Raw genomic sequence first — 144,179 nt, forward strand, 5'->3', positions numbered from 1 at the left:
TTTAAGTCGTGGTCAGCTGTTTTATTAACTCATTTATCATCTTTCCAAACTTCCAGTCTGTAATTACCTGATTCTACTCTACCAGTTTGTGTGAGGGAAGTCGTCTTCTGTCCTCTGCATGGAAGTTTTAAAATAACCCCATGCCTTTCATAATCATCATATTTAACATTCTACTACATTTCAAAATGTTTCTGCTCCTGATTTTTAATTTTCTGATTATTACACTTGTCCTAGATATGGAATCATGGAATCAGAATCATACCACTTCAGAAGTAAAAGTTCTTTCAGAAATTATTTAATCCCACCACCGTTTCACTTAATTGAAAATTGAGAACAGAAAAGATTGTGCAATTTGCTAAAGACCTGTAGCTAGTTAGTGGGCACAGTCATGGCCACCATCAGCTGCCCACCCTTTGACCTGCAGATTTCCATGAACTCACCATTCCATGGAGACCCAGGAGGCTCTGGATTAACCAGAAATTGAAGCAAAAAAAAAATATGTTCTGATTTGAGAGATTTGGATACAGCCATGGGGACTCAGAATTGCTCTGGTAGAGACCATTGTGTAAGAATTTGGAAAGACAGTTAGGGGAGACTGCAAAGGGGAAACGGATGGAAGAGTTGGGGACACTTGGTCTCCTTTTCAGTTTGGCAGAAGGTGAATTCTAGATATGAGCTAGATTAGAAGGGACTTCACTGGAGTTTGTTTGAATGTTTTCAAATGCTAAAATATTCAACCAGACACTTTATAATGTATTTTTTTGCCAAAATATCTACTGTGATTTTTTTTTAAAGATGAATGTGTGGGACGTTGTTAAAATTTACCTTACCTAAAAAAGCAAATGACTGAATGGTATTTTCAGTATGATTCAGTTCTTCATTCACTCAATCATTCAACCAAGTTTGTTGAGCCCTCAATAAGTGACAGATATAAAAGGTGCACATTAGCTGCTTTGATGAGACCAGATGAGGAGAGGACAGGTCAAAGGGGGAGCCTCATCTTCAGTCATGACATGACAGAGTCTTGCAACTGAGGATGGCAACCATGAAGTGGCTATAAAGGGCAAATGACACAAAGACAGAAGAGGAAAAACTGTAGACAAGTGACATTGGCAGAATAAGGAGGTGGATTGTGGGTGATTTTGTTTTCTATTAAAATTTTCCTTTTGGGGACTTGGGTTATGGCTCAGTGGTAGGGCGCTTGCTCAGCATGTATAAGGCACTGGGTTTGATCTTTAGCAACTACATAAAAACAATTAATTAATTAAAATAAAGGTATTGTGTCCATCTACAAAATGAAAAAAAATTATTTTTTTCCCTTTTATTTGGCATGTGCTTTATTAATCAAATAATAAAGTAAAAATCACTTTACTTGATCTTAGCTTGGAATGTCCATATGGCTATTATTATTTCTACCAAATTAATGTAAATAATTTGTAAACATATAGAGAAGTAAATTTGCGCTGTACGAATAGTGAAAAGGACTTTCACATACCCTTTATTCTGATCTACCAGTTGTAAACATTTTGCTACATTTGTACATTCTCTCTCTTTCTCTTTCCTCCTACACATATAATTATATATTTTTTCCAAATCACTTGAGAGTACATTGCCCTTTACTCCTAAATACTTTAAATGTATGCTTCCTAAGAACAAAGACATTCACTTACATAATGATATGCAATAATCCAAATTAAAAAATTTATGTTAAACCATGGTTATTATCTAATATATATACATTATGTAAATTTTGACAATTGTCTCAGTAATATCATATGTAGCATTTCTTTTTTTTTTAATCAAAAACTTGGCCCAGGATCACATGTACTTGGTTTTGTGTATCTTTAGTTTCCTTTCATCTAGATCAATTTCTCATCCTTTTTAAACTTTTCATGATTGACATTTTTTGAAAGGAGTGGGCTATTTGTTTGTAGAATTTCCCTCAATTTGTGTTTATCTGTGGCTTCTTCATCATTAGAATTGCATTACATGTTTTTGATAGATGGACCATTTGAATGCTGTTCCAACCTTCTTGGTGCATTGGTATCTGGAGGCACATGATGTGGTTTGTTAATATTGCTGATAAAATTAATTGTTGGTGCTACTAATTTTAAGGTGAGACTCATTTTAAGTGGTATATACTTTTGTTTTCTTCAGCTCAAAGTAGTATCACTGTTAAATTTTTTTTTCAAAATGCTTATTTACATTAACATGACCTCACATTCAATCCACGTCGAAGTCAGGCATACCTCCAAAGAAAAGGGGTGTATACATCATTGCAATACCAGGCCAGGTTATATTACAATAACAATGCAGATCTGGGGGAAATTCAAATAGAAGTCAATGCTGACACAAGCCAGAATATCTTGTTGTTTCCAGCTTCTGCATATGCATATTTTCTAGGGAGTTATTTGGATACATGTGTCTTTCTTATCTATTGGCTAAAAGAGATGAGCCAAAAAGAAACTGTAGCATTTGGGGACATCATGTATATTTTCAATCTCCTTGGAATAATTTAGCCTCCGATTATAAATGAATGAATTCAGAAAGAGCCTATAGAATCTTTTTTTTTTTTTGTACTGGAGATTGAACCCAGGGGCACTTAATCACTGAGCCACATCCCTAGATCTTTTTTTGTGTTTTATTTAGGAACAAGGTCTCACTGAGTTGCTGAGGTTGGCTTTGAATTTGTGAGCCTCCTGCCTCATCCTACCAAGCCACTGGGATTACAGGTGTGCGCCACCATGCCCAGGTCCTGTTGGATCTTTTTTTTTTTTTAATTGGTTGTTCAAAACATTGCAAAGCTCTTGACATATCATATTTCATACATTAGATTCAAGTTGGTTATGAACTCCCATTTTTACCCCAAATACAGATTGCAGAATCACATCGGTTACACATCCACATTTTTACATAATGCCATATTAGTAACTGTTGTATTCTGCTACCTTTCCTATCCTCTACTATCCCCCCTCCCCTCCCCTCCCATCTTCTCTCTCTACCCCATCCACTGTAATTCATTTCTCTCCTTGTTTATTTTCCCATTCCCCTCACAACCTCTTATATGTAACTTTGTATAACAATGAGGGTCTCCTTCCATTTCCATGCAATTTCCCTTATCTCTCCCTTTCCCTCCCACCTCATGTCTCTGTTTAATGTTAATCTTTTCCTCCTGCTCTTCCTCCCTGCTCTGTTCTTAGTTGCTCTCATTATATCAAAGAAGACATTTGGCATTTGTTTTTTAGGGATTGGCTAGCTTCACTTAGCATAATCTGCTCTAGTGCCATCCATTTCCCTGCAAATTCCATGATTTTGTCATTTTTTAGTGCTGCGTAATACTCCATGGTGTATAAATGCCACATTTTTTTTTTTATCCATTCATCTATTGAAGGGCATCTGGGTTGGTTCCACAGTCTAGCTATTGTGAATTGTGCTGCTATGAACATCGATGTGGCAGTATCCCTGTAGTACGCTCTTTTAAGGTCTTCAGGGAATAGTCCGAGAAGGGCAATAGCTGGGTCAAATGGTGGTTCCATTCCCAGCTTTCCCAGGACCTGTTGGATCTTAATCTGTGGTAAATCACCTTAATGTCATTCCTATCTATAGCTATAAAGGAAAATGATCCTTTAGATCAATGATGAAATTTTGCAAAGACTTTGGGTTTTGGGGTTGAAATAAACTTTATTTGTATGATTCCCTTTATAGGCTGTTCAGTATCTGAAAATTGGTTTTGAAAATATTGATGGACTAATGCTTGATTTTCTTGCAGAAAAAGCCATTGGATTTCTGAGGCATCTTTGCTTTTGGACTAATCTTGTTAAAATGTGACTTGCCTCTAAGCATGACACAGGATAACATTCTTAGCAGTAGCCGCTATGGGTTTATAAACAGTGATCAAAATCCTTGCTGCAGAGTGGACCCGGCAATTTCTTTCCTTTGCATTTAAAATGATTTTTTTAAAGACAAAGTTGAATTTATTGGTCAATCTACATTCCCCGAGCAGCAAAGTGGAGTGAGAGAAAGTGGCTGGAAATAGGGTGTCAGGAACATCAGTGCTCGGTAGATGGTACAATAGTGACTCTGGCTGGGATAATTCCTATTGGCATTGCTGTGAACCAATTCTTGGGGAGCTGATTTCAGTTGATAGAGCTGATTTCAACCTGATAGGGCTGCAGTGCTGCCCAAGGGTGAATATGGCAGTGGCTCCATGCTGCCATCTGGTGGTGTACTGCTGTACTGCCTCCCCCAGTGAGTCATAAGCTCCTGCCCAAGGGCCCTTAGCAGGCCCAAATGAGCCAATGCAAAAATTTGGGATGTTTAGGCCGTTTGTCCGGTATGTGCTGCAGGAACTTCTCTCTTCTCTTGGTGTTATTTTCTCTTCTGCGGAATATGGCTTCCCTTCCCTTCAGATAACTTGGTACCCTTTGTACTCTTTCTTTTTCCATCTGTCCAAAAACAAAAATAAAAACAAGAACAACTAGCATTTATTTGAGTCCTTCCTAGCTGCCAGGATCACTAAGTACTTTGTAAATATAATTTGATTTAAGCCTGGAAAAAAAAAACATGGGGAAGAGATAATGCTTATTCCATGTTACAGATGAGAAATGTAGTCAACAACAGTTGAGACCAAGATGGATCACTGGCCCATCTGGCTGAAGCCTGAGTTCTTATTCACTATGTTCATATCTTCCTGTAAAATTGAATAATATATTACCTGTCCCATGGGAATTTTCTTTGGTCTTATTTCTAATGGTGTGATGAAAGACTTATGAAAACGTGTCACTCATTACTAAGGAGATTGCAAAATGATTTTGGGGAATATAGAAAGACCTTAACCAGTGCCCCTTAAAGTCTGCCTATAATTAAGGCAACCATGTTCTTAAGGTGGATGATGATGAGTACACCTTAAGAAAACGAGGCGAATTAATAATTGTGAAAGTCAAATGAGATAATGCACATGAATTGAATTTGGATAATCTACATCAAAATTAATTATGGTCATGCTGTAATGTTCAATAGATTCACAGTTAATATTCACATATGACCACTGCAATATACTTGTAAACAGGAAAACATTTATTTCATGATGCAGTTGAATTGAGTATAGCTTGTCTGGAGACTTTAGAATTTGGTTTAATTTAAAAGCAAATAATTTTTTTAGAATAGTTAATAAACATTACATATTTTGTATTATTTCCTAACATACCCTTTAACCAAAAATAATAGTCAACCAACCAATCTATTCAATCATGCAGATACTGATTCTTATTAAACTTATGAACCTGAATATGTACTCATCACCACATTTCTAATAATTTCTTTCTATTTTACTTTATAAACAGACAAAATATTTATAACTAAAATATAGACTTTAAATGTGTGGTAAATGGTAAGTAGCTCATAAATACTCCTTTTTTTTTTTTTGTAGCTCTGAGCACAGGTGTTTCTGAAACCCTATTTTCATTCACTCCACCTTTTTGATTTGTAGGATCCCAAGTCTCCCAGAGATTAACTGACATGATGCTTAGGGACAGTATGGGATAGAACTTCTTTAAGATGCCCTACATACAAACTCTCTTCAGTAACAAGCTTTAAAAAAAGAAGGGAAGGAGATTATGGCAGTCAGTATGGTAAGCTGATATTGCTTGGATTGTTCTGTAGTATGAATTCCCCATGCTTTGTCTCACAAGGAATGGAGGCTATGATGTACACCCAAGGTCACAGCCTGCACATCTCTGTGAGCTGCTGAATGTGACCGACAGGACACATCTCAGTGGAGTGCCAAGGAGAGTATGGGACATTGTCTTCACTTGGCTAAACAATGGTGAAAGAATGTTGGAAAGTGGAACAAATCAAAGGCACTGAGTCAGATACTGTGGTTTGGCTACTCCAAAGGCCATTCCCAATGTCCTTTCATTTCCTCTAGGAGAGGGACTGAAAGCTCACACCCTCCCTGTGATCTCTTTCTGTTGCTGTGATAAAATTCCTCAGATAAACAACTTATAAGAAAGAAAGATTTATTTCGGCTCATGCTTGCAGAAGTTTCAGTCTGTGTTTCTTGGTCATGTTGCTTTGGGCATGTGGTGAGGCACAACATCATGGTGGAGAGCATGTGGTGGACGAGGCCACATGGTGACCAGGAAGCAAAGAGAGACAGGGAAGGACAAGGGTTCCAAGAACCCTTCAAAGACATACACCCAAGGACCTGCCCACCTTCCACTAGGCCCTACCTCTGAAGGTTTCATCACCTCCCAATAGTGCCACAGGATGGAGACCAAGCCTTCAGCACATGGCCTTTGGGGTCATTTAAGACCCAAACCATAACACCTTGCCAGATTCCCTTGCAGGAAAAAGTTGCTGGATGATCTTGTTCCAGGAAATGAAATGATAGTGGGAACTACTGGGTTGAACTGTTGGTGACGTTTTTAAAACAAGAACAATGTTGGTTGAAATGCTTCCTGTAGCCCTTTGTCCTTCCTCTTTCTTTCTCTTTCTGGCTTGGAACCAGCAACGGAACCCTTACTGCTGAACTTTTTTTTGAATGAATAAACAAACACCTATTTTGCTTAAGCCTCTGCAATAGGGATTTCTGTTATTTGCCACTGAATCCTGACTAACTGCTAAAGGGCTCATGAAATGTACTAGTGAGCTGATCACGAGGGCAGTGTGGGTAGCTAGTTGGACCAGCCAATTTTAGGAAGTGGGAGCCAGGGAAATGGAAGGCAAGTGGTAGGGGGAGAACTAAACAGATGCTTTGTGGAATAGCCAGAGGAAACTTGGGTCGCAAATCCTGTTGGGAGGCGATGGTGTTCACATTCATGGATTTCAATGCATCCATTTGCTACATATATATCTCAGATCTGAAAAAAAAAAAAGAAAAAAAATATATATATCATGAGTTTGACAAACTTTTCCTTTAAAAGATCAAAATAGTAAAGATTTTCAGCTTTGCAAGATTTTCAGGTTCTGTCTCAACTCCCCAGTGCTGCCACTGTTGCATGAAAGCAGCCATAGTTAATGTATAAATAAACGAGTGTGGCTGTGTTCTAATAAAACTTTATTTACAACTACAGATTGTGGCCTGGATTTGGCCTGAGACCTATAATTTGCCTCTCCTTTGCTCTAGATCATGTAGTGACACCAATATTAAGTTTTTCTCTTAAGCTAGACATGCATATTTTTTCCTTAGTCCATTTAAATGGTGTTGTCACTATTAATTGGTAGAGCAAAATTCATTTATCCTAAATGTTTTTTAGGGATTTCCCCCAAAGAACTTAGATGATTATCTAGACTGGTTGCCTTTCTTTTCCTCCCTCCCTCCCTCCATCCCTTCCTTCATTTCTTTCTTTTTGGTACTGAGGATTGAACCTAGGGGTGATCAACCACTGAGCCACGTCCCCACCTCTTATTTTATTTTATTTTGAGACAAGTTCTTTCTAAGTTGCTGAGGCTGGCTTTGAACTCATGTTCCTCCTGCCTTGGCCTCCCAAGCTTCTGGGATTACAGATGTGTACCACTATGCCCAGTCCAATTGTCTTTCTGATGCATGATATTGCCATAGCAGTGTTTCTGAAAGAGTGTTCTGTAGAATACTAGTTGTATAGATATCTTGGGGGAGGGAGTGGTTTAGGAATAGATAGGTTTAGAAAGTACTGGATTTAAAAAGTTAAACCAAAGTTTAAACAAAAGTAAGTTCTCTTACTTATTTGGCACAACATCTATTCAGTCACCCAAACTAAAAATTTGTGGTTTATTTATCATTTATTTCTCTTCCACATCGGATCCATCTCCAAGTCATATTAATTTTAGTTTCTGAATATTTCTTAATTTTTCCCCTGTCTCTCTAATCCCCATTCCCCCACATCCCTATTTCAGGTCCTGACTTCCTTTCAAAGTAAATTCTTGCCCCAACCCCAAACCCCATCTTTCCAAAATCCTGTGTCAAAATCTAAACAAAGCATTCCCCTGCCTAAATAGCCATCAATGACCCACTGGCTAGAGCAGCATTTTCTAATTGATCTTCACTGGGATATTAAAAGTGTCACATGAAAATTTTGCTTGAAATCTTGTACAAACCAATTTAAATAGAATTCTTTACTTTTCAGAGTTCTTAACATAATGTTATACATATCATTCTTTAAAAGGGGATATTGGATACAGCACTTCCCAAACCCAATTGAACAAGAAGCATTCCTTTTTCATGGGGTACTGTGAAGGATTAGCTTTTCCATACACATCCTTTGAGAAACACTACTATATAGATACTGCAGAGTTCTAATTAATGGGGATTCACTCAACTCTGTATGTCTCATCTAAGAATCAGAGCTTCTCCTTTGATACTGTTCACAAGTTGTTTTTTTTTTTTTTTTTGCTAGGTTGTCTATCTTCCCCTTCCAAAAAACCTGGACAAGTGGGGAAAAATTAAATATTAGAGTGAAAGAGATTGGCCTTAGGATTTCACCTATTTATTAGATGCATGAGTTTAGACATTTCTTCCATGTTTTCCAGTGTCTTTTTCTTCATCATGAAAAATGACACAACAAAATGATCTCATATTTTGAATTAAAAACAAAAGTTGAATTTATAGAAGTAGAGGGTGGAATGGTGGTCACCAGAGTCTGACATGGCAGATTGGATGGAAAGAGAACTGAAGAACCGAAGAATTGCTGGTCAAATGGTATAGAATTTCCAGCTAGAAAAAGAGGAATGTATTTCAAAATTTTCAGCATGCTAACTTTACCCTAAATCTCTTACTTTAGTGGCCCATCTACTATTTTATCAATCAGATTAAGCCATGGCACAGAAGTGACTGTAGTGAATCATAACGTATGTTTCAAAATAACAAAGAATAAATTTCAAGTGTCTTAACATAAAAATGTTAAGCAATATGATGAATACATTACCTAGCTTGATTTAATCATTCCACATTGCACACACATATCAAAACATTACCTTGTACTTAAGACACCTATAATTTGTCAGTTAAAAAGCATGTTACTTTAAAAAGTTTTCCCCAACAGATCTACCTGATATGATTGTTTGACTAAATGATGCCCATATATGACAAAAAGACTGGCATATAGAAGGTGCTCAATAATATTATTTCTGTTTATGTTTGGACTTTCAGGAGATCTCATCAGGGATGTCACTAAACTGGCTCTGTGTGCTTGGTTCTGCCTTTATCTGAATACCAAATCTCTTGTGCACAAAAAAGGGTCTTGAGAAAATATCTCATGTAACTTATAGAATATGGTCTATGCTGTGTCCATGGAGACTTAGGAATGGGTTTTAGGTAGCATTCTCTCTCTCTCTCTCTCTCTCTCTCTCTCTCTCTCTCTCTCTCTCTCTCTTTCTCAAAATCCATCAGTTTGGTCTGGTAATTTTTATCTACTTTATTGTGTAGAATGCAATGTCCATGATGCCTTTTTGCCAAATTCTTCAACTTTGCATTTAATTGCACATAGTTTGCATTTTCCCTTAAGGAATGTGAACATTTCTGCACTTGGCCTTGTGTCAAAAATTCTTAGTTTCTCCAAATTTCTTAACGAAGCAAGTGGTGGTTTTGTTTTTAAATGACGAACAGTTTAAACTTTGGAGCTTGCTATCCACTAATTTTTATTGAATAAAATTTAAAGACATTTAGAAAAACAATCCACAAAGTTTAAGGAAAATGTGAACAGGGTGTGATGTCTTTACAAACGGGCGTGAAGTATTTATTAAGGAGATGTGAAGTTTTTATTAAATATGAATGTTTTAAAAAATATCTATATAATGTTTAATCAGGTATGCAGTGGACAGAGCAAGTATTTAGGTAGGGTAATGCCTAGGAACAATTTTCAAATAGGGAATCTCTGGTTTTCAGTGCTTGTTATGCTCTGTTTTCTCAGTAGATGGCACCCTTATCCTACCTTTAAAGCTTTTGTTTACACTAAGGTGTAAAGGGCTGACAATTCATTGTCATAGTTATTAAATCCTCTTTTGGGTCTTACATATTATTTACAGTCCTACAGCATCCACAGTTCTTAAACATAGGAGGATTTCACAATTAAACCAATATTGTAATTACAGAAGAGAAATTTATTCTTGTATTTGTAAAATCTGATTCTTAAGATTCACCTAAGAGTGATTTGCAGCCATAGTCCTAAACATTCTCCTCTTTCCAGCATGCTAACTTTACCTTAAATCTCTTACTTTAGCGGCCCATATACTATTTCATCAATCAGATTAAGCCATTAATTTTTTTCATTCATTCATTAAAAAATCATTCAGTATCTACTAGGAAAGACGCTGTGAAGCTCAAAGGATGCAAAGATGCATGACTTATGGTCTTTGCCTTTACAGAATTCAAAACTTATTTGGGTGAGAGAGAAAGAAGCATAATTATGTGCAAAATTATGCTCATTGAAATATTAGAATGTCCAGTGGGTATAAAGGGAGCCCAGAGAAAGTAGACCAAGCCCAGCCTGTGCAAAGGAGTGTGCAAGACCACCCTGAAATTAACACCACCTAAACTAATTCTCAAGAGATAAAGAAGATTTTAGCTCAGAAAATCTCAAGGTAGAGCTGCATTCCAGATAAGAAGTGTAAAGTAATGGAGGTGAGATGTATCATAGATGTGTAGGGATTTTTCAGAGCAGTTCAATGTTAAATACTGTTAGTAGTCCTCAATCCCTGGACTTAACTGCCAGATTTTTAAAGTTAATTATTCTGAAGATGCCTAAGCACTAGAGCTTAAGAAAAAAATCTAGGTATTTTTAACAAGTGTTCAAGGTTGGGAGACATCTTTTTTTCCCCCCTCTCTTTCTTCCTACATTCTTCCCTCCCCGCCTCCCCCCCTCTCTTTTTAGTGGTACTGAGGATTTAACCTAGAGGTTTCTATCACTGAGCTATATCCACAGACCTTTTTTATTTTTTATATATTTATTTATTTATTTTACTTTTTAAGTCGCTGAGGCTGGCCTTGAACTTACAATCCTCCTACCTCAGCCTCCTAAATCTCTGGGATTACAGGCATGTACCACGTTGCCTATTGGGCCAGAATCATCTTTCTTGTTGGTGAGAGGTGGCAAGTGAGCTTAGGAAGATAGACAGGAGTTTCAGCCATCTTCACATTTTACTGTGCTTGAGATCCTAAGGAAGATTATTAAATAGACAGATCCTGAGCCCCTCTCCTATCAATTCTGACTTAGGTGGATTCCAGGAATGTGAATTTCTAGCAGTTTCCAAGTGAATCTGATAGCTGTGGGCAGAAAGTCACACTTGGGAAACAACGGATCACATCAAAGAATGCGAATCATGGTAACTGCTTAGACTTTGTCTTGTTGTCAGTGTGGTCCCATAAAGACGTGTTCTTTGTTTTTGTAGGGGACTCAGATCTTATAAGAATTGTACTTGAGAGGACTGCAGAGGTCCTGTGTACAGGACCTTGGGACAGGAGACAGGGATCAGTTGACAACAATCTGGTAAAATTTCAGGTAAAAGGGACCTGAACTAGGTGGGTCGCAGTTAGGACTAGATTTGGGTGGAGTGGGAGAATGGTTGAGATTCCAGACACTTAGAACGCCAAATGTCAGGACCTGGTGATTAATAGTGGTTAACAGAGAAGGACAGGACTGCACTGAGAATTTTAGGGTCCCCCCAAATTAAAACAAATATGTTGTCTCATTGTACATGTATTTTAAAAACAGAAGCTACAATGTTCTTTCTTTTTTTCCTGTAAATATATATTTTATTTCAATCTTAAATACTGTTTTTTTCCTCCAAATTTTTTTCTTGTGTCCTTCATATTCTGGTATCCTAAGAACATGTAGAGCTGATTAGTGGGAAATTAAATACTACAGAGAGGAAATAAGGAATGACAGATGGTACTGGATTTATTATGATGATCTCATTTATGATTTTTTTACTGCACTTTTTTTTTACTTTAATGCATATGTTGTAAAAGTCATATATATTCAGTAGAAACCATACTTAGAATTTGGATCTTCTCCTAGGCTAGAGATATACAGTATGATCCCCTTTCACAATATTGGGCTTGCAGCCGCAAACCACACCTCCCAGTCAGCCATCTGATTAGGAGGGGGAATCACTAATACTCATTCTGGAGTCTACTGCATTGTTAAGCAGTGAAGGCTGGTAGGTTAGGTATATAATGCCTTTTAGATTTATATTCAATTGACTATGTGTTTATCCACATATAACCCCATTGTAAGTTAGGGATCATTTGTGTTTCTTCAGGTTCTGGAGTAGGAAGTGAAGAATACAATGGATCCTGTTTTAATTTGTGGGGCGGGATTAATGGAGATGTCCATCAGGTTTTTGGAGATTCAAATTTGAAGCCAGAGTTGGTCCTCAGATGCAGATTTGGGAACCCTGGGCATAATGGTTGCAAAACCAATAAGGAGGGATAATTGTCATTGTTTTATGAAGTCGATCTGGCTGTCTCTCACCAGGCAAGGCACAAGGAATAGAAGTAGTGATGAAAAGAAGGGATCATAGGGACCAACCATCTTCACAGGCAGTTGAAAGAGTATGTGGAAAAGAACAAAGAAATATCAGTGACATGGAAGGAAGTTTTTACTAGGAGGCCAGGTGTCAGTTCACATGTTAAAGAAGGTGATTTTCTTAGATAACCATGGATGGTAGCATTAAAAAGTAATATGGGACAATGATGATAGGGTGGGAAGAACCTGCTAAAGGAGGAGAGAGGGGTGTAAATGTGAGAGAGTTAGAAGAACAGAAGACTGCGGTCAGAATGGGGCACTGAAATATAAGATATCAAGGTCAAGGCAACCTGGTGGGCAAGCTACAGGGGAGTCCACAGGCAACGGGGATCAATGAGGAACAGTATGCTGCAGTACTGGATTCACTGTAGGGTGCATTGATGGCATTGATGAAGCCTCCTAGAAGGTGGTAAGAAACTCTGTATGTGTGCGTGTGTGTGTGTGTCTGTGTGTGCATGCGTGTGCACATGTCCAGGAGTCAGGGAATCAGGTTCAAATTCTTTTATGAATGGGAAAAATAACTGAGGAAATTGTTATGTCAGAGAGTGACCCATGAGGTGTAAAAGCAAGACATAATGCTTACAAGAAAACCCTTTTTCACTCAAAGATGGAGGAGTAATATACTCTAGGACCCTGCTAACTAAGATTTGCTGAACTATATGATAGCACTATTTCAAGGTGCATTACCCATAAGAACTTATTTAATCCTCAAAGCAAATTTGTAGGGTACATATTGATCTCTCCATATTATAAATGCAGTAAAAAAAAAAATCTCACACAGTCATAGATCTTGTAAGGGGTGGAATCTGGGTTTGAATCCAGCTCCCTGTTTCTAGAGCTTGTGTTTCTAGACACTTACTGTGGGCAGAGCAGCCCACTCCCACCATTTCCCTTTTTCTCTTCTCCAACTTCTTTAGAATTTTCACCATCTTTTTTCATTAATTTGTATTATAGGCTTGTTTGTAGATTCCACTTGTTTTGGTTAAGAAGGTATCATTCTATTCCAGTTTGTTGGATTTCTTTTGTGTTTTATTATCATTAAGTACTTTTTCTTCATATATCGAGGTCACTAGGAGTTTTTTTTTTCTCCTCTGAGTTTGCTTTCCTAGAAACTCAAAGTTGGTCTTAACGAATTTTTTTTTCTTGGTGCATTGCTGGGTGTAATTCGACATAACTTTGTTTAGGCGTTTTTTTATATATGCTTATCAGTGATAGTGGCCTGTGATTTTCCTTTTTAAACTGCCCTTGTTGGTGTTTTTCCCAAGAAATGAATTGTGGGTGTTTTTTTAATATTTCTTGAATGATCAGTAAAACTCACTTATAGAGCTATGTGTACCTAATGTTTGCTTTATGGAAAGCTTTTTTTAAGCTACTGTTTAATTTCCTTAATGGTTATAGGTACATTTACAGTTCCTACTTCAATATAGTTTGGCAAATTATGTGTTTCTAAGATTGTCTATCGATGAAGTTTCAAATTTATTGGGGTAAGTTTGTTTAATTTCTAATTAATTTTTAAATCTTTGCAAGATCTGTAGGTCCATCGCATTTTTTTATTAGACTTTTCACAAAATTTTGCTCTTGTTCTTATTATTTTCTTCCTTCTTCTGTTTTTAGGTTTATCTTATAAGTTATTTCCTACTTGTTAAGTTTGATAATTACCTTCCTAATTTTCAGTTAGTCTTTTTTTTGTAATGTAACTAGAGATGTCTGCATGTTCAGATATAGTTTCTTACTGCTGTTATGAGTTGTCTTTGACCCATGCGTTATTTACAACTGGTTTTTATAATTCAAATAAATTTTTCACTGTACATTTTTATTATTTCTAACTTAATTATTTGGGATTAGAGATCATGATCTGTATGAGGTGTATCTTTTGAAATTTATTGAGTTTCCAATGTATGGTCCCTCTGGTAGAGAATTTTTATAAATCTTTCATGATGCTCATAAATGATATATATTCTCCAGTCTTGAAAATTACCCCAATAATCCTCACTTCCTGGTTTTCACACCCTTGTGTAATCTTTTCCCTTTAACTGTGAGCTAGGCCACCTATGGCTTACTTCTAATTAATATGATATGGCAAAAAAGATAGTATATCACTTCCAATATGTGGTTAAAAAAAACTGAGGTACTCCTCATGTGACAACTTGAAGAACATTCCAGACCAACACCCCAGTGAAACTAATTAAAACTATAACAAAAATCTTAACCAGGTAAATTCTCTGGAAATAGTCCAAATGACAATTGGCAACTGAAGAAACATGTTCAATAAAATGTACTAAGATTTGTTAAGAACAGTGAGAATCTGTAGAATTTGAAGCAGTGCCCACTGCGCTCCTAGCTCAGTGTGTCTCTCTTCAGACTATAGAGAATATAAAGAAACTAGAAAATGGAAAAATAATAGAGAAAATCGATGAGACCAAAAATTGGTTCAAACTTTTGGTTCAGCAAAACTAACAAATTGGTTTAACAAAGTTTATAAACTTTTAGCTACATTGACAGGGAAGAAAAGAGAGAAGACTCAAATTAATGAAATCAGAAATAAAGGAAGGGACATATTACCAGTCTGACAGAAATTGAAAGGATTACAAAGGAATGTTATAGACAATTGTATACCAGAAAATTAATTTAGTTGAAATGGACATGTTCCTAGAAAGACACAACTACTGAAACTGAATGAAGAAGAAAAAAATGTGAATAGACAAAGAACTTGAATCCCACTGCTAGCATTATAATTACTAGTGAAAAAATTGGTGGTTTCTCCTAAAATTAGAAACAAAATAAGGATGCCTACTCCTATCACTTCTATTCAGCATCATACTGGATGCCCTGTCTAAGACAACTAGGCAAAAAAAAAAAATAAATAAAAACCACTAAGATTGGAAAATAAGGAGTAAAACTGTATTTACAGATGATATAAACTTGTATATAGAAAATCCTAAAGAATCCACTAAAGACTAATCACAGAACTAATAAACGAGTTCAACTGTGTTGTGGGATAAAAGATCAATATACAAAAAAAGGTATTTTTTTTCTACATAATGAACAATACAAAAATAAATTTAAGAAAACATTTATACTAGCATAAAAAATAACAAAGTAAGTACTTAGGAATAATGCTAACAAAAGAGTTCAAAACTTTACTGTGAAATCTTCAAATATTGTTAAAAAAAATTAAAGAAGATCTAAACAAATGGGAAGGCATCTCATGTTAATGGATAGAAAGAGCCATTGGGGAATAGAAGTACATCCCAAATTGATTTACTTAATCCAGTCCCTATCAGAATCTCAGTTACAAGCTGATCTTAAAATCCATAAAGAAACTCAGGAATCCCAAATTGTCAAAACAATCCTAAAAGATCAAACAAAATTGGAGGACTCACACTTCCCAATTTCAAAACCTACTTAAAAGCTATACTAATCAAAACTGGTATAAGGATAGGTATATTGATTAATAGAGTAGAATTGAGAGTCCAGAAATAAATCTGTATATTATGTATGGTCAGTTGATTTTGGGCAAGGGTGCTAAAATTCTTCAGTGAGATAAAAAGTAGTCATTTTAACAAATGTGATTAGAATAACCGAATTTCCCAATGCAAATGAATAATGTTAGATTCTTGCCTTATACCATTTACATAATATACCAAAATCCAAATGTAATAGTCAAACTATACAACTTTTTAAAGAAAACATAGAAGGAAAGCTTTGGGATTGGGGATTAGGCAAAACATTCTGAGGACACAAAAAGCACAAACAAAAAAAGAAACATTTAATAAATTAGACTTCATCAAAGTAAAAAAAAATGTTTGCGTTTCAAAGAACACTATTAATAAAGTGAAAAGATAACCCACAGAATAGAAGAAAATACTAGCAAATTATTCACGTGATAGGGACTTGTACCTAGAATATTCAAAGAACTCTATGATTCAATAAAAATAAGAACAATAATCCAATTAAAACACAGGCAAAAGATCTCCATTTCTCCAGAGACTACACAACGGCTAATAATCAAACCACATGAACAAAAACAACAACAACAAAATGCCAACATTTCAGTCATCACGGAAATGCAAAACAAAACCACAATGAGATACCACTTTACAATCACAATTATAAAAAAGTGGGTAATAAGTATTGGTTAGGGTGTGGAGAAGTTGGAATACTACTGATGAGAACATAAAATGGCAGAATTTGAAAACAGTCTGGCATTTCTTGAAATAGTTAAACATAGAGTTACCATTTGAACCAGAAATTTATTCTTGATATATATATCCAAGAAAAATAACACACACACACACACATCCAAGTTTTTAATCTCATCTTTTATACCTTTATTTTATTTACGTGGTGCTGGGGATCTAACATACTGCCTCACATGTGCTAGGCAAGCACTCTACCACTAAGCCACAGCCCCACACCTCCCAAATAGTATATATTAACATAAAGACATGCACATAGAATGTCCACAGCAGCATCATTCATAAGAGCTAAAAGGTGAGAACAATCTAAAGTTTATAAACCAATAAAAGAGTAAAAAAGTGTGGAATATTTTTCGTCTTTAAAAAGGAATGAACAATTAATCCTTGCTACAACATATATGTACCTTGAAACCACTATAGTAAGTGAAAGAATTCAGTCACAAATGACTAATTTAAATAAAATTTACAGAATTGGAAAACCTAGAGATATAGAAAGTGGATTATTGTTTAGAGACAGGGCAGGTGGATGGGATAATGGGAGTGATAATGAAAGATATCTATGTGATATCTTTTTGAAATAATGAAAATGTTCTTTATGCTTATTGTGGCGATGGTTGCAACATTTTGTGAACAGTGAATCTACACAAACACACTAAATTGTACAATTATGTGGGTGACTTTGCATGTGGATTATATATCAATAAAGCTATTTCAAAAAAGAAGGAAAAAGTCTGGGGCTTCCATCTTGGGTGCTTTCACTTGCTGTTTCTTTCTTCCTCTCTTTCAGATGGCTTCCTCTGGGGAAGCAAGCTGCCAGGTTATGAGAAGCCCATATAGTGAGGAAATGCAGTCTTAGGCCTACAATCATCAGGGAACTAAGTTCTTCTAATGACTACGTGAAGGAACAGATACTGCCCCATTCGAGTGGTCAGAAGTGACCACGACCTTAGCAGAAACCTGATTGCAACTTTACAAGAGATCTGCTAAGGTACTTCTGGGTTCTCAACCCACAGAAACTGTGAGATGAGGAATGTATTTTGATTCATTGTATGCAGATGGAGCACAGCTTTTCATTTCTCTGGTTGCACATAATGGAGAGACACACCACTCATGCAATCATACATGTGCCCAGGGTAATGATGTCTGTCTCATTCCACCATCTTTCCTACCCCCGTGCCCACTCTCCTCCCCTGGAATATTGATTTCTTTAAGCTGCTAAGTAATGTGTTGCACAGCAATAGTTAACACATTACTTGTTGGTTGCCGTGTTCTAGAAACATCCATTGGATTTATCTCATGTATTTGCTTTTCAGGGCTACTATGTTCTTACTGCTTTTTGTTCTCTTGATGGATCAATTATTAAAGGGAGTTTGTTAAAGTCTCCTAGTACTCCTTTTAGTTTTATCAGTTATAGCTTTATATGTTAATTTTATCTATTATGAGGACACATTAGGCATATCAAACTTCTTATCATGTTTTATAAAGGGATAGATGGCTTCATCTCCACACCATTTACTATGTGGTTTCCTAGTGATATAATCCACAGTGAAAACGGGACAAACAATTGATTCGTTCCCATTTTGTATCAGTTTTAGATATTTTCTTCCCTATTTTTCTTCTAAGGATAACCCATTTGTTTAAGAAATAGAAATAATACGAAAGTCATAAGTTTAAAGATATTGGCATATTGATGAATTTGAACTTTTTTGAAGCTCTAATTATCCAATCTTTGGTCAGTGGGAGCCTCTTCAAGTTGGTTCCCAAGTTCTTTCAACTTGACCCTCATGATCTTTGATAGCTACTTTGGTATGGTAACTTCTGGTACAGTAATTTTCACAGGCACATCTTGTATATTTTATGCCCCAGTTTTTTTTTAAAGAGAGAGAGACAGAGAGAGAGAGAGAGAGAATTTTTAAAAAATATTTATTTTTTAGTTTTCGGTGGACACAACATCTTTATTTTATTTTTATGTGGTGCTGAGGATTGAACCCAGCACCCCTCGAATGCCAGGCAAGTGTGCTACCACTTGAGCCACATCCCCAGCCCCTATACCCCAGTCTTAACATCAGCTCTAAGAAACTTTAGTTTCTTTAGTGGAAGAAGGTATTTCAAAATTACATTCTACTGAAATTATGACATTTGCTGGTAAATGGGTAGAACCAGAGACTATCATGTGAAGTGAAATGATCCAATCTCCCCCCCACCCAAACAAATAACTCAATCAATAAATGGGCCATGGAACTGAACAGACACTTCTCAGAAGATGATATACAATCAATCAAAAAATATATGCAAAAATGTTCAATGTATCTTGCAATTAGAGAAATGCAAATCAAAACTACTCTAAGATTTCATCTCACTCCAGTCAGAATGGCAGCTATTAAGAAGACAAACAACAATAAGTGTTGGCGAGGATGTGGGGAAAAAGGCACACTTATATATTGCTGGTGGGACTGCAAATTGGTGCAGCCAATATGGAAAGCAGTATGCAGAATCCTTGGAAAAAAGGGAAAAAAGGGAATGGAACCATCTTTTGACCCAGCTATCCCACTTCTCGGTCTATACCCAAAGGACTTAAAAACAGCATACTACAGGGACACAGCCACATCAATATTTACAGTAGCACAATTCACAATACCTAAACTGTGGAACCAACCTAGATGCCCTTCAGTAGATGAATGGATAAAGAAAATGTGGTATATATACACAATGGAATATTATTCAGCATTAAAAGAGAATAAAATCAAGGCATTTGCAGGTAAATGGATGGAACTAGAGAATATAATGCTAAGTGAAGTTAGCCAATCCCCCCCACACCCAAAAAAATGCTGAATGATTTCTCTAATTTAAGGATGCTGATCCATAATATACTGGGGGGGGGATGGGAGGATTAAATAACTCTAGATAGGGCAAAGGGGAAAAGAGGAAGGAGGAGAAGGGAGAGGGCATAGGGGTAGGAAAGACGGTGGAAAGCGATAGTCATCATTACTCTAAGTACATGTATGAAGACACAAAGGATGTGACTCTACTTTGTGTATAATCAGAGACATGAAAAATTGTGCTCTCTATGTGTAATATGAATTGTAATGCATTATGCTGTCATATATAACAAATTAAAATTAAAAATAAAAAAATGTTATAAAAAAGAATAGGAGGTGGGGAGGGAGGAGTGAGGGTTCACTGGATTAGAGTGGGAGGAAGTGTGGGGGAAAGAGAGAGAGGTTGGGAATGGGAAAGGCAGTAGAATGAATCGGGTATAACTTTCCTATGTTCGTATATGAATACATGACCAGTATAACTCCACATCATGTACAACCACAAAAATGGGAAGTTATACTCCCCGTATGTATGATATGTCAAAATACATTCTACTGTCAGGCATAATGAAAAAGAACAAATAAAAAAAATTAGAAAAAAACTCCCCAAATTACATTCTACTCTATCAGACTGCCTTTGATTTATTTATTTTTGATTGGTGTGTTATATATAAAATTGGAATACATTGTCATACATACGTACATGCACATAGCAAAATTTGGTCAACTTTACTTCCCAGATTTTCTACTTTTTCTCTTCTACTCTCTCCCTTTGAGTCCCCTGCCTCTACTCTATTGATATCCCATCTATTTTTAAGAGATTCCTGTTTTTACTCTTTTATTTCTATCTTCTTTTATTTCAATATTTTAAAATTATAGATGGACACAGTATCTTTATTTATTTATTATTTATTTTTATGTGGTGCTGAGGATCGAACCCAGTGCCTCACACATGAGAGTCAAGCACTTTACCACTGAGCCCCCAACCCCAACCCCTTTTAGTTCTATCTTCAGCATGTGAGAGGAAACATTCAATCCTTGATTTTCTGTGTCTGACTTATTTCACTTAGCATAATGTTCTCCAGTTCCATCCATTTACCAGCAAATGCCATTATTTCATTTTCCCTTATGGATGAGTAGAACTCCATTGTGTATATATATCACAGTCTCTTTATCCACTTTTCTGTTGATGGGCACCTATGCTGGTTCCATAACTTGGCTATTGTAAATTGTGGCAGCACTGGTACGCACACATCACTTTAGTATACTGATTGCAGTTCTTTTGGATAGATACCAAGGAGTGGGATAGCAGGGTTATATGGTGGTTCCATTCCTAGTCTTTTGAGGAACTTCCATACTGATTTCCAGTGTGGTTGTACTAATTTGCAGTCCCAGCAAAGCATAACAATGTATTTTCTTTGCTTTTATGTTCCTTCAAGTTTAGTCTTTGCTTGTGAAGTAATTGTTCTTTCATTTCTGATTTGCTCCCTAGTTAAGTCTGAGTTTTCTTAGTTCTCGCGTGTGGGTTATGTTTCTTCTCGTATGATGTTGTTTTCTTCATATTTTTGGCTAATTTTAAAATTGAAAGTTACAGTTTGACCTGTTCTATGTGTTAAAGGATGTTGTTTTGCGACCTTTCTTTCTTTTCCTTAAAATAACTTTTCATGAGATTTGACCTTGATAGTTTTCTGGTTCATTTTTTAAAATGAGTAAGTAGTTTTATTGAATATTAGGGTTTGGTGGAGTTTAGGATACCTCTCTAAATTCATAAGTATGCCTTTCTTTTTTTTTTTTCTTGTAGTGTTTAAAAGTTAGTGGCGTACTCTCTGAGATTTCCTGACTCTTATCTCTTTTACCTGGACTACTTCTTTCCTTATTTTTTACTATTCTTCTCATGTATAATTTTTATTACATTCCTGGAAGTTTTTCCTAACTGTTGGGCCCTATCCTAGAAAGGAGACCTGCTAGGTCCACTAGTAGAATTATTGGGAATTAGGCTGTTCTAGTGTTTAATCTGTCCCTACTATAGATACTGACCTTCCATAGAACTGGATCAACCCTTCCTATTTTTCTTGCTCTTCTCAAGTTGGCTCAATATATTTTATCATGCTACATGTTGGTTATTTGGGGTTTCTTTGTCCTAAGATCTGTCAGACATCTGTTGCTCCCTACTACTTTGTCCTATGCAGAAGCTGGATACCATGCAGGTCTTGATGGCTTGTTACCTAGGTTTTTTTTTTTTTTTTCTTTTGTACTGAGGATTGAACCGGGGGGCATTTTAACTATTGAGCCACACTCCCAGCCCCCTTTTATATTTTATTTAGACATAGAGTCTCACTGAGTTGCTTAGAGTCTTGCTAAGTTGTTGAGGCTGGCTTTGAACTCCCAGTCCTCCTGTCTCAGCCTTCCAAGCCACTGGGATTACAGGCATGTGCCACTGCACCCTTGTCGTCACCTAGTTTTGTTGAAAATGTGTTCTTGCTTTTGTGATGGAGGTCGTTTTTGTTTAATAATTCTGTGAGGATTTGAATATACTGAAGAGCTCTGACACAGCCTCTGCCATCTTCCCCCAGTTCCTTGATTCTGCCTTTACTATGATTCATTTCTCTCTTTCCTATGAATTCTGTTTTCTCTTTGAAAATTGTAGAATATGTTTATAATTTCATAGTTTTTTCTATTACTTTGAGAGTAATAGAAAGGTATTACTTTTTTTAAAAAAAGTCTTGCTACTTTAAAAAATAATTAAAGATAAGAATAATAAAAATAATAATTAAAAATAATCCTAGCAATGTCAACTTATGCATTTAATCCATTAAACTCTAAAATCAGTACTATAACGATGGCAGTCCATTTCAAATTGGATCATATCTACCTGTTATTGTTTTGGATGTGCTAATTGGGAATTAGGCTGTTCTAGTGTTTTCTGTCCCTATTATAAATACTGACCTTTGAACCCTTCAAAACAATATGTTTATTATTTTATGCAGTTAAATCTTATTTATTGACACTTAACCACCTTCTCTGTCACTTTCTGAGATCATCTTTCTCTACCTACATCAGAATCCTTTAGTGTTTATTTTAGTGAGAGTTTGCTGATGGTAACTCTCTCAGTTTCTATTTTTCTGAAATTATTTTATTTCATTCTCATGTGTAAAAGACATTTTGTTAAAAAGGCATTTTTCATGAAATAAAATGATATCTTGGTTCACTCTTATTAAAAATATCTTTTAAAGGATATTTCTTTTTTTTTAAATTTTTTATTGTTGGTTGTTCAAAAACATTACATAGTTCTTGATATATCATATTTCACACTTTGATTCAAGTGGGTTATGAGCTCCCATTTTTACCCCATATACAGATTGCAGAATCACATCAGTTACACATCCATTGATTTACATATTGCCATACTAGTGTCTGTTGTGTTCTGCTGCCTTTCCTATCCTCTACTATCCCCCCTCCCCTCCCCTCCCCTCCCCTCTTCTCTCTCTGCCCCCTCTACTAACATTCATTTGTCCCCCTTGTATTATTTTTCCCTTTCCCCTCACTTCCTCTTGTATGTACTTTTGTATAACCCTGAGGGTCTCCTTCCATTTCCATGCAATTTCCCTTCTCTCTCCCTTTCCCTCCCACCTCTCATCCCTGTTTAATGTTAATCTTCTTCTCATGCTCTTCGACCCTACTCTGTTCTTAGTTACTCTCCTTATATCAAAGAAGACATTTGGCATTTGTTTTCTAGGGATTGGCTAGCTTCACTTAGCATAATCTGCTCTAATGCCATCCATTTCCCTGTAAATTCTATGATTTTGTCATTTTTTAATGCAGAGTAATACTCCATTGTGTATAAATGCCACATTTTTTTTTATCCATTCGTCTATTGAAGGGCATCTAGGTTGGTTCCACAGTCTTGCTATTGTGAATTGTGCTGCTATGAACATCGATGTAGCAGTGTCCCTGTAGCATGCTCTTTTTAGGTCTTTAGGGAATAGACCGAGAAGGGGAATAGCTGGGTCAAATGGTGGCTCCATTCCCAGCTTTCCAAGAAATCTCCATACTGCTTTCCAAATTGGCTGCACCAATTTGCAGTCCCACCAGCAATGTACAAGTGTACCCTTTTCCCCACATCCTCGCCAGCACTTGTTGTTGTTTGACTTCATAATGGCTGCCAATCTAACTGGAGTGAGATGGTATCTTAAGGTGGTTTTGATTTGCATTTCTCTGACTGCTAGAGATGGTGAGCATTTTTTCATGTACTTGTTGATTGATTGTATGTCCTCCTCTGAGAAGTGTCTGTTCAGGTCCTTGGCCCATTTGTTGATTGGGTTGTTTGTTCTCTTATTGTCTAATTTTTTGAGTTCTTTGTATACTCTGGATATTAGGGCTCTATCTGAAGTGTGAGGAGTAAAGATTTGTTCCCAGGATGTAGGCTCTCTATTTACCTCTCTTATTGTTTCTTTTGCTGAGAAAAAAACTTTTTAGTTTGAGTAAGTCCCATTTGTTGATTCTAGTTATTAACTTTTGTGCTATGGGTGTCCTATTGAGGAATTTGGAGCCCGACCCCACAGTATGTAGATCGTAACCAACTTTTTCTTCTATCAGACGGCGTGTCTCTGATTTGATATCAAGCTCCTTGATCCATTTTGAATTAACTTTTGTGCATGGCGAGAGAAAGGGATTCAGTTTCATTTTGTTGCATATGGATTTCCAGTTTTCCAAGCACCATTTGTTGAAGATGCTATTAAAGGATATTTCTTAAAGTGTTTTTGTTTAACAGATATTTTGTAGAGTTCTATGTTGACAGTTGTTATAGTTTGGATGTGAGTCACCATACCACCCCCCCTGCCCCCCCCCCAAAAAAAAGAGAGAAAAGTTTGTGTTAGGTAACGCAGGCATGTTTAAAGGTGAAATGATTAGATTGTGAGAACTATAATCTAATTAGTGGATGGATTAACATCCAGGTGGTTGGATTTGTAATTTGAATGCGTGATAACTGTAGGCAGGTGGGGCATGGCTGGAGGAAGTGGGTCACTGTGGGTCTGCCTTTGGGGATTGATTTTGTCTCTTGCTCCTCTCTCCCTGCTTCCTGGATGCCATGAGCTGAAATATTTCCTCTATTATGCCCTTTCACTATGATGTTCTTCTTCACTCAGGTTCAGAGCAACAGGAATCAATTGACCATGGACTGAACTTCTGAAACTGTGAGTCCCAAATAAACTTTTTCTCCTCTAAGTTATTTTTATCAGGTATTTTGGTCACATTAATTAAAAGCTGACTAATACAACAGTTAATTTTTCTCAGGTTGAAGATGTTATTTTATTCTCTCTGACTTCAGCAATTGCTTTTGAGAATTTGGTAGGAAAGTTCATTCTCTCTTTTTAGATAATTTTCCTTCAAATAATTCAGATTATTTTTGTCATTAGTTTTCTGCATACTTATCATGACATATATAGGCATGGTTTTATTTGTTATGCTCGATGTTATTCAAATCTTCTAAATCTGAGGATTGGTGTACCTTTACCAATTCATATATTCTGGAACACTTTTGGTCATTATCTGTTCAAATATTGTACACCTTCCAGTTTCTCTCTTCTTCTAAATTCTATTGTGACATTTATATGAACATTTGACATTCTGAACTTCCTTTCTCTAATTTCTATTTCTTTGTGCTAGATTCTGGGAAATTTCTTCAATCCTGTGCTCTAATTCACTAAATCTTTACTTGAACTAGATACATTCATTGATATTTTAATTTTCATTTAAAAATGTGCTTTAAAAATTGTCTAAGTTCTATTTAGTTATATCTCTAATAAGTTTGTTCTTTAAAAAACATTATTTTAATGATCTCTGCTCCTTGCAAGACTACTTTCAACCCATTATTATTTTATATTTTATATTGGATAATTCTAAACATCTGATGTACTTGGGTTTATTTCTCACTCAGTGCTTTGTTCCTTTGTGTGTTTATAATTTCTAACCATGAAGTTCAGCCCCTTGAAAGTTTAACTGTGGGACACATAGGAAGCTTGTTCCAAAGGTGTTTTTTTTTTTTTCCAAAAAGTTTTTGCATTTGCAAACTTAGAGCAACTAGAACTTGGAGTATTTTCAGCTGAATTCTTGGCTTAATACTTTTAAAGATATCTAATTTTGGACAACAAAATTGTGTGAAGGTTAGTTTATAGTTACTAGTTCTCGGGTTAGTTTATAGTTACTAGTTTTCTTTCCCATAAACCAAGCTTCATAATAAGAAAACATTCTTCCTGTTTCTTGGTGGAGGCCAAGGGTGGGGATAGGAACAAGTGTTATTTGAAGTTCCCCTTTAACCTGAGAATGTATCTCTAAGAGGAACATCTCGTACTTGACTCCCCAGTTTGGCATGACCATAAAGACTTTATACTTGAAAACCCAAGCTTTCAGTCCTTGGGTCCAGACAATGCAATCAGTGAATCTCCTTGGACTCCTATTTTCACTTAGTTTTTGGCCTATTAGAAATCCTCCATCTTTGGTCATCTTATTTATACATTTAAAAAGATATTTTGAAAAAAAATTCTGTGTATGTCTAATTGTTTTGGTTGATTGGTTCAGGCAGGGAAATCAGTTTGCCAAAAAACAAACACATAAACCTTCACCACCACCACCACCACCACAACAACAAAACCCTAAAGTCTCTTATGTTTAAAAAATTTGCTTATATTAAAAGTATTTAACAATTCAAATATAAACTTTTTTCTCCATTCCCCAAATTCCTCTGTTATCCAGTGTGTGTGTGTGTGTGTGTGTGTGTGTGTGTGTTTTAAATGTTTCCAAGGTAATCAGTCTGCAAAGAAGCATACCTCCCCATACTTACCCACTCTCCCATACAGACTTTTTTTTTTTTAAATAGTAGCATACTATATGCACTTCAGTCTTTTTTTTGTGTGTGGTATACATGTCTAAAAAAGTGCCGATGTCACTGCCAACACATACAAATTATTCTTTTTAATAATATGTATATTATTTCATTTCATGGATTTACTAAAATTTATTTAACTTGAACTTTATCAAAGGTTTCTTATCTTTAATTATCTTTAAACTATACCCTGAGAACCCTATAAAGAATGATCTTGTACAGCAGTTGCTTGGATATATAAACAGGCTAATGTTAAGTTCCCTTATGGAATTTGCCTAGTTAAATGACTATTACAAATTGATGTAACAATTATTATGGCTAAACGGCTTCTAATCCAAATAGGTGAGTTATACTCCAGTTGTCAGGCATGGAAGTATGCCTCCTCCCCTTCATGCTTATTAACAGAATAAGATCAAATGTTTTTACTTTTGCTAGTATGGTAGGTGAAAATAAAATTGCATTCAAATTTTGTTTGGCATTTTTCTTATAACAAAGAGAATGAACTTCTGTTTCATTCTTACAATTCTTTCCTTCCTTACTTTCAATATGTTTTACAACTTTGGGTCCTCTTATAGGTCTGTTTCTTATACAAACTATCTCATTAAATTTTTAAAAACTTCACTGTAGACATTTAGGCATATCCAAAAGTTCTGTTCTCTAAGCTATTTCTCTCTATTTTTTACTTCTATTATTTCTATCAATACAGTTACCCAGAGTACCCTCAAAAATATATAATTTACATATATATATATATATATATTTTTTCCCACTGTTAGGTATCCCTCCATACTTGTTATATTAATAAGTATTTTAGTTTAATATTTTCAAATCTACTTTTATGGTAAATCATTGCTTTCTGATTTTTCTATTCTCATTAATGAGAATACCTGTTTTCGAGTTGATAAATACCTTGTCTCCCATTCCTAGATAGAAGGTTTAAGTGCAGACTTCTCATACTGGGGAGTGGGGTGTGAAGGAGAAGGGAAAGTCAGTAATTGCTAGTATGGTAGGTGAAATAAACTTGCAACTGGATGTCTTGGTACCGTTTTTTGCAGGTGTTTATTTTACAGTTGAAGTAGGGGATGGGAGAATGGATTCAGTAGCCATAGGAAGAGAAAAAGTAATGAATTTAATTTTGGACATATTGAGATTGTGGTATTTAGAAACCGGGTAGTGCTATGTAAGAATGCAATTGAATTTGTGGATTTGGAGTTAAATACAACGTGTGTATTTTTTACTCAATACCAAGTAAATCAAGATTACAGTCAGGAGGCCACCTGGGAATGATGTGTTTTGAGATATTTGAAGGGAGTTAAGATACCCACTGGAAATAATAACGTGTGACAGGGTGAAGAAATGAGCTGGCATAGAATATGGAGGTGGAGTGGTCAGGAGGTAGGAAGTGAGTCAGGGAAGAGTGGGGTGCTGAAAGGATATCAAGAGAAATCCATGGTCAACAGTAGGCAATATGGTATTTTCTCTAGTTACACAAGAAACATTTTATATGCATAGGAAGAGAATCTTAAGAGTAAAGAAGAAGCACGGGAACTATCAAAAAATAAACTATACCCTGAAAACAAAGTTTTAAAATCTGTTAAATTAAAGCTTCCTGGACTCTATTTCCATATAACCCATCAACCCAACATCTCCAGGTTTGTGTGTAGGGGTGCTTTCCATAATTCAGGCTTCAGTACCCCACTGACTAAAATGCTCTCAATCTGTTATGAATTGATAGGTGCTAAGTGTTTTTTTTTTCCTCATACCACTCCTGACACCAAATGAAAGATTTTCTTACCCTGACACCAATATGTAGTGCCTTTTCCAACACCATGTCTTATAATGCCAGATTCGTGGGACCCCAATAGACCTCCAGGAGCCAAATCCGATGCAATCGCACAAGAGTCTTTATTGCAAGCTCGAGCCTGGACCGTTCCCGATGCAGCAGTCCCAGGGAGTGAGTCCCAGTCCTTTGTCCAGTGAGATTTTATAGGTTTTGGGGGGGATACTCCATAAGTCACAACATCACACAGCAAATCATTCCATACTGCGGGAAAATCAAACAAAAACTCTTAACATTGGATTCCACCTCTTGGGTCCCCTTCTTCCTCCGGGAGAAGTCTTTTCTGCCGTCCTTTAATAAACTTCTAATTTCTACTCTGAAAAAAAAAAAAAAAACCTCTTAACATTGATTAGCACATTCACTGGCCGGAACAAGTTGGGTAGGGGTGATTGGTTAGTACAAGAGGGGGATTCATTTGAACTGATTGGTTTAGGCCATGAGAGGTATACTGCTAAACTACATGGTTTCCCAACATGTTATCAATCACCATAAACTACTTGGGGGTCATCTGGCATCCAGGTATTTTCCCTGTCTTATGCTGATTGGATGTTGCTAGGGGGTTGCTATGGGTCCCCACCTAGCCTAACTGAGTCAGGGACACCTGGCACCCCCCCAGACCTCTCCTGTTATTTACAAACAACTCAGCAGGGTGGGTGTGTGCCTAGGAGTGCTCTGTGGGTTTTTCCAAGGACAAGGGTCACACCCCCTTCCTTAGGACAGGCCTTGAGGTAGAATCTGCTGTTATTTATTTATTTTAAAAAATGGAGTCACATGAGTTTCTCAGTCTCTAACTCTCTGACATCAACTGAGTGTTCAAGAGTTTAATTGTTGTGTTTCCAAGTGTGATGTACGTGGAAAAAAATCAGGCTGAACTAATGATAATAGACAGAACTTCCAGTTTCAGAAGATCAATATGACTTATAAAATGCCAGGTTTACCTCACAGATTGTTCTCCAGGTGAATCATCTCCAAGTTCTTTTAAAGTGGAGTTTTATCTTTTCTGGTTTGACAGCTTGGGCACTCTTAAGTGAATGCTCTTTACCCGTCATTATGATCAGACCATGTTGATGATATTTGTCAACTATTGTCCAACATGCCACCCCAAAACTCAGGGACTTACAAAGATGAGCATTTATTCGTTCATTATTTTGCATATAGGTCTGCAGGCCAGCTGAAAAGATTTTCTTTACACTGATAGTTGGCCCAATACTGTGCCTTTTTAGGCATCTGCTTAGATCACTTTCACTGAAACTTCTCTGTCCAAAGCAAGATACATGATCAAGTGCAAGGTCAGTGGAGCATGGAAATATACTTTGTAGAGGAGATGGAATATTTAATGAAGAGTAATTTCGTCCTACAGAGTGCTGGTGCACATATTTTTCAATAAGCACAATTTGAAAGAGTTGTCTCTTAAAAAACAACAAAAACAAGAAACCTGGTTCCAATTATAATGAAGAATCCTGAGAAATCCTAAATTTATTAAATCTATTATTTCAACAAAGTGAATAGAGTATTTCTTGCTTTTTCCAATTTAATATATTCTTAATCAAATGAGTATACTCCTGAAGGAGAAAAACCTTTAAACACTAGAAACATAATCTAATTCACTAAAATTCTCTTTAAGCTTAACTTTTTAGCACTGAAGATATTGTGAATAGTTACCTCTGTAGCAATGTCATAATCATTTTTAAAATTTGTATCTCCCCCCCTCCGAGACTTTGGTCCCTTAATCTTAAGGGTTCGTGAGGGTTGAACAGAAACGTGCACAGAAAACTGACAGCTCCACCCTGAATCTACCTCTAGTCTGGCCCCTGATACAGCCCTTCTATAAATATTGGACCCCACAGCCCAATTCAGGGCTGCTTCTCACTCTTGAGACAGCTTACATTCTACCTTGAATGTGTATCTACCTTCCTAAATAAACCTCTGTCTATACGTTAAAATAAAACATTTTGTACTTTTATAATATATGGTATTACCTCCGAACCATCTAGGCTGTCTCTGCCAGTAAGGGATCCAATGTCATCAACTTGCACAAATAGCCCAATTTGTTTCCTTGAGGGGTAGTGTCATACTGTAGGGCTTTGTCAGTCTCTTTAGCTTATAGGATGGACATTTGGCAATAGCAGTAGTTAGATCCATCTCAATGAAAGGCAGCCCATGAGGAAAGAGCAGCCTGTAGGGCCGGTGCATGACTTCATTTTCTGCTACTATAGCTATTTTTCTTAGGAACCATTGTTCATAGCCTGGGGGCAGTTGAAGGCAGAAAACGTTAGGCTGCCTGATATCTATGAGCCAAGTCAAGTCATTCTGTCTATTTAATTGTTTAATACCTCATCTAAAGGGATGCTTTTTAGTGCTCATGTGATAAAATATCCTAACCCTTCATAACCACTCTCATACATCCATCTACTCTTCCCCAGGCCTCCTTACCTCTGGTTTTGCAAACTGGCTTCTTTCAGATGGATCTAACTACTGCTATTGCCAAATGTCCAACCCCATCACACGCTAAGCCACTTTGCGCTTCTTTCAAAACCATGCAGATCTTTGCTGCGTATTGCTGCTCTCTCACAAAAAGGATGGCCCGGTAAACTGCCTGGAGCTCTTCCTGGTAGAAAGATTCCCATTCAGCCATGTCTTTTAACTTCTTCCACCCCTCAGTGGGATTTCAGTGGAGCAGAAGTCCATCTGTGAACAGAGGTCAGGTTTTTTCTTCTATTACCTGGTCAAAGGAAACTTCACAGGCATGAGCTGAGGGAGAGTCATTACTGCCACAGTGGAAGATGACATGGGAGTCAAGGGACCTGTTTGTGTACCTTGTGCTTCTGGTCTTGACCAAACTCTTGGATGGACCACTTCCATTTTTCATTGAATCAGTGTTGTATTTGACTTGAGAGTCCTCATCCCTTGTGGAAGATTCTGGCCACATAGTTACTCCATGTTCCATAAGTCAAGCGCTCCATCCCTACCAATGCCCAGTTGGATGCCAGCAGCTGATTTTCTACTGTGGATAGCAAGACTGTGCTCCAGGAATCTGGAGGTACACCTGCATCTCTATAATTAGGCTCCTTGTATCATCAAATCTTTTGAGTCACATGGCCAGTAGTCAGAGCTTTGCTCTGTTCCAGAGCCCTTTCTGATTTAGGGCCTCTCAAAACTAGCAATCTTAATACTAGTAGTGATGCTCACATCATTGTTGCTGTCTAAAAACCTATATGGCAGTGAGGGAATCTTTATAGGGATAAGGTTAGAGCTAAGAAGGCATATGGACAAGTAGTGTCTTGCCTTGACAAGGGTGGAAGGACATTCTGGAGCTTGAATTGCATTATAGGGTTGTCCCCATTGTATCATGAATCAGACAATAGCCACCAGGATGGGTGTGTGTGGTTGGCTCTAGTCATGCAAGGAAGAGACTTGGGAGAAGATTATAGGAGTAAGCTGTGTTAGCAATCACTTGCAGCAGCTGTGGGTGGGGTATCAGTGGGTAAAAGAGGTTTGGGTGGGGCACCCAAAGCATTTATGACACTCTCATTACAAGTGAAAGACACAGAGAGAGAAAATTAAGAAAAAACCCATAGTCATATTGCCCATAGAGGTAAAACCTAAGATATTTTTTAGTGCATTTCCATAACATTTTTCCTCCAATAATTTAAAAATTTCAATCTTTATTTGATATAAGTGTGATTATATATAATTTGTTGTACTTTAAAAAAATACTTTTATATCAGTTTTCACAAGTATTTCTCATTCATCGTACAATTTTTAGAAACATGATTCTTAATGTACCACATATGAACACCTCTCACCACAATTAAAAGTTAAATTTAAAAACAAGAAGCAATTTCTGATTTTATATATTTTAAAAAGTAAGGGTCTGGACAGGGTTTGTCCTGGTTACATCAGGTAGATACCAGCAGTAGCCAAGCATGAACAGAGTGTGGGTAATGTTGGTGAGAGATCATAAGCTGGAGGACACATAGGGTCCGTACATTCCTAGGTGACGGGTTCACAATGATTGTGAAGGGAAAATATTATACCAGGAGCCAAAAACTGAAATATTCACATGGGAAGGCAAGTAACACAAATGAGCATCAAACCAAGAGGAAACGGGAATCCCCAAAGGCAATGGGGCAGAGCAGACACCACCATGCAATGTCTTCTGGTGACTTAAGAGAAGCTAAAATCTAAAGGTGTGTGTGTGTGTGTGTGTGTGTGTGTGTGTGTGAGAGAGAGAGAGAGAGAGAGAGAGAGAGAGAATCTCTTGAGTTTTAAAGATTGGTTTATTTTTTTTTTCCAGACAGGATTTAGCTTAAATCCAGCAGTGAATGATGACATTTGCCCCTGACTCTGTGCTGCGTGGGAGCAATCGCTGAACACTGTCCTCATACTCAGAAGCCTCATTTGCTATTGTTGACAGATTAAGAAAATAAAGTTGTGTAATAACAGCCTCTAGCTCCCTAATCTCTCCATCTCAGTCGTCCTTTCTGGGTGTTGGCCATTCCCAGATCTCTCTTGCTGCAGTATCTGTCTTTAACCCAGCTTCAAACAAGCCAAACCACCCAGAGCCAAGCTGCGAGCTCTTGGAGGCACCACGGCAAACAGATCTATTCAAAAGGCAGTTTCTGTATGAGATCCCAAGATCTAGTGATTTTTATTTTTCTTTAAGAAAAAAATTTTGTAGATGTTAAAACAACTACAGGAGGCTCAACTTCTATTAAAGGTACTATGGTCAAGAAGAAAGAGCTAGACTCAGCATCATTTGAATACAGAAAGAGGGGAAATAATTATAGAAAAAAGAGATTAATAATTAATGAAATAGTATTATAAAATGTGGTAACTATAAACCCGAATGAAATGACTGCATTCCTAGAAAAATATACAATTTCAAGATTAATGCAAGAGGAAATAGGGAGCATGAATCAACCAATAAGAATTAAATAATGATCGAAGATCCTCCGTTTCCAAAACCTGAAAGCCTATGAAGGAAGAATTAATTCCAATTTTATACAAATTATATCAAAAAACTGAAAAATTATACTTAGGAACATAGAAATGTAGAAAACTAGGAGTAAAAGGAACTTTATTTGATAGAACTGATATCAAAAACTTTATACTTAATAAAGAAACATTATAAACATTTCTAATAAAGTCACAGATAAAATATTGATGGTCACTATTACCACTACTGGAGAGTCTAACCAATTTTAAATAGACAAGTAAATAGATATGAAGACGAGAAGCAATGTGAATGATAGCGAGTACTTAGAAAAAAGTCAACATATTTAACAGAAAAAAACATTAGAACTAATGAGAAGTCAGTAAGTTCCCTAGATATGGAATCAACCTATAAAGATCAAAAGGATTTTTCTAATAACATACTTGAAAAAACTCATTAAAAATAAGATTATACTGGCAACAGCTACAAAAGCTACAATGTTATCTAGGAATTAATTTAAAAAATGTACAAAACCTCTTTGGGGAAACATTAAAACTATTAAAAGACATTAGAAATGACTCAAATGAATAGAGGCATTCTGTGCTTTTGGATGGGGTGATGAAGTGATTGAATACCATAAAGGTATTAATCTTCCTGAAAGTATTATAAATATATTCAATACAAAAAAAGTTAGATTTCAAGATAAACATGTCTAAAAGTACATGGAGGAATTAAGAACTAAAGTCCATTTAAGTCAATCTTAAAGAGAACGTATTAAAGACTTTTCTACTAGACATGAAGGAAACTACAAAACCCTAGCAAGAAAAACAAAAAGACGTTGGTATGAGGGCAGATACAGACCAATGGACCAAAATAGAGTTCAGAGACAGATCCTGGTACATAGGATCACTTAACATATGAATGGGAATAATGAGAAACAAAGAGGCTATATGAAGAACATTGAACCTGGATTCCTACAGAATACCACATATAATGGTGGACTCGAGATGGATTGAAAGCCTAAATGGGATATAAAAAAGAATAAATTAACAGTAGAAAACTCTCATTATGAGCTAGTGAGATAGGATAGGAGAAAATGTTTTCTGTGTTTAATATCAATAAGCAATTAGTATCTAGCATAGACAGGAAACTGCAAATGAACCATCCCAGCAGGGAGAGGCAAAGGGTATGAACTGACAATTTACAAAAAAGAAATTACTAAAAACTAGTCAGGGCATTAGAGATGTTAAAAATTCAGAGAAACACTGATTTATTTAAACAGGGATATAAATTTAACTATTGGATTAACTAATATTAGTAACCAAGATAATAACAAAGTGTGCATTTTAGGTCCCCTACCATAGTGAAGATCCAGTCTCAAGGAGTCCCAGAACCCTGTAGAGTGAATATTTATTATTCTTGGATTCCATATTTATTAATTAATCTATTTGCTAAAATTTATTCATAACCCCAAAAATCTCCTGGTGCTTTTTGTGGTATTTATGGACATGTTAAGAGCAATAAAAAATTTGAGTCACCCAATACATATGTTGCCAGTTGAACAATGTGGTTTTTTGCTTTCTTGTTTGAGGTCTCATGTTGTAAAATTGTCTTTTTTAGGGACTATTTGATGCCATTTTCGTTTTTTTCTTTTTTCTTTTTTTTTTGCATTTTTTGGAGGTTTAACATGGACTCCAAGTATAGTGCTGACATGTTGTTTAACATTCCTGAATGCAAGGAGGCAGTGATGTGCCTTATAGAGAAAATATGTGTGCTAGAAAACATTCCTGCAAGCATAAGTTATAGTGCTGCTAGCCATCATTCTTTAAACTGAAATACATAAATCACAGTTGTGCACTGACAGGTTGGTGAAAATGTGACCAGAGGCACTCAGGAATCTAATTTTGTATTTCCCCTAGGAGTAACGCTTCAGTCTTTGCCAATTCAATGTTTACACGACTTTATAGAACATAACTACTACAAATATTGAGGACTGACCATATACAACGTCCAACTACCTCTACTATTCTTTAAGCAAAGAATGGCAACCTGATTATTCAGTGGCTATATTCAGTGAGACACATCTGCAAATAGCCTGTTTTTTTCTCACTCTTGCATTCTGCAAGAGTATTCGCTTTCCCTTTCGACAGAATTGAGCAGATTCTTCTCGTACCTTTAAATCAATCATCTTTTCCCCTCTCCCAGCTGAACCTTTAAGATCTGTCCTGTGAAATGGCAGGTAGAGAACACAGTCTGTGTTTTCTCTCTTTTTACATCTTACTCTGTTAATTATTCTTGGACACACTTCAAAGTTTCCATCCCCTAGTGTTGGTGACAGTGGAGAGAAAGAAGTAGGAGGGAATAAAGTCATAAAAGTGGTGGGATGGGTGTTGAAATAACACGGTTGTAGATGTCTGTTAGACCAGGTGTCTAAATGCTCTCTCTCTGTTGTGGTAGATTGTGGTGCTCTTCTGCCTCTCTACTCCATAATTCCCTAACGAAGTACTTGAACGTCTTATTGAGCCTATTGAGCTGCGTAGCCATCCCTGCATGTGTCCACTACCTACCTGTATGTATCTATAAACTCTGCAGGCCTCTCCTTTCCTTGATAGACCACCCTTCTTCCTTCAAGGGGCTCTGAGATCTACCTGGGCTTCCTGACTCGCCAGATAAAATTTTTGCTTCATCAACTCTTGAATCTTTTCTCTGGATCTTGTCATGCTGAGCAGCCCTAGTCAGCGTCCTGAGGAACAAATTCTTCAAGCAGGAGGTAAGAAATGGGCTCACATATGCTTCAGACTCTTGTAGACACAGGTCAAGTTCTACCAGTAGCATTTCCCCTACTATGACTGTACCCAAACTGCACCTGGCAGTGGAGCAAGCTGCTGGCTGGACCTTTAAAATGCCAGGTCCCCCTTCTTTCTCTGCATCTCCTAGCTTTTAAACTGACCTAGTATAGACTGTGCCAGCAAATACGATGGGACAGAGGAGTGCTGGGGACGGTGGGGAGGAGGAAAATAAAGTGGTCTCTGCTCCTCTGGATTCACTTCAAAGGAACTCTTCATTCAAAGTCCTTTCAAAACTCTGGTCTTTTGTGTCTTTTAAGGATGGTTGTGACTTAACTAGTTTTGCTACCTCCTTTTATTATCTTTTTGGAGTCCACGCAGATCATGGCGATGACCCCTCTTTTGTTGTTGGCATTGGTAATTTGTGTCTTCTTTATTTACTTTTGGGATAGTCTGGCTAAGGAGTTTATCAATTTTGTGCACCTCTTTCCAATTTCTCTGGCTTTAGTTGAGCATTTTGTATGATTCCATTTAATCTTATCTCTCAGCACTTCACTCTTTATTGTTTTCCTGTTTTCATTTTTATTGATTTCTGTTGTAATTCTTATCGTCATTTCTTCTACTTGCTTTAGGCTTAAATTTTTTTTTTCTTCTGAAGGTGGAAGTTTAAGTTATTGTCTTGAGAGCTTCCTTCTTTTCTGATATGATTAATGATATCAATTTCCCCCTAAGAACTGCTTCTGCTGCATTTCATACGTTTTAGGAAGTTGTATTTTTATTTTCATTTACTCAAAATATTCTTAAGTCTCTTGAGACTTTGTCGATCTGAACTATTTGGAAGTGTGATGTTGAATTTCCAAATATTTAGGGGCTTTCTTTCCAGCTATTTGTTGTTGTTGTTATTGATTTCAATTTGATTGTAGTTAGAGTACATACTTCATATGATTTCCAATCTTTTAAATTTGTGACTATCATGGCTGCCATCCTGACCATAGTGATGGCGGACATCAGAGTGAGATGCTGTCAGTATCCCAGTTCCCTGGAACTTCATAGAGCAGAACCAACTTAGAAGACATGGCTTTTTTATTTTTGGACTTTCACCTGACAAGGGTATACTTTTATAGTATTGCAATCACTCTTATTTAACATAAGTTAAACTACTGTAGAATTCAGTATCATGTAGGGGATGCTACAAGAAACAAAAAGGGAAATATGTGGACTAACTAAATTGAGGTTCCTAGGAGGGAGGTGGCAATGTGCTCGGATTCTCATATTTGAAATCTAGTCATACTTGTTGCCAGTGTGAACATTTGGTTCCAATTGATCCTCCTCTACTTTGGAAGATATACATCACCTGCTGAACATAATAGTAACCTGAGGAGGAAGAACCCAGCAAATTCAGAATTTTGCGGTGGCTTGGGTAGAGTCTCACAGAGATGAGCAAAGCCTGGAGAATATTATATGCAAACAGAGGCATAAGGGAATGAAGCTCTTTCTAAGTGGCTCTCTACCTGCAAACTCATTTGACTGAGTGGGTGGCAATCTGGAACTGGGAGTGGTGAAATAGTCAGTGACCTCTGTGCCTGATGGGATGTCCTCCAAAGTCAGGATCCCAGATGATGGCCTTCTCCAGAATGACTGTGAGCACAGGGCTTTCCCCGGCACTGTCTAATAAGGATTGTCCATCACAGGTGAGATCTAGCACAGCAAGTGTCAAATGATGAGTGCAGTCTTTCCCTTACACCTTGGCTCACTTGACCCCAAGTGAGTTTCCATTAATGAGAAGGCAGTGGGGAAGAGAGAGAAGGAGAGAGGCAGGAATGAGAGAAGGAGAGAGTGCAGGTGCCAGGAACAGAGTGGCAGTCTTCAGGCTTAAAATTTTACCTAGGTAAAATCTTTGGCAGTGGTTTCAATGTCCAATGAGTGGGAAGAAATAAATATGCCACAAGTCTTCTGAGTTATTGGGGGAATTGTTTCGTTGACTTAGACCCTTTTCTTGTACCTGAAAAGGTCTGAGGGATAGCTGAAAACAGGATTCAAGACTTGGCATGGCTGCCTCCATTTTGCATCCATCTCCTTTGCTCCAATTCACCTTGGATTCCAGGAATAAGGTCTGATCTAATAAACATCTTGTGATGAGTTGAAGCTACCCACCAGGCAATAGCGACTTTCTCATCTGGGACAAGGTCCCACCTGACCAATCCAGAGATAATGATGGGCTAACCACACCTGACCAAGGTCACCTGCGTTGATAGCTGTGAAAAGTCTCCAGGTATACAAACCCCCAACCCTTGTCCTCTTCCCCTTTCTATAAAGCCCCAAAGTCATTATCAGCCTTTCAAAGACAGGGATAGGGGCTGGATCCCTTGTCTTCCTGTACAGCTACACTGATTAAAGTTCCTTTCATGCTTTTCATTATTATCTTTTCTGTTTGATTTTGGGGGCAAGTGACCCCAAACTGGATTTGTTGGGTCCCCAGAAGCAGGCCTCTGGCCTAGGGCTATGGTAACATATATGTTCTGCAAAGCTTAACTCAGTGGTAACCTTAGAAAACATTAAACAAAAAAGAACCCTCTAGGTCTGTGGAGGGCACTAGACAGAAGGTCACCTCACAGAAGAGAACCATGTAGGGCTGCTCATAATTCCTGCCCAGCAAGATCATATCACTGAGGACCATCTCTGTTTTTCCTCTGACTCCTTCCATTTTGAAATAAAAATTCCTTCCCTCCTCCCTCTCCCCCTGTCTTCCCTTCCCTCTCCCTTCCTTTTCCTATTTCTCTCTAATTATCCTATTTCCGGAGCTCCATTGTACATTAAGTGTGATGGGGGTAAATCACTTACATTTTAACCTCACTGGTCATTGGGTCACTAACAGGGATCTGATAGACAGTGCAGCGCAGAACCATAGAGTCTGAACTTTTTGCAGCATGCAGCAACCGGGCAGAGCTGGGGGGTGAGATGATACATTAATCTGTGGGAAACCTGAAATTGACAGCCAACCTCTGTTCTTACCTTTTCCTTCAGTAATAGAGTCCTTGCTCATGGCAGTGCAAAATAAAGATCACATTGTTCAGTGTTGTTTGCAAATCAGTGTAGTCATGTAAATAATCCTGCCCAAAGGACATGATGTTTGTGGGGTATGAAATGTCCATGGATTATTTTGTAAGGGAATGGGAGTGCCTTCTGCCCTCTGGATTCTTACAGGCTAGAATGTGAGCATTATTTGGGGGGTTTCAATGGTTGTTGAGACATTGACAACAGTGATGGAATTCATGCATAGCTGAACAAATGCACAGAAGAAGCTTGGCTCTCTGTGTTAGTTTTCCAGTAATGTAACAAATAACCTGAGATAATTGACCTACAAAGAAAAAAATTTCATTTTAGTTCAGAATTTTGGAGGTTTCAGTTTATAATCACTTGGTCTTGTTCCTTTGGGTCTTTGGACACATCATGAAGGGATCATGAGGTGGAGAAAAACCACTCACAGAATGGCTGGGAAATGGAAGAGAGCAAGAGTATGGGCTGGGATTCCACAAGCCCATTTGAGGGCTTGAACCAATCACCTTCCACTAGGCCCCACCTCTTAAAAGTTCCAATGCTTCCTCATAATGCCAAGCTGGGAACCAAGCCTTTAACATGGACCTTTGGGGGACATTCCAGACACTGTGGTAATTCCTGACTCATTGAGCACCCTACCAACCCTCAACCACTACTGCTAGACATTTTACACATCAGAGAGGTAATGCTCCTGCTTAACTCAAGCTTTTGTTATGTTGGTGTCCTCAGTTATCCCAGAAGAACGTAATCCTCTCTAACAGAGTAGCAAGCCATGATGCAGAGAGGCAGGTCAGGAGACTATTACAGCAACAGGGAACAGATGTCCAGAGCCTGAGATCACGCCATAGCAGCGGAACCAGAGAGGAGAATATGCTTGTCAGGCTGCAAGGTACAGGAGATGGGACTTGACCACTAATTGGATAGAGAAGTGAGAGACAGAAGTAAAATTAGAACATGACACCTGAATTTCTGGCATGGATGGTCTAGGGGAGCAAGAGACATGGTCAAGAGCCCCCAGAGGAATCCAAGAGTCAAGACTTGCAGAATATCAACAAATTGAAGAGGGAACAATAACAGAGGCCAAGAACCAGAGGGGTCACTGGGACTGAGAGTTGAGTGATTAATAATGTCAGTTGTGGGAAACCAAATATGAGGAGGAATTATTAATAAAAATACTCATGACATGGAAACTGGATGTCTTAGGACCAATGTGAGGTGAAGATATGGACAAATTATTCTCAGCTCCATTTTAAATGCTATTACTAATGGAGAGGAGACAGAGCTGCTGTTGTGGTGGGATAGAGCTCAATGGCTGGTGCACTAGTTACAGGTTTGGTTTCCAATATGGTAGGAAGGTTATGAGGAAAAAAGAAGAATCTGGACAAGAGGCCCTCTTCAATGTCCAGTTGTGGTTTGTTCACTGAAAGCAAAGGGAAATTGTTTGGCAGATGGGAAGGGAAGTGTGCTGGGGATTCTTCCATGACAGGTCACTAGTCTGGAAATGTTGAAGGTATCTCAACTGGCATATACTCTCTGCACAGAGTGTCTCTGCGTGGGATAACTTGTCTCACATGTTTTGGTTTAGTGGCCCAAAGTTTCTCAAGTGCTGACTTCCAGAGGTTGGAATTAGTTTTTTTCAAGTATCTCTAATTCACTCTGCCAATGGCAGATAAACTCTTGGGCCTGAATTCATAATCTCTTGATCAAAATTTTCTTGTTCTCATACTCTTATTTTCCTGTTCTCGTACTCTTATAGTGAATGGAATATATCTTTACTTATTCTCCTATTTTTTTATATTTATTTTTTAGTTATAGTTGTACACAATACTTTTTATTTTATTCATTTGTTTTTATGTGATGCTGAGGATCGAACCCAGGGCCTCGCATGTGTTAGGCGAGTGCTCTACCACTGAGCCACAACCCCAGTCCCCCCTCCTATTCTTAAATCAATTCAATCATAAACCCCAGGTTGAGTAGCACCAAGAGATATTACAAGACTATCTTCCACAAGAAGCTCCGTAAAGGAATGATCATAGAGATACCAGGCCCTTCTGGTCTAGCCTCTTAATAAAAGGTTGCGATCAGGTGCAGTGGTGCATGCCTGTAATCCCAATGGCTCAGGAGGCTGAGGCAGAAGGACAGCAAGTTCAAGGCCAGCCTTAGCAATTTAGTGAGGCCCTAAGCAACTTTGTGAGACACTGTCTCAAAATAAAAAATAAGAAAGGGCTGGGGTTGTGGCTCAGGGGTAAAGTGCCCCTGGATTCAATCCCTAGTACCAATAAGTAAGTAAGTTAGTTGGTAAGTAAGTAAGTAAAAGAAAGAAAGAAAGAAATGGCTAGGTTATTCTTGAGGGACATTTTTGATTACTTGCTCAATCAGTCTATCCCCTTCACGGGAATATGAGGCCCCCTCTTCTTTTCCAGATTAAAGCTTTGTCTATATATTTGTGCTCACTTAACTTGGTGGCATTCATTTTTATTGATAACGTCAAGCTTAGCATTCATTATTTTGTTTGATACAGAGTCAAAAGTTTCCATTTCCAGTAACAGTTTCGTTGGATGAACTGTGACCATCTCAGTATCAGGATAAGGAATGTCAAGGTCATGTACCGTCTGGCTTTTCTCTTCTATCTGGATACCCGCTATGGATTGAATGTTTGTGTCACCCAAAATTCATATATTGAAACCCTGTCAATTGTGATGGCATTAAGAGGTGATCACAACTAAATGAGGTTATAAGGGGGTGGGGGTGGGGGCTCATCATGGAATTAGTATTCTTATAGAGAGGAGAGGCTCTCTTTTCATGCCCTCGGAGGATAGGCCATGTGAGGACACGGGGAGGAGCCAGCTGTCTATAAGCCTGGAAGCGAAGGGAACCCACACGAGAAAATCAATCAATTGTCATCCTGATCTTGGACTTTTAGCTTCCAGACCATCAAAAATAAATTTCTGTCAATTAAGTCAACCAGTCTATGGTATTTTAATGGCAGCTTGAGGTAAGAGAGCATGATAATGTAAAACTACTCTTCAAACAAACAAACAACAACAAACAAAACCATACAAAAATCCCCAAACCAAAAAAAGCAAACATGGGCACACATTTTTACCCAAACTCCTTCTCATAGCAAGGATTCTTCTTAGTTTTTGAGCAGCACAGTGAGGCCAGAATCCTGGCTGATGTACCCTAAGAGGGCAGTGTGCCCTGGTCCTGCCGAGCTCCATCCCTTCAAACTTACTTCGGTGCTGGGCTCTTGATCATGGCTTTATTAGAACTAAATTTCAGCTGGAAATGGGTATAAAACACATGTGAGAGCATCCACTCCCCAGGGCCATTAAATCACCTTGTTATTTATTATCCTCTAGAATCCTCTAATTTACATGTGGTCTCTTCTCATAGGATAGCCTCAAGTGAATCTGAATTTGTTTAGACAATTTTATGGGTATTGTTAAACCACAATTGAATTTCAGGCCTTTGTAGCAGCCCAGCCAAGATGCACTCCAATTAGAAATAATTGCTGCTAATGCTGTTATGATGTGGTGGATGCCCACTCTGTCCCCCAGACCTTTGTTCTGCTAAATCCCCTAAGAGCCTCTTCTTTATTCTTCAACTAAATAGACAGGCCCCCAGAATATACGCTCTTGGAATTGTAATATAGGAGCAATATTGTGCTTCTCTCTTAATTAACCTTGTTAACCAAGGATTTGGAACATCAGTTGGTTAGTCTAAGAGGGTCTTTGATCCTCTCAGTACACATCTTAGTTGGGTCGGGCGCCTCTCTGTGAAATGAAATGCCTTGTGTTCCTTACTTAGTCACACACTATACCAAATACCTTATTCATTTTGTTTGAGTCATGATGTGATATTCTTATTTAATGAAATGTTTATAAAGTGATTAGCTTGGCACTGAGCACAATAAATATTAATGTTCGTCATTATTATGATAAGGCAGTTCTTGAAGGCTGAGTGGAAAGGAGACAGAGGAAGACAGTATTCAGTATTATGTAGGCGGCTCAAGATGAATCAGTCCACATGTATACTAGACCCCATACTGCCTTAGCCCATTGCTCCTCTAAGAGTAACATCTTACCCTTAAGAAATTCATATTCTCTCTTTTTTTCCTCTTCTAGGGTCTTCCAAGGTATCTCACGTCCCTTCCTGCTTCCCAAGAGAGCAGGGACAAAAAGGCTACTGTTTCCTGCACTAGGCAGGTGTCCCCACCAGCCTGGGAAGGAGTTCCAGGGTTGTGGTAATTAACATATTTTTCTTAATCTTGCTTTTAAAGTTAATCTCCAAAGCATGAAAGCAATTTGCCAGTTGATTAAACTGTAAGAACACAATAGCTTCAAGGTGAGGGCAGTGCTGGTGAATTGAAAGGCATAAAATTGCTCATTCTGTGGAAAAAAATACTTTACGGTGAATCCCAACTTGTACGAAGTTAAACACTTTAAATTAATCATAAGAATATTTTGGGGGTAAATTAGCAATAAATCTAATTCTGTAGAATTTCAATTTCTGAGCAAGTTGCAATCATTCTTTGATCTCTTCTAGGGGACAAAATGGGAGCCCATTTGAGAGTTGGGTCTAGGATCACTGTCTAACAGGAACCTTCAGGAAAAGGGACTGGTAAGGTTCCCTGACACATGGCTCTGGCTGAACCTTCAGCTGGACAACCCAGTATCCAGGGCATCAAGAAGCAAGCATCTATGAAGCTGCATTGGAAAGAAAGCACAGGGGATTGGCATTTTCTACATTAGGTGATCTGGGTTCCAAATGGCCAACGCCGAGAGAAGATTATAGGAAATCCAGACCTCTGTGTCCTCTGGAAAGAGGGCATTCCAGCTACTTGCTGTGTGCTCTCCCCAGCACCTCACTGCCCAGACAGGCTCAAACACAGCCACCTGCTCCATAGGAGACACCTCCCTGGTGACCAAATCTTAGGGGAGATCAGAGGAACTTATCTCTCTCACACATCTGTTGTAACTGGAAATGACAAAAATTGACTGCTTTTATTTTTTAAAACAATACAACCAAACTCAACAAAAAGAAGACAGCAATGTTTTTTTTTTTTTCAAAGACATGGGTTGAAAATTCTAGTCCAGATAGCAGAAATAGGAATGGTACTTGTTTCCAGATACGTTCTATTGTTGAACAAAATTATTTTTCTTATTCAAAACAAACGCGATGTAGCATTGGGTATCCGATGGAATCAGTCATGGAGTCGGTCTTTAGACTTTCTTCTTTTGGCCAGTGAAACCTTCCATTGACTCTAAGATACCCAGGTATTCACCTATGATCAGTCCTGTCTTGGCGGGCAAGAAACTAAAAAAAATAAAAATAAAAATAAATAGAAAGTAAAATAAAAGAGAGAGAGAACCAAAAGAATAAACCTTCTTGGTTACCATTCATGAAAGCATCTTTGCTCAGCTGAAAACTATCATTGTTTCTTGCAGATGCAGTTAAGGCTAACAACCTTGTTATTATATAGGGGACACTTGCTCAGGGGGTCTTTATATTTAGCTTTCCTGGCTTTACTTACCTTTTTCAATTCACTTCTCCTTTCATTTCTGCAGCATCACTAACCTACATAATACTGAGTGGAAGCAGAGAAGTCTTGGGCTTGTAGGCATGGACTTTGGAGGTAGAGGCATCTGGCTGGACTTCTAGCTCTGTCATTTGCAAAACTAGCCCAAGCAAATTACTTAGCTTATAGGCCTGGGTTTCCTCAAAGGCATCCATCTTTCCTTCTTGGACTACCATGAGGACAAGATGCAACAGGTCCTCACACCTTTGGCAAGACCAGACTAACATGGTTCATCTCCTCTATCCCCACTTGCCCCACAGACACCCATGACCATCACTCGGATACAGCACTGTTGATCTTGACCTTCAACACTGCAGAATGAGGAAATGTCAAGGCAGGTCCAGTACACGGAGACCTGTCCTAGAGTAAAGAAAAGGACTCTGCATTTGCTGTCCCCTGTGGGGGCTCCCCAAGATCTCCAGGTGGTTCACGTCCCCCCCCCCCCAACTTCAGGTCTCTGGATAAGCACTAATTTCTTGGGGAGTCCTTCCCTAGCACTTCACTTAAGTCTTAACTGGCTCCCCTCTGCCTCCTGCCCCGAGATTCCTTTTCTGGCTTTGTATTTCTTCAGAGCACTTATGACGATCAGCATACCTTTCCTTTTCCTTTACGTTTTTTTGTGTGATTCTTTCCCACCACCCACTCCTAAGAAGGCAATTTCCATGATGATAGTTCTTTGCTGTAACATCAGGTCCTGGGGCAGTGAGTGGTAAATGGCACACACACACACAGCTCTCTAAATGTTTGCTAAATGAATGTTTGAAGAAGTGTTTCACGTGATCCTCTTCCCTGAGCCTCTTCATGTTTCCTCTGTCCTTCTCAGGAACTGTCTAGCCCTCTTTTCATAGATGACTCTGAACTTATGTACATTAAATGCAAGTACAACTTCCACAGTTATTCAGAGTAGAAAAATTACGTCCCATATTCTTAGAGCTTGCCTTTGCTAGTAGGCAAGAAGTATTCACTGTGTGAATACATGCACTACCTGATCACTAAGTACATTACACTCATCTATATCTACAGCTCTGACAAACACTGTAAATGAAGAAACTGAGGCCTGTGGAATCTGGGGCATGCTAGGAATCACAGACTTGGTAAACAGCAAGATAATAACCCTGGATTTCAAACTGTTTGTCAGAGACCCTTCACCCTGCCTCAGACATCTTTCCACAAGCCATATTGATCCCTCCTGTGCTAGGTGAAGCCTGGAAAAGGATAGGAGGTAAGAAAGACTTTTGGTTCATTGCACAAAGTATAAGGCCCCAAAGTCAAGGTCAGGCACTAATCCAAATACCTTAGAAATTTGTGGTATAGATAAAATAGGTAATAGATAATAAATCTAGTGATATAAATAATAAAATCTAATTATATAAACCCTCATTTGATAATGAGAAAATAAATTTCCTTATGCAGGAAGGGCAATGGCTGCTAGTCAAGTGGTGAACTCAAAGCATTGTATCTATGTTCAAATAACTGAAGAATTGTAAGAGTCAAAAGGAATGGAATTACATGTTCAGCTGGGGACAGGGCTAGAACCAACCAGAAACAACCTCGTTTCAACTCGACAGGTCAACAGTGGAAAGTGCAAAAGAAAAAACCCTATGATGAGAGACATAAATGACCCATCAAGTCTAGAAGATGTAGTGAGATGATGGATGAGCTACACCTTTCCTGTATCTGGGCCAAATGTTCCTAAGCTGTAGCTGATGAATTTCAGCCCTGAAACCCAATGGAGAGCACAGAAGGATGGGCAGAAATGCTCTTCGTGCTTTTAAGAGGTGGTTTTCTTTTAGTTTTTTTTTCCTTTGGAGTTCTTTAAACATCTTATTGCTCAAATTTATGATCTATTACCAATTTTATCTGAACCACAATTTTCTGAGGTTTTTGGCTTACTGTTTGGCCTTCATCTTGGGGCCCTAAACTTGAGTAAGCCTGGACACAAAATCTATTCCAACATGATGGGAACAAGAAAAAGCATCTCTCCCAAACACACAATTTCAATCTGCTCCCAGTTAATTCAGGAAATCCACTGCTAATAATAATGCAATACACTAAGGTAGCAGGGAGGGTCCAGCACTTTCTTCTTGACTCATGGGAGGAATAGCAGCTACGGAAATTTTGGATTGTATCAACAAATGGGGTACAAAGCTGGGATCATCAGGACATTGACTTTCCCTTTTAAAATTAATTAAACAATTTTTTTAAAAATGGCTCCTCCTGGTATGATTTGGATTAAACTGTTGATTGTAATGTCAGGGAAGTAATAGAAAAACTGATACTGATACCTTTTTAAAAACAACATGAGGTATAAAAACTTTGGAATACACAAATACAGCCTTTCCTGAAGAATAGCATCTACTATTTTTCTGACTGTATATTCTGGATCCAGAATTGGCAACAGGAGAGGACACCTAGAGTATAAACAAACAAGCAAACAAATAAAACCCCAATTAACAAATTAATAAAAACAATTCTTTCAAAATAGGAATAAGAAAGTTGTAAGACATTATCACTTATTTCGTTTCCTTTCAGATTTCATCTATTTCTGTATTTATTCTCTTATTATCAACATGGTGATTTAAAACACACCTAGAATATAACATAAAAAAAAACGATGAACCTGATGAAGACACTGATGTCACAATAACACTGATATGAAACCATATCAAACAAATGTTGTAAAACAAGTCACTGGGAACAAATGGCCTGCTGTCTCCGTGACATATAGAACTGGGCATTTGTGTCAGCTACGGCCCCAAATTGACATGTCAAAGCCTGGGTCTTTGTAATTAGGTCATGAGGATAGAGTCCTCATGAATGGGTTTAGTGCTTGTTATGGTTTAGATATGAGATGTCCCCAAGAGCTCATATGTGAGATAATCCAAGGATACTCAAGAGGTGAAATGATTGGGTTATGAAAGCCTTAACCTAATTATTGCATTTGTTAACTTGAATGAATTAACTGGATGGTGACTGAAGGCAGGAAGGGTGTGGCTGGAGGAGGTAGGTACTAGGGGTGTGCCTTTGGGGTTATATTATGTCCCTAATGAGCTTATTTTAGTCTCTCTCTGCTTCCTGGTAGTCACATTCTGAGCTGCTCTCCTCTGCCTCACACCAGGCAGAGAGCAATGGAGTCAGCTGTCTAAGGCCTGAGACCTCTGAAACTGTGAGGTAATAAACTTTTCCTCCTCTGATATTGTTCTTGTCAGGTCTTTTGGTTATAGCTGTAAAAAAAAAAAATCTGACGAAAATAGTGCCCTTATGAGAAGAGCCACAATAAAGATGATCTCTCTTTCTGTGTGTGTGTGTGTGTATGTGTGTGTGTGTGTCTCCCCCTCCTTCCTCCAAATTATGGTATAGCAAGAAGAAAGCTGTCATATGCAACTTTCACCAGATACTGGATCTTGGACTTCTAGTCTTTATGTGAGAAAGAAATTTCTGTTGTTTAAGCCACATGGTGTATTCTGTTATAGCAGCCCAAACTAAGTAGAGTTTCCCTCAATGAGTTCTAGTCCTCCTGGAATCAGGGAAGAGGGTTGAATTGGGGATTGGATGGCAGAGAGGGACGGTGGAAAGGACAATCTGGAAGTTAAAACAGCAGATCTGGGGCCACAAGATGGCTACTACAACTACTAGTAGCCTTCATAAAGCATTTGCATTTGATTCAGTATGTTAACACAAACACATGGGAAGACAGAATTCTGACACTACTTATACAATCAGGCTGAATGATAGAAAGACATCTTCTAAACAACTTTAAAAAACAGATAAAACAGAATCAAATAGATAGCCAATCATTTCTAACGATGTTGTTTCCTTGAAATCAAAAGGCATGCTTACCTAGTCATACAACCTTCAAACATTCCAGTTTTTATAAAAAATGGGCACACAATTGTAGTCTTAATCCCCTTTTGTTTTAGGGCAAATGTTTCTACAAACATAGATTCTGCAAAACCAACGGCTGCAAATTTACTTGCACAATAATCTGAAAGAGACAAACAACACTTATGTACATAGGTGTTATGGCTTAGATATGGGGTGACGCCCAAAAGTTCATGTGTGAGACGATGCAAGAAAGTCCAGGGTGAAGTGATTGGATTATGAGAACCTAAACTTAACTGATGCATTAATTCATGACAGGAATTAACTGAGTGGTAATTGAAAGCAGGTAGGGAGTGGCTGGAAGAGGAAGGTCACTGGGAGTGTGTGTCTCTGGGGTATATATTTTGTCTCTGGTAGCACAGCACTCTTTCTGCTTCTTTTTTTTCCTCCCTGCTACTTGAATGCCATGTTCTGAGTTGCTTTCTTCCTCTAGACCTTTCCGCCATGATGTTCTGCCTAACCTTAGGTCCAGAGCAATAGAGTTGGCCATCTATGGACTGAGACCTCTGAAACCATGAGCCCAGATAAATATGTACTTCTATAAAATTGTTCTTGTCAGGTCTTTTGGTCACAGCAGTGAAAAAGCATACTTGTATTGTATTATTGTATTTTGCTTCGTTGTGCTTCACAGATATTATCTTATAAACTGAAGGTTTACAGCAAGTTTGCATTAAGTCTATTGGTGCCATTTTTCCAACAGCTCAGATGATCATATTTTTAGCAGTACAGGTTTTTTGTTTTGTTTTGTTTATTTTGGTACTGCAGTTTGAACCTAGGGGTGCTTCACCACTGAGCTGCACACCAGCTCCCCCCCTTTTTGTTTTTTTGAGATAGGGTCTTACTAAGTTGCTGAGGCTAGACTTGAACTTGTGATCCTCCCGCCTTGATCTCCTAAATCGCTGAGATTATATGTGTGCACCACTATACCCAGCAGCAGTGGGACATTTTTAAGTTAAGGTTAAAAACATAATGCATGGGGTTGGGGTTGTGGCTCAGAGGTAGAGCGCTTGCCTAGCATGGGCAAGGCCCTGGGTTTGATTCCCCAACACCAATTAAAAATAAAATAAAGACATTAAAAAAAGAGTACGTAATGTGTGATTTTTAAAAAAATATAATGCTACTGCACACTTAATATTTTCAGTATAGTGTAATCTAACTTTCATCTGCACTGAGAAATTAAAAAAAAAACAAACCCATGTGACTCACCTTATTGCAGTAGCCTGGAACAAAACCTGCAGTATCTCTGAGATATTCTTGTATTCCACAGTTTTTAAATGGAATTACATTAAGGTTTACTCATAACACTAATAGCAGCAGAAAATGTGACAACAATTTCAGAGTTCTTCTGATCTGGGCCTAGCTCCATTGGAAGGAGGAAGAGTGAGTAGGAAGAAATGTGGTCAACAGAATGTCAGATGAGAATGACCAACTCCAAGATGAGAATGACCAACTCCAAGATAGGAAGGGCTGCAGGGGTGCTCCTATAGGCCACACTGCTAGACTAATTACAAGTTAATGACTGTCTGATCCTGTGTTAGCTGTTTCATGGGGCACCATATGTGCATCCTGAACCTATCTCAAAAAACTTCAAGTCCATTGGGACATAAAGACATCCCTAAAAGGAAATAAACCTTCCTACGTGACTTCCTAGTCATGTAGGAAGCAAGAGGGGTCAGCAAGGGCTGTGATAATCAGACCAAATTTTCTTTCAACTACGACTACCTTATTATCATTGTGATGAGTAATAACCTAACTAGAATTGGAAATGGAAAATGACAATTCTCATTATTATACTGATGTTTATATATATATATATATATATATATACACACACACACACACACACAAATATACACATACATAAAATCACATTAAACAAACATTCTAAATGTTTAAAATAAACTGATGAAAACAAACTGCTTGCTGCCTCCATGAGAGGCAGAATGTAACTTCCAATTATAACTCTTCCACTTCCAGAAAAGAAACAAAAGGACTTCCTAGCTTCAACTGCCATTTTTTAAAGACCTTGAAAATGCAGGGGGAAGTGGAGAATGGAACTAACATAGGTTTTGAGCATTCTGTCCTTAATCATCTTTGCTTCAAGAAAGTACTTGGACATTCAATTCGCTGAGTGAAAAAGATTTGGAGAAATGGAATTGAGGTGGATTAATACTTTCTTTTGCTTCACGGTCAAAAGGAGAATACTTACTTGCTATGTTTTGATGCGGCTGTTACAACTGACAAGAGCCAGGTAAAGGTGCCAGGTATGGGACTGTCAGACCTCAGGGGTGCATAGACAGAGGTAAGAGGCTAGAGGGAGGAAAAGGGGACAGGAGGGTCTGGAGCAGCTTCTAGGATGATCTCAGACATCTGGTGTAAATGCAGCTCTTTGAGCCCTTAATTCCTGAGATTCTGGTAAGCAGAAAGATCAGAGGACACACAGCATCTGCATTTTCAAATAGTTCCCTGGGGAGGGTGGCTGTGACACAGCAGACCAAGACTCATTCTGTGGGAAATACACATCGTGGGAAACAAGTCTTACACTTAATTTCTCAGGTGAGCTGGGGGTGGACAAGTCTCATCTTTGAAGACAGAGACATTGTGTCAGAAAAAGGATTAACAGCAGTTGTAAATATTCCTGAGTGATTTCAAAAGCCTGTGATTTATAAGACATGTAATAGAGAGGTATTAATAACCTGTGATGAATTCTAAAAAGGACAGAAGGAAGTCCAGGGTCCAGGGAGTACAAAGTGGTGATATTCTGAGTGGATGGGTGGTTCTGGAAACCCTATTCATGTCACTGAAATGCACTGAACTAACATGAATTTGTGAACCTTGAGCCTTGACACTTGGCTCAAGTGGTTCAGAAGTGCCTGATCACCAAACTCTCTCATTTGTTATCTGAGTGTTGCTGCTACAGTTCTATTACATGAGTTTCTGTTGATCTGTGCAAGCCAGGACCCAGGACAGTTGCTCCAGGGGACTGCTGGTAGGGTGAGGTCAAGATTTCTGCTCCTCCTAGTGTCAGTTCCTGAATTGGGTCTCTTTGGCCAAGGATCTTAGTTTATCCCTTTATCCCCTGTCCACAGTGTGATGAAAATGACTATTATGTTCTTCGAGAGAAGGCAGGTAGTCTTCCTTCCCGGCCTGCTGACAGTGCAAGGTGAATTTAATTGCTTGGGCACAACTGTATTGCTGGGTCTCTGTCTTTTAAATTCTGGGGATTGCATAAGACCTAATGATTCCAAAGGGCATAGTCCAACTTTGTTTATCTGATGGGCAGTTCTCAACCACTTCTCTTGTTTCCTAAGATTCATTATACTTTATTATTAGGGTTATACAGTCAATGCTGGTTATTAAGAACTACCATGTAAGTTAGGGTTATAAATAATTTTGCGATTATGAAATATATTTCTCTTACCTGCCAGCCCATTTACTCCAACTAATCCAGCTGAACTTGAAATGCAAACTAAATGTCCATGGTCATTAGCAATCATAGCAGGTAGAAAGGCTTTATAAGTCTAAGAAGAGCAAAGGAAAACTTTTAACACTTAATACCACATTGTATACTTTCCTCAGATATCTATATGATACTTATGATTGAAAATGATTTTAGTTCATAAAAATACCTGAAGGCACTGGAATATAAAAACTACAACACCTGGAAAGTTAATTATTTTAACCTGATTAACATGTTAAATCAATATTTTACTAAGGCAATTCCACCATTTTGAAAATTCATGCTTATTTTTGTGTTTGCATTTGAGCTTTAACAACACAATATTAAGACAACAATTGAAGCAGTATAGGAAAATCAGCTGTGGCAGCTGCAAACTAAAAACCAAGGAGTACTTAAATGATATGATTGTTAAGTTATATACTGCTTTTTTTCCTTGTTGGCTTATTTAAAATTTCAATTTTTTTTCTAACCATTATAAGATAGCCTGCTGTTGACAACTACTGAAAAATAGCATTTTGTTTTAAACTGAAACTCACCTCTACTTCTTTCATTTTTATTCCAATTCATAAAATAGATTATTTGTTAGAACTTATGTTGTTCTGTCTTAGTCATGTAGAATACTTTTACCTTCTGCTTCTTTTTTCTTGTGGTACTGGGGATGGAACCCAGGGTTACTCCACCACTGAGCTACACCCCCAACACTTTTATTTTTTATTTTGAGACAGGGTCTTGCTAAGTTGCCGAGAGGCTGGCCTTGACCTCTTGCCTCAGCCTCCTCAGTCGCTGGGATTACAGGCGTACACCACTCCACCTGGCTAAAAACACCTTCATATTTGATTAGGAATCTGGAGAAAGGACGTACAGGGGAGAGAAATGAGCTGTTGGAGAAGGCATTTCCTGTAACAAAGCAGTAATTAGTCACATATGTGGAAAACAATGTTAAGTAGAGGGATCTCTCACAGAGGTCAAGCCCTCTTCATTTGCCTGCAATGCATTAAATTTCAGAAATGAACACATAGCAAGAGGTGGAAAATCAAAACAAAGAAAAGGAAACAGCACAGCATAATAAAAAGCATCCTGTGTTCAGGATCTGCACGGGTCCCTCTGCTTCTCAGTTGGGATGCTGCCTTTGAAGGCTGGGAGCCTGGCTGTCTTACAGCTCTCTGAACCCCTGGTAACTAAATCACACACTTTGTGCCAGGTCACCTATAGGCATTTGAACTTTCTAGAGTGAATGGAGACCATGGGAGGGAATTTCAGGGGCCAGGGAAACACTAGCATTTAAGGAACAACTCGCAAGAAAAAACTAGAAAAAAAAAAAAGGAGAACTACCATGTAAGTTAGGGAAGTTCTCCTGTGCCCTCTTCCTGCTTTTCCTCCTCCTTGCCCAAGAATGAGGAGCTGTGTCCAGGGCTGGAACAATTGGATCCAAAGCTGGGAGAGGCCTTATGAGGCCACATGCTTGGTGTGAGGGCCCCGTGATGGCTGGTGTCAGCAAAGGCCAGGAAAATGCAACTTATGGGCGTGGACACATCTCTTTGGAAGGCAGGGCTGTGTCCCTTAGCACTGGTGGCACATGGTGCTACTGGGAGAACCACTCCTTTCTCTACTCAGGCACTGAGAAAGGTCTTGGTTTGCCTAGAATAGGCCTCCTATTAATGGTGCCCCCTTTATTTTTGAAAATGTCCCTGCTAGAGCCAGGTGAGGTAGCTTATGTCTGTAGTTCCAGTTACTTAGGAGGCTGAGGGGGGATGATCACTTGAGTCCAGGAGTTCGAGACTACCCTGGGCAAGTGAGATCTCATCCCAAAGTAAATAAATAAATAAAATGTCCCTGATGAAGCCTACTGTAAAGTTGTAAAATTACCTTGGTCATGCCACACATGTGGCCTTGAAAAAATTTTTAGCCGGGCGCAGTGACGCACACCTGTGATCTTAGTGGCTCTGGAGGCTGAGACAGGATGATCATGAGTTCAGTGCCAGCCTCAGCAAAAGCAAGGTGCTAAGCAACTCAGTGAGACCCTATCTCTAAATAAAATACAAAATAGGGCTGGGGATGTGGCATAGTGTCTGAGTGGTCCTGAGTTCAATCCCTGGTACCCACCCCGCCTCCAAAATTTTATGTTCTATGATCCTTATACATCTTACAGAACTGTTTTAAGGAATAGACCATCCCTTGATATTCAGGGAGAAGGACTGGTTCCAGGATCCCCACAGATACCACAATCCACAGATGCTCAAATTCCCTGTGTAAAATGGCATATATTTGCATATAACCTATGCACATACTCCCCTATATTTTAAGCCATCTCTAGATTACTAATAATATCCAACACAATGTAAATGCTCTGTAAATAGTTGTTATATCGTGTTGCTTAGGAATAATGACGAGGAAAAATTTAGATTGTTTTCAATATTTTTGATCTATTACTGGTTAGATCCATGGATGTGAAACCTGTGGATACAGAAGACATGTGAGCTTCCTGGAATAGTCCCCAGACATTTGCCACAATCAATAAATGGAAATCTGACCATTAGGACGGTTCTGTCTCTGTAGGATTCCCTGAACAGAAGTTCTGGAGTTAGAGATTAAATTGGCTCAAAAGAGGATAGGTGAGTGATCCAGGACAAGACCCAAATTAAGGTGTCTTGTCGGGGGTGTACCTCAGTGACAGAGTGCTTCCTTTGCATGTGTGTGGCCCTGGATTCTAACACCAGCACTGAAAAAAAAATTAAGATGTCTGTGCTTTATTGAAAGTCTGATAATGTTAAAGAGCAAGAGGAAAGTACAAAAGTACTTTGCAATGACTAATTTTACACGTATTATGAGAAGAAAAGTAATTACCCATAAATGTGCTTTGAAGTTCACATCAAATGACTTTTCCATAAGCTCATCTGGGCAGTCCAGGAAGTTTTTGCCTGTTACGATTCCAGCGTTATTTATTAGGATGGAAACATCACCAACTTCTTTTTTAACCTGAGTTAAATAACAAGAGCAACCCCATCAAAATAGGAATTCCTTACATGATTTGGGTTTGATTTTCCCACAGTTGTATATCTTTTTCATCCTTAACTCACACTGAATTTTTGCATTCTAAAAAGTTTGTTTTATTTCCTTTGAGATGTCGACTGCACACCAGAGATCCAAAATCTGATGCTTTTCTTCTTCTTTCTCCCTCTGAGATTAAAAAGATTCCATTGCTGAAATGCTACTTTCCTTTGCCACTTAGAGCTGTTCTTCTACTCTGTGATTATACCTTTGTTTTATGCCCTCTGTTAGCAGCTTATCATTTTAATCCATGTGAGGGGGCATAAGAATAGCCTTATTATGAGCAAATAGCATATAGATCAAGACCTATCACACACAGAGATGGGCGAGTAGTAGGGAATAAGCAAGAGAAAGAAGGATAATGTAGGTTTTCAACACACAGCACAAATTAGAATCTGCCTGCCCTGTTCTTATCAATGGGCTGGTTTTCTTCTCTCCATCTCAAAATTTCAGGTATTAGATCTGTGAGTCATGTGTGTTGCTGTAATATGGGTTAATATAGGCATTCAATCATTTTTATTTAGAAAACCAAAATTCTGGGTGTAACACTGGAGCCTTTACCCTTTAACAAACCTTCAGTGTGTAATCTTGGCTTTATGTGAGAAGTGGACAGAGGCCTTTCTAGGATTGATGAGAGGAGGTGGGACTGTCCCTGTGTTCTCATCTGTGTTCTGAATTTCATCACTGCAATTCAGACCACACAGCAACAGCCCTGACCCATAAAGTCAGAGGGAACCACCCACTGTAGTTGCCATGTGTTCTTACAGGAGGCTCACAGAGGTGCCACTTACATCTCCGGCAGTGTGTGTGTGTACATGTGCACCTGCCTGTATGGATGACACAAAGTTATCACTGCAGTATGGCAAAGGGGACAAGGTGTCACAGAGGCCAGGCAGAAGCTGCCATCTTTTTCATCTGCTAGTCATCAACCAGGAAGGCCTGGTTCTTGGCATCAGGATGAGGTGTGTTAATCATTCAGACTACCTGGGTCTGTTGCCAAGGAAAAATTGTGGATGAAATAGAAACTAGGGGGAACCTCAATTTTAAGCTAGAGTTTTCAAAAAGCACTGGAAACTATTAACTACAAGCCTGATTTGGAGAGTGGCGAAAATATTTCATAAAATCCAACTTGGACAGCTGTCAAGGCTAGAAACGAGTAGATCGTTCCATGTGAGGCCAAAGCCAAAGCCAGAGAAGGACCAGGGTTAAAAGACAGCACCAGTATTAAAGGCTGGTGTCCTAGCTCAGGGTCAGGGATGGAAAAGCCAGAGGTTACACCAAAGGTTATGTGCTATAACTATTGATGATGAATGGTAACAGTAACATGCTCATTCTTGCAATGAGAAAAATCTTGCTGGCACAGTGTTTTTTAATAAGGGCCCAGGAGTCATACCTTAAGGAGATGCAACGCATTCTAATTCTTAAGTGATTTCCTTCCTTCCTTCTTTATTATTTTCCTTAGTGTAAGAGTGAATCTGTTTAACCCTGTATGACAACTCTCCAAAGACCAGCACATGAACTGTGCCCATCTGTTAGCTGGGCTTTCCCTCTGCATGCCCACCCTATGAAAACACAAAACTGCTGGAAGCCCATTGGCTGACACGCATGTCACCATCCAGCTCCAAATTGCCAAGATGGCTGCTCTGGATTCCCTGACCACGGAGACTGCCCAACCACTCCTAACTAGTGTAGTGGGCAGTAGGAAATATCTGCTTCTCCCAGTGACCATGTATCCCAGGATCTTGAACATTAGGAATCAGAAATAAATTTTAAGAAATTTTGAAGATGCTATGATTTTTTTGAGCTGCTTAATTTAATGACACAGTAGGAGGTATGCCAAGCCACACTGACCCTAAATTACCTTGTTTAAGGCTCACTATCATTAAATATATAGTTAGGACATTCCCACATATCACATCAAGGATAAATGACAACTACCTAGCTGCAGCCTTACCTTGTGTTTACTGAACAAAATAATCTCTCATCTGAGTTGCCAAAGAGCAGGGCTGGGCCTTCTGAATTCAAGGCTAGGTCATGATCCAGGGACACAATTTTTAAACACTGTCATACTACACTAAAAATTTTCTCTTTGGTCAATCTCCCAGGGGATACTTCTTAAGAATTCTCTGGTATGTTCTTGTTATCCAGAAAAAGAAGTGGAAATGGTTGGCTTATAAAGATGGGGAGTAATTTGCTTCCCTGGAATTCAGAAAAGCACATCATTGATTCTTTCCAAGACCCCAAAGTGATAAAAACTGAATAATGAGCTAATACTATGACATGTTGGACCACTTAAGAAGCCAAGCAGCTTGACAGAACTAATTTACAGATCCAGGGACGAGGGAGGTGATTATTGATAGAGCACTTCACAGTAACCTGCCCAATAGCTAAAAACCCTCCTTGTTTGAATATGAACCATTTTTTTCTTTAAGACTGGCCTGAGGAGTTGGTGGTAGTTCGTGTAAGTCAGTCGACCAGGTGATCAGTGCTTCATGTGTTAACCACCGAGTCTGGGAGGTTGGCTGCACTTGAAGGGTGGCCCCAGCATAAAACTATGTGAGCTTGTCAGGTTTGGATCTCCATATTGTAATGGGCAGCCTGTGTATGGAGATGGTGGTAAGAAAGATATAAGATAGAAAGCAAGAATTCATGGCTGTGACCTGCAAAGCTCCCTACTAGGAGGTGAGGGAGGGAGTACCAAGGTATTGGTGGAGCATGGAAGCAGGTTGCAAAATAGCTGGGCTGCTTGCAGCAGACTGGCTTGGTTCCTCCCTCTCACTAAGTTGAGCAATTCTGAGAGCCACAAAGTGGCCCAGGAGAGAGTGATGTGTGGTGTATGCATGACCGTGCCAACAGAAAGGCAGTAGAATCCTTACAAGGCAAAGGGATGGGCCTATATGAAATGAAACAAGAACTTTCTTACTATTTGGCATATTGGAGTCCTGGCTGTGAATTTGCTATTTATTAGTTGTATTTCTTAGATAAGCTAACATGCCTGCTAAAGCCTCAGTGTTACAGTTAGTGAAAGGAAGATAATAAAGTGTTTTACTTTATAATATTATGATATGATACAGAGTACTTAGCACAGTAGCTTACATACAGTAAAAACTCAAAAATCCTAATTCCCACTCCCCCACAAGATTATTTTTTAAATTAAAGGGACACTGGAGATAGGCAAATGGGCATTGATAAAAGCAAACTAACAACCAACAAGATGCAGGCCAAATTATTTACATAGGGTTCTCAGTACCCATAAAAAACAGTGGTCTCCAAAATTTACCTGATTGGCCACTCTGTACACGTCTTCCTTTCGGCTACAATCACAGGTATAGGCATGCACCCTCATGGCTCCAGCTTCCCGAGCCATCTGGAGTGTCTCCTCATTCCCCTCTGAATTGATATCCCAGAGAACAAGCACAGATCCCAGGCGGGCAAACTGCAAGGCTAAGAGCCTCCCAAGTCCACTCCCAGAGCCTGTTATGAGGACTATTTCACCAGCGACGTTCTTCCGTGGCTTTGGGATCAAGCCAAAGATCAGAGCCTCCAGAATACTAAACAGTGATTTTCCTAAGAAAACAAGAAATTTCCTTGCTGATCTCAGGTTGGAAGACATATTCTGGCTGACACCTGTAGAAAGGGAGAGAAAATTTATTCACTACATGGAGTTCTACTTTCTGAAGTAGTGAAAGTAGCCAAGAAGCTCGACTTAAACATCTCTGCAGGCTCTAGACTCAGAAGGGAAGGAAGGACCATATCTTATCCAGCTTTCATACACAGCCCAAAGCTCCGCACATAACTGTTCTCCCACTGTGTGTTTTACGTACAGAAATGTTTGTGAACTGAAACTGTAACCAACACACCGAAATTTAACTCAAAGGACACATTCATCATTTCTTCCCACTTTACTTTTCTTCATAATAACCTTGAATCCTGTTGGATGATTGGACTTCCAACATCTTGGTCCTGTTGATGACATAACTGTTACTTTTCTGGTTTTATTTTTGTCTCCTTTTAGGTTTGTATTTTCTCATTTGCCCTGTGCTTCTTTAATTTTGCCTTGATACTTAAAATCTGAGATTCAATTGGACAATTGAAAATTCTACTTGTATAAAGTATTTGAAGAGAAGAAATAAGATGCCCTAAGCCTTTTCCAACTGATTCATTGTGAGTATCATATATCCATTCATAAACCCCAAGGATCCCATGCTACAAGCTTCCTGTCATTTATAGGATATAGGTCTTGACCCCTGCCCTGTCCTAGCCCTGTCCAGTTGTGAAGGCTGGGGCTTTTCTGAGCATAGGGTGATATAAGGTGGCATAGGGTGGTATAAGGTGCCATAGGGTGGTTCTGAGGATGAAGTGAAAATATTCCATGCTTGACCATAATTGTGGCTCACAGAAAGAACTTCAAAGCTGATATAATATTTTTCAGATTCACAGTGCTGCTCACCAAGAGGCACCCAATAGGATCTCCCCATATGACAAAATTATTTAGAGATCCATGCTTATATCTTGCTATCAATGACTCATACTTTAGTAGGCTGGAGCCATGAGGGTGCATGCCTATACTTGTGATTGTAGCTGAAAGGAAGACGTGTACAGATAATTTACTAACAAATAGCTGAGAAAGAAGGGAAGATCTTATTTCTCCAGGATGAGAAGATATGTTTAGTGCTGAGCATACTAAGCTGGAGGCAGAGGACTTCCCTGGATGGGGTGTTCTACTGAGAGGTTCAGATGAAGACACAGGGGTCAGGAGGTGGAAGGAGTGAGGAGAGAACAGCAGGTCTTCACTCTACATGCTAACTGAGGATCAATGAGTTTCTATTAATGACTATTATTATCTGGTTGCTATGCACAACTGGATTAGTCTGCATGAGGGGTCAGTACATGACTACTCTAAAGAAATGCTGGAGATACATGATTTAAACTGTTGTTACTGGTTATTCTACAGGTGAGACTGAGGATCCAAGTGGAGATGTATGGGACCTGTCCAAGGTCCCTGTGCTAATTAGTACAGGACCAGGTTGGTTCATTTGTTCTATTTATTGAGCACCAACCCCAAGGTGGTTCTACTCTAGTCTCTGTGGTGGAGAGGGATGGTAGACTTTCATTTTCTCTGCACTGGTGAGATAACTAGTCTAGTTGAAAAAACAGATTTTAAATGGTTAACTGCATTATTAAAAGTTATGATGTTATAAATAAAAGTGTAGGGTGCTACAGGGTGGATGACAGGAGAGGTGATTTACATGGGAGCCTGGTAGAAAGCAACAGTGAAGGTTTGATGGGAAGTGACCTTTAAGCAGATAACTAAATGATGAATGGCAGGAAGTAGAAAGATTTGGCAGTAGCTTTTCTGACAGGGGACAGAATGGTTTATATTGAGGAGATTTTGCTTTGTACATCCAGGGCTGTCCGGGGAATAAGAATCTGGTTTGGGAGACGTGACCATTCAGGTCAAACACTGTTTTTTTGCTGTGAGCACTAGACTTTATTACCTATTATGTGAGATAGCCCTCAAACTCTCTGCCAACTTTGTTCTAATATATTTTTACAGAGGAACTTTCAGATGATTGGCTGGGCCTCCCAGCAATGCAGAACTTGGAAAGAAGGTGTCCTGAAGGAAGACTCTTGTTTTAAATACAAAGTAATGGTGCACATACTTGCAGACGTGCAAGAGTGTGGATCAGACTGTGTACAATCAGGGCTTCTTCCCATCAACACTCCTTCCATACCAGGTGACTGGGGTTGGGCCACCATGCTTGCTTTCAGGCACACTAATATTTATAGGGGTCCATGCCAGACTGACAGACATGTACTCTGTGATCTCTAGCACTGTAGTGATAGAAATCTCATCACTGACCTATGTGACATGAAAAACTCTTAATAAGACTTCACTATTCCACGGTCCCAATGTTAGCACGATGCAAGACCTAGGACCAATGCGTGCTTTATCACTACCTTGACAGAGACCTCCAAGGTTCTTAAGCAGCTAGGGGTCTCCCCCATTGGGGATTTAGGAACCCTGCTATGTATCCATATAGGCAGTGAGGTCGACAGACTAAAGTTTGGGTTGGGATTTTGCATCCATCACTGTTTTTTTTTTTTTTTCCTGTAATTTCGGTAAAAACTATTTCATGCCTCAGTTTCCTCTTCTAAAAAGGGCAATTCTAAACTGTGGAGAATACCAATCCTCATTTCAACAGGGAACTAGATGCAGGAGTAAACGAGTGAATACAGGTAAAATATTAAGAAGCATTATATTGTCACTGCTAGCCCACATGAAATGTCTGAATTAATTTAGGGGAATAAAGGCACTGACCCGCGCTAAGCCCTTGCAGGGCGCACGGATATAATGTAATATAAAGTATTTCCATATTATTGTAAAGACTCTTTCTTAGGAAGACACCAGTGTATTAAATTGAAATTTAATCATGCTGAATATTTCTTTGGTGTGCCCATCCTACTGGTGTACAAATCCAAAAGCTGAGCTAACTAGGCAATGTAATTAGAGGCTGTCTGCTATCCAGAGCACAATAATTCTGCCCTGCGAAGGGCACTTGGTCTGGGGCTTGGGGCAGGGAGTGTGGGGTGTATAGACTGCCAACCACAGCTTCTGCTGAAAGGGATGATTTAGGGGCAGTGCGGAGCTGGAGGTGCATGCACTGAGCAGCAGAGACCAGGGATCTGGGCAGAATGGACCCCGAAACAAGAGAGATCAGAGAGGCATCCCTTTCTTAGATTGGCAGCTCATTTCATCGTGAGGTAGAGCCTTGTCCCCGGACACAGAAGCCAGGACCCTGGGGATGTTGCAGCCATGAGCTCCTCAGAGGTGCCTTGCTCTCTTACACCGGGTTCCCTTCCTGCGATCCGGCCGCCGCTCTCCCGCCCGCGCCCCCTCGCGCTCGCGGAGCGTTTTAACCCACTGGGCCCTGGAGCGGCGCTCAACGGCGCCACCTCCTACGAAAGCCAGCTCCAAGGACCCGCGACAACTTACCCAGGCACGCTCCCCCTCGCTGCCCGCCGAGAACCCGGCCTCGTCCGCCCCAGGCACCCGTGTCCTTAGCTACCAGCTCAGTGAAGTTCAGGTGTTTATCCTGGCGCGGGCTCGAGCCTAAGTCCAAGGGCGGGACTGGCCCGCCCGCGGCGGCGGCGGGGGTGGTGCCACCAGCGGCAGGGGTGGGATGGTCAGTGAGTCCCCGCGCGCCACGTAGGCCAGCTTTCTTTTCCCAGGCGGGTTGATTTGGGAGGAAATTCGATAGTGGAGACTGGACACGCGCTTCCGGATTTCTCATAAGTTTTAATGTTGTGACGATCAGGCTGCACCGTGGATTTTAAAATCAGAATTTCTGGGTTGGAAGGGACCTAGGTATTAGCGTGAAAAAAGTTCCTTCCCCAGGTGTGTTTGCAAAAGTACATCCCCTGAGGCTGGGAACTAGACAACAAAGAGGAGGCAACTACTCCGGTCCTTGAGGGGGCGGTCCGGGTCCTGCCCAGACACCTCTCAGCAGGGCACCAGTGCAGAGCTCCCCCGCAGTATCTGATTTTGGCTCCTGGGACCCAAAGGCAAAGGCTTGTGGGCGTGTGGCTGGGAGCCGCTGGAAGGTGAGTGGGTGCTGGCGCGCGAGCGGTTATTGCTTTGGCAGGTGGCCATGAGGAAGAAGGAGAGGGAGACATTTGTTCTAACAAGATGAAATTGAGAAATTAAAAAAATAGAGTAAGTCACCATTGTATTCTGACCTGTGTATCGAACGAACATCCTCTTGTGTTTGAAAATTTAGAATATACAGCAATGGTATTTATCAAGAAGAAAAAAAAAAGAGAAATATCCATTGATAAAATTAGCGAGTGATCTAATATAAGCATGTCACCACTGCAGTTGGAATGGGTGGCACAAGTAGCAGAGATGGCAAAAATATTGGGGGTATTGAGGGAAAAAACCAAGGAGGCAGGATGAGATCAGGTTTGGAATTGACCTTTGGGGCTGCTATGACCTAAATAAGTACTAAAGGCTTAGAGGAGAGCAGGTTTCATTAGCCTCTATCTGGGACAGGTTTAAGGGGAGGAGAAACTGCATATTTGTTCTTTTTTTAGGAGAGAAGAAACAAGTAGGTCTTGTAAGCCTGGAAAAATAGGTTCAGGGTAGATCCTTGAGTGTCTTTTCAGTGTTTAGGAAGTTGCTTGATGAGTGGTCAAAAGTGTTCCAGTAGCTGTTCTGTAGAAAGATGAATTGGGATAGGTGTGTGTGTGTGCGCCTTAGTTTCAGGTCAACTGTCTTCACCCAGCTGCAGAGCTTCTCAGGAGTGGGAGACATGTTCATCTACTGCACAATGAGAATGCTAGACATGCATCTCAGGTGGCTTCAGGACTCACAAAAGAGGGACACCTAAGCAGACTGGAAGAAGAGACCTGGGCTGGAAGGGTCTTCCAAATGCCAAATACAGTGTTTGCAACACCTGAGAATGAGAAGGAATGGAGGAAGCACAGAGAAATTCACTGATGGGCCCCACATCATGCAGCCTGTCTGTACAAATGTGAGGATATTGGAAAACACCAGCCTTCCATCATCTTCATGGTTTCTCTGAATAGAATCCTAGGCTGTCCCTTATTTCTGATCAGAAGTTGGGGGGTGGACTTCAAGAAAAAATTTTGAGTATGATCTGCAAATATAGGTGTAGGGCATGGGGAATGCACTATTGATGCAGTTAAAGGAGCCAGATGCCCTACTATATGGAGAAGGCTCCACTTTACTTGATGCTGGAAAACTTAGGGGATTGGCCAGCATCCTGAAAGACAAGAAAGGACTTATATAAGGTTCTTTTGGCAAAGGTGAGAAGTGAGAAATGAATAGTTTATAATGGAAGATGTTTAATAAGTTGGTAGACATGAACCACATTCTCAGTTTCTTGGACCTTAAAGCCCAAAAGATGCATATTAAAAAGTGTATTGCCTCTCAAATTATAACTATTGTGAGAAAGGAGAATGTTTTCTTCATATGGGAGTGATGGAAATTATGCAGTTCTGGAGAATATATGTATCAGGATATAGAAAGTTGTACACCTTCTGATTTCACTCTACTCACAAGACTGTTTTTACCAAAGAATCAGGTGTTGTTTTTTTCCTACAGGAAGAGAAATTGGGTAATGGGAATCAGAGATGGGAAAGAGGCTTCTCACTCCATTAAATCATGGAATGAGTTACCTTTTCAGGAACTAATTATATTAATAACATTTATCATTAATTTCTAAGAAGCATGTACATATGTAGTAATTCCATAACTATTTATAAAATCATGTTTTTCAATCAACAATACTCTTCACAAAATGTGACTTTAAAGATATAGCCCAACACTAAATATATGCTATGACCCAATTTCTTTTAAATGAAAACTTTACTTACAGGCATTAAAAACATTGCAAATGATTCACCAGTCATCTTAACATGTCTTATTGTCAAGCCACGGAAGTTTAGTTGATTTTAATATTTTTCCATGGAACTTTTTTTTGCATCATTCAAGGTATCTATTGTATACATATTTTTGTTGTAATAAAAATGTTTCTAAGGGCCAGATACAAAGAAGTTTCAATTTTTTTTAAGTTTTTATTTGTGATAAGTTCTTTTTTTAAATTTTTTTTATTAGTAGCTCAAAACATTACAATGATCTTGACATATCATACATTTGATTCAAGTGGGGTATGAATTCTTATTTTTCCAGATGAGAAGTTTCTATTTTAGATGGCAGACTGGAAACATGTTTTTTTTAATCCTATTTTCTTCTAAAATTCCATTGATTTGCCCAAGAAGATATAAAATTGTGAATAAAAACACAAGAGTGCTAAGAGAAAATTAAAAGAAAAATAAAAGAAAGACAAAGGAACTATGAATGAGAGTTGACTAGAGGTTGGTAAGCAGATGGATCCCATTTCCAGAAACCAGAGCAAAAGATATATTGAAAGCTAAAACACACCCAGAGAAGGCATTGCAAAAATGAGTCATTCTTCCCAAAAGTAACACAAAGGAACTCCACATCAGTAAACAAAACAAAGAGTGGAAATAGGACATGGGGAACTCAGATGGAATAAACAGTGTTAATAAAAAAAAACCCCAAACTATAAAAGCATCGAAATAAAATACAGAGCATTGTTTTGTTATTTGTGGAGGAAAGACAAAAATCCAGAGAACATAAGGTATTGATGAGACTACAAAAGACTTATAAATCCTTGTGCAGCAAGAAATTATAATCAAAGTGAAATGATAATAGACTAGTAGAAAATATTTTTGCATAAGGAATTGACTGTAACTATTCATAATATATGGCATTTCTATGAACCAGTTGGAATAATACTAGGAAGAATAGATTTAAAAACACAGACAATTCACAAACACATATAAGTAACTGAAAACAACTGAAAAGATGCTAAATTTCCCTGATATTCAGGAAAAGGCAAGTTGAAAAGGAATGTCCTTTTTTTCCCATTCATCAATATCCATATATTAAAAAATCAGACAAGAATCCAGGATTATTCTCATACTGTCCAATGTAGGAGTCAAAATTGATGTGTCTTTTATAGACAGCCATAAAGGCAGTAGCTATCAAGCCTTTTGACTGTTATTTCATGTCTAGGAAACCATCACAACTTGACACTTAGGCAGAAAGAATTTTCACTGAACTTTGTTTGTGAGAGCAAAACACTAGAAACTGCTTAAACACATATCTATTTTACTAGTCATGATATTGTCATAAAATAGAATTCTGTGAAACTGTCAAAAAGAATGAAGCTAGGACTGTACTTACTGGCCAGGAAATTTCTCCAGTGTGCAGCAAGGAGAAAAAAGTAGAGAATTATATGATTAAAATTAGACTTATGATTACATTGTTGGAGCATGTGTTTCTGTTTGTGCATGCTCACATGTATAATACAGGTAGAAAGGCACAGAAGATTCGATCAGGAGGATTACACACCAGAGTGATCATAGTGGATACTTCTGGAGGGGAACTGACTCAAGTGAGGAGAGTGACAGGTGGCTTCCCACGTGTTATGATTTGTTTCTGTATTGTTTCATTTTTTACAAATGTCATGCATTGTTTCATGATACTAAAACCACATAAAAATTTTTGTAGTTGTAGATGGACAGCATGCCATTATTTTATTTATTTTTGTGGTGCTGAGGATCAAATCCAGTGCCTCACATGTACTAGGCAAGCACTCTGCCTCTGACCCCTAGCCTCAGCCCCCAAACCAAAACTTTTAAATATGCAAACTTTCTTTTTTAAAAAGACTCATTTTAGGAGCATATTATCTTTGGCGATGAATTTGTAAAACAGTGGAGAAAGTCCAGTCATCAGTTGCTCAATTCAAAAAGTATCAATTTTAGCAAACTGTATTATTTTGGTAGATTGTAAACTTCTAGGAGAAGGACATCATTAGTGTAATTCTTTTGTCCTATGAAAAGAGGAAAAGAGCATTAGCTGGAATAGAATTAGCAAACAGTCATGTCCAGCTCATATGAAGGAGTAGAACAAATACTACATGTGAATAATTAATCCAAGATGGGAAAAAGCCAGGGCATATCTGTCCTGCTACCTTGCTGGGGAAAGTAATCATCTACCAGAGACGTGCAAACGTTTCAGAAAGCTAAGACTCAAGGAAGACAATGACAAGCTAGGCATGTGATTGAAATTCCCCATGTACTACATTTCTCAGAATGGCTGGGCACAGAGCCCAAAATTCATTCCACCTCTCCCCCAAAAGATAAAGGGACATGTTTCTATATGTTTGTTCTTGCTCTTCTACTCATTTCAAGATTGTTATCACCAGTAATCAACTTTTTCCCCTGAATATTTGTAGCACGAAAGACATGGGGATAGATTTATGTAGATTTGACCTAGATTGTTGTGCCAAGTTTAAGTCATGTTGGAAGATAATTCGAATATAGCCAGTGTCTCATGGCCAAGATAAGTTTTTTCCTCTTTTCATTTTACCTTTCTTTTCTGGGATTTATTTTCCTTTTGGATTCTTTCTTTGACCAGTGGAAATACTCATAGTAAAGGGCATTAACTGCTTATATTAACTATAAAAATTCATTTTTGGGGGCTGGGGATGTGGCTCAAGTGGTAGCGCACTCGCCTGGCATGCGTGCGGCCTGGGTTCGATCCTCAGCATCACATACAAACAAAGATGTTGTGTCCGCTGAAAACTAAAAAATAAAAAAAATAAATATTAAAAAAATTCTCTCTCTCTCTCTCTCTTTAAAAAAAAAATCAATGATGAATATGTCACCAGGGTGAGGAGTAAGAAAGTCTGTCTGTCTGTCTCTCTTTTGCACTGTACTGGGGATTGAACCCAGGGACACTTTACCACTGAGCTGTATCCCCAGCCCTTTTTAAAATTTTAATTTGAGGCAGGGTCTTAAGTTGTTCAGACTGATCTTAAATTCATAATCTTCCTGCGTTAGTCTCTTGAGTTTCTGGGATTACAGGTGTGTGTCTCTAAATTTTACAGAAGTATAATTTACGTGCTATAAAACCCAATTTAAGTGTATAGCCTGTGTTTTGGTAAATTTATGTGCTTCTGCAATTGGGCATGAACACAATCTATTTTCTAAACATTTTCATCACACATTGGGAGCATTTTAAACTAAGTATTTGGCTTAAATTCATTGGGGGGCGGTGGAGGTAACATAGGTGTTATAGATTCTGGCTCTAAACCCATGTGGTAACTTGTGCTCTTGTCCAAGGATTGTTTCCCCCATTTTTATTTTTTGCTTAAATCTAAGATGGTACCTTTTACCTTGTCTCTCCTTAGGACCCTAACCCATCCTCTTCTACTTCCCAGTTCAGCCCTCTGACAATGCAACCTTTGTGAGATTCTGTTTTCCAGTCATCCTCTTGGCTTTTACAGACTGCTGAGATTTGAATGTGTCTCCCCAAAGTTCCAGTATTGGATTAATAATTAATTAATTAATGAATCCCCAAATTTATATCTGGATTATATGTGGAGGTGGGCCTTTGGGAAGTTGTTACAGTTCAATGAAGTCATGAGAGTGGGGACCCATGATGGGAGTTGGGATTTAATAAGTGTATACCAAGCACACACTTCTTTGCTCTTGCCATATGATGACCTCTCCCATGTTACAATGCAGCAGGAAGGCCCTCACCAGCTACTAGCGCCATGTTTTTGGGCTTTCCAGTCTCCAAAACTGCAAGGAAAAAAATCTTTTCTATATAATTTACTCAGTCTGTGTCATTCGTTGTAGCAGCAGAAAATGGACAGAGACAGCCTTCATGATTTTGTTTCTTTTCCTCACATGAACACCTACAAGAGCCAGTACGTCCCCCTGTACCAGCTCCTGACAAACCCAGCACAAGATAGGTTTAACTATCAGGATTTTAACTTTCATATTATTGAGGGTATGGGTCTTACTTCTTTTCCTAAAAGTTCAAATATATTAAAAGATTTTAAAAATCTATAATTTCAAAATCTAATATTGGAAGATATTCTCTGAACATCTAGTTATTCATAGAACTGAAAATGGAAGTCATCATATTTTCCCTTGTAAACACTGTCTTTGAGTTTTAAAATATTAAGACTATTCCAGGAGTCTCCTACAGTGTACATGGAAGGCAGCTATGCTATACGCCCAAAGTACAAGTTGGGTGCATAAGCTGACTTTCAAGAAGGTATGCAGAATGGGACAATTTTAAGGGAATTCATTTACAGGTCTCATGTACTCTGCTAAAATGGGTCTGCCTGAGAACGGCTTGTGGTCTGTTCTCAGTCACCTGATTCTCCTGTCTTCCCTCTCTTCATAATGAATCTTGTCCTATTGCACACATCGTGGGGATACTTCTCACCCTTTCTGAATCCTACTCATGTTGAGCACTGGGATAGGAAAACCTACTGGGTGATAATTGGCTAATTCAAGAATAGACAGATCCTGAGGAATTTGTGGTGTATTCCTGCAATGGAATACCATACAGTGACGAAAATGAATGAATTATCCCTACATACACTTTGGATAGTTCTCACAACCAGCATTGAGCCAAAGAATGAGACACAAAAGCACATATTGTGTGATTCATTTTATAAAGGTTTGAATTCAATGATACTATTTTATGTAATAAAAATCAGAATGGTGGTTACCTTTGGGGAGTCATGACAGAGAGGATACGAGGAGGTTTCTAAGGTCTGCCCATGATCTCCATCTAGTCCTGGGTATACAGTCTTCACTATGTAAAACTCCACCCAACTGTATACACTTGCATGGATTTTTTTTCTGATTATATGTTCTATTTTAATTAGTTCAAAAAGTTTACTTGAAAAGACTTTATGCTTCTTGTGACCAAGAGAAAACCATGGCAACTATTTTGTGCTAAGTATTTTTTTTTTGTTTGTTTTAGCCATCTTTTATTGTAGATGGTAAAGGTGATATTCAGGTGAATATTGCACCACTCCAAATATTATTTAGCCTTATTCTGTGCACAAAGTGCAGCTTCTTTAGGCCAATAGCCTTTTCTTTTGTTTTTTGCTAGGCTCCACTTTGTTAAGAATAAGGATTCCAGTTGGTCTGCAGCCCTTCTGGCTGAGGCAATCACTGCTAAGCAGGTATAATTGTGTGTGGGATTATTAGGTAACAAGTTTTCACTTGAGATCTGATTCTTGCAGCGTCTTTCTTTTCCGGCAGGATGGAGGCAGGATTTAATAATGCCAGGTCCATGGGAGGATTTTCTTGTCCGATTGCAACTTGGCAAGGGACCCTGTATACCTTCTATGTGGGCCCTTTGGGGTTCATCTTATGGGGGCCAACTGTTGGCTTCCAGGGACACACTCCTGTGCAGTAGACCACACCCTAGGCAGAGGCACATTGTCTTGTTGTTGCAGGTGTCATCCTGCACCCTATGTGCAGAAATCTTCAGTGTCAAGACAAGCGATCTCTTGCTTTTAATCCTCAGTGATTCTTCAGAAGCTTAACAGTCAACTCATGTTCTTGTGACAAATTGATTCATGGAGAACTTCCATATTATCAAATTTATAATTTCAGTGTTTGCACTTGTCACACCTTGGTCTTTGGTCTTATGTTTAAAATTTGAAAAATGACAGTAGTAATAGCTTCTGGAGAAGCATTTCTTTAGATTTGCCACACAGGAAGGTCCATCCTCCCCAGAGTGATCAAGCACACCCATCCCCTGCCAGGGCCACCAGATGGTATACCTGACTTCTCTCCTGCCTTGTGAGGTCTTCCTTTGTCCCTACCCGTGTGCCACTCTGGGGTGAGTTTGGAACCCAGTCAGGCTTCTTCCTAAAGCCTGACTTCTCTTGATCAGTGGGGTTCCAGGATGCATGTTGTGTTAGACAACTTTCCATCCCTGCAACTAAATATTTGAGCTACTCAGAGGAGGAAAGATTTTATTTTGGCTTCTGATTTCAGAGGTTTTCATGGTCATTAGGCTCTTTTGTTTTGGGGCTGCTGGCGAGGCAGGACATCATGGTGGGGAGCACATGGCAGAACAGTTTCTCAACTCATAGCAGCCAGGAAATGGAGAGGAGCAGCTGCAATCCCAGTCCTTCAAGGGCAGCGTTCTCCATGACACATCATCCTTTCACTAGGCCCTTCCTATGAAGGGCTTTGCCACTTCTTAATAATGCCACAGCTTGGTGATCAAGCCTTTATTATATAGGTCTTTGGAAGGTCATTTATGATCCCATAACAGATGGGGAAGAAGTGGAGGAGAGAGCCCTGGCATAACAATTACATTGAACTCTGGCTCAGCAGAAACACAGGAGGAAACTGAACTGCTGGCTTGTGGTCAGAGGCTGACAGGCAACACCATCATGTCAGAAACACACCGCCATCATTTGTCTGCTAATATATTTAATCTGTCACAGGTAGGTAGGTTAGGGGATGTCAGTGTCTAGTGTGGGATCTGCAGATAAGTGAAATTCGCAAGTAAAAAACATTGGTAAGTGATGTAGTACAATTTTTTTTGATGTTAGACATGGGAGACTTTAGAAATCAGTTAAATCCAGACGTTTCCTAACTGTGGTTTTGTAAAATTAAGTCGGGAGCTGTGGGACCCTCGCACCAACTTGACTTGATCAGTTCCGTTGTTTTGCATGTTTTCTGTACTGGAGAATAGCAAGCATTATGAGATCAGAGTCTGGTATCCACCCGAGATGAAGAGAGGTTGAGTAGCCTTGTGTTTGAGATCAAGTTTTACCCCTTATTGTCAGTATGATGTTTGGTAAGCTGTTAACCTGATCTCTTTGAGCTTCATTTTTTTCTCATCTGTGAAGTGGGCATAACAACACATACCTGTTCTGGTTTTTGTTAAATAAGTCATGATAATAAAAAATCTTCAGGGCCAACACTTACTGAGTCCTTATAATGTGTCAGGCACTTTTCTAAGTTCCTTTCAAATATTGATTTATGAGTTTTATTACAGATGCGGAACCTGAAACACAAAGACAGTAACTTGTTCAGAGTTATGGTTAGTAAATTCTGGCATTAGTATTGCATTTCAAGCAGGAACACAATCTTCACCACGATGCTGTCCCTCCTCTTGTTGTGAGTAATAAAACATTGAGAGCTGCAGTTTATTGAGGATTTACTGTTGTGTCAGGCATTGTGCTAAGACCTTTGCATGGATTATTGTAAAACAATTCCTATAGCAGTTGACTTGTGGCATGTTAGTACTCCCACTTTACAGGTAAGAAAACTGGGGTTTAGTGAACTTGGTGAAGTTCACTTAGTTTGTAAGTTGGGAATTTGACTCCACCATGTGTTGATTTTTCTAGGAGATCCAGCATAGTGTGGGTCACACAGGGGTGGCTTTAAGGGCACGTGAGGCTGCAAAGGATCCTGTACTTAAGGATCCCATGATTTCTTTAAAATTCTGCATTTACTGTCTTAAAATTCTCATAATTTTATTTATTTATCTATTTATTTTGCTGTACTAGAGATTGAACTCAGAACCTTGCTCATGCTAGGCAAGCACTCTATCACTGAGCTGTTTCCCCAGCCATCAAAGATGGGACAATGGAGTTTGCACATGAACACAAATGGTCTTCTAGGTGGCAGGGTGCACATGGGGTTGTGGTCCAGGCAGAGTCCACATATAAGTGGCTCAGGCTCTGTGCACAGTGGGCAGTCACACATAGCCACGGACTCTGCACACATGTGGATGTTTTGGGGGGAGTTTAAAGTGCCACTCAGCCCCAAGGAGGTAGCTAGACCTGGATCTGGTGCCAGATAGGTGTAGCCATGTTGTCAACAGCAGCCCAATCAGTGGGTAGTAGCAGTGACTGTTGCTGCAGGAGAGAAAGAATAGTTGCACATAAGGTAGTACCAAGATCTAAGGTAGAGAGCTGGCTTGCCTGTCATCTCTGGAGTCTGTTCCTGAGGCAGCTAAACAAATGTTAACTAGCTGAGCATCAGAACAGGAACTGCTAATGCTTAGGCAGTAAACTTTGTCAGCAAGTCACTATAAAATGTAATTGTATGTGTGGACATTTCAATAAAGCATATGGAAGAGTTATCAGAATTCTTCAAAGAGTTATAATTTCTGGCTTTGAGAATTGCTTTTGCATTGTTGCGAAGCAAATGTTCACAGGCTTAAAAAAAGAAATTAAATTCAAAGATTGTTGTATTGGAAGGGAAAAATACTGTATTCATTTGGAATGTCACATAAACCAATTATTAGTTTGGAAGACAATTTTAAAATTAATTTTTCCTTATAATTGAAGGTACAGTGACAAAAATGCACAAGCGGGCATGTTAATTACACACAAATCATGAAGCCACTTTTGTTTCTCTGTACAACATCCACAAATTAGAGGAAAAGTCAGAGGAGGCATTAAAATGCCATTGTATGAATTCACATGTAAAATTAGTCTTATATGCAATTGATATGTAGAAGAAGTTAAATCTTTTTAGAAAAAATTGTTCCATGAGACACATCAGCTCTAGATGTACTAAAATTTATATTTTGAAATCATTGATCAGAAATACATCTTAAGGAAAAAGCTTTCTATTTAAGTGGTTTTCCGGTTCTTTGTTTTGCTTTTTGAGCAGAGGGCCCCACGGTTATTGTTTTGCACTGGGCTCTTTGCCTCTGTCCCATCTTTGCAGGGCCATTCTCGCTGACTCTCAGATTGCTCTTTCACTGGGGTGCCCCTGAAGCTGCTGGGGACCACAGAGCTCAAGGAACCCATCTCCTGTTTCTGACTCTGTGGGGCCTCCTGGAAGGATTTTTTTCTTCATATTGAGAGAAAACTGTATATAGTACTTTCCATTAATTGAATCACTCCAAACACATCCATCTCCCCAGGGCACTAACTGCAACATTCATGAATAGATGGCAGTGATAATCCATATACATAAGACACAGCAGAAACACAGTAACCTCCCATTTTATAGTTTGTCCTCCCCTTGAAAACCTCTCTTCTCTCTAGCTAGCTCATCACAATTTTCTTTCTCCAAGTCTTCTCAAAACCCTTCTGATGTTCTAAACAATTCAGGTCCAGCTCTAAGTTCACACACCTGAGTAAATCAAAGGTCAGAGTGAGATAAGGACCCCTGCGATGCTCAGTTCTGCTTCTTGGTTCTGGGACGGCTCATTCCAAGGAGATTCTAAATATCCCTCCCCGGAAAAGCATGTTTCATCCTAAGGTGTCACTCTTCTAAGGAAAACTATCTCCCATTTTCTTTGTTTTCTCCACTTTCATTGTTTTTCTTCCAAATTCTGCAAAGTTATCCTCAGACTCTCTCCTGTTCTCGTTTTATCTTACTGAATTTTGTCTGTGAGTCAAAAGTGTATTTGATCATTTCAAAAATATTTATGCTTTGCTCTTGGGTCCTCAATAGAGATTTATTGCAAGAATAAATCTCAAGTAATTCTGTCACTCTCAGAGATCTTCAGGACTAGAAAGGGCCCAGATGGTTTAGCCACTAACTTTCCTTGATTTTTTTAGAAGGGAAAAACCCTGTTAACACTCAGAGTAGTCATTTTAATCTTGATCAGCTGGTATTATTAGAAAGTTCCTTCTATGTGAAGCCAATATCTGTCTTTTTCCTAGTATTAAAGAAAAGAAAAGGCTTGTTTTTATGAATGAACTCAGGCAAAAGAAGGGGCTCTCATTTTTTTTCAATGCCGCTGGGAGATTCTAGTTGTCCCAGTCATCACCAACTTCAATTTCATCAGCTACTAAGATTTTTTTTTTTAATTTTAAAAGACTAATTCATTATCAAATAGCATCCCCCATGTTTGAATTTTTCACATTTTGAACTATATTTATTGCTTTGGACTAGGAAGGCTTTTGTAGGATAAGGGTAATTACCAATTATAATGTTGTTCTGTTGCAAAAATGCATCTTCATTTTCAAAGACTGACATGCCCCAGTGAAGCTGTACTTCTCCAAGCTAACATCCATCAAGTGGAAAGTGTTCCACTTTATCTAAGTGGAAAGTGTTCATGAGGTGGGGGCTGCACAGGAAAGTCTTGTTGTAACCAGCTATTTTTTTAAAATTAGCTTTTTATTTGTTTTAATTAGTTTTACATGACCAATGCGTTGTGCACTTTGATATATCATACATAAATAGGGTATAATTTCTTATTTTTCTGATTGTTCATTAGTTGTAGAATCCCATTGGTCATGCATATATGTACATAAGGTAATAATGTCTGCTACTTTTTAAGAATTTGGTGGAAGGAAGTGACAAAAGTGGCCATATTTCAGATCCAGGCAATTCAATGTTGTTGCTTTTGTTAGATAGATTTAATGACTGTATATGAATATTTGAGACCAATTACACAGATGGATACTATGTACAGTTGGCCCTCCATATTCACAGGTTCACAGGCAACCAACCTTGGGTAGAAAATATTCTGGAAAAAAATTCCAGAAAGGCACAAAAAGCCAAAAGTTCAGTTTATCACACATGGAGTATTATGCTGAATCCACACAAATGCAGTGATGTGTTGGCCTTGTATTAGGTATTATATGTCATCGGGAGATGATTTAAAGCATATGAGAGATTGTACGTAGGTTATATGCAAATGCTATGTTGTTTTATCTAAGGAACTTGAGCGTCCTCAGATTTTGTTATGGGGCAGTTTCTTGGAACCAGTGCTCCACTGATACCTAGAGAAACCATTCCAAAGTTTCAGAGATACTGAAATAGGGAGAAAAAACACAATGCCACCAGGAGACTTCAGATGTTCAACTCAGTGTTCAGACTCAAGATAAGAGGAGGCACATAGGCAGGGAGAAGAAGCCACCACACCAGTGCATAGTGGCAGGTGTTCATACCCCTACACTGGGAGTAAGACTGGAGAAGTCCATGCAGCAGTCAACACAAAGGTCCAGGAACATTGTTTCTTCAAATGCTAGTTTTGGTACAGGTCAAATGTGGTGCCTGCTTTCATGGCTCACAGAGTCAACAATGCCATGGGCATAGCCTCCAAGTTCCCATTGCCCAGAACCCCCTAGACCAGGGAAGCCCAGAGTACATTACTCCTCCCCACTGGGTATTTATTATTCATTTATAACTCTTCAGCGATCCCTTATACCATAAGCAGGGTTGCTTAGAAACATATTTGACATAGGATGCTTTACTGGGTTGCCAGGGCAACAGAACTAGAAAGTTAGGAGAGAATTCTCATGCAAAAAGGAATAAGATTTTGTTAGCTTTCCCCACACTATGTGAATACAAATAAAAGGCAACAGAGGATCAGACTGTGCTGTTTCTACATAGTGTATACCTAGTGGATGAGAGGTCAGATTTCCAAAAATATTAACCAGAAAACCAAAAGTTCCTGTGTGCCAAACAGCAATCAGAAAGTTCTTGTACTTCATTCAGTGATTGCATTATTCACCCCTCTATTTCTAGCACCCATAGATAGTAGATACCTAATATATACGTGTTGAGCGAAGGGATCCTGGTGACTTGGGAGGCTGAGGCAGAAGGATAGCAAGTTTGAGGCTAGTCTCAGCAGCTTAGTTAGACTCTAAGCAACCTAGCAAGACCCTATCTCAAAATAAAAATGGCAGAAGATGCAGCTCAGTGATTAAGCACCCCTGGGTTCAGTCCCTAGTATTTCTCTTCCCTCCACAGAAAAACTTTTCTGTAGGATAGACAATCAAATGTAAAGCAGATCCAACCTTAGAAGCAGTAGGAATATATTATTCACTGAATGACGTGAAAGCTGATAGGTTGTAGACCAGTTTATTTAGAGATAAATGACCTCTTGAAAGATATTTGTTAGACAAAAATATATTAATGCTCCTGAGACATTAAGGAAAATGTAGAAAGTGCTTCGGATACTTATTTTTGAAGGCAGAGAGGTGTCAAAATTTTAGTGTTTCTAAAATTTACTAATGAAACAAAGTTTCATTTCCTTAAAAATACTACTTTTTTAGAATGTTTCATTCTTCTATTAGTTCAATATTTCTCTCTTTCCTTTTTTCAAGTTAAACTGTGTTGTCTTTGTATGTCCTCAGTAAAAGGATTGATCTTATGTACTCACTCTTTGGTTGTGTACTCACTCTTTGGTTAAAAGAATGTATCCTGTGATGTTCTTGAATTTTCAATTTTTGGTTTTACCATTACTCATTAGCTCCTGAACCCCAACAGAGGCAAAATTAGATCGATGTTTAGTAATCACAGCTCAACCACTATCCCTACTGGGAAGGTATCAATGTTAGCAATGTTAATGAAATGGCAACATGGGAGGTACACATTCTCATGACTTTAAATGTTTAAAAATTTGTGTATTCCCATATAAATGACTTGAAACAACATTTCATTGAGTTTATTATAAAAATAAGTTTTGCTCACAAACCAGTAATTAATAGAAATCTGATGTGTACTGTTTTTCCTAATAGAATAAAGAAAGCTAGGAATTGTTTGACACATTGGGATGCAAATAGAATTGGTGAGTTACAGATTTATTTTATCCAATGAGCAGGTTTGATCCCACTAAGGCCTTCATGTGATCATCTAACAGAAGGATTAATGAGCAATACAAATAAGCCTTCACTTTTCGAAGTAAACACTATTTTTCTTAATTACAAAATATGTGTCTTTAAATCTGATGTTGAAAATTATCAGCAGTAAAACTGATTTATGAGGTCATTACTTAAAATTATCTTTTTTTCCTAAATGCATTCCTTTCTTTCTTTTTCTTTTTCTTTCTTTTTTTTTCTGTATTGGAGATTGGAGAGGGGCACTCTACCACTGAGCCTGTTTTTTATTTTCCATGTTGAGAAAGGGTCTTGTTAAGTTGCAGAGATTGGATTCCAACTTGTAATCCTCTTGCCTTAGACTCCCAAGTAACTGGGATTACAGACATACACCATCCCACCTGCCTCCTAAAAGTATCTTATATTTCTATTTTCAAATTAAATTAGAGGCCAATTGCATTAATATGTTTTTATAACTATATGCTCAGAGTCTATTGAAAAGGCTATGATGTCCATACTTACCAGACTAAAAAATGACAGGAAAAACCAGATAGATAATTTAAATGCTTAGAAAAATATCAGTGTGTCAATTGTGCCCTGGAAATAAGGGTGGCACTTTTGAAAGCTTCAGTGATTCTTAGTAGCCTGGACACTTGAAGCATTAGGAGGAATTCCAAATAGTCTAGCATTTTAACACTTTTTATTTGATTTATTTGAAGCTTAATTACTGGCATTTTCTCTCCACTTCTTCCTGAGGTTTATTTGCTTCCATTCTCCCTTTGAAAGAATCCATGCAAGTATCTGCTCCAAGGTACTCCCCAAGGACGATCATCATTTTTGGAGATATTAGACTAGAGAAAAACATAGAAAAAAGTTGTGACCTTTTACAATCCTTTCAGTAGTTGAAGAGACTACATTGCAAAGATTAAGTGAAAATTCCACAAAGTTTGAAATGTCGTGATCTATGTTGTGCAACTGTCCCATTAGGGAGGGATGGGCAGAGAAGTGTTGCTGTCACAATTAGTTGAGGGCCATCAATACCCTCAATGTTGTCCATCTTGGCTCCACCTTGGAATCATCCCTTTAGTTTTTAAAAAGTACCAATTAATTCATATATTACACTCATTGGTTCTTTCAAAAGATCAAATGGCCCTGGACTTACTGTTATTTCTAGTTTTAACTACTGTTTACTAGACTAGTAAACAGTAGTTAAAACTAGAAAGAAAACCAGACAAATTAAGCAGAATATCTGGGGTTTGGCATCCAGGGATCTATAGTATCAAATGGGGCCCAGGTGATTCCAATGTGCTCCTGAGCTTTTTGATGATAGAAGCTGTATCTTCAGATCACTTTTGTTTACAGCAGCCCATTGGTTCTCAACTTGACTCAGCAAATATTTTTGGATGCTTATTACATGTTAGGTGCTGTCCTAGGCAGGAGCACAAATAGGAAGCAATTCAGAAAATGTGTTTTGTCCTCAGGGAGACTGTAAGCTGGCCAACGACTACAGTGTGATGGATGAATGATACAAGAGGAAGGGAAAAGCATCAGGGGATCATACAGTGCAGGACCTTGACCTGCCTAACCAAGTGGGCAAGCTAAGGATGAATAGGAAATATGTGGAATGTATATAAATAGGAAAGAAAGTATGGTATTTGCCAACAATATAACCCCAAATGCTTCAAAGTCCAAAGCTTTTTGAGCACCCACATGATACCACAAATGGAGAATGCTATACCTTTTCTGACAGGTCATGATCAAATGCAGACACAGTAAAACTATTGTACAAAATTGCCTTCTGCTATTTGTTTAAGGTGTATATGAAACAAATAAGTTTCATGTTTAGACTTAGGTGCCATCTCCAGGATATCTCATTATGTATATGCAAGTAGTCCAAAATCTGAAAAAATCTGAAATCTCAAAGACTTCTGGTCTGAGGCATCTCCTGGATGGATGGGAAGCAATCTTTACTTACAGCAGGGGAGGAGTGCATCCTGATAGAAAAGCTTTGTAATCTGTTGGGAAACTGGTTTAAAGCTAATCTAACACACATTAGCTGTTTAATCATGCAAAATTACTTTCTTTAAACTTTGGATTCCCTAAAAATGATAAAATTCATGCAAAACTGTCAGTGCAGTAACTGGCACATAAGCCTCCATTATGTTAGAAGTAAGCCTGGGTTGGAATCATCCATAAATATCCCAGAGTTTACTGGACTGACCTTGTAGGAAGTTGTAGAAACTGTTTTACTAAAATAAATGAGGAATTTTTCAAATATTTTTAATATCTTCCTAGCAGAACATTCAGGATTTTAACCTTTCTTTTCGAAACAGAACTCTACTCAAATAATTGGTTGAAAACAGAAATGCACAAAACAAAAACAGAAAAGCAAAACCTCCCAAATAATTCAGATGCTATTTGTTTCTGTACTGAAACAAACAAACAAAAAACAAACAAAAAAAATGTATGCTCTGCAAGGCCTAAATCGTGGTTAAATTTTGTGTCTGAAGTAATCAAGACAGAGCTAGCAAGAATCCAATAAATTGTCCTTGTGCTATTAAAGTTCTTCCTCTCATCTTTTGAAAAATGTGAAGTTTCTCAAAGAAGTAGCAATGCTTGAACAATTTGTTTACAAACAACCAAAGGGATATTGAGATCACTATTAACTTACTGCTTAAGGACAACTGCAAAGTATGCAAATTTGGGAATTAGGAGGTAAACTTGTTCCTCTAAAATAGCGTTGAAAATTTTTTGGGCCACATACTCCTGCTCCAGTAGAGGTAATAGAAATTGATACCTGGAATAACAATAACAAAAGTTATGTCATTAGAGTGGTATATTTTTATAGTCATTATGAGCATCAATTATTAAATTTCAGACATGGGATTATAATAGGTTGCTTTAAATAGTCAAAAAAAGAGTAAATATTAGGGATTGCTTTGTGTTTTCTCTCCAGGCTAATATTAGGAACAGTGCTAACACATTTAATTTCCTCTAGTGAACTTCTTGCCTTTGTTTATTTTCTGTGTTGTGATGATCTGAACAAATAAAAGCAATTGTTTTAAGATTTATTTGTATCTTTCTTCCTCTTTCTTCTTCCCAAACATCAAATAATTGTGCACTGTTAAGTAATAAAATAGTAAATTTAATTTTACCAAAAAAGTATCTTGAGCATGTGTAATGTATCGTTTTAGGTCGACCATTCTTAAGCATTCAACAGAAATAAATATGATCCAATAGGAGTTGAAATGTATGAGAATATAAATAAAGATCCTACAAAGTAATACCTTGTCATTTTATACTTTTATGTACTCTTTCAATTATTAGAACCATACTTGTTAGAGAAATTTTGTTTATCTCAGCTGATTCTTGGAATCTGATTATTTTTCCATAATTGAGTGTTGGCAGTCTTTATTACATTATTCTCCTAAAAGTTTCTTAGAACTTTTAGGAGAATAATGGCATAAAGGTTTCTAACATTTTTTAAAAACTATAACATCTAGGTCATTTTACCCCAATTGTATACCATTTCATTATCATTAACTTTTCTTTTTCTAAACATTTTGTATTTATCTTTTATGTGCCTAGGAACCCTGAGTTCATAAGAGTCATCAATTAACATCAAGGCACTATCTTATCCTGGTTGGTCACATTCTTTCTGACCTTGACAATCTAATTGTAAATAGCACTTTATGACTTATTATTATCAATTTTTACTAATATTGTTATTCTAGTAATGATGTTAGGAAAATATATGTTTTTAAAATATATTTTAAAATATATGCCGTATTTACACATGTATAAACTATATATGCACTTACATTATTTATATATATGTATATATATATATATATATATATATATATATATATATATATAATAGTCTAAGTCTTATAAAGACTGTCTAGTACATGATTTATAGATAATAATAAGGTATGGGCTACTTTTTCTTATAAATTCTGTGGGATCAATTACTTCTCACAGGGTGCATTTATTTTTTGCTGAATTTTGGCAATACATGTATTTTATTGCATGGATAAGACTGTATTTGAATTTTTTTTGTACCAGGGATTTATATCAGGGGCACTCGACCACTGAGCCACATCCCCAGCCCTATTTTGTATTTTATTTAGAGACAGTGTCTCGCTGAGTTGCTTAGGACCTTGTTTTTGCTGAGGCTGGCTTTGAATCAAAAAGCCTCCCCAGCCACTGGGTGTACTACCACACCTGGTGTCTATTCATTGTTTACCTGTCTTGAGTCAGTTTTGTTTGCTTGTATCTCCTTAGGAATTTTTCCATTTCATTTAAGATATCTAGTTTGTTTGCATGTATTCCCTTATGATACTTTCTCTTTCTGTAATGATAGTAGTCACGTCTTCTCTTTTACTCTTTTTAAAAAATTTTTTAGTAGTTTCAGTTTTTTCTAATTTCTTTCTTGGACATTCTAGCTAAAGTTTTTATTTATTTTTATTTTTGGATGTATATGGACACAATACCTTAATTTTGTTTATTTAGTTTTTTATGTGGTGCTGGGGATCGAACCCAGTTCCTCATGCTAGGCAAGCACTCTACCACTGAGACACAACCTCAGCCCTAAACTTTTGTTAATTTTATTGATTATTTCAAAGAATAAGCTTTTGGTTTCATTGATTTTTCTGTTTTCCATTTCCCATTTAGTTTATTTCTGCTACACTATTCATTATTTCTGCTCACTTTGGATTTAGTATGCAGTTTCTTAAGGTGGAAGATTATTTATTTCGTATCTTTCTTCTTTTTTTAATGTCATTTACAGTCATGAATTTCTCTCTGCTTTAATTGTATCTCATAAATTTTGTTATGTTGTATTTCTACATCTTTGTAAATTTCCCAAATATTCTTCTGCTTTTGATTTTTAACTTCATTCCATTTTAGTTGGAGAATGTTCTTTGACTTCATTCCTTTCAAGCTTAATGAAGGCCTATCCTGGAGAATGTTCTATATGAACTTGAGAAGAACATGTACCATGTACTTGTAGAGTAGCATATAGATGTCCATTAGGTATGCTTAATTTATTGTGTTCTGTGCTTATTTGAAATTTTGTTTATTTATTTATTTTTGGTACTGGGGATTGAACCCAGGGGTGCCTAAATATTGAGCCCTTTTTACTTTTTATTGTGATACAAGGTCTCACCAAGTTGCTTAGGGCCTCCATAAGTTTCTGAGGCTGGCTTTGAACTTGTGATCCTTCTGCCTCAGCCTCTTAAGTAGCTGGGATTACAGGTGTGCACTATAATGCCTAGCTGTTCTGTGCCCTTTAGATCACAGGAATATCCCTTTAAAAACTATATGTTTTAAGTTATTTTCTTAGAGGTCTTTCTAGGGTATATAATATGTATCTTAAATTATCAGAATCTACTTTAGAGTTATACTGCCTTGATTTTATTTCTATATAGCAGTTAGTTTTTCTACTGTAATGCTATATTATCATATATTATGCCAATGTATGCCATAAGCCTGATAATACATTGTTTTAGTTATCGCTTCTTAAGTTTTATATTTGATAGAAAATGAGAAAGTAAAGAACAACAAGTATATATAGCCAGAAGTTCAGAAAAAAACTATATAATATATACTTCTGAACCTTCTGGTTCTTTTCCTCTCCTCCTGTGAATTTGAGTTAGTGTCTAGTGTCATTTCCTTAGTCCAGCACAGCTTTGTTTCCATGCATCTCATTTGTGCTCTTAATATAAAAAAATAGCATTTCTATATATTAAAGGTCCAATAATACTATTATGTTCATATTTACTCAATCATATTTATAATCAATTAATTTAAGAAAGGAGAATAAATACTTTAAAAGGTAGTACTTTTGTACTACCTTTTATAAACAGCCTATTTAATTACTAGTGTAAATACTCCTATTTTTTTTTCATGCGATTTCAGATTATTCTCTGGTTTCACTTGCTTTCATTCTGAAGAATTTCCTTTAATATTTCTTGAAAAGTTGGGCATAGCAGTGAATTCTCTGTTTTTGATTCACTTTCATTTTTGGTTTCATTTTTGAAATATGAATTTTCCAGATAGAAGATTCTTGGCTGAAAATTTTTCTTTCATCACTTCAAATATATCATCCCACAGCCTCTTGGCTTCCATTGTTTCTGTTAGGAAGTCATCTGTTAATACATTTGGACTCCATTGCATATGATGAGACTTTTTTTTTCCCTTTTGCTTCTTGCAAAATGATGATGATGATGATGATGATGGTGATGGTGATGATGGTGATGATTTGTCTTTCAACAGTTTGATTATGATGTATTTGGGGTTTATCATACTTGAAGTTCACTGATTTTTTAAAAATAGTTGTACATATTCATGCGATTCATTGTTACATATTTGAATATGCACACAGTATTAAATGATAATTTGGTTAATATCACTCCCCAGAATAAATTAATTTTTTTATCAAGTTTAGGAGGTTTTCAGACATTGTTTCTTTAAATATTCTTTCTGCTTCTTATATTTTATCCTCTGTTTCTCTTATTCTCATCTTGTACATGTTTATGTATTTAACAGTGTCCCAAAATTTCCCTGAGGCTTTGTGTTTTTTATTTTGTTTTTTATTTCTTTTATTTATATAAATTTAAGCTCACTCATTCTTTCTTCAGCCACCCAAATCTGTTGAGTCTCTCTAGTGAATCTTTTCTTATGGTTATTTTTTTCCACTCCTAAATTTACAGTTGTTTTTTCTTTTTACTTCCTATCATTGATATTTGAAAGACATTTTCATCATGTCTTCCTTTCATTTTTAAATATGGACTCCTTTAGATCTTTGAATGTATTTATAATAGCTCTTTGAAGTTTGATGAGTGCAATATATGGGCTCCCTTCACGATAAATTTTTATTGCCTATGTTTTCCCCATGTATGGGTCATACTTTCGTGTTTCTTTGTATATCTTATGATTTTTTTCTTAAAAAGTGGACATCTCATAAAATATATTTTAGCAACTCTGAATAATGCTTTCTCATGGGGATTGTCCTCATGCTTGTTTGCTTCTTTGTGTATTTAGTAGTTTTACTGAACTAATTCAGGGAAGTCTGTCTACCCCTCCTACTGTCATCCCTTAGTCTTGGTCATGCACAGTTTTCATAGTTTTCAGGGATGACTATAGATTCGAACAGCAAGTTTTTACTGTCTCTTTTGTTGATCTCCTAATTAACCTGGTTTGCTCCTTCTTATATCACATCCAGATCCACAATTTACTAACCAACCAATTACCTTTCTTGACAATGTTGTAATTAATGGTGTTATTGAACTAAAGTCAGATCCTGTAGCAAGGGCAGAGAGATGACTGTCTTTGAGATTTGCTTTGACTTGCACCTAGTGGAACTCCTATGTTATGGAGCAAGAGAGGGGGGTGATCACTCCTCATCAATTACATCACACAAATTGTCTGTATCAATCAGGATATGAAAGTTGGAGGAAATTCGCAGGAAGTAGTGGTGCTATCCATATGCTGCTACCATTCATTATAGATTTTCCACAGTCTGGGTGGATAATATCTGCTAATATTAACTTTTTGAAATTGCTTCTGTACTCTTGTACATTGCTGGTGGGACTGCAAATTGGTGCAGCCAATTTGGAAAGCAGTATGGAGATTCCTGGGAAAGCTGGGAATGGAACCACCATTTGACCCAGCTATTGCCCTTCTTGGACTATTCCCTGAAGACCATAAAGAGCGCACTACAGGGATACTGCCACATCGATGTTCATAGCAGCACAATTCACAATAGCTAGACTGTGGAACCAACCCAGATGCCCTTCAATAGATGAATGGATAAAAAAAAATATGGCATTTATACACAATGGAGTATTACTCTGCACTAAAAAATGACAAAATCATGGAATTTGCAGGGAAATGGATGGCATTAGAGCAGATTATGCTAAGTGAAGCCAGCCAATCCCTAAAAAATAAATGCCAAATGTCTTCTTTGATATAATGAGAGCAACTAAGAACACAGCAGGGAGGAAGAGCAGGAGGAAAAGATTAACATTAAACAGAGACATGAGGTGGGAGGGAAAGGGAGAGAAAAGGGAAATTGCATGGAAATGGAAGGAGACCCTCATTGTTATACAAAATTACATATAAGAGGTTGTGAGGGGAATGGGAAAAAAAACAAGGAGAGAAATGAATTACAGTGGATGGGGTAGAGAGAGAAGATGGGAGGGGAGGGGAGGGGGATAGTAGAGGATAGGAAAGGTAGCAGAATACAACAGTTACTATTATGGCATTATGTAAAAATGTGGATGTGTAACCGATGTGATTCTGCAATCTGTATTTGGGGTAAAAATGGGAGTTCATAACCCACTTGAATCTAATGTATGAAATATGATATGTCAAGAGCTTTGCAATGTTTTGAACAACCAATAAAAAAAAGAATATAAAAAAAAGAAAAAAAAGAAGCTTGGGAAGATGGGAACTGAAACTTGACTGCTGAGCTTACTAGAGCAGTTCTCTTACAACAAAGAGCTATTTTAGAAATATAAACTGCTCTCTTCACCAACAGCCCATCTCCAGATATTCTGTACCTACTGAGGGGGGTGGGGAAGTAAAAGGACCAACCCTGTCTGACTGAGGTTATTCACTTAATATGGATCTTCTACTGCATGGAACTGTTGAATGTGAGATAAACCAACGCTCACCTGTTGCCAAACTATACAGTGTAGCTCTTCTGCTCTGGGGAGCTGAGGAAAGGTGAAAATAGCCACTTGGTGGCCAAGTCCATTGAAACAGCTATCCTACAGGCACAAGTGTAGTCTTTAACCCCAAGTGTCATGACCTCCAGTGTTCTTACTGAGCTTCTATAGATTTTTGTTGAATAAATGCTTCTCAATTCATGCCATGTCCTTTGATCAATCTCCAGAAATTTTAAATGTTTATCCTTGCTAATATTGACCAGCTTAATAGATGTCTCTTTGGTATAAAGTTTTGCTCTTTGTATTCTGTTGACTCATTATCACCTGTCATCTTTTTTTCTTTTATTTAAGTAAGAACTAGTTTTTTAAAAATATTTTTTTAGTTGTAGTTGGACACAATATCTTTATTTATTTTTATGTGGTGCTGAGGATTGAACCCAGTGCCTCACATGTGCAAGGCGGGTGCTCTACCACTGAGCTACAGCCCCAGCCCTAAGAACTAATTTTTAATTTATTTACAAGCATCACCAGCATTTAACAAAAATTCAAGTAATAAAAAGACAGTGAAAAAGCAACTTTCCCTTTTATCCAAGATCCCTATTTTCTTTGGAGAGAAGCACTGTTATGAATTTCTTGGGTAGGTTTCCAAAAATATTCCATGCATTTACAAGCTTGCATGAATATGTGTATTCTTGTAAGCACATGTGTATTATACATCCAAATGTATGCCAGACACAATCAATAATCATATGTATGTGTACACAAATTTTATAAATCTATAAAATACTCCATTCCTTGCTTCTTTCACTTAATGAATTTTAAACATCCTTTAGAATCCCAAAGACATCTAGGGAGGAGAGATTGCAAAGTGATTAATAGAAAACTCAAGAGCAAGTTACCTTGAGTTCAAATTCAGCTCTTCCCCCTAACTTTACCACCTGTTTTCCAACCTTCTATTTAATTTTATAGCTTCACTAGCTACTAAATAGCCTCAATATTCTTTTAGCTAGGATTTTTGTTGGTTGTTTCTCCTTCCTACAAATATGACTGATGCATGTCATTTGGATTTGTTAGTTCCTTTTCTAACAATTGTAATAACTATACTAGTTCTCATTTTAAGTGTAAACTTTTCAATGTACTATACTTATTAGCTCCCTTGTGTTAAAGCTCTATTATTTCATTTATATTCTATTTTGGATTATTTTAGATAAATATATCTTTTATATTGAAATACCACTCTGCAACACTTCCCCTCATGTATATTAATACATCTTCTTACAAAACATTTTGTTTAGGGATATTTACATTTTAATATTCTTTTTAGGAAAGAAATTATCACGTGAACACTATAATGTTAAATATTATAATAAGTCTCATTACCAATATCTCTGTTATGTTTTAATATCCTGATTGGCATTTCAGAATAAGTTCTTAGGATCCCATAAAATTCATAAATATATTATTATATTTAAATTAAAATAAATTTATCCATTTCATATGTATTGAAATTTTTTCTTACATTAGCCACTCAGACTGTATCTTTTCTTTTCCTGTCCATATAATCATCCTGTCAAAACTTCAAATGATCAGATGATAACTGACATACATTAGAAGATTATTATAAGAGCAAAGATATTATAAGAGTCTACTTACTTGGTTGTGCAGCCCTCAAACATTCCAGTTTTGATAAAATAGGGACAAACTAAGGTGAATTTAATATTAGTTTTCCTTGACATATTATATTCAAGGAAGAGAGACTCAGCAAAGCCAAAGGCTGCAAATTTACTTGCAGAATAATCTGAAACAAAGTGAGGAGTTATCATTAGTAAGAGAGTTGACAAGTTAATTTGTGGAATTATTATTATTATTTTAATTTTTAAAATAAAACTCCTTCTCCTTTGTCTGGCTTGTGCTTGAGGAAAGAACATCACTGTTAAAGTCATGTGGCCAAACTCTCTAGTCTTATATGCCCAATAAAATTTAAATTCTTTCTTTCAGTACCAGAGACTAAACCTAGGGGCACTGAGCCATACCTCCAGCCCTTTTTATTTTGAGACAGGGTCTTGCTAAGTTGTTGAGCTGGCTTTGAATTTGTGATCCTCCTGAGTCACTAGGATTACTGGCATGTGCCACCACGTGCCTGGCTGAAATCACTTTAAATTCTTTTAACTCAAGAAGACCAATGAACCATTAACCATATTCTTCTTTTTTTTTTTTTTAAAGAAGAGGATGCTGCAGCTGCAATTATAAGTGGGGCAACAGAAGGGAATACTGGCACTATAAATAGAGCCAAATTTTCCCGGGATCTTTCCATGGTACACGAAGAGCTTTTCTCTATCTTGGGAGAGTCCTAATTCTGAGTGCTGTCAGCTTGGAAATACAAGCAACATAATTGAATGAAGTGCTTACCTGATAGTCCACTAGTACCGACCATTCCAGCTATACTTGAAATACAAACCAAGTGACCATGATTAGCTTGAAGCATTGCAGGAAAGAAGGCCTTACAAATCTGGAAGATATAAGCACACTGTATCAGTATTTCATTATTTATTACTTTACTTGTTTGGTATTTGATGAATTTATTCTTCATTTAACAAAATATTTCACCCTTGTGATACATTAAATTTTGTGTCAGGACAAAAGTAGGAAACCCATAGTCACTGTTCACAAGAAACTTAGAGTTTATTATGTGTTCATCTATAAGAGATATTATATGATTTCTTTTTCCTTTTGATAATTGAATCAAAGGAGATGTTTACATTTATGGTTGACTAAAAATCTTAAAACTTAAGTTTTTCAAGCATGCTAAGCTCATCAATATAGTTTTTAGCAATTTGTATTGAAATTTCATTGCATTTAACTTCCAGACTTTATCATAAATGAGATTCAACATCACCCCAAAAGATTGAAAGAATGGAGAAATTGCTTGAGAAAAGGTAAATTTCAATGAAAGACAAACACATCCTGTCAAGTAAGGTGCTTTGGAATTGCCTTCTATGTCTTAGATATATTTTTACTGATTTTGGTGAACTTCATTCATTCATCATTAAGTAAAATACTGAGCCAATTTTCGAATCCCTATGTCATGAAAATATCTCAGTTTTCTTATCCTTGAACTTCAGAGGTTTTCTCAGGAAAACATTTCCATTATTTCTTTCCCCAATATTGAGTCCTTTTGTCTAAAGTCTGTTCACAAATTTTTCAAATAAAGCAGAGATACTAGAGCATCTAGAGCTGCATGCTAGAGCATTTTCTAATAATCTTGTCTAAGGCCATCTTTTGGGGGGGCAATGCAACTTTGACTAGTAAAATTAGAACCCAGACAACCTAATAAAATTAGAGGTTAGCGTGTAGGAAACTAATAGGTGTGTTCTTTTGGTCTCTTAGAAAAGTTAATGCCAGAGATAAGGGTAAGATCATGCCAGAGGTAAGATTATTAAAACAATCTTATTTTAGTGATCCTTTTCCTGGGACAGTACAAATCCAGTTCTTTGTATAATCATTTTGTCAGCTGTATTAGTCTGTTGATTCTCCCATAAATGCATTCAATCAAGGTTTGATAGTGCCCATCATCTAGTCTTCTGAGATTTTTGATTTTAATAGTGCTAGCATTTCACATTTATGGACAATCTGCCCAGATGTGCTCACTTACAGAGAGTAACCACCCCTAGCAAAGAGTGACACCTTTGCTTTTGAAATTCTCTTGTCTTACTACTTTTGTTCTATAATTGCTGAACTAATGGGTGAATTTCTGCTTAGATGCAGACAATTGGCCTCTTTTGATATTTCATGTTCAATGTAATATTGATCATAGGTAACTGAAATTGTGGAAAGCAAAATTGTGGATTAAGTGGGGATTGCTATGTAAGAACCTATTTATGTTTGTAGCTTTATATATCACTGGAGAACTTGTTTTTAAAGAACATTTTGAAGATGAACTGATCATAGAAAACCATAAGTTTTGCTCACTAGATGGATTTTATCATTAGAGGGAAGAAAAAGGAATGTGAATAAGTGTTGAGTTAGCAATTCGTTGTCAAGATTGTATTTGACCATTTGTAAAGTATTTTTAATACCTGGGAAATTGATTGACAATTATATATGGATCCAGGTTTACACATTATCTATAATCATAGTAATGTGTGAACAAATCAGACTTGTTTGATAAACAGACATATCTTTTCCTTGATTTTATCATGTATGGTATATAATGCAAACAAGCATCAGATGTGCTTGATTTTATCTTATTGCATTTATAGTTAAATAAACTCTTATTTTTCCAGGAAGAAGTCCAATGAATGAGTTTCCTACATTTTTTCACAGTGGTTTGTGGGTCAGATAGGTTACCTCTCTTTCCACAAAACATTTCAGATTATGAAGAATGCAAACATGTATCCAGTTAAATTGAATTACAAAAAATGATGACTTTACTATAAAAAATAATGTTTTTGAACTGCAGATAGTAATATAAATTATTTGGACATAGATACTTGTGTTGTCTTTTATAAGTTGTCAGTTTCATCTCTTTGACAACCTTATAATATTGCCAGTGATGGTGTTGCTCTGTCTTGCCAACTTTAATGAGTAAAAGATTTGGGGCTATTAAGTTGGGTAAATTCATGAGAAATATTTGGTCACCTATAACATTTTAAAAGATGTTAAAACTTATAGAGAGTAATTATCAAGTCACCAAGCACAACTATGACTTCTTCTTGTAAAGTTTCAAATGAGATGCTAAGTCCAGTGTTGTGTGTATCTTATATTTTAATATGATGATAAAGTTAATTATAAAGTTATTGTTGAAAGCTAAAAATGATATTGTTACAGATATATCTGTATATTTTTCTGTTTAGGTTCATACATTTATTTAAATGCCCGTTAAAATTAATGAGCAAAAGAAACATTTATGATAAAGGCGAGGGACCTGGTAACTTAAAATTGGTCCTGTAGTATTCAGTCTGCTATAAACAAGAAGTATGAGAAGATCATTCTTTACTTTTACATGATCTTCAAATATAATTATCTGTGAAAGATAATATAATTATTATCTTGTCAGAATACACTTACTGGAGCACTTGTGCCCTGACTCAATTTTGTTATGCTTTTGAATTGTTAAATCAGATAAAATAAAATTTGAAAAATCTGAATTCACCCAGTCAATATACTATTACCTGCTCTTAGGTGTGTACCTGAAAACAAAACGAAATAATTGTCACTCTGGTTATTAAGGTAGTTAATTGCAACTATTCACTTATTTATTTATTTAGAGATTGGGTCATACTATAGGGCCCAGGCTAGTCTTGAGCTCCTGGACTCAAGCAGTACTCCTGCCTCAGTCTCCTGAGCAGCTGATACTACAGGTGTGCACCACTGTGCCTGGCTCCCAGTTATATTTTTATTTAAAAAAATACAACTGCAGCCTGGTGTGGTGGTGCACACTTGTAATCCCAGCAGCTTGGGAGACTGAGGCAAGAGCATTGTGAGTTCAGAGTCTGTCTCAGCAACTTAGTGAGGCCCTAAGCAACTTAGCGAGAACTTGTCTCAAAATTTAAAAATAAAATAAAATAAAATTAAATTAAATTAAAAACCGGGGGTGGGGGGAAGGTCTGGTGATGTGGTTCAGTGGTAAAGTGCCTGGGTTCAATCCCTAGAACCAATAAAATAAAATACAATTGTAGAGATGCTTTTGCATTCAAAGTCATTTTTGGCATTTCTTAGGTGACCAAGACTTGTTCCCTTAGTTTGACATTTTTGACATGGTAGTTTGCAGCTACATGGGTGTTGGAAACAATGGGGTATGTTTGGAAGACTCCACATTTTTAAATTAGCTTCCAACCTTATTTTAGGACCTGCTCTGAGGAAGTGTGAGGAAAAAACTGTAAAATCCAAATGAGAAACTCAGTCTTTTCCCTAGTAAGTTTGTTAATAGAAATATGCTTCATCAGAGACCACACTCTTGCCCAGATGGGTAGTTAGGCTCTGGTGATTTGTCTGTGCTCTCATTGTAATAATTGACCAAATCTTTATAAAAGAGTTATATCATATACCCTAAAAGCAGTTTCTACTTTCTTATATTTTGGCTTATCATCAGTAAAGGAATTCTCTGGAAAGCTCCCCTCATCATGTCTGAGGGCTTCTCGTCGTACAAGCGTACCAGACACTGCCTTGTGAAAACACAGTTCAGAAAGACACTAAAGCTACACTGCAGTGTAGACTGTGCTGGGGAGTTGATTCACTGGAACACACTTCCCAGGGTGAGCTGATGTTGTCACTGTGAGGAGAACCATACACTCATGCAGGGTTTGAGTCTGATCCATGGAATCTGTTTAGTTCATAACCAGAAGGCTGTGAAAAAATACTGTGAGCAGGATTGGACAGAACAGAATTGATTATATTGATTGGTTCCAGGTCCCCCATGGGGACTGAAATCCAGAGATACTTGAGTCCCTTATAAAAAATAGTATATTATTTACATATAATCTCTATTAACCTGGTATCCCTTAAGCCATCCCTGAATGACTTATGACACTAAAACAATGTAGATGCTATGTAAATAGCGATTATGTTGTATTTTTGTGGGAATGATGACAGGAATAAAAATCTACGTATGTTCAGTACAAATGAAATTTTCTTTCTTGAATACTTTCAGTGTATAGCTGATTGAATCTGTGGCTATGGAGGGAAAACTGTATAAGGCAGGATTGTGGAATCAACAAGAGACATGTGATGTGGTCTGTGTTGTTTTCTGATGGGCATATGAGGAAGTACTTTGTCTTTCTTCTTGATCTATTTTCTAATTCTCTATTTCGGAAGCTATACTTATGCAAACTGGATTGAAACTCTTCTTGAATTGTATTTAATACAATTGATAGCCATCTCTCCTGGGGAATCTTAGTTTAGATTTATGAGCTGATTGAATCATCAGAAGAATGTAAGAATGATCTCATAGTTGGAATTCAGGTGATTGTTGTCAAGATGGATTAAACTTAGAATAGCATATGAATGAAATTTGACCTTGTGTAACCTCACTAAGATATGTTGTATCTGTAGACAATAGAACCATTTCAAAGATAACTTGAAGGATATTCATTACCTTTGTCCAAAAACCTCCTTAAAACAATAGGCAGATGCTGTTACAATTACTGTCACTGAGATTCTTCATCTTTTACAATGATGGACCTATTTATGTATGGTCAGTAAGAGTCTGGCCTGCTTTTTGTCAGGATATAATTGAAAAGCTTGATAATGCAACCGGTGCATAGGTGTGCCATATTAGGAATAAATTTCATTTATGTTCATAGTTTGTGGAGCCAAAGCCTACCATGGTAGCTTCCAGGAATCTAGACAGATACCTGCTCTGTGGCCTGTAGGTCTTCTCCCCAACTTATAAAAGAGATCATTTCCTGGCAGGCCAGGAACCTTGGTGGGTTTGAGGGATGTTAAGAAAAAAAGTAAACCTCTTACTAGCAGTACTACAGGCAAAACCTGGTAGAGCTAAATTTTGGTTTCCTCACTTTGGAATAGGTGAGCTAATAAGAACAGTAGAAATATTTTTTAAATATCGCAAATTATGCAAATGTCTGAAGATTCCTTCCATAACTTCAGATGGAAGTTGTTTCCTTGATTTTTGTGGTTGCTCATATCATCTCTCTTAATTTGCCTTCTCCAAAAAGGCTTATGTGTATTTGTTGATACCTTATACTGTTAACTATGTAAATGATTCAAAGCAAACAACAGAACCTGAACATGCTATAAAAGTACATAATCAGTGACTACGAGAGGCTGGAAGAATGTGAAGGAGCTCCTATTTGAGTCAGGAGGAAGAGTACTTATGTTAAAGAGAGTATTGTTGGGAAAACATATAATGGCAGCAGCACCCCAGAAAAAAAACCCCAACATGGCGTCTAACGACCCACTTTCCCCTCTTTGTTTCTTTCACTGGCGCAAAACATTCCCGCCGGCGCCAATGTTCAAACCCTGCTGGTGGGAAGCCTTAGCCCCAATTAGAATTAACTTCTTGGGCTCCGGAACTGACATATGGAAGAGCTTGCCAATAAACGGGCGACCTGTTATCTACCTCAGCCCCTGCTACCTCTTCTTAGACCTATATAAACACACAGCCTTTTGTAATAAAGCGGAAACCTCTTTGGTGATCTGTGTCGTGTGGTGTGGCGTCTTCCAGTCTTACAGTGGTGCCGAAACCCGGGAGACGGTGTGCTCAACAAACCGAGCCCCATCTCTGCCACCGCCTTCACCAACGACACATTTTGCCCTTGTCTGTCTTTCTGGGCGTGAGCTCCCTGCACTCACCACTGATCGGGCCTAGGTAAGTTTCCCCCCTCCCCGGCTCGCCAACTCCCTTCGGGCTCCCAGCAGGGGACGCGACCGTGATCATCCGGCACACTCCTGACGCCCAGTATGGAGGAGGGAATACACCCCACTAAGACCTTCACTGGTCGAAGTGGACCCTCTGGCGACCCGCTTCCCTTTGAGGCGTGAGGCTTCTGGGTTTACATGAGAGAGGCTCCCTAGTCTCTTCCTCCTCCGCAGAGCTGCGCACCTCGGGAGCCGCACGCCCTGGCCCGGAGCCGCACGCCCCGCTGGCCGGGAGCCGTGCGCCCTGCTGGAACTGTGTTCAGCCCAGAGCTGAACTTCTGGCCAGGAGCTGGGTTCCGCTGGGGCTCTATTCTTTCCTTCCTTAACCTTCTCGTTCTGGTGGAAAATTTTCCTGGCACCAAGTGACCTGCAGCCTTGACCTTACAAGGTCACACAGACTCCACTTCCTCGGTGACGACCGAGCTGTGCCCTCCGTGCCTACTCAAAGTGGACTGGTCACTTCGGGGCCGCCCACGTGACCCTCCATCTGCTCTACGCTTCCAAGAGGCTCCTACGGCCCGGGTTAATTCTTTTCCTCTCTTTGCTATCCCTTCCTCCACTCTTTAACCATGGGTTCCTCCTCTTCTGTACCTGAAGGCTCACCACTCAAGTGTCTCCTTAAGAATTTGGCTACTCTCTCTCTCTCCCCAGATCTCAAGCCCAAAATTCTTATCAAGATTGGCCCACATATCCGTTAGATAATGACAATCATTGGCCTCCAGAAGGCTTGTTAGATCCAAACCTTCTTTGGGATCTTCTTAACTACTGCTTGTGCCTAAAAAAATGGAGAGAGGTCCCATACGTTGAAGGTTTTAGCCTTCTCGCCCAACACCTCTCCCTCTGCACTTCCTGCTCTCCCTCTCAGGTCCTCCTTGCTTGTAAACGCCTCCCTTCCCTTACTTCTTCCCCCGACTCCACAGATTCCTCCTCATTTGACCCAGCAGATAAACCCCCACCTTATCCCCCAGCCCCATCCACCCCTCCTCTCCCACTACCCCCTCTGCTTCTTCCGCCTGATTCTACCGATCCTCAGCCTTCCGTTTCATCCCCCCCCCCCACTCTCTTCCGCCGGTCCCACCTCCTCCTCCTCCGCTGAGACATCCCCTTCCCCTCCCTCTCCTTCCTGTCTGCCGTCGACTGCCTCTTTCAGTCCTCCTGTCATCAGGTCTAAGGGACCCCCTCCTACTCCCATGACGATTGCACCGCTTCATGAGGTAGCTGGTCCTGAGGGTGTTATTAGAGTACATGTGCCTTTCTCCATGTCGGACATTACTCAGAGAGGAAATTAGGCTCATTCACCACTGACCCCACCACTTACATTCGGGAGTTTCAATGAGTCCTGCAAGCATATAGCCTCACTCATCACGACATCTACATGCTCTTGGCCAATACACTTCTCCCTGAGGAAAGGCGACGGGTCTGGGAACTAGCCCAAGCCCATGCTGATGAAAATCATAGGACCAATCCCAACCATCCCACGGGCCCTCATGCTGTCCCAGAGCAGGATCCCCTATGGGATTACAAGACCCCTGGAGGCTTACAGTCTCGTGACCTTTTTGCATCCTGCCTCTTGGCGGGCCTAAAAAAGGCCACCCGCAAGGCCGTTAATTTTCAAAAGGTGCAGGAGGTCATTCAAAAGAAGGAAGAAACACCTTCAGAATTCCTGGATAGACTAACCAAGGCCCTCCAGCAGTACACAAACCTTGACCCAGAAAGCCCTGATGGCCGTCATGTCTTAATGACATATTTCCTGGCCCAAAGCTACCCTGACATTAAAGCCAAGCTTAAGAAGCTTGAACAGGGCCCTGCTACTCCTCAGACCGAAATCCTCATGGTCGCTTTCAAGGTGTTCCATAGTAGAGAGGATGAAAGCAAACGTCGTAGGCAGAGGGCTGAAAACGCCAAATTCCAAATGCTGGCCCAGGTCATTCAGAGAAAGTCATCACCACACCGTCCCAATAAGACACCCCCTGGAGCTTGCTTCAAATGTGGTAAGGAGGGACATTGGGCCAGGGATTGTCCTTCGCCGAGGACACACTCCAACCCCTGCCCAAAATGCCATCAAAGGGGACACTGGGGAGCAGACTGCCCAACAACCCGGAGGGGAGATTGGTCAGCCGCCCCACAACCCCAGCCTCTCCTGGGCTTGGCAGAGGAGGATTGACAGAGCCCTGGGCCTTCCCTCCCGACTATTACCATCAAGAAGCAAGAGCCTAGGGTCACATTTCTACTGGATGGACACTTCATTACCTTCCTCTTAGACACTGGTGACACATTTTTGGTCTTGAGGGAGTATTAGGGTCCTACCACTCCCTCAAAAACTCCTATTGTCGGGGTAGGAGGTAAACAGATTTTCCTTCAAAAAACACCCCCCTTATCATGTTGTATGCAGGGATCCCTTTTGTCCTTCACACACTCCTTTCTCTTTATGAGCCACTGCCCCATTCCCCTTCTGGGAAGGGACATACTCTCATTATTGAAGGTCACCATTCACATATCACCCCACACCTCTCCTACCTCTCATTTCCTCATGATGTTCCTAGGGACAGATACACCTCCATCATGCACTCTCCCGCGACTATCTAAACCAGTTAATTCTGAGGTTTGGGACACAACTACACCCTCTATGGCTAAATGCAGTCCTATTCATATTGTCTTATGGGACCCTTCAAGATATATTATTCAACCACAATATCCACTCACAACCACAGCCCTCCTCGGATTAGAACCCATCATCCAGGATTTAGTATGGAAGAGGTATCTTAGGCCTACACACTCTCCTTTCAACATCCCCATTCTGGCAGTTAATAAACCTAACGGGTCCTACAGGCTGGTTCAAGACCTTTGCCTCGTCAAGTCCTCTGTGGTCCCCATCCACCCGCTAGTGCCCAACCCCTACACCCTTCTCTCTCAGATCCCTGCTACTACCACCCACTTCTCGGTCCTAGATTTAAAAGATGCCTTCTTTTCTATTCCCTTGTCCTCAGAATCTCAGGATATCTTTGCTTTTACGTGGACTGACCCTTACACCCACCATTCTCGTCAGCTTACCTGGACCATCCTCCTGCAGGGATTCACGGACAGTCCCCATTTCTTTGGCCAGGTTCTTGACCAGGACCTCACATCCTTTCACCCCACCTGCCCTGACTCTACTCTCCTTCAATATGTCGATGACCTTCTTCTATGTAGTCCCTCTTGGGAACACTCTCAATCCCACACCGCCCAGCTCCTCGATTTCCTAGCGGATAAGGGATATAGGGTGTCTCCCCACAAGGCCCAGGTTTCCCAGTCTTCTGTCACCTACCTTGGTTTTCGCCTTGCACCGGGGAAAAAGGAAATAACACTGGATAGGAGGCAACTCCTCTCTAATCTTCCGGTGCCTCATACGAAAGCCGAAATATTATCATTCCTAGGACTAGCAGGTTATTTTAGGGCCTGGATCCCAAATTTCTCTCTTCTAGCCAAACCCCTGTATGACCTAGCAAAGGGACCCCCTGGTGAATCTCTTGCCTCCTTCCCCTGCTACCACTTTCGCAGACTTCAGCAACTCCTCTTAAAGGCACCTGCCCTTCACCTTCCCAATTTTTCAAGACTGTTTCATTTATATGTCCATGAAAAAGGGGGCCAAGCACTTGGGGTCTTGGGTCAAAATTATGGGCCTACATTTGCACCTGTGGCATATTTGTCTAAACAATTAGACCCTACCATCCGTGGGTGGGCCCCTTGCTTAAGAGCTCTGGCTGCTGGACAAATTTTACACAAAGAAGCCTCTAAGCTGACTTTCGGGGCCCCTTTAATTATCCACTCCCCACATCACTTGAAGGATCTTTTAGCTTATAAGGGCCTTCAAACCCTTCCTCCATCCAGAGTTATGTCGCTCCTCACTTCCTTTCTGGAAAACCCTAATATTACCTCCCTCCCCTGCCCTGCACTGAACCCTGCCTCACTGCTCCCAATGACCCCCACGTCTGACACACCAGCTCATAATTGATTGGAAACCTTGGATGATTTCCTCCCCTGTCATTCTTCCATTTCTGAGGGACCACTCATCAAGCCTGACCTTATCTGGTTCACTGATGGCAGTTCCTTTAGGCAGAATGGCACTCATTACTCTGGATACGCCGTAGTTTCAGCCACTGAGATTATAGAGGCCAAAGCTCTCCCTTCAGGAACTACCAACCAGCAGGCTGAACTTATAGCAGCCACTCGTGCCTGCCTTCTTGTGCAGGGCAAATCCCTCACCTTTTATACTGACTCAAAATATGTATTCCATATTCTGTTATCCCATGCTGCAATATGGAAGGAGCAAGGCCTACTTACCACTAAAGGTAATTCGATCACTAATTCGGCTCTTATACCCAATTTGATAGAGGCCTCCCACTTACCCACCCAGTTGGGAGTTGTCCATTGTAGGTCCCATCAGAAAGATGGCTCTCTTATCACTGAGGGCAACACCAAAGCTGACCAGGCGGCACGAATGGCTGCTATCACTTCCAATTATGACCCCCCCTGGGGGACATATAATGGCCGCTTTAGACTGTCCATCTGAAGCCCCTACTTCTTCCAGTAAGAACAAGGATCTTTTTGAGTTCCTTCATACTCTATTCCATTCCAATTCTCAGTCTTTGACCCTCTTTTTACAGAGCTTCTTTTCCCTCACTCCCTCTGACAAAGCCATGCTACAGAATATAGCTTCTAATTGTCAGATCTGTCAGCGGACCAATCCTCATACTCCTTTAAGGCCTAAACCGTTTCCCTCCCATCAAGCCCGGGGACACATTCCTGCTGCTGACTGGCAGGTAGACTTCACCAACATGCCTGCAGTACGGTGCACTAAATATCTCCTTGTCTTTGTGGACACTTTCTCTGGTTGGGTTGAGACATTTCCCACTTCCAATAAAAAGGCTTCCACTGTAGCTTCAGTCTTACTGACAGACATCATCCCCAGGTTTGGTATGCCCACTTCCCTACAATATGACAATGGCCCTGAGTTTATTTCGAGGATCACACAAAAGGTCTCTCAAGCCCTCTCCTTCAACTGGCATTTCCATTGTCCATATCACCCCCCAGGCTTCAGGGAAAGTGGAAAGGGTAAATAAGACTCTGAAGGAAGTCCTTACCAAATTAACAATGGAATTAAACTTAGACTGGGTCAAACTCCTTCCCTTGGCTTTGCTTCAGATCAGAGCTCTCCCTAAGAAACCATCTTTACTGTCTCCCTTTGAGATAATTTATGGAAGACCTCTTATACCCCCTGGGTGGGTCATTTCACAAGGTCCTCTCACAAGAGATTTGTCTTTACCTCTCTTGTTTCATCTCCGCTCCGAACTCTGGAAATATCAAGACTGGCTTCTTCCGGACCCAAACTCCTCTCCAAACACTCCTCCCTCAACACCTGGGAGTTTAGCCTATTATAACACCCCGGAGGAGAAAGGGCCTCTTGCCCCCAAAATGGGAAGGCCCCTATCCTGTCATTCTCTGTACCCCCACCGCCGCCAAACTTTCCTTACCTGGCAACTGTCTCACCCCCTGGATTCACATTTCTAGGTTGAAGCCATATTGCCAGGAGGCCCCATCTGCTGACGACAAGACTACCACAGAGGAGCCTCAAGAGTCACCTCCTAGACCTCCCCTTTACTCCTGCTCTCCACATCCTAACTATCCTCTAAAGCTTCGCCTGTCTCGTGTAACCGCCCATACTCCACCATGACTCCCACTCTTCTAAGTGGTATTTTCACAGTCATCACCTTTCTCCAGAGGACATCATCGTCCTCCTCTTATACTTGGAGATTCAAACTCAGAGAGACATATGTCCAAGGCAACACTTGTTACACTCGCCTAGTTTCTTTGGTTGATTGCACCCCTACAGGATGTAATGCATCTATCTTCCTTCCCCCTCCTCCCAGAATTCTGAACTTTTAAAAACAGCCACTAGGCCTTACCTTTGTTTCTTATATGATCAGACAGAGGATTACTGCAAATGGTAGCCCGAAACCTATGGGGGGTGCCCCTACTGGTCATGCAACATTCATAACCCACGTGCATGTATCGGGGATTTCTGCGTTGGAAATTTCAGATTGATCTCGGGGGGCTATCAATTGGCTATCACTGACTCTAACCATCCACGCTGGACCTCTAGGGTAAATGCTTCCTTCTACTGTGACATATCCTCTCCTACCCCCTGTGGCTCCATCTCCATCGCCCGAGGGCTTCAACCCATCCAGCCCTCAGTAGCTATAATCTCTACTGACATAAAGCATTCCGAACAGCAGTTGTTAGACTCCATACAGGATCCATATGAGCCTAATGTCGGGAGTCCACCACAGTATTCATGGCTACGACTACTTATTGAAACTGTAACCTTCTTAAATCTAACCCTCCCCGCCATCACACCAACTGATTGCTACTTATGCGCCTCTCTGACTCGACCTTTGCTTGCAGTGGTTCCTTTGAACTTCTCAGCTTCTGACCTCTCAAATTTCTCCACTCCATCTGCCCACTGTTCTCTCCGAACCCTTTCACCTGACGCTCCATTATGGGAGCCCGAGGAGTCTAACCATACTGTGATTCCCAGACGCTGCCTCCTGGGTTTGGGTGTCTCCCAGTCAAAGTTTTGCCACTCTAACATCACCTTTAACTTCACTCTCTATGCACCACCTGGCTCATTCTTCTGGTGTAATGGTTCTCTCATCACTATCTTATTCACCAACACCTCTACCCCATGTATACTGGTGACGTTTGTCCCGCAATTTTCTCTCTATACCCCAGCTGAAGTGCAGGCCCTCTTGTCTCCCCCAGTGCAGAATAAGTGGGCTGCTTTCCTGCCAATACTGGTGGGTCTCTCACCGGCTGTATCTGCGGCAGGAGCTGGAATTTCTGGTGGAGCTCTAGGACACTCCTTATGGGCTGTACAGGACTTAAGTTCTAAACTTGAACAAGCGCTCACTTCTACGGCAGAATCTCTAGCATCCTTACAAAGGCAGGTCACATCCTTGGCTCAAGTTACTCTTCAAAATCGACGAGCTATAGACTTATTCACAGCCAAAAAAGGTGGAACCTGTCTTTTCTTGAGGAAGAATGCTGTTACTACATCAATGAATCAGGCCTTGTGGAAACTAATGTAGTCAAGCTCACCGACTTGGCTACCTCTTTGAAAAATCCACCAAACCAAATCCCATTTGCTACCTTCTTTTTAGCCCACTTCCAATCGTTGCCTCTTTTAGGGCCCATACGTCTTCTTTTCCTGATGTGTCTGTTCCTGCCCTGTCTGCTTCGCTTCCTACAGGGCCAATTACGGAAGATCTCTAACCAAACTTTCAACCAGCTTCTGCTTAGGTACTACCAGCCTCTGATGACCAATGAACCCCCAACATCCTCAAGAGAACAGCTCACTCATTGCTGAAGCTCACTACCAGGCACGATGGAATGCAACGAACATCAGACAGTGGGAGACTACGAGCCTGGAGAACCTCTTAATCTTCCATCCTGGATTTTTGAGCCTTTATGTCCTTTTAAGCCTCCTCATGGCCCTTGGCCTCTTCTCTGTCAGTCCCCCGACATGGAACTTCTGCCAAAAACTGACATTTGCTTTAATTTTTATCTTCATCCTGTTTTTGTTCGCTCTGATTTTCTTCAGGTGCTGGTGACGCCATGTCAAGGCAACGCTTCCAGTATTTCCTAGAGTCTCTGTTACAGGACCAGTGGCTGATACTATTTCCTCCATCCAGGACTGGTTCGACACCATCGACGACTTGTGGTTTCAGGGAACTTTCATAGACTTCACTCCTATGGAAGTAGCTGTCTATAGCCACTGGGTTTTATTTCTGGTTGCCATGATATCCCCAGACCTGCCCCCCCAACATTCTTCCACTTCCCCTTCTAGGCCCTACGCCGGCCCCGCACAGCCGGAAGCAGCCAGATCTGACCAACGACGCCCCACTTCCTAAGAAAACAAAAAGGGAGGAATGTTGGGAAAACATATAATGGCAGCAGCACCCCAGAAAAAAAAACCCAACATGGCGTCTAACGACCCTCTTTCCCCTCTTTGTTTCTTTCACTGGTGTGAAACGTTCCCACCGGCACCAATGTTCAAACCCTGCTGGTAGGAAGCCTTAGCCCCAATAAGAATTAACTTCTTGGGCTCCGGAACTGACATATGGAAGAGCTTGCCAATAAACGGGTGACCTGTTATCTACCTCATCCCCTGCTACCTCTTCTTACACCTATATAAACACACAGCCTTTTGTAATAAAGCGGAAACCTCTTTGGTGATCTGTGTCATGTGGTGTGGTGTCTTCCAGTCTTACAAGTATGGCTTGTGAAAAACCCTCAGATGAGACAGAATTGGACATGCCCTGGGGTTTAATTAGGACTTTTGGACTATAGAAAGTGAGCAGAAAGTAGGGAGTATGAGGGATGGGAGACAGGGGAGGATATTGCCACCTCTTGCCAGGGCACCCAGATCATGACAGGTACCTGTTATTCTAAGTGTGTTTGGAAACATGTTTTTTAGTAAGGAAGTGAAATGATTTTATGAATGCATTGAAAAGATCACCTCACTCTCATATGAAGATTGGTTAGATGGCATCTCTATTGAAGTTGAAAGGGCATGAAAAGCTGTTGGTGACGGGGAGAAGGAGAGCTTGAATCAAGGTGGCAGGAATGGAGAGAAGTTCACTTGAGTACATTTTGCAGGAACAGCAAAAGATGTAGGTATTACAGGAAAGGGGAAGAATCAAAGATGATTTTTAGATTATGTGAATGGATTAGGATCGACTGACTCCATTTAACCACAGGGCATTTTTCTCTTCCAAAATAAAATTCTGAGATGGTGTGGTACAGGGAGGCAAGTCAACGATTTTCACAAATATTTATGGGGAACCCTTTATATGTCAAGCACTTTGTTGGTGCTGAATTAGTATTAGTAAAAACCAGTTGTTGGACTCTCATTGGCTTCCTGGTGACTAAGAAAGAAGATTAAAGAAATAGTTGTAAGGCCTGTGGACAGTATATAAAAGTGTTGAGTGGAAAAAGGGAGGAACCAGTAGACACCCAAAGCAAACCCATTCCAAAATCCTATACTCAAGAGCAGAGGACTTCCCCCCTAATCCTCGTATCTTCTAAGGCCCTGGTTTCTATCCCCCATACCTCCTGCATTCTTCATCCAATCCTGCTTCCTGGATTTTTTTTCCCCTTCACAGCATTAACACCTCTGGTAATTCCAGCCACCTTTGTCCTCTTACCTATTCTCTAGGCTGCACTCTCCAAAGCATTAAATAGCCTCTCAGCATCCGTGTCTACTTAAATATGCATTTACATGAATTAAATGACAAAGAGCTAAAAGATTAGTCCCTCAGTTTCCATCAATCACATTTCAAGTGCTCAGTAGCCATAGGTGACGAGTGGTCACCCAATTGGGAAGATGAAGAACACTTCCATTGTCAAAGACAGTGCTTCTGGACAGTGCTGTCCAGTTACTCCAGGCCTCAGGGAAGATGGTCCTGAGTTAACAATGCACTAATTTCCCTCTGTAAAGAAACTTTCCTTCCTCTCACTCCTTCCTTTGGCAAGCTTCAGCTACCACCTACCACTTGAGGAATTCATTTCAACTCTTTGGGCCCTTATTTGTAAAGTGAGAATGAAAATGGTGTCATGGCCGAACATGAAATTAAAGAATTTAGAATGGTGCTTGGTGTAGAGTAAGTGCACAATAAATGTTATTCCTCTTGCCTTCATTACCTTTGTTCTCATAAACAGTCTTCCATGTACCTAAATCACCACTCTGAAAAACATTCCTCTTCTCCTTTCATGAGCTCTTCTTTCACTTATGGACAAATTATGTCTATGCACATTTCAATATGCATTAGGATAGGAAGATTTCTGAACAACCTAATCAGTCTTGAGATCATACTGGAGAGGGTGGAGAGAAGGGAATTTCCCCGAGAATTTGAAATAGGGCAAGACCAGGAAAAATCAAGTTAAATGCAACAGGGTCAAATTTGTTAAGGATGAGACCCCCACCAGTCTATCAGGGGAAACCTCCTAAATGGTATATTCACAGACAAATGTATGAACAGTTGTTTATAGAAATGCATACTTACCACGTAAAAGCAAATTAAAAGGGGGAGGGGGGAGAATTACCCAGAAATGAGAGATGGCATTGACATAAAATGATCTTTCCATCATGTGATCTGGAATATCCAGAAAGGGCTTCCCTGTTACAATGCCTGCATTGTTAATGAGAATGGTCACATCACCAACTTCTTTTTTAACCTGGCCAGAAGCAAGACAAACATTAAATCAATTGAAGTGGTAAAGGTCATTTTGATATTTATTCCCCCCGAAAATATTTTTCTTCATTTTATTTGTGAGTAGTCATGCACACCACATAATGACATTTCAGACAATGATGGACCATATACAAAATGGTGGTCCCAAGATCATATTGTCTAGTGATGCAGTAACTCTTCTAGTTTGTGTAAATATACTCTCATTGATAATTGCACAGTGATGGAATCACCTAACATTGCATTTCCCAAGATATACTCCTGTGGTTAAGCAATGCATGGCTGTGGTTTCCTTAAAACTAGATATTTATTTTTATCTTATATAAAGAAATTCAGCAATTTTAAAGTAATTTTATGATTGATCATATTTTTTTAAAAAGCATATTTTAATTTGACAATTTTATTTAAAGAACCCTGATTTTTATTAGTTTTTTTTCCCCTCAGCTTGGCTGATGTCTGATGATTGCTTCTGTGTGTGTCATTTTCCTCCATCCCTCTATGAGCAGGTGCAGGAGCACATCACATCCTCCTAAGGCCTGACCAGTGCTTGGAATGAAGACATCCCAAACATGGATGTGTTTGATCCAGTATCCATGGACTTCTGTGATATTGTGCACTTTTCTGCAAAGAACTGACTTAAGTCTACTTAATAATCTGTTACTGATACTTTCCCCAGGTCCACAGTTGGGCTGCTGCCATTGTGCCTCTTGCATTCTCAAGCCTCCTCTCCTGGAGACCCCATTTTCCCTGCTGGCTTAATTCACAATGCACCACAAGCCCCGCTTGGAGAAAAGCATGCTCCAGGAAACACTGGGGGAACTGTTTTGTCTCATCATTTTTTTCTGAAATTATGACTTCGTAGGTGACATTACTAAAGCTGATCTGGGGCAAAACATGAAGCATGTTTAAACACTCTGAAGCCTTTTTTTCCTTCTGAATTGAATATTATGGCAGATATGACAAACTGTTCCTTTATTTTCAATGAAGCAACATTTCCTGCCCTGACGTTATTTTCTAAGGGGTCCAGGCACTGCTGCTATTTGTTACATAATATGCTTTGGAGAGATAAGGTAACTATTGCTGCTGATGTCATTGAGTGGAGCAAGCTATGAAAAGGAAAGTTAATATTGCTGAAGTGATGTTGGTCTGGCTCTTCTGCTTTGGAGAGAGGTAGGACTAAGGAAAACATCCCCAAGAGGGTAACTTTTAAAGAAGGCCATCCTATTGGCTTGGTGAATGAATCAGTGTGCATAAAAGCTCAATCCTAGACCAATGAGAAGGGTGTCCAAGTTGTCAAGAGACAAAGAGAGAGAATCTCTGGCACAAAAAAACAATTCCCAAATAAATAAATTAATTAAAATTTAAGAAAGACATAGTGGTCACTGTTATCCAATCTGAATTGAAGCCCTGAGTCTTAGGGGCACCAGAGGAATTTTACTTAGATCAGGGGATTTAATTTTCCCTGTATTCTGAGAGGCAGTTGAGGAAGGCATTATTATCCTGGCTTATGGATGAGGAAACAGAGGTTCTGAGAAATTAAGGTTCATGTCAAGTGATTCACAGCTTTTGAGAGGAACAAAGATTCACATCCAATTTCGATTTACACATAGAAGTTGTTTTCACCCAAATTTATTACTCTTTAAATAGCCAAAATTATTACTCTTTAAATAGCCAAATATTACTCTTTAAATATTTACTTTAAACTATTACTCTTTAAATAGCAAAATTATTACTTTTTAAATAGCCAAAATTATAAACCTCATGCATGTACAAAATGAATATTAATGATTAGACCTGGAAATCTGGGAATAAATTGTGAAGCTGATTGTTTTAACCGAAGCAATTTATTTGTATATTGTTTTCCTATGTTGGAGACAAGGAGGATAGCTCAATCTAATTTTGAAGTGTTAATTTCTATGCCACTTAAGAATCCTGTGATTGCTTTTTTAAAGAATATTTTATTTTGAGACAGGGTCTTGCTAAGCTGCTTAGGGCCTTGGTAAGTTGCTGAGGCTGGCCTTGAAACTCAGCCACCCATGCTACAGGGATTACAAGGGTGTGCCACCATGCCTGGCTCCTGTCATTGTTTTTTAAGTCTCCCACAAATTTCAAGGATTTGGGTAATGCATGCAGTTTGTTGCAACTGTTGCAGGTAAAGTTTAATACTTAACATTTAATACTTAGCATTGGGAGTTGATAAGTAATTGATAAGTAGTTGACTTAGAAAAATGCTATTTATAGGATCACGTGAAAAAAGAAAAATTTCAGATATGTTCCAATGATGACAAATAATTTTTGATTAAAGGCTTTAGGTGGGTTTTCTACTAGATATCAAGAAAAGAAAGGTTTGTTGGGAGACAGAGAGGGTGGAAGTTATCATACTTTTGAGAATCAGGAAAAGATTATGAGGGGGTTGTTGTTTTCTCATGTATTTATTGATTACCTGGAGGGGATACAACATGGGCCTTGATGTTAGGAGGATGGGGTCACACTTCAGCTTTGTCACTTATCTCCTTATGACCTAGTTTAGGTCCTTAAACTCTCTTTGCCTCTATTTCATCACTGGTCAAATGGAGAAAGTAGTAGTAGTATCTATTCATTGTGAAGATTATGTAGGATATGATTCAGGAGGAAAGATTTTTTCAAGGCTTTTAGTCTGGCTAGTACATGGTATTGGGAAGGGAGTCCCTGCCAAGCAGACTTTATCCTTGAGCTCACCCCAAGGATGTTTACATGGGAACTTTTACTGTCACATTTCTTTCCCTTTTTGTAAAACGAGGACTGACTTCGATTTTTCTTGCTCCATTGTAAAATACATATAGGGAGCAATAACACACTTATTTTTACTAGCTGGAAATGAGTTATGAAGAACAACTTCATGTGGGACCCCCCCCCCAAAAAAAAAAAAAGAAGAAAGTAATAGAAAGTGAAGAATGAAGGGGGCTTCAGAAGGTCAATGTCACAGAGTAGTGATTTCATTATTTTTTAAGTTTCGCCATTTTTAAAGAATTTGTATTGGTAAATTATAATTACAGATAATAATGGAATTCATTATACCATATTTTTACATGCACATAAAATGATTTGATCAATCTCACTGAATGAATTGATAAATGAATTACAAAGTGGGACTTAGATTGCCAAAGGGAAGGATAATCCCTTGGGGATTCTCTTATCAAATTGTGTGCACTTTAGCTCTGTACTGCCTGAGTTACACCGTTGGCTCTGCCAGTAGCTAATTTTATACTCTTGGGATGCTGCATAGTCACTCAGTCCCTTGAAGCTTCCTCATTTGTTAATGTGATGATAATCATGATATGTACCTAAGTAGGTTGCAATGTGCTGATTGAGTTATTATGTGCATAAATTGCTATTTGTAATGAATTTAGTGCGGCTGCTATTTGTTTTATTTTGCTAGTTTATGGTTTTTTGGTGCTGTCTTAACCCAGTTTTGTGGCCTTGGCTAGAGGCTGATTGGTTTTCCTTCAAGAGCAGGCAATTAGGTCCACATATTCATCACTTCCCTTTATTGGAGTCTCAAACTCTGGGAGATTATATACATACCCCAATCATCCCAGGGCCAGCAACCAGAAAATCAGGATAACTCCTATGCCTTAGAGCCTCTAGAAATTATTAAAATTAGCCAATCTTAAACCTGTTCACCCTGCATTGCCTGTTCTTTCCCCTGGAAACCACAATAAAGGCATATGCCTGTAGTCCCCACTCTCCCTCTGTCTCATAACCCACACCCCCGCCAATCCAGTGGTTCTGTATGCTGTGCTGTTTTCCCCAGGGAACTGTGAGTTTAACAAAACTGTAGAACTCTATCCTGTTCCTCTCTCTTGATTTGCATCAGTTGCCTAACACCTTATCTCATGGTTAAAACACTCAGGAAAACAATACCATTGTTTTAAAAGTACTATATAACTATATAATTAATCTTAGCTATTATTATTTATTAATATTCAGTAAGAAGTTAGAACAAATGTCAATAGGTTATGTCTAACAGGAAACTTGGTCTACCAGTATGCTAAATGCTTTTACCTTATGTTCCATGTTATATATATTTTCAGAACTTGATGATAATGGAATCATCACATGATGGAATGGAATCTAAGTGGCATTAGAATCATAAAACATAGAAAGTTAATACTGGACATAATCTTGAATTTCATCTGGTTCAGTCCTTTTGTTTTACAGATAAAGAAACAAGGATGTAGAAAGGGAGAATAACTTTGTAAATATTGCACAAGCAACGAGTAGCAAGCCAGGAGTATGCACGGTTTCTACAAACTCCTGATAGTGAGTCACTGAAAAAAGCAGTCTGGCAACATTGGGCTCTGAAGGCTGCTCAAGTTTCCACTTGCAGTTTTGTATGCTCTACTTATTTTTGGAGGTCATACAGCCAGACTTCTGACATGCAGAAGCAAGTTGGAGACACATATAGAATGTTGGGGGAAGCGTATGACAAATGACTTTCGTCCTGTCTTTATAAAAAGTGCACAGTAGATGCAATATTCTTGAGCATCAAAGCAAAGAACATCAGTCAGCTTACCTGATCAGCGACGCTGTAGACCTCTTGCCTGTTGCTACAGTCACACTTATAGGCAAAGACTTTCACACCACCCTTTTCTTTGGCCAGTCTACATGTTTCCATATTGCTCTCTTGATTAATGTCCCAGAGAACTAAAATGGCCCCAGTGCGGGCAAAATGTAGGGCTAAGAGCCTCCCAAGTCCACTTCCAGCTCCTGTTATAAGTACAATCTCACCAGCAACATCCTTTTTTTTCCTGGGAATTATCTTGAAAGCTACAGATTCTAAAAAGTAATACAGAAATTTCCCCAGAAAAATGGCGGTGTCTACCATCGTACTCATGTTGAATGACTGAAGAAAATGATGTCCTGATAAGGAAAAAGGGAGTTGATAAATTCATGACATTACAGCAACTGCAGTGCATATGAATTAATCAGAGCAAGGGAATTTACCTTTGACCACCATACTTTTGACCTGTTGTTTTAGCATCAGTTGCCAAAATCGTTGAATTTTTGTTATATAAGCAATCATTATGAGATTATTTTATGTTAACAAGAAACTTCCAGATTTTTAGGGTACTTTACACATAATATAATTTGATGGATAGGTGGGCCACAGATTGCTAGGGCAGGTTTATAGTTAGGGACATAACATCTTTGTGTCTTGACTCATCTAGACTTATGGGACAAGTAAACCAATACTTTGGGACAAGTAAACCAATACTCCAGGCATTTTTCTATTATATGAACACAGTTGATGATCTTACGTCTAACAGAGATTTGTTTTTCATTGGGCATTGATAACATATATAAGTAATATTATAATGCAAATAAAACCATTACCCGTTTTTATTTGCTCACCATAATACCTCTTTGTGAGAGACAGCCCACAATAATAATTCATGTATACACAGCTAACTAATAAAACAGGCAATATGGGGATCTAGGACCAAGGTCTCCTGAATTGTAGTCGAGGTCTTTACCATTAGAATAGGCTTTTCTTGGAGCTAATGTGTCCTTTTCCCAGAGCCACTTTTTTTTTTTAAAGAGGATTTTTTATATTTTGTGACACTTCCTTGTTTGGTAATCATAATCTGTTATATTCGCTCCTTACACCGTCCTTTTATAGAAATTAGGCACAGGCACGAACAAAATCCTTATTCAAACAAACCAGAGCCATTTGAGGAAATCACCACCACCATGACGATAATAATAATAATGGTCAAAAGACCATGGCTATCACTGCTATGGAACTCTTTCCATATATCAGGCAAATTCTAAGCACTCAGCATGCTCTGTCATTTAACTGTCACGGGGGCTGCCCTGCTTTACAGTTGAGAGAGCTGTCACTAAGAAACTAAACAGGTTAGCACATGGCCTCCCCCCAACCTCAACAAAAATCAGGTTTGTAAAAAAGAAATCTTTTTGTACAACTTCTACTTCATTTTAAGTCGGTCAGGGATTAACTCTGAGTTATCTCTGGGGCCTGAGGATGCCAAGAGACCCAGGTTGTTATATCATCCTGCTGTGAGCCCTGACCTGCCAGAAATTTCCACTTAGATAAGAGGAAACAAGCATTGTTTCTAAGGCATCTCTGCAAATAATTATGTGAGTTTCAGAAGTGAAGGAAAAATCCCCACAAGTTAGGTTTAAAACATTTGATGTTGAGTTTTCAAGATGCTAAGTTATAGTCCTTGCCCTTGAGGAAGACAGAGTCTGAGAGACTGTCAAGTAAACTCAGGGCTACAGCATGGGTAAGTGGTATAAGGTATGGTCTCAACAAAGGGCTTTTTGTCCAGGGGTTCTATGACATCGAGTCTGATTCTAAACAGCGCAGTAAAGAAAAAGTGGCAGAGAGCATAGTATTTGAGATTTATTTAGAAGACTACCTTCAAGTGAGAAAGAAAAAGGTATTACAAATCTCTTTTATTTACACATTTGGGTTTACTACGAATATTAACTATATTCTTAAAGATATTATTGTGGGGAAATTTTAGGAACTTCCACTAACCTTAATGTTTGCTAAATTAATGCAGATTACACATTTTCAATGGAGAGAGAGATCAAGTGATAGAAAATTCACTGCCTTCTCCAAGCTTATACAGACTTCTCTGTCTCAAGCATAAATAATCCTGAAGCAACCTATAGTGTATTTCACTGATGAGAGGAAACCATATCTTATCATTTACTTAACATAAATAAAGGTATGGTGGAGAAGGCAGTATGAGTCTTTTTATGTGAAGAACACATGAAAATTGGAATTTTTTTCTCCTATCTTTTCTTTATGGTACAGTTTATTATCAAGGTAGATGATGTGCTTTATCTTGAAAGATATTCATGTACCTTGTTATGAAGGTTGTTAAATTGTTAAGTTTCAGCAGTATTTTGTTATGCTTGTGAATCACCTGGAGGACAAGAGGTTTTTTTTTTTTTTTTTTTTTTTGTACCTAGGATTGAATCCAGGGCACTTAGTTGCTTACGGTCTCACTATGTTGCTGAGGCTGGCTTTAAACTCTGGATCCTCCTGCCTCATCTTCCCTAGCCACTGGGATTATAGGCTTGTGCCACCGCACCAGCTAAAGAGGACAGGAGTTTTGACATTTTCCCAGTCATTCATTGTTTAAATGGTCACTGAACCAAGGGAGTACACTTTTTTTTTTCAGACCACTGAAAGCACTCAATTTTGAAACAAAGGAAAAAAGTACATGTGATATAGGAAGTGCTGGCCAGAAAAGATGATTGCTTTCAGATGAAGGCTTGGGCAATTGGGGTGACCAGAAAGACAGAAAAAAAAATCTCGAAGCATAATGATAAGCAAATATTTACCAAGTAATAAATGACACTATGTGTGTGTGTATGTCTTTGCCTTATTTTATTCAATCCTTAAAATAGCCCTGTGGGGCAAGAGAGAGACTCACTTGGGGATGGAACTCGCCAAGGATTGCACCATTCCTAAGTAGAAGTGGGACTGGAGCCCATACTGGAGAATTTCACAACTGTTCATCCTTTGACCATTACACATGTAACTTTCCTAAGTAACTTTTAGTACACTGGGCTTTGAATCACAGGATCTTCTTTCATGTTTTTTTTTTTTTTTTCAGGCATGTACTGTGTGCTTTGGGTTAAAGGATTGGCTGAGAATGGAGTAAAGATCAGTACCATTTCTACACAAGTGTTGTAACTGGATACCTGCAATGAGCAGGATTCAACTTTGGAGGCATGAACTCAACGGCTGGCTCTGCAACCTACTAGTAGAGCAATTTGGGCACATATTGCCCTTCTAAGCCATGTGTGTGTGTGTGTGTGTGTGTGTGTATACACATATATATCTATCTGTGAAGTGAGTACCATATCCATCTCCCAGGAATGCCACACAGAGTGAAAGAACAAATGTAAAAAAAGTGTTTTGTAAATTCCAAAATTCTGGGCAAACATTAGCTTGTATCACTTGCACAAGAGACTCTTTGATACTGTCATTGAATTTGCAGTAATCATCCATAAAGATATTCAACACCAAGGCGTGGCGAGTTTTTCACTGGGATTCAGGATTGTGCCTCAACTATGAAACTGTTAAGAAGTGTTGGGAGAGACGTTTTCATGGGAGTTAATCCAAGTCTTATTCTCCATGTTAGCTATTAGTAATTGTAGGAACCTGCTGAGAGACCAAATATAGGCACTTGTTTGTATGCACACTGGTACAAATACAAAGCCAAATAGAGGTGCTCTCCTGGTGGTACATGGGTATAAGCAAGTACCATTCCTCAACTGCTCTTGTTCTCTCATCCAACATTCCTCTTAACCTGACAAAAGCCATAAAAGACAACCAAAAAACAATCAGAAAGCAAGAACAAGGAGACATTGGATATAACAATAGAACCAATTCATGCCCCTGTTTAGAATTTATATACAAAACAGTATAAAAAGATTTACACTAAATCATTAGTATAAATTCTAAACAGGGGCACAGATTGGTTCTACACACCCACCTAGTATATTCTTATGAAGGACCAAAGAACGTAATCTTACCTACACAAATGTTGCTCTCAGATGACACAGGCGTCCTTACCAAGGCTGAAGCAAACACAGCTCATGTCTGCAGCTACCGGTCGTCTCTTAAGTACTTTCCGTTTGACTTGGCCTCCCACACCTTTTGATATCTGTCTGGATGCCAGATGAGGCGTGTTCACCATGAGAATTTGCCTGGGCTTCACCTGTGTTTGTAATGGTGCAAAAAAAATGTACTCCATACATTTTGTGTTTTCAACTTCCAAAGTGTCTAAATAGAGGTGTTTCATGTGAAAATGTAATTTATGGCTGGAACACTGTCACTCTCATATGCCCTCTCACAGGTATCCTGAAATCTTGATTTCTACATGGGGAACACAAACACTTCCTTAGTTTAGTTAAGAAAATGCGAAATACAAGTGATGGCTCATAGAAACAATTTACTAGTCAAGATACATTATTTTCACCCAATTTTTATTTTGGAAAATTTCCCGCACACAGAAAACCTGAGGAAAAGATACATAAATGTCCCAAGGACCTACACTTTAATCAAATAATTGTACCTAATATTTTACCATATTTTCTTTCTTTACTTTCCTTTATCTCTGGCCGAAACATTTGAACTTCAGTTGCAGATATCATGATATTGTACTGCAAGTGTTCAGCACTCATCTCTTAAAATGGAAGTTCTTCTGTACAACCCCAGTAAAATTGCTAGATCTAGTTAAATTAACATTAATTCCATACTATTATCTAATGTTAATCTTTATTCAAATTTCCCTATTTTACCCAAAGACCTAGTCAAAATTTATGCATTGTACTTGGTTATGGTATCCTCTTAGTATCTTTTTGTCTATAATATCTCTATCCCAACTTTAAAAATTGTTTCTTTAAGTATCATTAACTCTTAGAAGAGTCCACACCAGGTATCATACAGAATGTTCCTTGTTTTCTATTGTTTTTTTTCTCATAGTGTCATTTAGTTGGATTTCCATTCCCTGTGTCTTTTAGAAACTTCAAGTTAGATTTAGAAGCTTGATTATATTTAGACTAAACATTTTCAGCAAGAAAATGTTGCCGCAGTCTGGCTGGGTACAAAATCACCGGGCCACCACACCGCCTTGTAGATTCAAACAGCAACTCTTTATTCCCGACCTCTCACCGGCACTCTACATGCACGTTCTGGGAAAAATTCCACACCTCCACCGGGCTCTGCATCCCAAAATACTCTCTGAATCCCGCGAGAACTCAAGGGGAACTCAAGGAGCGGGTGGGCGCCTGAGGCAGCAGGATACGCCCTATTCCCAGCAGAGTCCACCTTAAACCTGGAACTGCCCTAAACCCAAGGCCCTAAATCCAAGGAGCGGGTGCCTGAGGCAGCAGGATACTCCCTATTCCCAGCAGGATCCTCCCTAAACCCAGATCCACCCTGGTCCTTGAGCAGGGTCACCTTTCTCAAACATTCATGCAATGTCACTGCAAATGACCTGGGTCCAAGGCAAGCCCATTTCCACAATGGAGAGTCCTCCCTCTAAGCAACACTGGGTAGGCTGACAAGGAAATTGCCATGTGTCATTCCTACTTGGCTATGGCTCTCAGCAAAATGTCTTATATAATTTTGAACCCACCACCAGCACATCATAGTGTCCAGTGATGCTGGAAGAGAACAGCAGCCATAAGCTTTCTCTATCCTAAAGACTTATTTTCCTCTTCTGATTATTAGAAGTCTATGGGATGGTACTTGGGCACCAGGTGACTATCTTGCTCCCCAAAATGTTTCACTTAGTAAATTTTTAAAGCTATGGACTATTGTTGTAGAGCTGTTTTAAGATCACAGAGAAATGGAGCAGGTGGCACAGAGATCCCCAGTACTCCCCAGTGTCCCCAACTTTCCCACCACCAAACATTATAAGCCAGAGTAATACCTTTGTTATAACTGATAAACCTACATGGCTGTATCATTATAATTCAAAGTCCACAACTTACATGAGGGTTCATTCTTAGTGTTATAGGTTCTATGGATTTTGACATGTATCATACAGACTTACCTCTGATCTAAAAATTTCTACGTTTTTCCTGTTCATCCCCTTTCTCACCCTTGCCCTGGGAAATACCTTCTTTGTATTTTGCCTTTCAGAATGTTGTATGATTTGAATCATACAGTATGTAGCCTTTCAGATTGGCTTCTTTCTTTTAGTAACATGCATTAAAGGTTCTTGAAGTCTTGCCGTGGCTTAAGAACTCATTTTCTTTTATCCCTACATAATATTCCATTGTCTTGGTGCTCTATAACTTATTTATCTTTTCATCTACTTGCTAGTTTTGGCAACTGTGAATAAAGCTGCTATAAGCAGTGTGCAGGTCTTTGTGTGAAAACTCTTTTGAGTTTTCAATTAATAATTTTAAAATCCATTTATGAATCTTGCCTAAAGCTATGATTGAATTGAAACACACCAAATTTATGGTTTAGTACTCTTTCTACATTTATTAACTGGTCTTCGTAACACTTATCATTTTGCTGTACTTTTTTAAAGTCTCTCTGTCAACCAGGGATTCTAAAGAAAGAAGGACTCTGTTGGCCATGTGGATTCATCATGCTTTGTACCTCTTAGGGACTCTCACAAAGCTATATGAAGGCTGGCTGTTACTTTTTGTATTCTCCTTAAACCTAGCCAATGCCTTGTGCATGAATAGTACTAAGTATTTTCTTAAAATCAGTGCAAGAACTAGCCTCAAATGCTGTCATGAATATGGACAACAAACTCTCAATGTATGTACAAGTTCTTAGAAAATAGAAAATTATATGAATTAGACATATTATGACCCAAGAGAAATATATTGAAGTACAACAACTACAGAAGCTCAGAGTTTGCCATATTACTTTTTAGATTGTTTATATCCCATAATTACTGGTTTTTAGATCTCTCTTCCCCTGGACAATAAATTTCTTTAGGGAAAATGTTGGCCTGACTCGCTCTGTATTCTCAGTACCCAAGGAAGGGTCTTACTCACAGTTGGTTCTCCATAAATACAGTTATCACTACTTGATGTTTCAGTCAACAATACACTGTGTATATAACAGTGGTCTCATAAGATGATAATGGAGCTGAAAATTCCTGTTCTCTAAAGATATCATAACCCTCACAGCTTCATAGCACAAAGCATTACTCACATGTTTATTGGAGGTTGGTGTAAACAAACCTACTGTTTTGTCAGGTGTATAAAATAAATCAATACAATTATATACTGTATGTAAAACTTAGTAATAATAACTATGCTATTGATTTATGTGTTTAACACACTATACGATTTATCACTGTTTTAGAGCATATTCCTCTACTCATAATAAGCTAGTTTTTTTTGTAAAACAGCCTGCCCTGTTTTGCTGGCAGCAGCCTCACCCAACTTGTGTTTACCCTAGGTATAAAAGAGGTTATATCAAGTGACTGATCTATACAGTCTAGGTTTGTGTAAGTTCATGGGAGAACAAAATCTCCTAAAAAATGGCTTTCTCAGAACATGTCCCTGTTGTTAAGTAATGTGTGACTCTATATATTAAGTCAGTGAAATAAAGAGGTGCCTGGGGCTAGAAGGAAATTCTCCTTCAAATAGCCTGACACTTACAAGAGACATCCTGCCTGGGAGACACCCTGCAGCCATCTATCTCCCTGAGACATCCTGCGGCCATCTGTCTTCCTGAAACATCCTGAGGTTATCTCACCTTGTGAAGACATCCAGCAACTGCTGATAAGAGAGCTTCCCCATCCCCATCATATAAATACCCTTGTGTGAACAATAAAAGTTTGCAGCTTGATCAGAACTCCTGTCTTGCTGTCATCCCTCGTGTCTCTTGTCCCTTCATTCCTCCCCACCTAGGTTCGCCGCCGTCCGTTGATGTGTCCTGCCGGTCGGGACAAAGAGGTAAGATTGTTGGGCTATTTTTTGAAATAGCAACTAATCTATAAATTTAGATCCATGTACCATGGCCAGATCGTCCTGGAATACTAAGACAGCTCCTTCTGTCTTTCTCCCCTGTCTTCTTAGCCCTTGGTTTCCTTCCACAGGCTCACAGTGGGGATGCCATTGCATCATCCATCACATTTGAGTTTCAACAAGGAAGAAAGCAAAGGCAAGAAACAAAAAGATATTATCTCTGAAGCCTGTTTTTGCTATTTCTGCATACATCCCCACGGACACTGCTATCATTGAAGGAAGTTGGAAAATGTTGTCTTTTAAATAGGCAAATTGCTTCTCCAGCAAAATCAACCTTCTGTTATGAGGTAAGAAGGAGTAGTCTTGCACAATCATTTTGGGGCAAAATTTCCCAGTTTTCTATCTTGAAATTCTTAAGAGAGTTATCTTGACTCTTGAATTCATCCTTCTAATTTTTACCCTGATCTGATTTTGTGGAGATAGAATTTTGATATATACACATGTACATATATGACAAAACATATATACATGTCTATGTGTGTAGACATAGACATATACATACTTGTGCACAAATGTGTTTGTATCCATTATCTGTGTACACTCATATACTCATACATTTTATTTTGGCCTTCTGGAAATTTGGGGGGAATACCTGGGTTTGATGTCTGAAGAAACAGAATTAATGAGTGCAGAGCTATCAAGTTTTTTTTGGACTTTCACTTGTAACATCCAGGGACGGTTCTGATTAGTACAATAGTAGATATTCTTCCTTATGTCTTTCCCATTTAGTCAGCAATTATTGAATTTTCTCCATGAGCTGGTATTCCAGATCCTTGTTATGTCTTCTGTTATGTTTATGGACATGAAGGCACCATGGTTTGAGCACTGGTGGGTGGGCTCTCTGTCTGTCCATATTTTTGTCCATGGAGATTTGTGCTCAAAAACCTCATTCTCATCTAGAAACTTCATCTTTGCCACTGATCATCATTTTACCACAGCACAACCCCCTCTCATGCAGCCATAATTGGGCCATAGAACCATGTGCAAAAATAGCACTTTATTTTCACTAGAATTGAATCATCTTAGCTGTGAAGCCCCCATTTCTAGTAGTGGCAGATAACTGATCAAACCAATTGAAAGTTATTCCTTGTATCTTCTAGATTAAAGTCCAGTCTCTTATAGATAGATAGTCAATTCAAAATTCTGCACCTTGCCCCACACCATTTAGCAGCATTGATGCAATGCGGTGAGCCAGGGGTCTTCTCCATGGTGAGTTTCTCCACAACTTTTTCTTCCTTATGGTCTTTTACCCCATGGTGTCTCCAGCTAGGATCTCCATCTTTCTCCACTCTTCTCTCCAGGTACCAAGTCACACACACCATTCTGATTCATGTGGCCCATCATGAATTTCCCCAACCCCCCTCTCTGAGTTCTCTCTAGGCTTTTTCATTAGGTAAGTGGTGATTGTGTCCTCTCTGTGTGGTTACTCGTCATGTTTACAACATGCTGTGCTCCTTCTTTTTCTTGGCTAAGTCAGTCCTCCACGTTCAACATCAGGGTATCAAAAAAGTTTTGTCTCTGAAGTTATGTCTCAATCATAGTCTTTGAAGGTTTGTTTTGCAACTCAAATGTCTTGATTTTGACTCTTTGTTCTGGTTATGTAATATTTTAATTCTCCTCTCACTTGGGCAATAAACGTTAGACAAAGACACTTCCAGAAGTGTTACAGTGGGCAAAGTTTCAAGGGACTTTCTTGTGCAATCTCTTGAGAATGAGGGGTTATTGTTGGTCACCTGAGAAAGCAGGCAGAGGCCAACAGTTGGCTTTTATGAATGGTCCCTTATAAATTTTATAGTCCATTATAAAATGGCTTGAAATATGGGTTCAGTTCTATTTCTCAAAGTAGTTATTAGTTATGCTAATCAATCCTTTGAAAAGTCCATCTTTAAAACATTGACTTGAAAATATGCCTTTATCATATATTAGATTCTCATGCATATTTATATTTGTTTTTCGCTTTCTGGTTCTTATTCGTCCATTTTCTCATAGACCCTACTGTTTCAAATATTGAGGCTTTGTATTTTCATTATAGAGCCATTCCTCAACACTGGCTCTTTTTCTTCTTCACCCATTTCCTACTTATATTTTATAAAATTTAGTTCCAGGGATTAAGTTACATTTGTTTAGTTTCAGGAAGAAACACTGTTTGTACTTTTATTGGGATTAAATATATAAATTGACATATGAAGGACTGACATCTTCCTGATATTAGAACTTCTTGTCTAGAGTTCTGGCATGTTTTTCTTTACATTCCAATTCTTACTTTGTGTCTGTTTGTAATATTTGTAAATATGCTTATAGATTTATCACTTCTTAACCATTTAAACCACTAATGATACTAATGTAAAAAGTTAAGCCATGATGTGGCAAAGGGTAAAACTTTACAGCTCAGTCACAAAATACAATGGAAGTTTGTGTCTCTCTCATGCACAAACCAACACAGGCCAGGTGACCACATTGATTTTGTGTTGTGGTGTTATCATCAATAATGTCACCTCACAGTTTATCTGAAGGAGGAGAAAGAGTACTAGGTTGGCTCACTGATTCTTCAGTGTCTTGGCTAGAAGTGGTATCAGTCCATTGTTCACTAGAACTAGTCACAAGGCCTTGCTTACTTGCAGGAGCAGCAAGTACAATGGGAAACAGAGTTCTCTCTGTATGCTGGAAAAGGGTTACAACCAGACACAGGTAAGCATGTAGTCTCTTCTCTAGTTACATCTTCTAACTAGTTATATGTTAGTTAGACGTTATGGTGTTACGATGTTAATTTCTGTATGCTAAGTTTGTATTCTGTTATCTTACTGAATTTCCTACCAGAGCTTCTTAGTTGATCATCTTGGATCTTAGAAGTGTAAAATGATATTATCTATCAATAGACATAGTTTTACCTCTTCTTTTTTGGGGATGGGATGTAGCTCAGTGATAGAACACATGCCTAGTATATGTGAGATTCTGGATTTGATCCACAGCACCATCACCACCACCACCAAAAAAAAAAAAAAAGTTTGAAAGTCATACTTTGGAGGTCTAATTGATAAGGTCTTCCTTGAAATTCTTACACCTACAATTTTTCTAGCTTCCAGTTCAATGTTAAAAGAGTAGTGATAATGATGGGGATTTTTACTTTTTCTAACTTCTGTGTCTTTTCATTAGATTGGATGCTTTCCCAACAGTCTCTATCAACTCATGCAAGCATGTTCTCCTCTACTGCACTTACTCACAGCCATTCTTCATCCCACCTCCACAGATAATGGGGAGTACTGTATTTAATCTTTAAATTTTTCAGATGTGGTATGGTGGTAGGTTGTGAGAGAGGGGATAGGGACTAGCTTTGGGTAACCTTTGTGACTTAAGCATAACTTCCTCAAGATCCAGGTTCCTTATTGGTCAATTAAGGAGGAGTAGTAGAAATCAATCTCATTTGAAGTCTGATTGAAATTGATGCATTTATTTTGTTTCACAAACTCTGGTTTCCTGATTTTGTTGCACATTGTATTTTGCATAAAATAGGATATTATATAAAAAGAAAGTCTAGTATTCTGATAAAGGAAAAGCCCCTTGGTAAATTTTATTGAAGTGAATCAGACTTACATTTCTGTTTTCAACTATCAATATTTCTTTAAAATGACTTTTATTTAGTTCTCTGCTATCACCATTAATTTAGTCTAACTAGGCTAAGCAAAATACATTTATTACAATTAATTCTGTACCTATCATATTATAAACATCCAAACACAGTTTGTGAAATTAAGAAAATTTCACAAAATATGTAATGTTCTATCAAAATCTTCTATACCAACTTTACTAGCAAATGCTGTTTCTTAGTGAATGGCTGACTGTTAACTTTAGTCTGACATCAAAATTCTGTCAATATACCAAATAATTTTAAAAAATATTTACTATCCTACAACTCCATGTAAGAACCATTGGACATGTTTCTGTTAATTCCAGAGTTTAAAAACCCACATAGTTATACATAATAAACTTATCTTTAAGTACAAAAAACTATCAAACTATTTTTCTTTAAATCTAGAGTCATTTTTTGTCCACATGATGTTAACAATTAGATTTATGCCCTTAATGAATGACAGAAATCCTGGTTTGCCCATTAGTCAATTAGTAATACTTCCTACATACCCATTGTGTGAAATGCTATATGGTAACAACCCATCAGTCTTCCCAGGTAAGGTCTGTTATGTTCTCTGAATACAATGCACTGTCGCTTCATCACACAAAAAAGGTATTATAATGGTTAATTTGAATTGTCAACTTGATTGGATTAAGAGATGTTGGTGATTAAGAGGCTTATGGGTGTGTCAATGAGGGTGTGTCTAGTAATGATTGACATGTGGGATAGCCAACTAAAATGGAGTCCCTCCCTAAGAGTGGGCAGCACCAGCCAATAGGATGATGGCTTGGATGGAATAAAAGTTGGAAGAAGGAAGCAGCAACAGATGCAAACTTGGTTCTTCTGGTTCTTGATTTCTGAGGATATTGGACTCTCCCTTTTCTCTCTTCCAAAGTGGACTCTGCCAGGATTCTCCAGAAGCCTTTAGTCTCAGACTAGGGTAGCACCATTGTTATCTCTTGTTCTGGGGCTTTAGCCTCTTGGACTGTGCAACTATTGGTTGCATAGATCTCCTACTTGCAGACAGCCATATTGGACTATCCAGCTAAAGGATAGTCATGTAAGCCAACCAAATAAATCCCCCTTTTATAATTATACTTCCTGTTGATTCTATTCCTTCAGAGAACCCTAATATAGGTATTAAATATTTTTTTTCTAAATTAGTTTTTTCTATTTTGCACCAAATATTCCAAGAAAAAAATAATCCTGAGTGCTTTGCATTGCTGTATCTCTGGAGTCTAGCATACAGAACTCAACAGAACAGTATTTGAAAAATGTTTTTTTGAATAAAGAAATGGCTTAAAAATTAGGCGGGAGGACAAAAACATATAAAAAGTTATTGTAAAAAAACAGGAAACAATAAACAGATCAGACAATAATTCATAAAAGAAGCATCCCTGTTTACTAAGATGAAGAAGATGCAATCAGAGCAGTGATTGGACACAGGGCCTATCCCAGGGCATAGCGTATACACAGGACCAAGGGGCCATACCACAGGAGGGGAATCAGGCTGAGCCGACATAACCAAATTTGCATATGTTCAGTCATGGAAGTCCTCCCCAAGTTCAAGGAGAAGATTATGCTCTTTATAGAACATATCACCAAGTAGCAAGCATCATGAATTAATGTATTTTTAACAAGTGCAATAGTCATGTAATTATCAAAATTACACTTCAGTGTGTTTTCTGGCTTAAAAATGTGGCTTATTAAACACAATTTCTAAACCACAGTTTTGGTAACCACTTAGCGTTTCTTGATATTCAGGAGACAGACACTCTCTCCCTAAATTGTCCATTGGGCTTGTCAGTTGTGGAAGAATTAGATAAGAGAGGTCATTCCACGCTGGGAAAATTACTAGCAAGTGTCAGAGTTGGGAATATAAACAGCTTGCTCTTTCAATAATGGGTAAGACAGGATATGAGTGACAGGAAAGAAATTCAGAAAGGCTGGTTAGAATCAAATTCCATAGAAGATCTTAAATACACGATAAAGGCATTTAGACTGTACCCCGCATTATGCTGATCATACTGTTATTTCATTCTACTACAATGTCTCTTATATCCGTCCTTTCATTCCATTCTCATGACCACTTGTTTGGCCTGTTCTGGCTGGTCCTTGGTTCTGATGGAAAGCACAACCCCAAAATCACCAGCCCCCATCAAGAAGGCTAAGTATAGTGTTCTAGGCAAGGGTGGGAATAGCAGGATGTGTAATGTCCACCTGCAGTTTCTCCCTTTGACATAGGATTCCTGATCTCCTGTAGGAAATGCAGGCTCCCTTTTGTCTCTGGGATGCATTTTTTCTGCATTCGTTATCTGTGCTGTGTATCACAGTGACACAAATTCAGAAGCTTCAACATTTCCCAGTTATTATCTCACAGTCCACAGGGCAAAGTGCGAGTTCAGTGTGTCTGGGTCCTCTGCTCAGGTCCTCTTAAGACTTTAATTAAGACTACCAAGGCTGCATTCACATGTGGAGCTCAAGGTCCTCTTTCAAGCTCACGTTCCATGTCAGAGTTCAGTTCCTGTAATGGTAGGGCTGAAGTCCTATTTCTTTGCTGCTCTCAGCCTCAGGCTACCCTGTACATTTATTCTTTGTCACATGGCCCCCTCCACCTCCAAAGCAGCATGGACAACCTCCCTCATGCCAAATCCCCCTAGGATCTCTTTTGTCAGCCCAGAACACTGCCCTTTATAATGCACACACCTAGTTAGGTGCAATCCAGTGAGGATAATCTCCCTTTATTTAAATCAAGTAACTTATAAAAATCAAGTAATAACATCTACAAAATCCATGCACTGCATTGCCTCAATTCATGATTGATTCAATAACTTGGAAAAGGTGTGTATGTGGAAAAGGCAGGAATTCCACATCTTCCTCAGTAAACCAAACATGACCTGCTCCGTGATTCAAGTGAAGTAATAATAAATCAAAATCTGATGTTGCATTTCAGGTTCAAAGAATTGGATCAGGCCTTGATGTGTTTGTTTTATAAGCAAGTTTCCATTGCATAGTCCAGGATCAAGTCCTCATTTATCTTCTACCTTTCCACCTCAACCTACTTTGCCACACAGTATGCAAAGTTCTCACTGAGGCTTTCTCCAGATCTCCCTAGTGTTGGAATCCCTCCTTTGTGCTTCAGTCTGGAGACCTGAGACCTCCCCTGAAGTCTTGTGCTCTGCACTAATGAGATACCTTTCTTTCTCTGCAGCTGGGCACCCCCTCCATCCTCTTTAGATCATCTCCCTAAGGGTCTCAAACTTGAATGTGCATCAGAATCACCTGCAGAAAGCCTTAATCAAATCCAGACTGTGGAGTCCCACTCTAGAGTTTCTGATTCCATAGGTCTGGGGTGGGAGCCAATAATTTCTATTTCCTGCAGATATACTGGTGCTAAGGGTGCTGAGGTCACACTTTGAGAACTATCATTAGATACAACTTCTTACCTCTCTGTCTCCACCTCAGGCACCTGGATAGGAAGTATGTAACCACTGGAATTGCTGCAGAGAGGTCAGTTGACTTAGCTTGGGTCACCTCCTCATCAAGGATCCACATTGGTCTTTGTAGGAAGCTTCTTGGTATCCACAGCTGATGAGATATACCAAATAGAACACAAACATTTTAGTCATTCAGTTTTCAGGTCATATCTCCTCTCTTTGTGTGGCTGTTATTTAATGTATTCAGCAAATATTTATTAATCATGTAAGATGTGCCAGAGAATGTGATGGTAAATAAGACAGTTATTTTATCCCCTGACACTTGGAACTTGCAGTTGATTGTGAAGTAATCTCTTCCCTGTCTCATGCTGAATGTAGCTGCATCAACAGGGATTTGAATCATCAATATGATTGGAGAAGCCACATAAAGAAGAGCTTTGTTCAGGTAAGGGATGGCACATAGATTTTATCCCTATTGTCAAGTGTGGCTAATCTCTAGATAAAGTTGACAAGGATTCTAGGCTATTTCAGCATTCACATCAGAAGCTTAGGGTGTTTATTTGAGGAGACAACCATTCACAAATGGGAAAGCACCAAACTACAAATTCTTCAGGGCTCCACCAAGGAGGGATGAAGAAAAACCTTTTGTATAATGTTTACAGAAGACAATGAAAATATTTGATTGGTTAAGGTGGAAAGCCCCTTATTAGAGGTTACTTGACATTTTTTGAATGGTTATGCTTTAATCATATTTTCCAGTGGTTGCATCAAACCACAGATAGTGCCAAATCAATATGTACTATACTTTTCCTGTATATACAGAATTATAATAAAGTTTAATTGAAAAATTCGTCACAGTAGGAAACTAATGACCATGGTTAATAATAAAATAGAATAATTATAACCAGACACCATAATAAAAATTATGTGCATGTTGTCTCTATCTTGAAAGAGTTTAGACAAATAATATTACTATTTTCTGTCTGTAGTTGACTGTGGGTAACTGAAATCCTGGGATATAAAAATGCAGATGAGGGGGGACTATTGTATATATAAAATTAAAAATAATGCAGATCGGAGGAAATAACTTTAGTAGAACAAAATTCATTTAAGAGAAATGGGATTTGCAGAATGTCACATTCTATAACAATTTATATCTGATCAATTCCAAGGGCTTTGGGTACTAGAAAGCTACTATTCATGGACATAGTCCACTAAAATTTCCATGTGTGTATTTTCATTCTTCAAATGTGATCCCTTACCTGGAAGTGACTATTCCTCCCTGTGGACAGATTTGAATGTTGTTATAACTTACTCTGATTCATTCTAAGGATGGAAGAAATGACCAGAAGTGGACTAATCTATTCATGCAATTAATGGATTAATCAACTAGTAGGTTAATGGATCATCTTAACTCAGAGGTGGATTTACTTGTTCTTTCTAATCACACTGTATTTTAAAAGGGTCATAACACTGGGTTGTTTGAGGAATTTGAAAACCTCTGTACCTCCAAAATTGTGATCCCTCTGACCCCACAGTGATCTTACTAGTCACAAGTTTTTAGTTTCCTGACTAGTGTGGCCAACCCTACTGAATAACCCGGTTTGACTCTGATGCTGTTCTCATCGAGGGTGCTGCTTCTCTGTGATCTTTTCCAGCCTCAGAGGTTTACCTTTGTTAATGATTGCATGGCAAGTCTCAGCAACCATAAGCAGAAGCATTCGCATTAAGATGATTTGAGTAGAGTTAAATAAAAGGGGTAGAGCACACTACGTGAGGAAAGATGGTAGACTGGGTCTGCTGAGAGCAGACTGCCCTGCTACCCCTCCATCTAAGGGAACAGAGACAGAAACTGTTGTTAGAAACCAAAAGCATGGAGAGGCTTTGCCCTCCAGAATCTTACATTTTCAGCCCAGGGACCAAATTTGTCAGTGGAGGAGCCTTTCAGGGAGGACGCTGGAGGTGTAAAACACTTGCCACTTACTTTCCAACTTTCTGGTGCTTCTGCTCAGTCAAACCCAACAGGGAGCCGGGGAGCAATGGAGCCCAGTGATGTAGTACACTTAGGTAGTTTCTTGCAGGGGCAGGGGACAGAACCAGAGGAGAATATGGAACACGAGATGGAGAAGACAATGATGTCTTAGTCTGTTTCTGTTGCTAATAACAGTTCTACAGACTGAGTCAGTTATAAAGAAAAGAGGTTGCTCTGGTTTGCATTAGTGTTTCCCAAGGATCCACATATTAAAAGATTGGTCACCAATCTGTGGGGATGTTAGGAGGGGTGGAACCTTTAAGAGATGGGGCATAGTGGGAGGAAGTTAGATCCCTGGGGCATGGCCTTGAAGGGAATAGTGGGACTTCAGTCCCTTTCTCTTTCTCTCTTTGCTTCCTGACTGCCATGAGGTGAGCAGCTTCATCTGCCATGTGTTCCTGTCATAATAGAGTGCCTTGCCACAGTCCCAAAAGTAATGTTTCCAACTGACCACAGAATGAAACCCTCAAAATTGTGAGCCAAAATAAACCTTTCTTTCTTATAAATTTATTATCTCAAGTATTTTGTCACAGTAATGGAAAACTGACCAATACAGTGGTTTATTTTGGCTATCAGCTCTGATCTATGGCTGAGAGGTCACATCTGGTGATGGTTGCCTTGAGGGCACAGTCCTGAGACAGTGCAGGGCATCACGTGGCAAGAGACGAGGAACATGAGAAACCTAGCCAAACTGGGTTAAGATAATCCATTAACCTACTAGTTAATTAATCCATGAATTGCATGAATAGATTAGTTCACTTGTGAGGACAGAGCCTTAATTACTTCTCACCTCAGTATCTTTTTTTTTTTTTTTTTCTTTTTAAATTTTTTATTGTGGGTTGTTCAAAACATTACAAATTTCTTGACATATCATATTCCACACTTTGATTCAAGTGGGTTATGAACTCCCACCTTCACCCCATACACAGATTACAGAATCACATCAGTTACACATCCATTGATATACAAATTGCCATACTAGTGTCTGTTGTGCTTCGCTGCCTTTCACATCCTCCCCCCTCCCCCCTCCCCACCTCTCCCCTCCCCTCCCCTCCTCTCTCTCTACCTCCTCCACTGTATAACCCTGAGGGTCTCCTTCCATTACCATGCAATTTCCCTTCTCTCTCCCTTTCCCTCCCACCTCTCATCCCTGTTAAATGTTAATCTTCTTCTCCTGCTCTTCGTCCCTACTCTGTTCTTAGTTACTCTCTTTATATCAAAGAAGACATTTGGCATTTGTTTTTTAGGGATTGGCTAGCTTCACTTAGCATAATCTGCTCTAATGCCATCCATTTCCCTGTAAATTCTATGATTTTGTCATTTTTTAATGCAGAGTAATACTCCATTGTGTATAAATGCCACATTTTTTTTATCCATTCGTCTATTGAAGGGCATCTAGGTTGGTTCCACAGTCTTGCTATTGTGAACTGTGCTGCTATGAACATCGATGTAGCAGTGTCCCTGTAGCATGCTCTTTTTAGGTCTTTAGGGAATAGACCAAGAAGGGGAATAGCTGGGTCAAATGGTGGCTCCATTCCCAGCTTTCCAAGAAATCTCCATACTGCTTTCCAAATTGGCTGCACCAATCTGCAGTCCCACCAGCAATGTACAAGTGTACCCTTTTCCCCACATCCTCGCCAGCACTTGTTGTTGTTTGACTTCCTAATGGCTGCCAATCTTACTGGAGTGAGATGGTATCTTAGGGTGGTTTTGATTTGCATTTCTCTGACAGCTAGAGATGGTGAGCATTTTTTCATGTACTTGTTGATTGACTGTATGTCCTCCTCTGAGAAGTGTCTGTTCAGGTCCTTGGCCCATTTGTTGATTGGGTTGTTTGTTCTCTTATTGTCTAATTTTTTGAGTTCTTTGTATACTCTGGATATTAGGGCTCTATCTGAAGTGTGAGGAGTAAAGATTTGTTCCCAGGGTGTAGGCTCCCTATTTACCTCTCTTATTGTTTCTTCTGCTGAGAAAAAACTTTTTAGTTTGAGTAACACTATTAATAACCTAGACCTAATTGACATATATAGAGTATACCACCCAACATCAAGCAGTTACACTTTTTTCTCAGCAGCACATGGATCCTTCTCAAAAATAGATCATATATTATGTCACAGGGCAACTCTTAGACAATATAAAGGAGTAGAGATAATACCATGCATCTTATCTGATCATAATGGAATGAAACTGAAAATCAATGATAAAAGAAGGAAGGAAAAAGCATACATCACTTGGAGAATGAACAATAGGTTACTGAATGATCAATGGGTTATAGAAGACATCAAGAAGGAAATTAAAAAATTCTTAGAGATAAATGAAAACACAGACACAACATATCGGAATCTATGGGACACATTGAAAGCAGTTCTAAGAGGAAAATTCATTGCTTGGAGTTCATTCCTTAAAAAAAGAAAAAACCAACAAATAAATGATCTCATACTCCATCTCAAAATCCTTGAAAAAGAAGAGCAAAACAACAGCAAAAGAAGTAGAAGGCAAGAAATAATTAAAATCAGAGCTGAAATTAATGAAATCGAAACAAAAGAAACAATTGAAAAAATTGACAAAACTAAAAGTTGGTTCTTTGAAAAAATAAACAAAATCGACAGACCCTTAGCCATGCTAGCGAAGAGAAGAAGAGAGAGAACTCAAATTACTAGCATACGGGATGAAAAAGGCAATATCACAACAGACACTTCAGAAATACAGAAGATAATCAAAAACTATTTTGAATCCTTATACTCCAATAAATTAGAAGATAGTGAAGGCATAGATAAATTTCTTAAGTCATATGATCTGCCCAGATTGAGTCAGGAGGATATAGAAAACCTAAACCTCAGTATCTTATAATGAGAATTAAATTTCAGTATGAATTTCAGAGGGGATAAACTATATTCACATCATTGCAAATGGAAAATACTGAGCATAGAAGTTATTTATCAGAAGACTTTATCATAGTCATATGCCTATGACAAAACTCACTCCCTTTAAGAAAGGCAAGGTGTGGCCATCAGTTCAGGTGCACTTGACTTTAAGACTGTAGTTTCAGATCTCTAGGTATGCTTTGCTTTGCTTCAATCCTCAGCTTTGATCCTTTCCCCCCGCCATCATCCCCCAGTATCTGTTGAACAAGCTTGACATTGGTTTTGTGACTTAGCACCTTCAGTTTGAATAACTTTTCAAGTAGACATAACCTAGAAGAATGCCTAATAACTATTTGTTAATGAAATGAGCAGGAATAACTGTGTCTTGACTAATTCTCTGTTCAACCTGCCAGTCTGGTTTGGTTAAACTGACATTACCATTACCCAAGTCCTCCGCTTGGTTGAGGGCCTTCCTGACCTTCCCTTGGTTATAGGTTTTCATTCAGTCCTTGCACTGGCTTGGTGGGAAGAGAACTTCCAATCAGGGTGCACCTGTGAAAATCAAAGTCTGGAAACTTGGACTTTTTCATTTTTTTCCCTCTATTTAATTTTTCTTTTACCTTTTCCCCTAGATTCCACTTCTTCTGGAAGCATATTTTCAACATAGCTATTATGTTAATGAGTTTTTGTTTGTCAGATTCTGTGGCTAATTTTTACTGGTTCACTATGCATTTTTGAAGTCTCTTTTAGCACTTAACAGTTTCTTACTTTAGACTGGCATTCCTTTCTGAGATTCTAAAGTTGGATGAATGTCAAAACACATATCAAGAAAAGAGAGGGTAGACTGTGCACCTTAAGGTCTAAGTCCTATATATTTTAATACTGAATTTCTAGTTTTAATGGAATAGACGAAAAGCCTAGAGTTGAATTGGTGGATTGGTTCATGCACTGAGTCATGCTCCAGTTATTCTGTCAGCTCTGCCTGGGATCTGGGCTGAACCCTAGAATTGGCATGAGGGAATGTTTGGAGTTCACAGATGCTACTAACCAGCATTAGATACACAGAACATTTTAAGAGCAGTACAGGAGTTGGAAAATATTATTATAACTGGGGAAATATTTTGCTTCTGAGTTGTGTTGAGCAGAATTTCCTGAAGCAAACAAACAAACAAACAAAAAAGAAGAATGGTAGTTTGTTTCCAGAGCTCTCATCTGATGACATCTGTCCTTTCTTTTGCAATAGCTAAGACATTTTCTAACTCTACTGGTGCACTATGTAGGTTACAGTATTAGTATTTCAACAAGTATGGAATGCTGAGCAAGTCATGTAACCTTTGGTATCCTAAAAGGTGTAATAATATTACCTAATGTATGTTTATCTTGAGAAAATGAGGTGATACATGTAAGGTGCTTAACAATATTTGATACAGAGATTAAGTCCTGAAAAACAAACTAGTAGAGTATCAGTGAGGTGTGAGACACTTCAACTATGTGTATGAAGTCTCCAAAGTAAACAAGAAGGATGAAATAAAATATTTGAAGATACATTGGCCAAAGCTTGTCTAATTATGGTAAAAACTATATTTTTTGAACCTGCAGTTTCAGGGAGCTCAAAAAACCCCAATTATAAGAAATATGAAGACAAGTACACAAAAACACATCATGATCACATTGCTTAAAACCAGTGATAGAGAAAAATATTTAAAAGCAGCCAGAGAGAAAACACATCTTACAAGGATCAGAAATGATAGCATACGTATGAAGAAGTATGTAGGCATAAGGACAGTGAAGCAGCATCTTTACAGTTACAGAAAGAAATCCCACCAAACTAGAATCATATGCCCAGCTAAAATGTTTTTCAAAACAAAGTCAAAATTATAAATACTTTTCAGAAATACGAAAGATGGAAAAGCTTGTCACTACCGATAAATTTGCAATACAAGAAATATAAATCTTTTCTCCCCCCGCCCCGCCCCCACTGCAGGGCTGGGGATTGATTTCAGGGTTTCATGCCTGCTGGGCAAGCACTCTACCACTGAGCTCCATCTCTAGCAAGAAACATAAAATCTTAAAAGAAAGTCCTCAGACAAAAAGGAAATGATACTAGATGGAAATCTGAATCTACACAAAAGAATTAGTACTAAGGAAAATAAGCATATTTTCTTTCTTATTTTTTAACCCTCTTTAAAAGAGAATTCATTATGTAAAATAAGAAAGAATAACAATGTATTATGTGGAGTTTGTGCTATATGTAAATGTAAAATAAGTGTCCTACAGGTCAAGAGAGAAGTAGTTAAACTATGTTGTAAGATTCTTACACATGAACAGATAAAATATTGCTTGAAGATAGACTGTGATAAGTTAAAAAAACTATAAGCCCAAAAGCAGTCATTAAAAAAATTAAACAAAGATTAGCTAACAAGCCCACATGAGAAATAAAATAAAATAATTAAAAATACCCAGTTAATTAAAAAGCAGACAGGAAAGAGAAAAAAGAATAAAGTACCCACAAAACAACTCTAAATCAACTAGAAACATGAAAATGTAAATTCATCTATATTAATAACAGCACTAAATGTAATGATCTAGGCTTCTAAATTAGAAGGTAGGGATTGTCACATTGGATGAAGAAAAACAACCCAACTATATTTTGGGTTTAAATGAAGTTTATTTTATTTTATTTACCTACTTATCAAAACTCCACAGCAGTCTTAAATTTTGTTTCTCAATATTGTGACTTTATGCAATACTCTGTTACACTTGGGCCAGGTACTTATTAATTCTGCTAAAAACTATCCTGTCAAGTTGTTTTCTGTTGCATTTCTGGGTTAGGACAAAAACACTATTCATGACTTGCTTTAAAACAACTATTGCTATTTTAAGTTCATTTTGAAAGTTCACATTTCTCAGTACAGTCAAAAAAGTAACCATAAATTACATTAATTCTGTCAATGATACTTAAGACAGTTTCTTCAACAAAATTACAAAAATGTGTTTATTTCTAAAGTTGCAGTAGAATTTAACATATATATGTATGTACACAATTAATGTATTTATAAAACTACAAAATGTTTTCTAGTACTCTTTTACTCAATACTTAGTGTAAATATTTATGAATTTCCATGACATGCAAAACTCAATTTAATTTGACACAAACTCACTTAAAAAGACACAAACCAGAAAGCAAAATAGTGGGAAAAGGTATGCCATTCTATGGAATTTAATTTAAGAGTTATAATATCAGACAAAGTAGATGTTAGAGCAAGGAATGAAGAGGGTCATTTCTTAAAAGTAAAGGGGTTAATTAATCAACAGGATATAGCAATCCTAAATGCTTACAAATGCTTAGTAACATAACTTTAAAAGTAAATAATGTAAATCCCAATAGAACTACATGAAGAATTATATAAATTCACAATTACAGCTAGGGAGTCAACACCCCACTCTTGGCAAATTGGACCCATCAATATTTAGAAAAATATAATTCATTATGGTTTAGTGGATTTTATTCCAGGATTGAAAGAATAGTTTAACATAAGAAAATCAATGTTATTCATCACATTAACAGAATAAAAAAGGACTATATTATAGTCTCATTAGACAGTCAACATTGATAAGACAATATGCACATCCCTCTTAAAAGCTCATGGCAAATTTAAAAGGAAACTTTCTCAATGTGGTGGAGTGCAACTATGAGAAACGTATAGCCAACATCATAATGCTAAACATCTCTTCTCTAAAATGTGAAATAAGGTAAGAATGTCTGCTTTCATTATTCTCTTTTTTTGGGGGGGGTGGGGGAGATGTGTTCTAGTCTGTACAATAAAGCAAGAAAATGAAGTAATGTATATACAGATTTGAAAATGAGACGCCAAAATATCTTTGTTCAAAGATGACATCATGGCCCATGGGAAAAACCCAAAACAAAAGTACAAAATAAACTATTAAGACTAAAAAGATGTAAAAATAGTGTTATCACTTTGGAGGCATCTGAAAAAGAGTTGTAAGAGTTCTTTTCAAAAGTTGAACAAACATCTTCCATGTCACCTTGTCACTCTACTCCTAAGTATTGATTTAAGAACAATAAAAGACATGTTGGAGCCAGGTTCCCTGGCGCATGCCTGTAATCCCAGCGGCTGGGGAGGTTGAGGCAGGAGGATGATGAGTTCAAACCCAGCCTCAGCAAAAGTGAGGCGCTAAACAACTCAGTGAGACCCTGTCTCTAAATCAAATACAAAATAGGGCTGTGGATGTGGCTCAGTGGCCAAGTGCCCCTGAGTTCAATCCCCAATACTCGCTCCCACCAAAAAAAGTATATGTTGGTCCAAAACTTGTAAGGGAATGTCCATGACAGCTTTATTTTCATGAACTCTAATCTAAAACAATAAAAAAATTCATTACCAGGTGAATGGTAAAATAAAATGTAGTCTATTCCTAAAAAAGAAGTAAATTATTAATCTATACAAGGTCACAGATGAATATCAAAACAATTACTTGAAGTGAAAGGAACTAAATAAAAATGTAAATTCTAGGGGCTTGTGTTGTGGCTTAGCCTTAGAGCACTTGCCTAACATATGTGAGACTCTGGGTTCGATCCTCAGCACCACATAAAAATAAAATAAAATAAAAATAAAGGTATTGTGTCCGCCTACAACTAAAAAAAAAGAAGAAAAAAATGTAAATTCTAAATGATTCCATTTACATTAAGTTCTATGAAATATGAGCTAACATCTAGCAACAGAAAGAGTGGATAGGGAAGACTGGGTTGAGGAAAAAAAGAATGGATTACAAAGGGGTACTAGAAATCTTTTAGGGAGATGATTAAGTTTATTATTTTGATTTTGATTATAGTTTCACAATTATGTATATATTTCCAAAATTGTCAAAATGTCTATATTAAATATATGCAGTTTATTATATCTGTTATATACCAATAAGGCTGTTAAAATTCTTACTAGATTTATAAAAATAGAATCTCTTGTTTTGCACTCTTACTATGTGTGGAAACATTTTTGCCTCCAGCACCCATCCATTTACTAGCAAATACATTATTTCATTTTTCTTTATGGCTGAGTAGAACTCTATTTTGTATGTATAGAACATTTTCTTTATTCATTCATTTATTGATGGGCACTTAGGTTGGTTCCATAATCTAGTTATTACGTATTGTGATGCTATATACATTGGTATGCATGCATCACTATGGTAGGCTGATTTTAGTTCTTCAGATTATTACCAAGGAGTGTAATAGCTGGATCATAGGGTTGTTTCCTTCCCAGTTTTTTGAGGAATCTCTATACAGTTTTCCAAAGTGGTTGTACTAATTTTAAGTCCACTGACAATCTGTAATTATACCCTTCTCCTACATCCTCACCAGCAATTATCATTATTTGTATTCTTGATGATTGTCATTCTAACTGGGGTGAGATGAAATATCAGTGTACTTTTGATTTTTATCTCCCTGATTGCAAAGGATGTTGAACATTTTTTATGTATTGGTTATTTGATTTTCTTCTTTTAAGAAATGTCTCCTTAGAGTTTTCACCCATTTTTTTGGGTGGGTTCTTAGATTTTTGGTGTGTGTGTGTGTGTGTGTGTGTGTGTGTGTTTGAGTTCTTTATATACCCTGCCAGAAGAGTAGCTAGCAAAGATTTTTCTCCTGTTCTATAGGCTCTTTGTTCATCTTTTTGTATCTTGTTGTACAGGAGGTTTTTGATTTAATGTTATCCCACTCATTGATTCTTGTTTTTATTTCTTGAGCTTTGGGAATCTTGTTAAGGAAGTCAATGCCTGTGCCAATGTGTTGAATTGTTGCTCATATGTATTCTTCTAGCAGTTTCACTGTTTCTGGTCCAATTCTTAGGTATGTTTCTGGTCCAATTCGTAACCGTGCATGCCTGTAGTCATATTTAGAGTTGATTTTTGTGCAGGGTATGAGGTATGGGCCTAGTTTCATTCTTCTACATGTGGATATCCAGTTTCTGAGCACCATTTATTTAAAAAGCTATATTTTCTTGAACATATGCTTTTGGCACCTTTGTCAAGGATCAGATGACTGTATTTATGTGGAGTTGTCTCTGTGTCTTCTAGTCTGTTCCATTGGTCTTCACATCTGTTTTCATGCCAACACCATGCTGTTACAGAAGCTCTGTAGTATTATTTGAGATCAGGTTATTTTGATGCCTCTAGCATCACTCTTGTTGTTCAGGATTGCTTTGGTTTTTTATTCTTCTATATAAATGTCAGGACTGTTTTTTTCCTAGTTCTGTGAAGAATGTATTGGTATTTTGATGTGGATTACATTGAATCTGTAGATTGTTTTTGGTAATATGATCATTTTGATGATATTATTTTTAAAAATTTTTTATTTTTCAATTTTTTATTGGTTCTGTTTAGTTATACATGATAATAGAATTCATTTTGACATAATTATAAAATGATGGAATATAATTTGTTTTAGAAGAATTTATAGAATATCTCCATGTCCTTGGGATAAGTTAAGATTTTAAAAACTGGACACAAATAACATCAGCCATGAAAGAAAATTTTGTTAAATTATTCTATAATAAAATGTATAATGTCTGTAAGTTAAAATGTATGTTACACAATAGGAAAAGATGTTTGCAATAAATATTTATATGAGATAAAAGATACACATAACACCTATGATCAAGAACTCATATAAGTGCTGGGCGTAGTGGTGTATGCCTGTAGTCACAGTGGCTCGGGAGGCTGAGTGAGACAGGAGCATGGAGAGTTCAAAGCCAGCCTTGGCCCCCAGAAAAATGAGGTGCTGAGCAACTCAGTGAGACCCTGTCTCTAAATAAAATAAAAAAAATAGGGCTGGGGATGTGGCTTAGTGGTTGAGCACCCCTGAGTTCAATTGATGATATTATTTTTATATATCTATGGACATGGTATATCTTCCAACCTTCTAAGATTTTTTTTTTCAATTTCTTTCTTCAGTGTTTTATAATTTTCAATGCAGAGGTCTTTTACCTCCTTACATTTATGACTACATATGTTTTTGTGGTTATTGTGGATGAAGTAGTTTTCTCGATTTCTTTCTTGTCAAATTACTTATTGGAGTACAAGAAAGGTATTGGTTTTGTACCCTGCTACTGTGCTGAATTTATTGATAAGATTTTGAAGTCTTTTGTTGCAGTTTTTTTTTTGTTGTTGTTGTTGGGGGGGTTCCTGTATGTATAGAATCATGTCATCAGCAAACAAATAATTTGACTGCTTTTTTTCCCCTATTTTGTCCCTTTAATTTACTTCTCTTCACTGGTTGTTTTGGCTGGAGTTTCAAAAACTACTGAATAGGTGTGATGAGAGTGAATATCCTAGCTTGTTCCAGATTTTAGAGGAAATGCTTTGAATTTTTCTCCATTCAGAATGATGTTGGTTGTGGTTTTGTCCTATATATCCTTTAAGATGTTGACAAAAGTACCTTCATCTCTTAAGTTCTCCAATATTTTTAACATGAATGGGTGCAAATTTCGTCAAAGGCCTTTTCTGCATCCATTGAGATGATGCAGATTTTTGTCCTTTATTCTACTTATGAAATGAATTATATTTATTGATTTACATATATTGAACAACCTTGCATCCATAGGATGAATCTAACTTGATCATGGTGTGCAATCTTAATGTGCTTTGAGTGAAGTTAATATTTTATTATAGATTTTTCCATTGATGTTAATCAGAGATGATGATCTGAAGTTTTCTTTTCTTGATGTGTCTTTATCTAGTTTGGATACCTGGGTGATACAGCTTTATAAAAGAGTTTGTGGGAGTTCCTTCCCTTTCTATTTCATGGAATAATTTGAGGAGGATTGGTGTTAACTCTGCTTTAAAGGTATGGTGGAACTGAGTTAAGAGATCATCTGGTCTTGGGATTTTCTTTGTTGGAAGGCTTTTTTTTATTACTGCTTTGATCTCATTGCTTGATATTGATCTGTTTAAATTGTCTATGTTCTCTTGATTCACTGTTTATAGGTCATATGTGCCTGGAAATTGGTCTATATTTTCTAGCTTATTGGAATATATGTTTTCCAAATAGTTTCTAATGATCCTCTGGATTATAGAAATATCTGTGGTGATATCTCTTTTGTCATCTCTAGTTTTGTTGACTGGGTATTCTTTCTCATTCTTTTGATTGTTTGGCTATGGGTTTATCAATCTTGTTTATCTTTTCAAAGAACCAACTCTTTGTTGTCCTGATTTTTTGCACTATTTTTTAAAAATTTTTTCATTAATTTCAGCCCTGATCTTAATTTCTTATCTTCTATTAGCTTGGGAATTAGTTTGTTCCTGATTTTCCAGGGCCTTGAGATGTAGAATTAGATTTTTTTATTTGGGATTTTTTTTCTTAAACATGGACACTTAATGCTATAAGATTTCCTATAGTGCCATCTTCATAGTGTCCCAGAATTGATACGATTCTAGAAATATTTTAATTTTTCCTCTCATTTCTTCTATGATTCCTTTCTCATTTAAAAGAGCATTATTCAATCTCCATGTGCTTATGTGGGTTTTAAAAGTTTTCTTGCTGTGGATTTCCAATTTTAATTCATTATGACCTGATAAGATCATGGGATAATATCAATTATATTTTATTTGCTAAACTTACCTTGTTTCCTAAAATATAGTCAATTTTGGTAAAGGTGCCAAGAAGAATGTATATTCAGCTCTTGTTGTATGAAATACTCCATAAATGTATTAGGTCCATTTGATTTTCAACATTGTTTTGGTGACAAATATCTCTATTGATATTATGTCTGGATGACCTGTCTCTTTTGGAAAGGGATGTGTTGAAATCAGCAAGTATTATTGTATTGGGGTTTACCTGGGACTTAAGTTCATGAAGTATTTGTTTTATGTAATCAGGTATGCTGATGTTTGGGATATAAACATATAATATTGTTATATCTGCTTGTTGAATTGTTCCCTTTAAAAGTATGTAGTAGCCTTTTTTGTCTATTCTGTTTAATTTTTGCTTATAGTATGTTTTGTCAGATATGATAATATTGACTCTTTCTTGTTTTCACACTCTATTTGCATGGAATATCTTTTTCATCCTTTTGATATGTTTTCCTATAAGATGAGTCACTTGCAAACAGCATATGGTTGGGTCTTGTTTCTTAATCCATTCTACCAAGTGTATGTCTTTTAATTGGAGAGTTGAGAACATTTAAATTCAGAGTTATTATGGAGAGTGTTTATTATTTCCAGTCATTTTCATTTGTTTCATAGATTTAATTAGTTCTTAATTTTTGAAACTCTGAAGTTTGTTTTGAAGTCTCCCTTTGTGTATTCTTTCTTTAAGCATTTTTTTGTAGTGTCGGTCTATTGGTCATGAAGTCTTTTAGTTTATTTTTATTGGGGGAGATTTTTATTTCTTCTTAGATCTGAATAATAACTTTACTGGGTATAGCAACCTTGGCTAGCAATTTTTGTTTGTTTGTTTTTGAGAGCCTGGCTTTCAGAGTCTGAGTTGAGAGATCTGAAGTGAGAGTGATTGATCTTCTTCTAAATGTGATCTGATGTTTTTCTCTTGTGGGTTTTAACATTTTATTCTTACTCTCTTTGTTAGGCATTTCAATTATGAGGAGACTTGATCTTGTCTATTTGAGGTTCTATATGAATCGTGTATGTGAATATTCATTTCATTCCTAATACTTGGAAATTTTTTTGCTATTATTTTACTGAAAATGTTCGTAATTACTTGTATTTATATGCACTTTTCTATCCCAGTGACTCTTAGGTTTGACATCAATATTGGGCCAGAATTCATGTGCATTCTGATCATGGTCTGTTACCTTTCTCCCTTTATCGTCTATTGAGTGTTTCAGCTCAAATATCATGTCTTTGAGGCTGGAGGTTCTACTTTTTATGTAAGCCAGTCTGTTGGTGAACATTCAAGTACATTTTTATTTGATTAATTTTTTTCTCATTTCTAGGAGTTCTGATTGGTTTCTTTTCAGGACCTCTATTTCTTTATTGAAATGGTTTTTCATCTCCTGATTGCTCTCTCAGTTCATTCCTCAAATAATTTATCATATCTTCTTTGAAATCATTAACCATTTAAATAATAAAAATTTAAAGTCTGTCTCTGGAATTCTATCCCCTTTCATATCTGAATGCTCCTTTGGGGTAGGTATTGTAGTTTTGAAGGGAAGACTTATTTGCCTGTTTCCTCATAATTTTAGAGATCTTGGACTTGTTCTTCTATTGAGATGGAGTCTTTTTTTCTCTTTCGTGAGAATCTCTTTTGGAATGTAATTGTTTCTTTTGTAATAAGTCCTATGTTGTTGATATCTCTTAGCTTCAACACAGATGCTCAGTGTAATCCAAGTGTTGGGTTTCTACTGCCAATGTCTCTCCGTTTTCCACTGTAGAATCATTGAATTAGTAAACGTTATGAGTTGCTTTAACACTGTGGGTTTTTTTCTGAGCCTTCTTTTTGAAAGCTTTCTGTGATTTTGTTATAGAAGTCAACATCCAAGAGTGGGATATAATGTCCCTCTTTAGCCATTTCTACTTGGGGCCTAGTCCTTGGTTTGGTGTTTTTGTCTCTCCTATTCTCTGTATTAATGTATTATTAAAGCTTCAGTGGGGTTAGTTTGTGTGTAGAGGAAACTGTACTGTCACTCTGAATTGTGAGTGCAGTTCATCATGTCATTTCCATGCTGTGAATTTTTAATGTATCAGTTGCTTCCCAGTCCCTCACAGAAAAAGGCAAAACAAGAAATAGCAACAAACCCACAAGAGAAAATAAAAGTAGCAACAACTTGAACAACATACAGTATTAAAATAAATGTCCTGTGCCTACTATGGCATGTATTCCCTTAATTACCACAAAAAGAAGAATGGCAGGGTCAAAGAGAGTGTATCTCCTGTGTTGGAAACCCTCTAACTTAATCCTGACGTAGGGAATCTTGGATGAAGAGGATGAGGAAGCTGGACAGTATTCCTGATGACACTGACCACAGCATTATAGAGGAAAGTCATGAAGAGCAGCATTTCAGAATTGTATTCAGGAATCAATGGCACAGTACTGGAAGAGAAACCTTACAAATATGAGATGTTAGGAAATTTCAGTTGATCCTACAAGTCCCAAATTCTGGAACTCCATGTGAAGAAACTATTCTTATCTCTGATTCAGCATTAGGATAAAGAACAATTTTTTCTTCAGAAGAGCAAAAATTCTCTTTTTAGAGAAGCTTATGACTCAGATGAAGTCAGAGAATAGATGATTCTTAGAGCTGACAGGTACATGCCAAGTCTTCCTTGGCTTTTCCTTTATATTTATGCAAAGAAGGATATACTGACTGCTCTTGGAAGCTGATATCCCTTCAAGCCTAAGTTTTATCATTTGAACTCAAGTACATCTGCTGGTGATGGGATACAGAAAGAACTTACCCTCTGGGTGATCCATTCAGATCTTAGCCTCTACTTCCCCAGCATCATGCCCTCAACTGTTAACCCGAGTTTTCCTTGTTTTCGTAGAAAGGGAGAGGAGATGCATGAGTTTGTCCAGGGTAGCAGTGGAGTTGTCCTTGGAATCCAGTCAGTGTTGGTATGGAATATGTCTCACATGAGGTAGATCATTAGAGGACACCAGGTTTGTTGCAGAAAGTGAGCAGAACATAAGATTTCTGAATAAGAATCCTGTTTAAATGGTAACTTGGATAAAGAGTTTTGAATTATAACTTTATTCTAAAAAAAATGGCAGAGTTAGCATTTACCAATAGTATGAACTAGATCTAGAATTTAACTGAACCACAGATGTCAACTGTGCTCTTCCCAGTACTGATAACCACGACAACATGAATGGTAGGGGGGTGGTATTCATATTAACTACGTTGTTCTTAAAGGTGGTAAAATTACAGTTCACTAAGAGGAAAGAAGATGGGCTAGGAAGGTAAAAGAAGGCTTAAAATATTTAAAAGACAAGCATAGGTACAGGAGGAGGAAGGTAGCAAGTGATGGCTATAAAGAAGGAGGAGTAAAAAACAACTAAGAGAAATAAAATCAATAACAGGAAGAAGGAGGAGGAGGAGGAGGAGGAGGAGGAGGAGGAAACACTAGAATCTGGCTATTGAAGGGGAAGAGAGGAGTAGTAATAAGAGAAACAAAAACAAGAGCTCAAACAAACAAACAAAAGTCAAACCAAAACACATAAACAAAAACCTTTAACCCTGTAACATCAAAAAAGGTGAAATAACAAAGGGTTGAGGGAAGAAAAATAAAAAGTGATTAAAAGAAGAGGGAAAAATGAAGAAGAAACACTCCAATGAACAAACACAGCCAGGACATCCACATCTACCCATCCACACATTCATACGCACTCAATGGAAAAAGGAGAAAAGAAGAAAAACACATCTTAGTGAAGCATGACAGGGTTATCTCTGCTGGGGTGGTCAAAACTTGACAAGAATGGATGTTCACTGCCTTTGCCATGCTGTTTTTTCCTGTTTCTTCTTGGGCTGTGTATGCCTTAAAGAGAGCAGGGACTGAGGGTTGTTACACCTGTCCTATTTGAGTTGTTTACTAAGCTGGTTGTAATGGCTCTCAGCTTCCCTTTTTGCCAGTTTATTTAAGACATAATGGAGAGTAGTGACAATTGGAATTTTGTCCATGGTAGATGTACTCTCACAGTGGAGCTTATGGGGTTTTTAATGTGAACCTCAGTATCTGGCATTTAGTTCTGATCAACTGGTCAGACTTTGTTGTGAGGCATCTGCTCTAGAGAGAATCGCTCCACCCACCCTATTGCAGAGAAGATGCTGATCCCTGTTGGACATCTAGATCTGGGGATGGGGCAGGGAGTTCCCCAGAAATGCCATTCTTGGGGCAAAGTGTCCAATTCTCTGTTCTTTTCACAAACTCCACAGCCCGGATATACCATCTTCCCAGGATCAGACCCTAAGCACAAATGTGCCTGACTCTCCAGCTTCTGAGAGCTCTCTGGCTAACCTTATAGGCTGTCAAACCCCAAGGGAAAGCGAGCAGCACCCTTCTCTATATGCCCGACCTGAGTCCCTGGGGTCATCCTCTCTAAGCCTGCTTCAGTCCATCCTATCAGGCAACCTCTAGACTTCATGGAGGCGCACACCAGATCAGTGAGCTAACACTTACTGTGAATTCCTGGGCTCCTGCCACAGAAAGGCCCAGCAGAGAGCCTCCTGCAGCCTCTCCAAGATGGCATCCTGCCTTGGCTCTGCTGAGAAGCACGGAGCACCCTCCATGTGTATTGTGCTCCTTGTCATTGTCTGGCTGTGCTGTATCTCAGTTGCTCTAGTTCTGAACGACCCTCTGTTCCCCTATTCCCCATGCCAAATATTCTTTGCAAATTCAGTCTGTCTTTCTACACTGGTCACCGCTCCCCTTTGCAGCGTACTGGCACCTAGTCATTGTCACCTAGATTACTGAGGTATTCCTTCCTTGATTAATTAATTAATTAATTAACTAACTAACTAATTAATTCTTCCTTCCTTCCCTCCCTCCCTCCCCCCTCTCTTTCTTTCTTTTAAATATTTATTTTTGACTAGTAGTTGAACTCAATATCTTTATTTATTTATTTTTATGTGGAGCTGAAGATCGAACCCAGGGCCTCGCATGTGCACCCCCCCTATATATATATTTATTTATTTATTTTTATGTGGTGCTGAGGATCAAATCCAGTGCCTCACAGGTGCCAGGTGAACACTCAGCTGTCAGCTGAGTGTTAGTAACACTCACTTGGCACCTGTGAGGCACAAACAGCTGGTTTCCTTGAGTTTCTGTCTCTGTGATTATGATATTGAAATTCAGTGAATTCCCTCTGTCACCACCTCACTTGGAAGCAGTATTCCTGTGCTTGAATCCTGAGTTGTGGGGCAATTGGAAATCTCGCCCCTTCTCTACTCCACAGTCTTTTGTCTCCTGAATTCACTTTTTATATGACCTGCTTGGCATTCTCTTTATGCCTTCCATCTCTGGATAAAGTCTGTCTTCAATCCCATAAAATTTTCCCCCATTTTAAAGAAATTAAGGGCTGGGATTGTGGCTCAGCGGTAGAGCGCTCGCCTAGCATGGGCGGGACCCGGGTTTGATCCTCAGCACCACATAAAAATAAAGGCATTGTGTTGTGTCCATCTACACCCACTAAATAAATAAATAAATAGTTTAAAAAACAGATTAAAAGCTTTATTGAGATATAATTGACATACCATAAAATTAATTCTTTTAAAATGTGTAACTCAGTATTTATTTTTTTAGTATATTCACTAAGCTGTGCAATTATCACTATTAGCTAATTCTAGAATTTTTGATGACCTCAAAAAAATGAATTATAACCATTAGTAAGTTGTCCTCCCTATTTCCTCTGTTCCTGAACCACTGGTAACCACTAATCTGCTTTCTGCCTCTATGGATTTATCTATTCCCATAAAATAGTTATGGGATTTATAAATAATATGAAATACAGTGGATATTGGATATAAATGGAGTCACACAATATATGACTTTTTTGACTCACTTCTTCCACTGAGCATAATGTTTTCAAGGTTCTTTCTTATTGCAGCCTGTATCAGCATCTCATTCCCTTTCATTATCAAATTAATAAATTCAGTTTATGGATATACCACGTTTTATTTATTGTTTAGTCAGTTAATAGACAAGTGGGTTGTTTCTATTTGTGACTATTAGGGATAATGTTATTATGAACATGCATTTAAAACTTTCCTTCAGTTCTCTTGAGTATACCTAGGTTAGAATATCTGGGTTATATGGTAACTATGCTTAACTTTTCAAGGAATTTTTAAACCATTTTCCAATAACATATGAGGGTTCCAACTTCTCCACATCCATGTGAACAATTGCCATTATTCATCTTTCTTATGATGGCTGTGTTAGCCAGCTTTGTCACAGTGATGAAATACCTGACAGAGACACCTTAAAAGGAGGAAAGATTTATTTTGGTGCACGGTTTCAGAGCTTTCAGTACATGGTCAAACATTCCATTGCTTTGGGCCTGAGGTGAGGCAGAAAATCATGGCAGAAGGACATGGTGGAAGAAATCTTTTCAGTTGATACAACCACGAAGCAGAGAGAGGGGGATGAGTTGGGACAAGAAATAGGCTTCTAGGGAATGTCCCCAGTTACTTACCTTCTCCAATTAAGTCCTACCTCCCACAGCCTCCGCCACCTCCTAGTAGACCATTCAGATTATGAATCTATCAATGGATTAATTCACTGATGGGAATTAGACCCTTGCTATCCAATCATTTCCCCAAAGCCCCACCTCTGAACATTGCTTTTCTGGGGAGCAGTGGGTCTTTGGGTGAATGAGTCAACACATGAGTCTTTGGGGGACACTTCATATTCAAGCTACAATAGCTATACTTGTCAT

The 144,179-nt window shown here is 38.4% G+C and overlaps 2 protein-coding genes and 1 long non-coding RNA gene across 3 annotated transcripts; 1 reads left to right on the forward strand and 2 right to left on the reverse strand.

The window, feature by feature from the left end:
- Positions 1-43,994: 43,994 nt before the first annotated feature.
- On the reverse strand, positions 43,995-62,135 carry Sdr16c5 (short chain dehydrogenase/reductase family 16C member 5). Its single transcript, XM_046428575.2, has 7 exons — positions 61,989-62,135; positions 58,272-58,618; positions 54,788-54,919; positions 51,905-52,004; positions 48,442-48,586; positions 46,887-47,012; positions 43,995-44,339 (listed from the first exon to the last, which is right to left on the reverse strand). Exons 2-7 carry the CDS (start codon positions 58,602-58,604, stop codon positions 44,246-44,248), a joined length of 930 nt encoding a protein of 309 aa, XP_046284531.1. The 5' UTR covers positions 58,605-58,618; positions 61,989-62,135; the 3' UTR covers positions 43,995-44,245.
- An 18-nt stretch (positions 62,136-62,153) lies between these two features.
- LOC124082123 (uncharacterized) lies at positions 62,154-112,340 on the forward strand. The gene is made up of 2 exons (XR_006848272.1): positions 62,154-62,596; positions 111,925-112,340. It is a non-coding gene; the product is annotated as an uncharacterized LOC124082123 (long non-coding RNA).
- LOC124082122 (short-chain dehydrogenase/reductase family 16C member 6) lies at positions 77,637-112,941 on the reverse strand. Its single transcript, XM_046428576.1, has 7 exons — positions 112,850-112,941; positions 108,846-109,192; positions 104,145-104,276; positions 88,038-88,137; positions 87,282-87,426; positions 79,625-79,750; positions 77,637-77,804 (listed from the first exon to the last, which is right to left on the reverse strand). Exons 2-7 carry the CDS (start codon positions 109,164-109,166, stop codon positions 77,678-77,680), a joined length of 951 nt encoding a protein of 316 aa, XP_046284532.1. The 5' UTR covers positions 109,167-109,192; positions 112,850-112,941; the 3' UTR covers positions 77,637-77,677.
- Between the last annotated feature and the right edge of the window lie 31,238 nt (positions 112,942-144,179).

The sequence above is a fragment of the Marmota monax genome, unplaced genomic scaffold, assembly GCF_021218885.2.
Source record: "Marmota monax isolate L192 unplaced genomic scaffold, Marmota_monax_Labrador192_F-V1.1 WCK01_AAM20220418_F8-fsc00044, whole genome shotgun sequence".
In the NCBI taxonomy this organism is placed as follows: Eukaryota; Metazoa; Chordata; class Mammalia; order Rodentia; family Sciuridae; genus Marmota; species Marmota monax.

Coding starts and splice junctions, on each gene's coding strand:
- LOC124082122 (XM_046428576.1), bottom strand. CDS start 109,166: ATGAGTACGATGGTAGACACCGCCATTTTTCTGGGGAAATTTCTGTAT. Junction 88,138..104,144: donor ATGCCATCTCTCATTTCTGG/GTAATTCTCCCC, acceptor TATATCTTCCAG/ATTTGTAAGGCCTTCTTTCC. Junction 77,805..79,624: donor TTTGCAGTTGTCCTTAAGCA/GTAAGTTAATAG, acceptor GTTTTTCTCTAG/TCTAATATCTCCAAAAATGA.
- Sdr16c5 (XM_046428575.2), bottom strand. CDS start 58,604: ATGTCTTCCAACCTGAGATCAGCAAGGAAATTTCTTGTTTTCTTAGGA. Junction 52,005..54,787: donor ACTTCAAAGCACATTTATGG/GTAATTACTTTT, acceptor TGCTCTTCTTAG/ACTTATAAAGCCTTTCTACC. Junction 47,013..48,441: donor TTTGAAGGTTGTATGACTAG/GTAAGCATGCCT, acceptor TTTATACTCTAG/GTGTCCTCTCCTGTTGCCAA.